Raw genomic sequence first — 143418 nt, forward strand, 5'->3', positions numbered from 1 at the left:
CTTGCCCGCAATTTGCACTCAGCAATACGACGCGTGGCTTCAGAGTCTCTCGCTCCCCGCGTAGCTGCTCTGCACGCTGCTGTGTTTAGCTTCACACGTGCGTTTGTCACCTATGCGGACAAATGTCAACTTGCTGCCATCCAAGGGATTTTGGACGGGTGTTTGGGAATGTCATGGAAAGTCATGTTTGGGAGAAGAAAAATCCCCAGTTGTTTTCTCTTCAGGTTGTAGGTAGCAGAGCTCATCCAGCCTGTTCTCTTGGGTATGGCTGGTGAAAAGGAGCACAAGGGAATAAAAGAAAATCCATCTCCTGTCACCAATGTACGTGGAGACAGGGAGATGGAGATATGTGAATTGTTTGCCGGACCAAACACATTCTCCCCATCTCATCTATTGCTCAGAAAGGTATTAAGTCACTGGTGAAACTTGTGTGACTTTTGCCTTCATAAAATGAGGCAATGAGTGGTAGACAAATGATTATTTTATTAAAGCTGTCCTTTTTGGAGGTTTAAACTAAACCTAGTTAGTCATCCACAGAACAGGTTCTCTAATTGTAATTTTTGTGGCTTGGTTTACCTGGAGGTGTACTCGGTGAGTGCTGAGCACCCGGTGCTCCCATTCCAGCAGTACTGTCAGCTACAAGTTCTCAATACCCTGAGGGACTAGTAGGTATGGAAGCGCAGCAAACGTATAGGTTATCTGATGCCACCATGCTTATTGTTAGCTCCTTTCCGGGGGTATGATCTGTCTCTAAGCTATTCCAATTCCTATTTCAGTCCATAAGTTGCTGGCAGCTGCTCTGCTCTGTCATTAGAGCTTCTAACTCAAGCATGGGAGCGACGGTGCTAAATACTGCTGGAGATGGTGAATGGCTTGTGCGAAGCTGAATGGCATTTTGTCCAGCCAGCGATGTTTTGTCATGAAAGAATCATATGTGCAAAGGTACAGCAACAGATTTTGCTTCTCATTAAGGCTGCATATAGAACCTATGGAGCTATTGGGACTACGGAAACAAAGCTGCAATATAGGTTTTTTAATCTGTGTGCTGTGGAAATATAAAGCCATTAGTATTGCCTAGTAATTAAAAAAATGCTTAAAACAGCATTAGTATTTGAGGCTAGTATTGGCTGCTAACTGTCCCTCTCTGATCCTTTCTTGCTTAATGAAAATAGCTGTTGGACAAAAATGCAAAGATTTTGAGTTGTGAAAATGTGTGTTTGCACTGCTAATCATTTGAAAAATCAATCTCCAGACCTTCATTTGTTAGGAGCAGCTGATTAGCTGCTCTCTATGCTTTTTCCCTTTTAATAAAACCCCTGAGTCGAACAGCAGAAGGACTATAATTAAGGAGTGCTTTTTTTCCTTTCCCTGTGACATTCTGGCAAATGTTAGCCAGCAGGTAGCCTGGCATAAGCAGGACAGAAATGCCTTTGCACTGCTTGTGTAAGCCTAGGCTTCACCTGTGCAGGAGGGAGACGGGTGCTTTGCTCCTCTCTGCACCAGCATCGACAAACACAGAGTGTGACTGCAGTTGTGCTGGATTCAGCAACGCTCTCTGTCCCTTCTCAGCTGTCCTGCTGGGAATGCTCTTCTTTTGCCAGTTAGAAAACTGTACCTTGAAGGTGACAACGGGAGCTGCAGCAGACTGTTTCCTTGTGCATCTTTCTCAAGTTAGCTGATGGTGAAGATGACCCAAAGATCTTTTTGACCTAGCAAAAGAGAACTCAAATAATTCTGTGCTCCTGTATTTTACCCTGGAGAGTCTTGGCTTGAATGGGAAAGAATAATTCTGAAGGCTAGGGAAAGGGATGCATTAGAATCCATACAGAATGCAAGATTCATGCTTCTCCTAAATGACTTCCCTGTTCAAAAGTATATAATGCAATTTGATTAGCAGGACCACAGGTAAAAAGGAGGCTCAGTGAAAAAAGTTGAGGGCTTTGGTGTTTTTCTGACTGATGCCTTCTGGTTTCTAAATGGCCACATATCAACCAGCTAACATTGAGAAGGTTTTTAGTATGAAAAATTAATTAGATAAATTCTAAGTATAATACTGCCTTGATTTTCTGCAATGCAAAAAATGTTTTTTAGCCATAAAATGCTAGCAGGAAATATGCCAATAAAATACCCACTCCTCTTAAACTTTGTGTTGATCTGGTTCTTTTTCAAAAAAGTCAGCAATACTCCTAGCTAAAGGTATGCCTTGTGCGGGTAGTTGCTGTGTTATCTAACTTGCCCAACCCAGCCTGTACTTCAGGTGTGACCAATACAACCCACTGGCCAAACAGTAATGGCTAATAATGACAGATTGTGTGATAATAGTTTTATGATGTGGACAAATAATTATTAGGGAGTGAGGCAATTCCATCAAGCCCTGTGACTTATGACCAAGTTGGTCTCCAGAGATAAAAAGACAAAATGTCAATACGATAGAAGAGTGAGATGGGGAAGGAATTTTGGTTATTTTTCGTCCTTCTTTTCAAAACTGAGCAAAGAAAAAATCTGATTGTTTCATAAATTCAAGCTCTACATATTTACATGGAGGCCACCAGGGGAAAACTATGTGGAAATTGTAGATTTACTAGCAGAATGATGAGCATGATGGTGGAACTTGGCAGACAGCTCAGGCAGTTCATGCACAAAGCCGGTTTGGATTCTCTTAAGGTTTTGTCTAAATGCAGCTGTATAAATTCATTGATAATACGGTGTCTGAATGCTTTCACTATATTTTATAATAGCGGCAGCGTAAGGTGTGGTAAATTGGCAAACTGGGAGTTCTGGGTGGCTTGGGAAGAAGAGCTGGCGCGGTGCTCGTGCAGGAGGCGTCGCAGGTGCTGTGCAGGATGGGGCTGCTGCTCCCCCCAGGCTGCCGGGGCAAGCACGTGCTGCTGCTCCCCGAGAATCAGAACTGAGTGAGTAGACCCGGGCAGGGATCCAAAGCTGAGTTTTTCCTGACATTTCATTACACTCGAAATGAGGCAGCTGACCTGCAAATGTCTTTTCTTTGTGATATCCAACAATTTCACATTTTGGAAGTATTTGAAGATAGTTTCCTGGGAAAAGTTGCCTATCACTTTGGAAGTGCACTGATTTCCCTAAGAGGCTCAAGACTTAGTTTTTAACAAGGGTATTGCTGTACCTGAATCTTCTGACAGTTTGGGGAGTAATGTATTTTTGTTTTTTTTCACTTCTTTTCTCCAGAGGATATGAAGATGTTCGACTAGACATGGAAATAGAGAGTGTAATGAAGCGTGACAAACCGCTTTAGTCTGGCCATGCGCTCTATATCAGATCAATCAGCCATCTGGCTTGGCATCATCTCAATGACCAAAGTGTATGTATCCCGTTGGGAACTGCAGTTAGCTGCTGAGTGCTCGGACCCTTCCCCTTCTGATGCAGAACATCGCTGAAGAGTGCTCCGCTTCGTTCGCAGGTCCTTCACGGCAGCTTGCTGACGAGTCCCGACACAAGACAGACGCCAATCAATGCCATATTTTTAAGTGTTAGCGGGATGGAATTTCAGGGAGCCTTCATGTTAATGTCATTTGGCACTTACGTGGAGTAAACAGCAGACAAGGAAAAGCAGCACTGCATTTGGCTCCAAGAGGACGGTATGAGCACAGGCCCTGCATCATTCCTCTGCCTGAGGTTGTTAGGTCCCCTGCGGAAGGGTGCGGTCGTGGTCGGTGCATCAGCTGGGGTACTGCTGTTCCTGGGACCACTTCCTTTTGTACATTTGACAAATCCTTATTTCTGGAGTGTCTCAGGTGTTCTGTGGAAATCTGCCAAAATCTCCAGAAAGGAAAAGGATGAGTCTGGTATTTGGTAGCCCAGCAGTCAAGGATTATGCTGGTAAAAAGCCCATGGCTTGCTTAATGGTGCCCAAGGAGTTGGAAAAACAGTTCCATCATGTAGGTGTTGTTAAATGCTGTGGGAAATGTCATCTTAGCTCGTTCCCAGTAAGTAAAGGAGTGGTAGAGAGAAGGAGGGAGAGGGAAACTGAAAATCCAGATAGAGCAAACTGAGCACTGGAAGGCTGTCTGTCCCGGGGTTGCGAGAAATGTGTGATGAGCTTTGGGACAGGAATAATCCATTTCCTCTATGTATTTTGGAAACTCAGCCTGGGTAACCTTCCTCTCTCCGTAACCATTCTGGATAATGCCACGTTTCCTACCTTTGATCCTACACGCCAAGTGGTTCATTCATGGGGTACTCAGTGCACTGAAGTCAGTGCTATGCAAACCAGATTTCTGCCTTTGCTACAGCTGATTTAAGACAGTTAGTCGCTGTGCGAAGGAGATCTCCTTTGTATCTCTGTCCCCCCACCCCGTGAAGACTGAAGCCTTTCAAGGCTTTTTGACCAGGACTGTAAAGTGTTCAATTTTTCAGGAGGATGGCTGCTGAGATGTTAAAGTTAGTTAGTGGATTAGTCTAAATGCTGAACAGTAGAGTAAAAAGGATGGTTTTTATACAGCCCTAATAATTTGCTTTGAAAGGAGTGTTTTGTCTACCAAAAAATCCTTAGAGGTCTATTAACTAGAAATCCAGCAATTTATATAGAATTTAATGCTTTTAGGTAAGTCATTATTTTATTTTTACTGTTACCTAAAGCCAACACTGGGATGTGGCCAACTTTGGATGAGAAACAGTCATCAGTACCTCGTTGCCACCAGACTTTGGCTGGAAGCTGTGCCCAGAGGGGTGGGTGCGGGATGGTGGGCGCAGGACGGGCCAGTCCTTGGGAGGTCTGTGCTGCAGAAGCAGCACCTTGTGCTGATGGTGGATGTCAGGTAAGTGGTGGAATGAGGTTTTCAAGAAGTGAAAGACCCATTTCATTGCCTAGAGTAGAAGTTTGCTTTTTTTCCAGCTGGATAAACAGTATCAGAGTCAAAGGTCACATTCAAATCCAGGCACACGGGTTTGCCAGAAGAGCAGGAGAGAAAGCAATGCGGGTAAAAGTAGGTCTGAGGGATCAGGTAAGGAAGAGCAAAGCGTGTGAAACTTTTATTATGAAGGAACTAGCAGGAATCATCTGGAGGGTGCAGGGCACAATGCTGGTTTGACTACCAGCAAGAAAGGTCTATGGTGTGGCCGGCAGACATCTCAGCAGGATCAAAGCCGTATTTTTAAATCTGTCCATTCCAATTCCAGTATTTGCAGCTAGAAATAGCACAGGCGTAGCAGGAGCACCATATGGTGAGCACGGTCCTCTCCAAGATGGGGCTGGAGATGGGGGCCGGGCTGCGTGCTCTGTTCGGGCGATCTCATTTCAGTGCTGAGCATTTGGTCCGCCACCGCACCAAGGCTTCAGCTTTCAGAGTAAACACGGCGCTAATCTGATTGCGTTAAAGGTGGCATGCGAGTAATACCTGCCTTGGGGAGCAGTTCGATTGCTCTAAAGGTAGAGCAAATAAAGTCAGTATAAAAAGTTGACACATATTCCTCAAGATCAAATTTGACAAGCATCCTCCAGACATATTTAATATAAAATGTAGATGGCAGTAATTTGCAGGATCTCTGGATTCTGGTCATCTAAGGCAATTCTGCTGGTCTCTTTTTCTATATCTACCATGTATACTGAAACATTAACTTCCAAACCCATCAGAATCCCACACATGAAGTGGGCAGGAAACTAATTTCTATTGATTTCAGCCCTGGTTGGGTATGTTGTGTGAAAAAAAGAAAAAAAAAAGGTTACTTTTTGCCTTGCACATTTGCCCAGACACACCAGGCTCCTGCCTGCTTCATCAGCGCTCCACATCACGTCTGCTCACCGCTGCCTCCCCGACAGCCGCCTTCGTGCTGGTGGCCGGAGTGGCCTCCAACGGGGATTTTGATTTTTCTGAGAAAATTCAGCTCCCGGTTTGTCAGCAACATGAACCGGGACAGAGGAAAGAAAAATCCTCCAGGGTGGTGAGGTACTGAACCGGAGCCAGCACCAAGCTTCCCGTCGAGATCGGTGGTGGTTAAGCGACATGCCATGGCAGAAACGCGGGCACTGCTGGCTGCGCACACCCTCACGGCTCCGCTGAGGCCAGCTCTCTCACGAGCAGTTTTCTGTTGAAGCTTTAATTAGGTAAATTTATGATTATGCTTCAGAAAAAGCATTATATCTTACAGAGCACAGGGGGTTAGACTAGACAATCTCAAGAGGTCCCTTCCCATCCTCAATGACTGTTACTCTGTATGTTTTTAAAGCTGCCTTAATTATTAAACTAGCAGTTAGATTTTTTTGAGCTTTTCCAAGAATACAAGAAACAGCTATTATTTCTTAGCAGCAGATGTACTGTAACTCTTGATTATATTAATTTGACTGTTCATAATTTTTCTTTGTTCATAATTTGTTTTTGTTCATAACTTGCTGTTGCTGTTCTCAAATGCTTTTTGTAAAGCTGCTGCAGATCTCCATCCAAAAACATATTGAAAGTATTTTAACATTAACGCAGCCTTTTAACACAACTTGAGTACTCCTTGAATCTTAGTACATGGAATATTTTCCTTTTGGAAACAGGCAAGGACTCAAAGCTGCGTAAGCAAAACCTAATCAACTCTGTAAATTGATTAGTCAGCAAAGTCAATGATACTAATAAAAAAAAGTTACTTTTCCCTTGAAACATTTGATTTGTCCTGTATTTCAATGAATAAGGACATGAGGTTTAACAGGATGCTTGGGCTAACATGACTGTTGGGGTTTTCTCGCATAATGCCCTCAGTATCTCTGTGTCTGGTCTGTTTGTATAATGGGGATGAGAAAGAAAGAAAATTTTTACTATCATTCATCAAAGGCTTCCAGTGTACTTTTTTTTTTTTTATTGTACTGTCAGAGCTTGGGTTTCCTGGAACATCAAGCAGTAATTATCTCCCTGTGTTTGATGACCTTTCAGTCAACCCAGATTTTGCTTTTGGATTCAATGCTAACTCTGTGACCAATTTTTAAAGGAGTCCCAACTTCATTTTTAATTAGAAGCCAGCAATCTTGCATTCCCAGTCAGTCACAGGACTTCAGTTACTTCAACTGACGATTAAATGCAGTGTATATGTGGGTTTGTATGCATGCCTAAACACAGGCAAAATTTTTAGCTGGTTCTAGTTGATAAAGAGCACTTCAAAATATGGTTATACCCTCATATGCCTTAGGTTTTGGGTCTTCTGCTGGACAAGTGTGGGATCTGACACTGGTTGGCAGGAGGTTCTGCAGTGCTCAAAGGTTGTGGATGCCCCTGGGGAAGGCGCTCTAGGGATCACGTCCAGGGTCACTAACCCGGATGGTGGCATTCAGAACTGCTGGAGTGTGACATTTTCCACAGCTCCTCCTTGCTCCAGCTTGAGTGCCGCGACCCGGCGCTTCCCTCCGACAAAGAGCTGGAGACAGACGGTGCCTGCAGGAACTGCCTTATTGAGAGCCAATTCCAGGAGAAAGCGCAGGCTGTGGTTTAGACAGGTATTTGATGTTGGTTGAAATGAATGACACCGGTCCCAAGGAGGAGATCTTTAAGTCTGATTTATAACCAGCGCAGGAGTGCACGGCGTGTTTGGTGCTCTATTTACTGACTAACTCCCAAAGGTTTATCCTGTGGGTGCGGTGAGGTCCCTCTGACCTTTACTTTGGAGTTCCTCAGAAGAGAGTGAACTTACAACCAGCCGGTGAGGATGTGAAGTGCCCGTCCTCTGGCAAAGCCACAGGTTGGCTGAATTCTCAGAGCGGCCCACTGTCTTGGGCTCTTTTGTGTTCTTTGCTCTAAGACTTAAGTCTTAGACGAGGAGGCTTGGGGTCCCTTGCTAACATCTTAGGCACCCGATGGCCTTGTGATCCTGCAAGGAGAACCCATATTTCTTATCTCTGCAGGCACGGCTGCAGCGTGTGTGGATTTCCTTCCTGTGCAAGTTAGGTCTTTATAAAAATGTCCTGTGAAGATACGATGCTCAAATAGAATTTTTTCTCTGAAAGCCCAGATAGTTGCCACAGTGTACTGAGTTAAATGCATATGTATATTTTCAGGCTGTTACAATCTACTCGGAGGCTTGTAAACCGTATCTCCCTTTTCTTGCAGAATCTTCCTGAGACTCTTTCAGGGTCTGAGCTCCTGTGAGTGTTCAGCTTGGTTCTGTTCTACTCCATTAAGCTCAGCTCCTTCCCTGATGCTTCAGAGTCAAGTCCCTTCCCCCAAATCCAGGCTGTTTGGCATTCATCTCTGCAGCTGAAGAGAGCTCCTTTAGCAGTGGAATCCATCCAAGAGGCAACGGGAATGGGTAAGGACTGCGAGGCAATAGTTGCTGTTAAGTTCCTTTTAAATAACTCCTCCTGAGAGTTATTTAAAAGGGGAGGGGATAGCAGCTAGATAATTGTGTTGAGGAAAATCCCACAAGAGTGGGACAGTTGGCTCTTGAGAGACAAAAGGGAGTACAAGGACTGTTCTGAGATCTCCTTTCTTGTTTCAATCCACACAAAACTTCTTGAATTTTATTCTTGCCTAGATTTACTTTGCATGTGTAAGAAAACAGTGTTTGCATGTGTTTGAAAAATAAACAAAACCCAAACAACGACACCCCCGCAACCAAACCCAACAATCTGTTAATGTATATTAAATGGCTTCCATTGGCCAACTATTTGAGGAAATATGGGAACATGATCAGACTACAGTCATGGGGTGGTTTTTAGTAGTGGCAATGATGGCAAATCCTGAGATGGCTTCCAGGTAGAAATCAAAGCATGGGATCATCTGACACAACTATGTCATCCAAATTATTTTAGTCCCCAAAGTAGGCATTTTGTTACTGTTTAATAGACAAACCTGTTGGCCTGTATTAAGGATGAAAGAGAGAGATTTGAATGTGCTGGGGAAATGTAACTGTGGCCTGGGAGTTTGTGGAAGTGGAAGCTGTGCAGCAGCCACTACAGCAGTGTGTGCCTGGGAAATCCATGCCTCTCCGAGCCATCTCTGACACCGTGGTTCTGGCTTCATGGAATTAAGCACTGCAGAAGTCTCCAACCTAAAAATGGAGCTGGCAAAGGTGTATAAGTGATTCTCTTTAGAGGGAACCCCAAACTTTGAGAGCTTCTTCTTACTCTAGTAGCCATTCTTGGTTGGAAGGACTAATTCATGTAGCTGTTATAGCCCTATCATCTATGTGAATTAACAAGTTTTCCTCGCTAGATATGAGGATGAAGAGAATTCTGCACAGAGAATAGCTCCACACAGGTGCCAATTCCATCACATTGTGTAAATAGCCTGTGACTAATAGAGAAGCCTCTGAAATGAAATAAAAGACGTTAGTCAGTGCATTTGCATGGAAACCAAGCTATACGCCAAAGGAACTTTGTTTAAAAATGAGTGATAGCAGACAAGATAATTCTAAGGTTGTCATTGTGGAACATTTTAAAGTGTCTTATTAGCACAGAATTGAAAGGACAGTGTTGTTTTACATTTATGGAGTCCATGAGGCTCCACTAAGTACATCTGTGGTCCGTCTGACCCATTGTTGTGAGGTTACTCAAAGCTTTGCTATAAATTTCCTCTCCTCTCAGGGTACTATTCAAAACAATAAAGAGGAAAAACAAATATTAATATGATGAAGCAAACTTCATATGTACCTAATAGCTTGGTTTATCACCCATCTACTGTGATGGGCCTAGGGAAAGTGGGGAGTTGAGATAAAAAAGAAAGAAAGAGTTGAGTCTGTGAATGTAAAGAATGATTTTTCTCCTGAAAGCCTTATCCTATTTTATTTCCATCAAATAACATCCAAAGCTGCAGGTAAGAAGGTGGCTATGTTGTATTGGTCACTCGTGCATCTTGTAGAACAGCCCCTGCCCCCACAACCTGTGCATAGGGAACAGGAGGAGGAAGTTGGGGAAGGAGGTGCAGGATTTGCCACAGTTAGACCATGATAGTTTGTGAGTCCCAAGATAGTATTTCGGTTAAAAAACCTCTCTGTCAGCAATGATATTTTGTCATCTTTTTACTTTATTTTTATTCTGCCCCATAGGCCATTTCAGCCTGGGAAAAGTGTCATAAATGTTTTTAAATGCCATTCATGCCTACATGGATGCAAAGGTTTTGCTGCATTTACAACAGTGTAATGGGGACATAGTGTGGCAACTTGTGTGTGCGGGTTCTTTTGGTTTGTTTGTTTGTTTTGTGGTTTTGTTTTTTTTTTTAATTTTATTTCAAAGGATCCCAAATTCTGGGGTAAAACTTCTGTATCATCTCTGTGAAACTCTGACACCCTTCCTGGGCAATGGCCAGCATGTGCTCTTGGCTAGTCTGAAGCTGCGCATCTCCTGATCAGGTAGTGCAGAACCGAGCACATGCTGCATGTGTAACCTTTCAGTGGGGGTGGCAATTTGTATTTCTGTCTTCTAGCCAGCCACCATTCTTCCAAAAATAGGAGTGTAATAATTTGTGAGACATTTATTCTTTCAAATTTGGTTAAGACTGGTCAATGGTTCAAGTGTTGCTGGGGTCCAAAGGACAGAAGTGTGATGGTATAAACCTTGTTTCTATAGAAAAGTAGGCTAAAATCAAGATGTGCTTCAAGAGGCATGGGGCCCAGCTTGCTAAATAAGAACCATGGCATAAAATAACATATTGTAACTGCCTGATATTGCCACATTTCTGTAAGTATGTAGTTACCTGCCTTGCCATAATTTCTATTTCTTTCTAAAATCTGGGTAAGAAAGATTCGGACACTTCTCAGATGCAAAATTTATCTTCCTCGAAGTCAGCTCTGCTGTTTTTCAGAATTGTACCTGTTGTGGTACAATTTAGCGCAATGTTCATTTACAGTTATGTCAGAGTGAAATATTCTTGCCTTGCAACTGAGGCAGCTATGAATGTAACTTTAAAAAATATAATGCAAGAAAGAGAATCTGGGCATCATTTGACACTTGTAGTAGATCAGGGTTGGGTAAAAGAAAAGTATCACATTTTCAAGGCTGGAATCTGTCCCAGTAATATGTGTCATTGTTAAATCCTAAGATTTTTTTATCATGTGTGATAAAATATTGATAATGCAGGCAAAAATGGTATGAACATTTTGGCTGAAACAAGAACAATCAGAAGTATTTTTGTCCTACTTAGGTACTGATGAATTAAAGCACAGTAGTAGATGTTACTTTGGAAATTAATATAAAACCATAGAATCATTTAGGTTGGAAAAGACCCTTAAGATCATCGAGTCCATCCGTAAACCAGTACGTACCAAATGGGCTGCAACGCAGCACTAAGAAAAGCTCTTTCAGTATTTGTGCTGCAAATAAAATTTCCTGAGCTGCTGAAGGGCAACTTCCACTCTGAGATATTGCACAGATTATTCAATGTATCTGCAAAATGTCTAAGAAAACAGTGTTCCAAACACATAGGTTATCTTTCGTACGAACCATAAAGTACCATAATAAAAATTTGCTCTGCCCTTGAGGCATAAATTAACTTGAAGCCTCCTTGTTTTATAACTCTCTCCTTCTCTCCGCAAAATTATGCCAGCACCATGAGTCCTGAGAAGGTTCGCTAGCTGTTTTTAAGTTCTTGTTCTCTTCTGGAAACAGCAAATATCTAATTTTTCACTGATCTCTGTTTATCTAATAAGTGAACATGTGAAATGCTAAACCAGTTTCTAGAACTGTTTGTATGAGAACTTTCCTATTGAGATGATAGGCAGTAAAATTTACCAGCTGAGCAATGTAGCAGTTTTATACAGAGTAATATTTATTTGTCATTAGAGAGGAGGAATCAAAGTGTTTAAATAACACACAGCAATGACACTGCTTTTGTCCACGTGCATAATCAGAGTCAGTAATCAACTGAGCTCTCTGTTCAATGGAGTGATTTTCACAATGAATGCCATTTTCCAAGTACCTAACTCTAGTTATATGTGCTTAAAGCTAAACCAATCGGTCATAAAATACAAATACATGTAAGGATATATTCATTTACAAGGATGTTTATAAATATATTGGTCTGGTCTACATGACCGAACCATTTGAACAAAGCTCTGGTGCAGGTTTTTTAAAAAAAATCACTGCTAAGAATTTATTTGTACATTTGGATAGCATTCTGGAGTTCAGGTTCCCCCTCTAGCTTTCCATAATTAATTCCATGTTTCTGCTCAGCTGAAGAAACTCACAGTCCTCCATTGGGTTGCATCAAATAACAACAGTCTGGTGAGCAAAGCTGTTATAATTTTGTCTACCAAATGAAATAAGAGAAAAAGAAGTTTTCATCATTACCTAACACAGGGCAACATTTGTTAGTTTAAGATTATGACTTGATCAGTCTTTAAATATTGCATATTGCACAGTTACATCACCATCATATACCACGTTGGAGTTCGTAATGCTTATGTATTAAAAATAAGTAACTTTTCTTTGTCTATTCCCATTCCTATCAAAGTCAGTTCACTCCTATTGACTTGCTGGAAATGAGGTATCAGACTGCATATAAAGCCAGCAGATACGATGAGAGAACATGCAGCATGAAGGGCGATGCCTTCAAGACAGTGATGATACTCTGTTCGGTTGGCAATGATATTTAAAAGTGCCGCATCAAGAAAAGAGATACTTGATAACTGAATGCTCAGAACAGAAATGAAGCACCAGCACTTGAGTCAAATGAAAGTGTAAGGAAGAAATGACAAGAAGAAATCAAGGCACAAGTATGGTTATTCACACTGGATTCTGAAGCAGTCTCACTGCTCAGAGAGCTTCCACCTGGTGATGAAGGACCCTCTTATGCCAATATTCAGACTGGAAAAATGGATTGCTTAACTCTGATCGGGATCTCAGAAGTAAGCAATTGGTGTTACAAAAAGCAATAGGAACTTCTTTTTTTTAAGCTGTTTAATGCCATAGAAACATAGTGCCCAAGCACTTGTAGGGAGAGACAGTAAAGGGAGACCATCCGTCAGCATCCCTGGCCTTCTCATAAGGTCGGAAGGGTTTCTGCTGGCCCACCGGCCACATAATTTAGACTAGTGTTCGTTTCGTGGCTGTATTTAAGCCACTTGGGGCCTGATACTAAAAACACCTCTGCTGTAAAACTAAGCACGCTTGAGCTTGCCCATGGGATGGGAATGCTGGTATGGAGCCTCTTAGGCCAAGTTCACACATGGGAATCTCAGCTGGGCCTGATTCAAATGCTAAATACTGTCTGATATGTTTGCTGTGACAAGAACTGAGAGTAATCTGAACTACTGTGTCTAATAATAATAAATTCGAGTATATTGTGAACGTCATGTGCTTGTGAACTGCTTTCAGCATGGGCCCTGAAGCTGTAAACAGTGGGCTTAAATATGAGGAAGGCAGTGATAGAGATTTGTGTTCCAAACTTGGAGAAATCCGACTTATAACCCAGCCTCCAGCGGGTGTGCCATTCGTTAGAAAGCTCTGTTCAGCGAATGACCTCCTGACAATATTAGACGGCTTTGTGTGTGGGTACTGGAATCTCCAAGAGAAGTGAAAATCCTGGATCAGATTTGCTCTCAGTTAAACGAGTGAAATGGAGATCGTCACTATATTACCCTGGAGTCTCACCGGTAAAACAGAGAACAAACTCTGTCACCTTGTCCCCACCGGAAGCATGTATCAGCCACCCGGATTACGTCAGCGGTGGCGTTGGCTATGAGTTACTGCTTTCTGCTTGGTTAAATGCCTGTTGCACTGCACAAGCAGGTGGTGTGTATCGGCAATAAAGGGAGCCCAGCGACTGACTTCTCTGAGGGTTGGAGTTAGGAAAAATAATTAATACTAAGATACTCCCAACAGTCTGATCATTAGCCTTTATTAGGTATTTGCCTGTCTCCTGCTTTTTCTTCTGTGATGCACAAGGCAGGTGATATTTGATCTAATTAGAAAAAAATACTAAACTAATCCGTACCTGTCACTCAAATGCTTGATTACCATGTCTAATTCTGCCATCCTTGCTCTTGTGAGTAGTGCTGCCCTTATGATTTCAGTGGGCTCGGACCCTAGGAGGTTTCAGGGAGGTCTTTTTGCTCAGGGTGAATCAGGAAGCACTGAACAACCCAGCAGATCTGCAAGAGCTTGTGAGGATCTTCTCAGAGAGCTCCTCTGATGAGTAGAGCAATGCAGACAGTTGGCACTAATGCTGTAGCAACAGAACAAGAGAACCATGACCTGACAGAATCCTTTAAGAACTGTGTGACTACAGAAAATGATGGTCCCCATCCAAGAGAATTTTACAGCCTTAAGGTAAGATTCATCTTAACTGCTGAATCATCTAGGAGCTGATTGTAATCTGAATCTTAATTCTTTTTACTTAAGAGGGGCATGGGTAAATTGCTAAAGTTAGAGAATAAATTACAAGGAATTTTATGTGCAAGTGTTAATACAAGGGCGATTTTTGGAACTCAAAAAAAAATAACAAGAAGGGGCTTTAGCAATGCAGGTAATTAATTATATTTAACTTGAACAAGAGACAGCACGGTGAGTTGTTGGACTAAAGTGTTTTAGGTATTGTATTTAAACAGCCCAATATTAACGGATTTATTTTTATGGCACTGTAGCATAGATGAAGAGTATGTTTAGTTATTTTTTTATGGCCAAACTGGAAAGTGTTTTTTAAAATGCTCTAGTTTGAGAGAACTTGTGTTCAGTATTACACCTTTAGGCTTCTATGCACTGTGTTACTAAAGAGATTATTTTCGAACACAGTCCAACAGAAATGACCACATTTGCCTCAAGTGTGGCCTTTTGCTAGTGCAGAAATGTGGGGAAAGGTATTTCTAAAATTAAAACACAGACCTAATTTTCTACTCAAAGAGGAGCCTATCATCTGGATAAGTAGCTAAACCAAAATTTACTCTGAATTCATAGTGTGTTTGTTCGATAATGGAGATTCTAAAAGGTCTGTTTTAAGGACCAGTGATGATGGTAACAGAGAAAGCAATGATCTATACCAGTGGTTTGGAGTAGAATATAATGCTTTTAATAGAAACGCTAAAGATGTATTTCGTCTTGAACAACATCAGTCTGAGTGGAATTTGCACTACATGAAATGGGGCCTGTATTAGTGCTCATTAAAAGAAAAAAAAAAAAAGAAGAAGAAATTCCAACTCTAGCCTTCTCCTTTGTTAAAATACAATTTCTAGGCTGAACTGGTACTAAATCAAAGCAAACAGCATGCTGGAGCCGAAAGGAAGATGGTGGAGGCTTAGGATAACTTAAAGAGCCTTCCTTACAGCGTGAACTGCCTGGGCACTGTTGTGCCGATTAGCCAGAGGTGGGAACGGTGTAGGGTTGGAATATTAAAAGGCCAGAAAGCAGTCTGTGAAAAGGCTGATGAAGTTAGGAATGCCATCGTGGTCATGGTTTACTTGGGTGAAGCCAGGTGATTAGGAAGGACAACTGCATTAGTGGCTGAAATGGAAGTATTTTTATAGTGACTTGGAAATTGTGGATTAAAAAAATAAGATGTTAATACTGCTTATAATTAATTGTTATTGATCTTTAGGACTCTTGGAAGTGGTTTATTAGCATTAATACCATCATAAAGTACCTGTTAAGAGTTTGCCTATGGGAGAATAATCCTATTTTTGCTGAACTAAATGGCAAAGACTTCCTCTAAACTCAGTGGTAACATGGTCAAGACCTACAGAAAGAGGTCATCTGCAACAAAATACAAAATTTTGGAAACTGCTGTTGGATTATTTTAGATATCCACAGGGGGATTGTTTAATTTCAGAGATCCCTTAGAGGCATCGGTCTGCAGATTTGAAAGGGCAATATTTTCATATTCCTCCTGTGATGCCGAGCATCTGCAGTGGTGAACTAATACTATCAAATCCTTCTGAAAATTCTTATTGAGAAATCCATAAAAGATGGGATTGATACATGTTGAGATCATGGCCACAAGGTGGCATATTGTAAATGCTAGATTATGATTACAGCTCATCAGTGCCTCATAGTTCCAGTCAAAAACAACATTGAATATATTGAGAGGCAACCAGCAAGCTGCAAAAGTCACAACAATTGATATCAACATCATATTAATCCTTTTGTTTTCACTCAGTCTGTTCTCACTCTCTCTCATCCTGTCTATTTTACCATGTCTCCTTCGAAGACATACAAATATCCTGAGATAGCAGATAAAAATGAACCCCAGTGGGAAACAGTACTGGAAAACCAGCAGACTAGTGGTAAAAATCAGTCGTTCTGTAACAGATGGCCATGCTTCGATGCAAGCAACCTTGTTCTTGTAGAAATCACTATGGAAAGATAGGTGTTTGAAGGGTTCATCAGTTAATTGGTGAAATACTAAAAAAGGAATGGATATTATGAGGGAAAACCCCCAGATGAAAAGAATTCCCCAGTAAGCATGTGAAATATTAGGCTTCCAGCCACGTGGGTTCACAATTAACTGGTATCTCTCAATAGCAATGAGTACAAGTGAGAAAATGGAGACTGTGACAGATATACTTTGTATGAAAGAACTTATTTTACACATAATTTCCCCAAATATCCAGTAGTCCATTAAGGTATATGCAACTGTGACAGGAATACACATGATACAGATCAAGATATCTGATAAAGACAGGTTGGCAATCAAAATGTTGGTAACATTTTGAGCTTCTTTCCGTCTCTTTATTATAATAATCAGGCAAATATTTCCAAAGAGCCCCACTATTGTAACTAGTGTGTAGGCTGTAATAAGCAAGAATTCTGCGAGGAAAGAAGGTTGGCATGTATCAAAGTTCAAAAATTGAGAATAGCTGATGTTTGAGATAGTTTGATTAGACAGAATCTCACTGGGATGCTGAATGGCCTTATCCATCGTGAAGCATCTGCCAACCCATGGACAAAACCTTGTATTATTTAGAATATAGTTCGTATGGAGCTTTCCAAGGCAGTGATTGCTATGAGGCTATCTTTGTAGTTGGTGTACTTGAAGTTTTGAGCAAATCTAATATAATTAATTATAGTACTGAGAAATCCTGAAAGGAGAAGCCAATGGTTGAGCATTAGTGGTTTTGTATATATATATATATGGATGGAGGTTGATGCTACTTTTTCTGAGGTTCTGCACTGACAGTGTTACAGAACTGTAACTGATTGTGAGGCATAAGAAATAGTGATAGCTCTATTTAAACTTGTATGAACAATACAAACTTGTATTTCTAATGCAAATCCTCCTTTACCAACTGTGGATAAACTTTGCTTTTCAAAATAAAATATTTTAACATCTGTCTCAGCCAAAGGTTTAGCAAAGTTTAAAGAATTCCAATGAGGATAATGTGTTGCTTTTTTATTATGAGAAAAATGAAGAATTGGGTCCTGCCATCACATTGCTACCTTAGACATCACACTTCTATTTTCTCTAGAACTACAAAGCAATGTGAGCTAATATGCCAGAACCTTCTGGCTTAATTAAAATGATGTGTGCTTGAGCTTAAGTGATATTCAACACCTCTATGAATGACATCTTTAAGGGAGTTTCCTGTTCTGCTTATGTATGAAAGATAGCATGTCCTTTTTCCTCAATCTAATCGGAGAAAAACATAAACCAAACAAGGATCACATCTTAGTTATACATATAATTATTTCCATATCGGTAGTTGCCAAAGGTTGTTTCCTTTCCCTACACACTGTTTGCTGTTGTACAAATTTGACAAATGATACCCCCAAAATTTTCTGTTGTCAAATACAACATGTACTCAAGAGACACAGAGCTGATTCTTCTTTCTATTCTAACTTAAGCAGTTGTCAAGCAGAAATCTGGTATTAGTACAATTCCGTTGTTATGAAACTAATATTAATGGGAAGAATATCTTGATGGGTTTGAATTTATCCTTGAGTTAAAGTTAATCTTAAATCAAAGGCTCACCAGCTTTCTGGCCAGAAAGAGGCTATGTTTCCGACCTGGGAAAAGGAAAAAGAAAGATGTAAGAGGTACTTTGAAAAATGGATATGTTCTACACATATACCTTTCAAAACTCAACTTTAACTTGACTCACCTTAATTCCTTTTTGAAGTAGGAATTATTGGAAAACTATCTGGAAGGAGGTCATTCTTCACCACTAGTAATAAATACCATAGTGTTGAGAGCCCTGTGGAGAAAGGAGGATGAAGAAACAGTGGAAAGTTAAAGAGGATGCACAAAAAGAAGGGATAGGTGGGTGTTGTACTATTACTAGAAATTATTTGTTTATGTGTAGAAGATTTGTCAACCTTTTTACAGAAATTGTTGCCATTATTTTGTCAGGAAAGAATAAAAAACTGTTTGGTTGCTTGCACAAGATTAAACACCAAATCCAGCGTTAAACTGGGAACTATGATTCTGTCGCTGTTTGCCCCCAGGCACCCAAAGAATATACGAGCTAGAGTTATATCCTCGACTGCTTTATCCTGATACTTCTGCATTACATTAGTTTGGGTACTTCAAATTAGGATTCTGAAGAAAACCAAAACCCAGCCACCTTTGGAAGATCTATTACCACTCTCATTCTGATTAAAATCTAATTTGCAACTAGTGTAGTCATGTTGGAGTGAGAAGTGGCTGTAGGTTTACGTGACTGTACGTGGCCCTGGTATTCCGAATACGACTTAATTTATGGTCAGGGGCTAACGTTAAGCCCTGTAGTCTCCCTAAATAACCCAGCTGGCTCCGTTACAGCTATATTGAGGGAACGGCGTGGAATCTTGCACAATCGTGCTGCAAAAGCTATTGAAGCCTAGTGGCTCAGATAGACTGTGTAGTCCCTTGCAGGTGTCCCTACTCCAGTAGGTCAGGAAGAAGAGCTACGTACCCTACTGTGTGTGCATCAGCTTGCAAAAACTCTTCTCCTAACATGCCCGGGAGAAATGGAAGAGATTCTGAAGCTAGCACAGTCAGACCCTGCAGAAACCAGTGATGTGGCTGGGCAGCAGCCCCTGAGGCAACATATTTCCTGGAATGCGCTGAAAACTACTTTTCCCTGAAGCAGCACTAATTGTCTGGCTGGATTTATCACACAGAAGGATGCATGTGCTGGAAGGATAAGAGGCCAACCAGTGGTAAACATTGTCTTGATGAGCTTTACTGCCAGTTTAGATATGTAAGGGTCTAAAGTCTGGTTGCTTTATCCCAAGGGTGGTGTTTCTCCTTGCACTGCCTGTGGTATTCACCTGGCTCACGCAGATCTGAGCCCTGCCCTTTGAGAAAAGATCGGGTGTTAGCAGGGGATCTGGCTTGGAAGCAAGATAGCTTCAAAGACAAGCTCGGCTCTTCCCTGCTTTTTATGTTAGCGGGAGAAGCTGTGGGGACTGAAAGGACGTGAGGCTGAGCCAGGTTTGTAATATTTTATGCACTATTTGCTATGCTCGCTTATTTATCCATGGTCGCACAACACAGTTTGATAGCGAGTGCTGAACGTCCTCTCCCAAGAATTTAATGTGGGTGGTAGGGCTGCTTTGGCACTTTCTACCATTAAGGAAAAGCCTCTGTACTGACCTTCTGATAGTTATCAGCTTTAGGCACACGTATCATCTACATCTCCTTTTTCCAGGAGAAAGATTCTTTTCACTGTTTGGTTTGTACTGTGAGTTAAAAAGTGTAGCCTTTAGTACATGTCATTTTGCAAGGCAATTTAAGCATTTCCTTGGCAATAAACCAATTACACCTGTCTTGTTTAAACATCTGGAGTATCCATAGCATTAGAAAAATAAGTTACACTAGTAGTCACTGCAGCATGTTGAACTGTGTTGTAATACATGCCGGCATTTTTTAAGCTAGTGAATATTAGCAGAATCAGCATCCTTGAACAGCAACTACATCTGATATCAGAATTGGATTAAAGTGTTTAATGAGAGAACTAATTACTTCAATCCCTAATCCATGCATTTTGAAAAAGATTCTCTACCACAGTGAGAGCTTAACATTATAAGAAATGATAATCCTCTGAGTCTAGTTGTTTCATTCCTCTACATGCAGAAATATTACTGAAACGTGCATAAGCAAAAGGAACTTAAAAGCATAGTCTAAAATAAACTGAGTTTTAAAAGACATTCTTTCCTAGGTATTTTCTTACCTATGTTAAAGATGCATAGTCCCATCCCTTCAAAGTGACAAGTAAATGTTTCAGTTACAAACATCGTCTGTTTATTAAGTTCCAAAGTATTGCACAGATAAAATGGGGAGGAAACTTTCCATTCAATTTTAAATATAGGATGTACAGAAAACAGTAATCTTTTAAAAGATATATTTCAGTAACTTTTGCCACATTTTTATGGGTTTTCTGACATCTTACCTGATGAAAAATTCAAGTCATATCCACACTGCCTTTAACAATTTTTCTTTTCCCTTTCTGAGTTAATTACAAAGCCAGCAAACGCATCTCCTTTGTGTATAGAAGAATCCAAAGCAAAGCCATCTGCTGCTAAAGCGATACTTAAACTCTCCTTTCTTCTCTTCCTGAAACAATCCGCAGTTCCACAATTTCCAGCTGCGACTGAATCCACCAGGCTGAAGGAAGGCTGCGGAGGAATAAAAGAAGCTCTGGAATCCAAGAAGAGGCGAACAGCAATGTGAGCAGGGAGGAGAAAGGACCAGTAGTCATGGGGATGGTTTTCCCTCCGCTGTGCAGCTTCCCTCCACCCTGTCAAACACCTTATCTTGCAATTTCATTTTCAATTATCTTATCTGTTCTGTCCTGCAAATGTTTTCCCTGTGTTGGATTTCATACTACACAAACATCTGCAGATGGCTTATTGCTTTTCTAACTGAGGGAGGTACGAAAACACAGTAAGCTGCTTAGAAAGAGTATGCACATCCCACTAAGGTTATAATTTGCTCTATTGCAATTAGGATCATCATATTTTCATTATAAATTGCTATTTTATCTTATGCTCCAGAAATATAAAAATATTGCTGAAAAGCAAAGCATGGCACATTACACTAGCACATATTGAAAAGGGGCTTTATTATTATTACTGTTTTTCCAGTAAAAGCCCATACCTTTTATAGTCACTCGTTTATAAAAATTAGCATTCAACATTTCACTATTAAATATTTGGAGTGGATGTTTATGGGCCAGGAAAGGAACTGTTTTTTCTTAGGATGTGCTACTTGGTACATTGCTGTTTAAACTCTTGAATTCGTACCTGGGTCCACTTAACTCCCAGTACCTCGATCTCTTATGCTGAACCATCCTGGGGCTGTCCAGTACTCGAAAAAGCAGAGGTGATGGAAAATAGTTCAGAGTTAGAATGTGTTTGTGTGGGGGCAGACTCAGGAAAACTAGATGAGAATTCCCTGTTAAAGCAGCGAAGAAGAAACGTGCAGACAAAACTTTGGAGAGAGGACTGGTGTCTGTCTCTCTGCCTCTGTTTTTTCGGAGAGAATGATTTTGAAAAGCAGTAGGATTTTTGGGATGAGCAAGACTGATGCTGTACCTGAAGTGCAGGTTAGAACTAATTATCTGAAAATGTTGTTAGTTGTCATGCTATTGTGTTTGTAGAAAATAGGGGTGGAGGCAGCCTCTGAGATCAGCCGATGAGACTCCTGCTTCTAGTATATTTGTATTTATTCATGATGTGTTCGTCTAACCTGTTTTTTAAACATCTGTGGTAATCTTAGGTTGGGTATTCAAGTGCCTAATTGACTGTTAGGAAGACTTCCTTAACACCTCCCTCTAAATTCCCTTCACTTTTAGTTTAGCCCATTGCTTTTTATTCTAAGTGTGACCTGTGAATTCTGAAATTTTAACCAAAATGCTACAATCAAGAAATGTGACTATACTTTTCGAAAATATTTCTAGCACTGCTGGTTTTGATTGTGTAAAAAATGCTATAAAAACAAAGCTTTTCCAAAGTACTTTAAAATTTCTGCTTCTAGCTGTAGTGTAACCCAGGAAGTGAATCAAGACCTAAAAATGAAATGTGCTAGATATGCATCAGAACGAGCCATAAAAATGCATTATCTGTTTATAGAGAAAATAAGTCAGTAAAATTAAAAGATGTTCTGATTCTATTTATAAGCTTCAAACAAAGGTCAGGTTGCTTATTTACATAGGCCTCTGCTTCTGATATAATACTGTATGCAGTCCTCCATCTGTGGAGAGACTGAAGTGTTTACACGTGTGATCCCCTTGGTTTTACACCCCTATCAACCTGCTGCCTTCTGTGGACTTAATTTTGTTGTAACCTGTTGTGAATTAGATGACATCTGACATCAGAGGCTGGCGGGTGTAGCTGCTCTCGGTCCATTTATGCCTGACGTCAAAGGTATGTAGGCTCAGTGGAATCTATGGCTGTGTACGAAGGGATCCAGGGATATTGTTTTCGGCCAAATGCTGTAGCGTCTGTTTGCAAAAAAGGTTAATGGATAGCAGAATTGTATTTACTTTATATAAATGATCATGGTATGTCTAAATTGCTCAATTAAGTGATGGGAGAATAGCCTTTATCGGTAGACATTGATAACTAACTGGAAGGCAGGACTGCAACTGTAGCGAGAAGCAAACTTGATAATTTTGATATGATTTTTAAAAGACTTTTATCAGGGATTTCTGTCTTAGTTTGCAAAACAAACAAATGAACAAGAAACCTCAAAACAAAACGATTCTCGCTATATTGAACGCCAATCATCATGCTGATTTATCATCTCATCACAATCGTTCCGATAAAAGCCTGCTCCTAAAAGCTTTCCAGGTACGATACTCACGTTGAAATCAGTTGGAACATCTTTCCCAAGCATCTGGTTATAGAGCAGCTAGAGGCATGACCTCAGCTTGCATAAATTTTCCCAAGCTAGTTTTAAACCAAGTAGCAATTAATCATTACAAGCACGAGCTCAGGGCACTGCCATCTGAACCAGCACAGCTAACAGGGTCCGTGTCTGTGAAGTGCAGCCTCACCTGGATTACAGAAAAGGCGTACACGCCATGGGCAGTGTGGAAAAGCAGGGTAAGTGATTAGGTGCCATAATAAACAGTTTTTCAAACTTTAAGTTTTTCATAATGTCTGTTGCGTTGGCAACAGCCTGTTGGTGAAAAATTCTCTAGCGTACAAGTCCTTTGAGCTCACCTTTTGCTTTGGCATTTACAGGATTCCTTGCCCAGCAGGAGCCTTTGCTGATGACCGACCACTCTACACTTTTGCTTTTGCTTAGTTGCTTCTCCCACGTAGCTGCGAGCAGTCCTGGTTCCTACCTGGTGCAGCCCCCTTCTTCAGAAAGCGAGTTTTAGTGGAGGTGTGTACATACCATTTCTCAGTTTCCTGGGTGAAAGAGTTCTTTAATAGCAGTTTGGCCCAGAGCTGGTTCGGTGACCTGTAACATCTCTGAAGGATCTGGAATATTTCTTCCTAATAAGTATTTTCCTTCATAGCACTTCAAAGAGGCACAGAGAAATAAGCAAGTATGATTGGAAATCTCTTATGGTAGTGTCAGATGTGCTGGTTAATGTCAGGAAAGTAAGATAATATGCTATGATGGAGGAAAAACACAGTCCCTTCACATTTTCCTGTTTTGTTGAGAGATCAACTCTCTAATACGGTATCTTCAGCAAATAGGTTATAATTTGACCAAACTAGCAACACCTGAACATCAAGTAAGTGTGCACTGTAATTTTTTCTGCAAAGATCATGCAGATAAAGAAGGATTGATGTATATGTGTAAGTTGGAGCACTGCTGCATGATGCAGATTTTTTTTCCTAATTGGAAAAAAAAATCACAAAAATCACTCAGGTTTGCTACCTGGAGTTTAGGTTTCACTCCTTTATATTGCATAGCTCTAGAGAATAGCTTTGCAATATCCTTGATGCTTCATTCTGGTCCGTACCTCTCAATTAGGTCATGCCTAGAATGAGAAGTCAACTGTTTTAAAATCTGCTTTAACTTTAAATGAGTTACTTCTAATAGCATATTCATTTTTAAAATTATATCATGCTATGAACTTTCAGCTAATTTCTGGACCTTATTCAGTTGGCATGCAATTGAGATGGAGATTGATATACTCTCTGCCTGGAAGGTTCGCATCTTTGTTTTTTGGGTCAGCGAAGTTACTTTCCTTACTGAAAAAGAGATACGATACATGAGTAATTGTAACAGCAGCATGACTGCATTAATTCATATTTTATAATAGTTTCCACTTTCTAAACCCTGATTCAATCCTTTGTAGCTTTCTAGAACTTCTCCAGCTGATGTTTTCCACAAGTGATCTCTGCCAAAGAATGAATTGTTTCAATAGCTTACAGATTTTGGGGGAATGTAATCAGTTCTATCTCTGTTTTTTTTTCTATTCTACAGTCTTTTTATAACAACACTGTGAGAACCAAACCCTGCTGTTCTCATGCCATGACATTTTTCACTGTCCTAATTTTTAATTAAGAAATACTTAAATAATCAAAAGGTTTTTCCTGTTAATCTCAGTCTGTTTCAATTTTCCTGCATGTTTCAAACCATAGTAACAAATTTGATTTTCTGAATTAGAAATATGAACTGTAGATTGCTATTTTGTGTCTAGAAAGCCTCACTTTTGTACAGCACCTCATTTAAAAATCTTTTGAATAGCATGGATGCCTTACAGCTAATCTCAGGCAGGTACGTATTGAACTTCATAGCAGAATTCCTCGTGCTGTTTTGAAACAAAGCTAAATGTCAGTCAAGAAAAAGCACCACAAAAAACTCCCTACAGAGGTTCTGTAGAACAAGAAATAGATGGGGCCTAGGAATAACTAAGGGGAAAAAAGCAAGTCAATTGTAATTTAACTGGAAAATACGTAAAGAAAGATTTGCAGATGAAAAAGGTCAGAGCATGGCTGAGATTGCTGCGGACTCCAGGTCTTCCTTTGGCAAAACGTATGATCCTGGTCTGTTTTGGACTAAGATCCAGTGAAAGATCTCACATCTGTCACGGCACTGCTAGATTCTCTCATCCTTGACAAGAACCTTGACTGTTCTACCTTGACTGTATTTTGCTGTCTTACTTTCATGCTATCACTCCAAATCGTGGCCAGGTCTTACATAAACTTTTAGGAAAGAGAAGAAAGAAAATGAACAATTATGACAGAAGAGTGAAAAGATGAAAGAGGAAAAAAGAAACTGAGCGTCAGAGGGAAGAGGAGGGAGGGCAGGATTTAAGGAAAAATGGTAATGTAAGTCCAGAGAGAAGGATGCAGATTCAATTCTCTGATGACTTTCTGCTTCACCCTTCACAAAGGTGTGTTTCTCTCTTTCAGCACACTCCCTTACAAAGGTCTCAGGGAAGATTTTGTTCAGTAAGATGAACTTTTGATACTACTTACTGAAGAAATAATTCCTGTGGGTTATTCTGTAGTAGCTTTTTTTATCCGTACAATATATTATTTTGCATTAAGCAAATAAAAGAGAGGGGTGGTGTTTTATTCCCCATCTGAATTTGCACAGCGCAGAAATCTTTATCCTGAAGAGTGTCATGTTCAAACTTTAGGTAGGCAAAAGACTATCTAGTTTCCTCAGTGCATTTTAATCAATCTTTTTCAATGAAAAATCTCTTCCAACCAGTGCTAATTCATGATAGTCTCAAAAGTAAGATCACAGATTTGATGTTTATGCAGATCAAAGTACAAACAGCAGAACAGATAAATCTTTTGCCAAAAAAGCAAGAGCTCTCTCAAGGATGGTTGTGTATCTTTTTAACAAGCTCTTTACACTGGCAGCTAAACCAAAGGGCCACGATGGGGAAGTTTGTGGTGTCTTCCTATGAACTGCAAAATTACCTCTGCCTGGGGTGTTGATTTGGGTAGGAGTGAGGCTTCTAAAAGTGGAATAATATCTCTTTGAAATTATTAGATTAAAAATCTTTGTCTGCATGTGTGTGGATCTCAGAGTGATCTGGGAAATTATGGTTGAATCCTCTCTATTCCCAGCTGTTTCCACCTATGCACAATTTAGAAAATCAGGATTATATCTGTCTACAGCCAGGATGATGTTATTACAGTCTTCAAGGAGCATCATGTCAACGCAGAACTAATTCAGCAGGCATTCTGCATGAGGGAATCCTGTAGGTTTCAAAATACTTTCTGCCTGCTGAAAGGTAAAACCAGACTTAAATCTAGAGGATTGCACTGTACTAACAAAACATACTTAAACTCATAAAAAATCCAGCTGATACACTAAATTAAAAAAAAAAAGAATCAACATCTCTTGGCTATGAAAGCCCACCCCACTGATATAAACTAGATTAAAGAGGTTGAAACAAATGAAGAAGATATGACTTTGTGTTTATATGAGGGTTTAGATAATAAAAATATTTATAAGAGCTACTTTTGACTTCCTAAAGTCCTGCTATTGCCCCGATGCTCTTTTCCAAAACTTCAGTATTCCTTTTTTTATCTTAGAAGTCTGGGCCCATTAAACAGCATGACAGAAGTATGTTTCTTTAGTGATAACGATTGCTATAAAGACTTCCTTAATAATTTATTTTGTATCAGCTTTTACTAGGAATATATGGTAACGTAGGAAGCCTAGTGCTGGCAAGGGACCGTTCAAACGCCTCTGGTTTATGATCTCTGAAGCAGTGATGCCCTCCTGTGGACTCTAGGTAGTATGCGTTCTATCGGAATAACTGGAATGTTTTATGTACCAAAACAGCGTGGTTTTCCTTCCTTCCAATATTCTAACACTAACTAAAAGATCCCATGAAGACATTTAACACAGTGCATTATTTGGCCAGTGCCTCTGGTTTGAGAAACACATTTTCTTTAGGTGATGATACAGGTGGAGTTTTTACTTGGGTTAGAAACATAAACTGCTTAGACAATGAATTTTTATTCTATAGGTTGTTCTCAGAATTGAAACAATTTAATGCTGCGACTGCCCTGTCAGGAGGGGAAAAATATGTATTTCTTTTTAATGATGTTTTCCTTTTAAATACATAGGATGATATTATGCATTTACACGTATATAGTCAAAAGCAGTTTAAAAATATGGTGGGGAAACTGCTGTAGCTGTTGGAGTGCTGCCTGTTTTAGCAGACTTGTCACGACTCACGTGCACAGTGAGGCTCGTGCTTTGGCTCCGTGCTGCTGCCGTACCTGTGTATCTCACGTTTGCCGTGGCTCACGTAGCTAGAGGGAAAGGGCACGTTTCAGGAGGACGTAAAGGCACATAGTTCCTAGGAATGTGTAAAACAAGTGACCTGGTGCACTGGTCGGTGGCTGGATGCCTCACCAGGCATGAATCCGGCAGGAACTGGAGAGGTCTGGTTGGAGTCCCTGTGGTGGCTCAGATGACCCGGGAGGTGTGAAGGTCTGTGGGATATGCAGGAGAAACTTATGTTTAGCTGTCCAGGAGACCCTGCATTACCGGAGCCTGGTGGTACGTGTCAGGGCACACATACATTTGCAGTGTGCTTGGCCCCTTCCATGTGGGACCTGAACTCCGAGAACGTGATTCGGAGCGAATACATGAACTATGTGAGGACACTTGCATGGCGGTTGGGAAAGGACAGTGGACAGGAGGGCACCAGCTCAAGTGAAGTTTGGCCTTTCTGTAGTATCAGAGGAGACATTTCTATCTGCAAGAAGTGGGTGTATAGATATTTTAAAGGTGTTTTCCTTTCATTAATCAACCGGTCAGAAGTGCAAACAAAGAGGAAGCAGTTGGGCTATACTTGAGTTGTGTCAGTGACTGATTTTGCCTACTGATTTGCTCACATCTTAAAGACCCTCATCTCCTTCTCCTGATGAAAGTAGTGACTTCTTGCTTTGATCTCTTCCTTGGCCTACTTGTCTGTCTTGCTTTCAGGGAGAGAAAGTGAGCTGTAAACAAGCTTTCTGTTTTCTTTGTTATCTGCTGAGGCCATAATTAGCTCCTCTTCATTTTTCTTCCTTTTTGCTGTAAATTATTAAGGGTCTATAACACTCTCATGGGTGATTTTCTACATGAAACAGATACCAATTTATCTTGTGGGAAGGGCCACTCGCTTTTTACAATAAGTGGTAGGCAAAATATATTTTTGTATTTCCTGTAATTGTGTGGAGCTTGCAGATGGCCTCTGGGAAGAAGCACTTTTTTTTTAAATGGAGTAGGATATGTTCGTTTGTTTTAAACCCACAAATATTTCAGTGACATTATGGGCATATTGTCTTTTCTAAAACTAGATAAAATGATTGTGTCTCTTCATACATTGAGATAAATGGGTCTAAACATGTGACATCTTTCCCTGTAAGTGGTTGTCAAACATGGACATATAATATTCCTGTCATATTAATAAGTTACTCTTAATAGACTTGGGTAGAACAGAAGAAAAAAAATCCAGTTTAAGAAAAATCAGTTTACTATGTTGCAAGTCTTAATCCTACTGGTTAATGATAATTATAGACTTTGAGATTAAAGCATAAATATTTGGCCTGCCGACAGAAACGTGGCCAGAATTTTACTAGCAGTGTTAATCTCTGGAGTTGGCACCATCAGAAGAGGAATAAGGAGGAATCAGAGTTTACTTTCTGCTGAAATGTTGAGCCTCTCTGGACTCCATCTGGGGCTGTAGTTAACTAACCTCCCAGTGCAGTCAGTGTTCCACTCATGTCTGTGGGTCTCCAAGGGTGCATTTCCACAGTCCTCGATCTCGATGAGGGGGATGTTGCAGTTCTGCTTCCTCCCTCCTGCCAGCGCCAGCACTCACGGGATCGTGCAACAAACTGTTGCAGAAAGCTGAGGTAGCTAAAAACTGAGCCCTTTTTTCGTGATAAAATTATTTTTGGCTGTCTCAGTTCTCTTCAGTGGATCGCTGCGTGTTTGCGCAAGCATCAGGGCTGGCCCATGGGAGAAGGCAAGATCGCATGGCGGGAGGGCTGGCATGCAACAAGCCCGGTGCAGGTCACTTCAGACAACTGTGGAACTACCTCCTGAATCGTTGCCTAATAGAACACAGGTCAGGAGGGTCGAAATATTCAGCATACACCTTTATAAAGGCTCCAAGGATTGGTATCGGTGGGAAAACTTACGCTCTTCTCCCTGAGCCAGGGACCAGTAATGTGTCTGACAGGGATCCAGGATATGTTCTTGCTGGAAGCCAGGTGGTCTGATAGTCATTTTTTATTACAGAATCACAGAATCACTAAGGTTGGAAAGGACATTCAAGATCATCAAGTCCAACCATCAGTCCAATGCCACCATGTTCCCTAACCGTGTCCTGAAGCGCCACATCCACACGTTTTTTGAACATTTCCAGAGATGGTGACTCTACCACCTCCCTGGGCAGCCTGTTCCAATGCTTGACCACCCTCTTGGTGAAGAAATTTGTCCTAATATCTAACCTAAACCTCCCCTGGCGCAACTTGAGGCCATTTCCTCTTGTCCTATCGCTGGTTACTTGGGAGAAGAGACCAACACCCACCTCACCACAACCCCCTTTCAGGTAGTTGTAGAGAGCAATAAGGTCTCCCCTCAGCCTCCTTTTCTCCAGACAGAACAACCCCAGTTCCCTCAGCCGCTCCCCATCAGACTTGTGCTCCAGACCCCTCACCATCTTCGTTGCCCTTCTCTGGACACGCTACAGCACCTCAACGTCCTTCTTGTAGCAAGGGGCCCAAAACTGAACACAGGATTCAAGGTGCGGCCTCACCAGTGCCCAGTACAGGGGCACGATCACTTCCCTACTCTTGCTGGCCACACTATTCCTGATACAGCCCAGGACGCTGTTGGCCTTCTTGGCCACCTGGGCACACTGCCGGCTCATGTTCAGCCGGCTGTCAACCAGCACCCCAGGTCCCTTTCCGCCGGGCAGCTCTCCAGCCAGTCCTCCCCAAACCTGTAGCGTTGCATGAGGTTGTTGTGGCCGAAGTGCAGGACCTGGCACTTGGCCTTATTAAACCTCTTACAGTTGGCCTCTGCCCATCGATCCAGCCTGTCCAGATCCCTCTGCAGAGCCCTCCTGCCCTCCAGCAGAGGGTATTAACTTAGTCCCCAAAACCTCTGATTTCCAGTACACTAATCTGATTTTCCCATCTGTGACTCAGCAGTGTGTGGTGACTTGTGACTGTAAGGTTTGGTGCTGACGTTCTTGGATGGTGTAGAGAATAAAATAGCACAGATGGGCTTTTGAAAGCCAAGCACTGGGATATAAAACAGGTATTACATAGAGGACTTCAAGGAAGATTTTTGCAGGTCAGACACTTTCTTTGGAGGTGCAGCTCTTAAGCATCTGACAAATACTTCAATGGTCAGAAATAATACTTCTTAACCTGTGCTAATCGGTGGAGGTAATATGAACCTTTATAGGGAACAGTGTCCTAAAAAAAACGTCTTGGACAACGTCTGCGGAATTACCATCACAGATGAGACAAGACAGACCTGCTTTCGGGATCTACTGCCTGAAAAAGAAAAGCAACAGAAGACAAGGAACAGAGGAAACAGGGAGAGGTGCCCAAACAGAAGAGGACATCCTACCATCCGAGTAGAGCCTGCAGTGTATTAATACATACATTTACTTAACAAAGAGGGAGAGTGGGTTGAGTACTCTATATGCAGATGCTTTAACACTTCATGAGTTCTTGATTTTTGCACTCACTTTAATATATTCGATTATGTGGTTATTTTTCCAAAAAAATCCTGTTTCCGATGAAAAATTCAGTATGTTGAAAATAGCACTGCAGTCTTCAAGCTGACAATGTTTAAGGTACTATTAAAGTTTAAAAAAAGGGAAATGTATCTCAGTATTAGTAATTTCACAGGGCTTGCGCACCCTTGAACAGCTCTAATTATTTCCTTAGGAAAATACCTCTTTTTTTAGAGCTAAGGAGAGATTTAAGGGCGAGAAGCCGCGGCAGTGATAGGGTTGGGAAGTGAACTGCGAAACGGGAGGAAACTGCAGCCGGAAAAGCAAGAGAGCAGCTGTCTGAGGGGGCGGATCGGGTAGCTGGGAGCGTGTTGGAAAGGGGAAATGGACTCAAATGAGGGAAGAAGGTCCAAGTAACGCGAAGAGGGAGCAGACAGGAACAGGACAAGACGGGATGGGGAGACCCCCCGAAGAGGGGAGTCACTGCCCGCCGGGACCATACGGTCCGTGTGGCCGTAAAGCCGGGGAGGGCGCGCGCGCCGAGGGAAACGAAGGCGCAAGGCTGCGGCTGGCGGAGGTGGAGAACGGGATACAGACAGCAGGTGAAGAGGGTCCTGACGGGCCGGGCCCGGGCCGGCTGTCGGTCAGCCGGTAACCCCCGCTCCCGGCCGTGGCGGGAGGGGGCAGCGGCCCCGACGCCCGCCACCACCCGCGCCCCTCAGACTGGGAACAATGGTGAGGCCCTGGCGGGGGGGCCGGGGCGGGAAATGCCCCGCCGTGACGCGGGGGGCGCGCGACGCGGCCGCCTAACGGTCAGCGTTTCAAACGCTCCCGCGCGAGCTGCTCACGGACCCTCCGCCCGCTGCCCCCGCCCGCGGGGCGGGGCCGCCGGGGAGAAAGCGCGCGGCCGGGGCGGAGGAGGCCCATTGGCTCACGTCCGCGGGCTTGACGCATTGGCGCAGCCCGGGCCGGGCCCCGTCCCTCCCCTTCTCTCGGCGCGCGCAGAAGAAGCGCCGCATCACCGACCGCCACAGCACAGCTGTATTGGCTGCCCGGCGCGTCTGTCACCGGCGAACACCGGGCCTTTTGCCGACGCGCGGCGGAGGTCGCGCCCTCCGATTAGTTGCCGCGCTCGTCGGTCGCGGTCGGAGCCCCGCCCCTAAAGGTGAGTCGCGGAGGGCTCCGGCGGCGCGCTCTTATTGGCTGCGCCGGCGCGGGGGGCGTGAGCGGCGGCGGCCGGGCGGGCGGGGCTCCCGGCGTCCCCTTTGTGTGGGCACCAGTCGCCGGCCGAGCTCTTGAGAAGTAGCAGCCGCCATTTTGTGCGTGCCTGTGTTTTCCCCCCACCCCCACCCCCCTTTCTGCGGGAGCGGCGGCAGCCGGGACGCCTCGTCTCTTCTGCTGGTCAGGTGAGGCGAAGCGAAGGCGTTGGGCCAGGCCTAGGGAGCCATCGCCGGCAGCTGCCGCAGCCGTGAGGTCGCGCTGTTCGCAGCAAGCGAGGGGGAAGAAACGGCAAGACGGAGAAGGGGGGGGGAAAACCTTCGGAGCTGCCCCCCAACAGGAGGAGGAGTCTCGGCGCCAGGCCCAGGCGCAGCCCCGGCACCGGCGGCAGCATGGAGAACTCGCAGCTATGCAAGCTGTTCATCGGCGGCCTGAACGTGCAGACCACGGAGGCCGGACTGCGGGAGCACTTCGCGGCCTACGGTACCCTCACCGACTGCGTGGTCGTGCTCAACCCGCAGACCAAGCGCTCCCGCTGCTTCGGCTTCGTCACCTACTCGGCGGTGGAGGAGGCCGACGCCGCCATGGCCGCCTCCCCCCACGCCGTGGACGGGAACGCGGTGGAGCTGAAGCGGGCCGTGTCCCGGGAGGACTCGGCCAAACCGGGGGCCCACGCTAAAGTGAAGAAGCTCTTTGTGGGCGGCCTCAAAGGGGACGTAGGCGAAGGGGACCTGGTGCAGCATTTCAGCCAGTTCGGCCCCGTGGAGAAGGCCGAGATCATCGCCGACAAACAGAGCGGGAAGAAGCGCGGCTTCGGCTTCGTCTATTTCCAGAACCACGACGCCGCCGACAAGGCGGCCGTGGTCAAGTTCCACCCGATCCAGGGCCACCGCGTGGAGGTCAAGAAGGCCGTGCCCAAGGAGGATATCCAGTCGGGCGGGGGAGGCGGTGGCTCTTCCAGGCCCTCCCGGGGCGGCCGAGGGGGAGGAAGGGGTCGGGGTGGCGGCGGATCCGGCAACCGGGATCACAACGGCCTGTCCAAAGGAGGCGGCGGTTATAACAGCTACGGCGGCTACGGTGGAGGAGGCGGCGGCGGCGGTTACGGCTCCTATGGTAGCGGCTCTTACGGAGGCGGCGGCGGAGGGGGAGGCGGCGACTACGGCAACGGGTACGGCGGGTTCGGCAGCTACAGCCAGCACCAGTCCTCCTACGGCCCCATGAAGAGCGGCGGAGGAGGTGGAGGAGGGGGCGGCAACTGGGGGGGCCGCAGTAACAGTGGACCGTACAGAGGAGGCTATGGTGGGGGAGGTTACGGGGGCGGCTCTTTCTGATCTGGAGCGCCCATGTCCATTGGGGGGTGGCGTGGAGAGCCCTCCCTTTGATACGGGGCAGCTCCTAAATGGTTTCTTCCCTCATTCGCCGAAGGGCAGCTCCTTTTAAATGCCTCCCTGCTGTGGGAGCAGCTCCTAAATGCCCCCTCGGGGTCGCCTCTGCTGCCTGTGCCACTTCTTTCTCTCTGAAGATGGACTGGGCCCCACATACACATACTTTGTGTTACAGTCATTGATGGACTCTATTTTTTTATTATTACTTGGACCTTGGTCGTTTTTATACTAGCAACGAAAAATGTCTTGTTTTAATTTGTTTTTTGGGGGTTACGGGGTGGGAAGTGTCTTGCTGATCTGGAGTAAAAACTGGGGAGGGTTATGGGGGAATTTCCTTTGTTGTAAGGACTCGATACCTGGCTACTACATTTTTTTCTACAAAATCTACTCGGATCCCATGACTGAAATTAACATTTCTGTAAAGGAGGAAAAAATCGTTTTTACGTTTTTTATTTTTTAAATAAATCATTGTGTTCATTGACCTTTACATGTCTAATTTTTTTTCCTAGGATCCATTCCGTACGGTTTTAAGGCTTTTCTAGGTTTGAAGCAAGTGTTGCTCTACTTTAAAGTCTCTGTGTACTTAGAGTAAATATTTTTTTGCCAGTAAAGGTCCTAACTGACTTTTTTGCTACCCTCCCCAAGTGGATTTATTGGTTTTCAAACACTCGACAGAGAAATTTTTGAAGTACTAATCCGTGGATGTCGTCTGTTTTTTAAATATTCGTTCTCACTTAACGCAGTTTGTGTGCATCCACCATCTTGTACTAGGCAGTTTGACGTGCTGACATGGTTGGTCAATTTTTTTTTTTCTGTAGGACTTTTCCGTCAACGTATGTACTGTGTAGTTTTGAAGAAACAGTTTGTGTTAAGCATGTGCTTCACTCATATAAAATGTTCAGAATTTCCGATTGCTTAGTTTCCAGTCCTCTTACCGGTTTGTCTGTGTATGATTCCTTCCAGGAGAGGGTCGGCATTTATCCCTTCTATTAAACGCATACTTGTTTTTCATAGTACCGGGTTAACAGACTTTTCACTCTGAACAATTCTCCTTCGTTAAAGATTCCTGAGAATCTTTTCGCAGCACCATCTACCGACAGGATGGCAGCCCCCTTGCTGCAGTCTTCGTTACAGCATGAGTAAAATCGGTGCGCTAACAATTGTACTAGACTTTTGAAAGTTATTTTATGCCACTAGATGACTGGTGTAGAATGCAATGACATCTGCATGTGAATAAAGATGGGCTCCATGAGTATTGACTGGAAAAAAAGGAATGGATTTGCAATACCTGCCTCAGCACGTATTTTTTTTTTTTTTTTAATAATTGCAGTTGCCCAGATTTCAAATAGTGATAATCTAAACTACGTGGGCAAAGTGCTATGATAAATGAGCCAGCGAAGTGTACCAGTAACATAGGTGCCAGTTGTAAAGCAAAAATATCTGTGTAGTCTGCTTGATTAACAAATGTATATTTGTAGCCCTTTCACGCAATAGAATTGAAGTTTGTTGTTTATTAAAAATCATAATGTTTTAGGGGAAAACTGCCTTCCTGCATAGAAATATAGAATAGCAACGTTTATGGGTTTATGGATATCAAATAAAGATTTGAATTCCTTATATGCTTGAGTGAGAGTATGTGTGGTAATGGGGCATGGATTTAAGAAGTGCAAAGTAATTTTAACTTCACGTTTCTAAGCACTTAGTCTTTAATGCTGATGCTCTATGGGACTGCATCCTAAAAGCTGACTTTTTGCTTTGCTCCAGATACGCAATATGATAGGCATATAGTTCCCACTGATTGCAGTGGAAAGTTAAATGTCTAGTGTAGGGCTTTGTGCTTCTGGGCTGAAGGATTTTGCATGAAATGTCAAGGTATTGTCAGTCTTTGATGACAATTTAACCTGATGCTGTGATTTTCATTGAAATGACTCTTGCTTGCTATTAGAAGTAAAACTAGCATCGACTTAATTACCTACGTGGGCTTAAACAAACAGGAGGAACTTTTTGGTATCATCAGGATTTAAACGAAGAGCTGAGTTTCCTCTTGATTGTAATAATTTATGGCTCTTATAGTGAAACTGGTTCTCTTTGGCTTAGCTTTTATAAATAGGTTCCAAATAGCTTGCTATTTGCAATTATGTTGTAATTTATTTTTTATCTCAAAAGCTTGTTAGCCTCTGTTGTGAACCAGTATCACTGATAATGTTGTTGAAAGTGCAAGTCATTGCAGAGGAGTATTTGTAAACACTGCAAGGACCAGCTGTTGTTGGCGGACAGCTTCAGACGGTTTTATTTCAGTTCACTGGGCTTGAAGCTTTTTACTTTACTTTTGCACTTTAAAACCATGTTGGACAGTCACTTTCGAAGTTCACTTGAAGCACAGCTTTCCTTTTTGTAGCTGAAATGAATTGCTGAGTGCTAGGACTTGCATTAGTTTGGGAATGTGATTTAGTCCCTTGCAATGGTGAATTGCCTTATCAAGCGACAGTCTGGTTTTGAAAGAGATAGTTAAATTCACTTCTGTGGTGTGGCTTGTTGTTGGACTTGGAAAGGTAAAGGTTTGTGGACCAACTACAGCCTTATGGTATTCTTGCATGTTTTGTGCCATGAAAGAATATATTGATATTAGAAACAAGTACGTTTAAAAAAAAAAAGGCGATTTCATGTGTGAAATCTGAGTTTTGCCAAGCTATAGCTTGATTTTTGAGAATTGTTGTACTGAAATACACCATTTGATTATCTGTATGTAATAGTCCTCTTCTAGGACTAATGTCCTCTAGAATAAAAAGTAGATCCCAGAAATTTTACCTGTATTAGGGAGTATGCTACCTAATTTCTCTGTCAAAAGATTGTCATCTGTTTAGCCATGTTCTGTGGTGGGCGTCTTGAGTAGCTGGGACTTGCTGTACTCTGACCTCTTGTCTCTCGGAGCAAGAACTTCGTTGTGACAATGCAGGTAACGTTTGAGAGGCTCGTGTAAGCCCTTGTTTAATGGGGGGCAGTAATCCTAGGATGTAGCATGGAATGTAGAGAGAGATGCACATCTGTATTGGATAGCATTAAAGACACAGTGACTTAAAGACTCTTTTGGAATATAAATCTGTTTCTAGTACAGTTCCTAGTAAACAGATTTGTTGCTAAAGCTTTGGTTATGTATTTAATGGTATTTAGTAATTTCCTGATCCCTGGGCGGATTTGTCTGCATAGAGGCATGTAGGGACAATTAAGATGAAATGAAGTGTATAGCTGGCATGTAAATAAGTTTGTGACTGCACAGTTGCTCTGGGATGGTCACAGAGATAGGAATAAAGGAGCTTTAGTTTGCTGTTCCTTAGTTTGTAGCTTTGTTCTGAAGTATAGGTGTCTGAAATTATCTCAATAATTTAATGGCTTTCTATTCAGGAATGAATGCTGGATTCTGTTGGTTTCACCTGTGAGAAATAGGAAGTGAGAGCAATGAGTTTACTTTCAGCATTTCATAATGAAAGTGAAAGTGCAGCAGTTTTCTTAAAACACAGATGTTCATTTTGTAATCTGCATGAACAAAAAGAAATTCCCCAAAACAAAGCTTTTCAGAGACTACAGTATCACAGTATAGCTCAGTGGGTTGTGATGTGCGCGGTTTTTTAATAGTAACGGATATTCATGGCTTGTTCTTGATTCTGCTTCTTGTGTGACTTGTAACTTTTATTTGGCTAATAAAATTAGCCTACCGTACACTTTTATAATACTGATGACTACTGCATTAAAAAGAGATGTGCTAAACACCTGTATACATAATGAATTGATACTTGCACAAATCAGTGGAAGTACCTCTTGTTTGTTTTAACATTAGGTGATGAAAATGTGGTTTGGAACTGCCTTGATCACAGTAAATCTCTGTGGGTTACTTGCTGTATTACAGCTGTGACAGTCTTGCAAAATAAAAGCTGTGCCTTGCCCTGCAGGCTTGTGTAGCATACTTAGGTGGACAGTCGTTACCCTCCGGAATGGAGCAAGCTTTCAGGTTTGTGTTGTGTGTTGAAATAGTTGCAGGTGGTGCAGCTGCAGTTCTTGGACTCCCAGTTGCGCTTACAAGAGCACAGTCTTGCTGGGAGACCAGCGGTGTGTGCGGCGGGGGCGCTGGCAGGAGGTGTGCTTGAGCTCTATCAGGTACTTTGTGAATACATACTTAACAGTTGGTGAAGCCAAAATATTTAAGATGGTTAAAAACGTAATTTAAATTCTCAAATGCACCATAAGGTATTCTCCCTGCCAACTGAGATCCCTTCTGTAAAGCCAATTTTGCTTTAATTTAGCATTGAAGACCTAAGTGGATAGTTTAGCTCAGAACACTGGTTTGTTATCCTGCCCTGTCAGCTGATACTATTGTCACAATATAATGGCATTCCCATTGCTGCTGAAAAGGGTCTGAGCCTGAGTGGTGCTGAGGACCCCAACCTCCCATTCAAGTCTGAAAGTGAAGCAGCTTCTTTCTTCTATGTACCTCAGAATGCTTTTTTTAAAATGCAAAAGTTTGGTTTAAATTGTTAATTAATCTCTCAAAAAATAAAACTGAAGGACACCCTTCTGATATGCACACAGTAAACAAAAACCTGGTGCGTTTTGTGAGAATGGGATTTTCCTCTTACAGTGTTTTCTAATAAAAGGTAGCTTATCCAAGCCTTTTATAAAGGATTGCTTGTCCTGTAGTAGCTATTATGGATTAGTGTTTATCACGTAATCAACAGTTTGTACCACATTTACATGGTATATGTTGTTACGGACCTCTGCTTGCTAAGCTATTTAATAGGAAGAAGGCATCTCCAGTAAGTTTTTCAAACTATGTGTCTATATAATAATACCTTGGATTAATATTAGATGATTGAAAGTGTAATGCCCCAAATTTCAGTCTTTCACCTTAGCCAGAGGTGTAGTTTACAAAACAATGGATTGTTTAATTATTTTTGCATAACTGATTCTGTGATCTGGTGTATGCAGCCCTTAGAGATGAGATTTCTGATTGTTATTTTTGTATTTCTTAAATGAATAAAATAGTTACGTCGCTGCTTCACTCTAAAATGTATTTCACAATGCAAGCACACCATTAAGGAGTTTTGAGCCAGCCTGAACAAAGTACTATTTGCTTTTGTTGATGGGTTTTTTTAGGACTCCTATTGTAGTATTACTACTCTACTGTATGTGTGTGTATATGCACACACATTACCTCTGCTTCCACTTACCTTTAATGACTATTTATTTGTACTGTAATGTAAGTACTACTGTTGACGAGTGTCAGATGTGTATTTCTTATAAGAAGATTAAAGTCTTTCTGCTATATATCTTTACCTAGGAATTTTCTATCATTTACTTGCATACTAGGACTTTTAAAGGGGCTGATGGAGTTGGGCGCTTCCTCCACGATGCTCCTTTGACAAATCCTAGTCTTTTTGCCTTCTCCGCTCCCAGAACTCTCCTCGTTTTCTGTTACATACAAAGAGGAGGAAATATGTAGTCACTTTTGAACTCATACCTCTTGTTTGTATGGCTCTAAGACTGTTTTAATTGTATCTATGTTCCTCTTAAACATCTAATCCATCTTGTGGAGAAAATGGGTAGTGGGAACACTGAAATAAAAGAGCAAGGGCTGTAAACCTTTTGGTGCAGGGGAGAGACATTTTTCAGATTCTTGTATTTCCTGTAGTTCTATCTACTGAATAGACTGAACAGTTAGAAAGATGGAACGCTTCAGGTCTAGGCTGTAGCAAAAAAACTCCAAACAAACAAACAAGAAAAACACCCAGCATAAAAAGTAAAATTCAAGTGCTGTTCTCTGTCGTTGGTTCAGCTCCTGCCAGTAGGAGTCCTAAACTCAAAGTTGCAACAGCATTTTCTTAAGTACTTTCTCAGTGTAGTTCATCTTGGTGTAACTTTTTTTTGGCTAAATGTCTGTTAGGCAAAGGTGTAGTATTGCCTATTGCTATTATAGAAAGCATCAAGCTTAGAGCACTGGCTATTCTCAGACTGTCAGCCACCCAAGTAAGCAAAGCTCTTTAACTTTGAAAACTAGATGTCAAGCCCAGTCAGACTAATAATGCCATCTGTCTGAGGCATCTGGATATTAACCCTCTTAGTCTGATGCACGCAGTTTCATTCCTGAGTGCTTTCATAAATGGAAAATATACAGATCTGGAAAGAACAGCTCTTCCTCAAAAAAAAAAAAAAGGGAACTACACTATGTAGAGCTATGTATAATTTTGATACATACTACATTCATTAAACTGCTATAAATACCTCTTTTCATGTGTGATGCAGTAAGGAATCTATGCCAATTTAGAAAGGGATTGAATTTCTGGCTAGAATATCAAGATGCACATTTGCTTGCTGCCATCAAAGTACAAATCACTGATGAACATTGCAGAAAAATTCCTTAGAAGCAGAGTGAGCTGATGGATCTGAAAATACTTCAGTTGTTCAAATGCTGCTTTATACCATGCAATTGCCCACTAGTTTGTCTCACAGAAGCCCTGTTCTCACTGGGAATACTGTTTTGAATTGAAAGGCATGCAAAGTTACACATATTAAAATATGCTCTTAGTCTGCAACCTAGTCAATGTAAGAGTTGAGTGTCATCTCAGTCTTTTCTGTCATTTCTGTAAGTTTTGTTGCTTTCTGTGGTTTTAAAATGGAGTTTTTCTTTTTTGTAAGAAATTTTGCTTGCCACAAAATCTGGAGAGAAGGAAGCATGAGTCTAGGCACTGCAGTCAGTGATGGGGAAGAAGGAAGATCAGGAGTCCAGTCCCTATTTCCAGCATAGACTTGGATTAAAGCAATGCTGCATAAAATGCACGAGTAGTGTTTAGGATTGGACGTTCATGCTCTTTTTACTTGTTTTCTTTCCCTGTGAATCAATAATCTTGTTTTCTTTACTGCATACCAACAAAGCTTCAGGGGAAAGCCTTCCTCTCCCCACTGCACACCCTGATGAACAAATTACAACAACATGGGCAGGACATGGCCCTGGGAGGAGGCTGTGCTTACCTTGCTATTGTATAAAAGCACCGTACTATCAGCTGTGTTTTGAAATCGTTTACTCCTATTTCATCCTTCAGGTCCCTTCCCATCTCAGAAGGGATGTCCTCTGGTTTCGGGCTTGCTGACTGCTGGAATAATGATGTTGCATTTACTAGAGAGAGCTCCTTTGAGTCCTGTTCAGGACTTCTCCCCCCAGATCACTACTGGACTGTGGGATGGTTGTAGTTGTAATTGCTAATGCCTCTTGCGTAGGCTATTTAGCAAAGTGCATTCTGCAAGAGAAGTAACGCTAGCTTTCTGCTGTTATTTTCACGGAGGCGTATCCTCCTGAAAAAGAGAGATCCCTGGGAGCACAAGGGGGGGTTTCAAGCCTTTGCAGTAAGTAACCTGCTGCGAATTGCCATGCCTTTTTCCCTTTAGGCCCACCTGTCCATTATTTTCTGCAATTTTAAATGTAGGCAAATTATGTTTTCTGTGACTATGTCATTGAGAAGTTGTTACGGGAGTTTTCTTTTACTCACTCAGCACCAGATAGATTCTGGGCTTCTGCTCTGTGGTGTCAATGGTACTTTTAAAGCCTCTTTGAGGCATGAGCTTGGTGATGAATTGTCACCATGTGTGTTTTGGAAATGTTACGTCGGGTTTGTGTGTAACTGGTGGCCATGGGGAGCTCTTGTTTTCTGTGTACTGGGGAGTCAGCTGAGAGGGAGTTGAGAAACATCGCCTTTGGAAGGAAGAGCTGGACTTGTTTTATTGCTGGTGCTGCTCTAGGCCAGAAGTGTTGCAACGAGCTGGTGCCACACGCTCTCTAATGCCTTCTCAAAGCGTGTTTTCTTTCTTCCTCACAGGGTGCATTTCTGCGTGGAGAGAGAGGATGGGAAAGCTGAGCCCTGAAAAGCACACCAGAAAAGTCCAGTAAGTGAACAGAAACTTGAGCTGAGCCCCTGACATACTGTTCCCACTCTGAATATGCTATGGAGATTGAGCAGAAAAAGGTGTTTGCTTAGAAAATACCAAGCAGGATAGTGAAGGACAACCTGTTATCTGTGAGGAAGGCATGCTGATGAGACAGCTTTTTCTGTGCAGGTAAAATAATGTGCCTGCAGAAATGGTCTTGCCTAAATTTTCGTGTGTGGTGGCTGTGTGATTTACTCATTCGGGTTAATGCTGCAGCATGTTGTGTTATGATACTAGGGTGCTGGACTGTGTTTCTTGGCTTTTGCAAAGAACAAGAAAGGAAAAGTTTTTCAAAAAAATCTAAGAAGAGAGCGAGGCAATGAGTGTACAAGGAGAACAGTCAAGAGACTTGACTTGGGGTGGTGAGATCCTGAATGAGAATAGGTTTGTTTATGCTGGTTTCTCGGTTACAGTATACAAATACTAATTAAGCCATAGAGTATCTTTATGAAGCATATGCATAGTTTCCCCTTATTACAGAAGGTGGTAGAAGCATTAAGGGATATATTATAAAGACAAAGAATCACATTAAAATGATACCTTAACACTTAAGCAAAAAGTTTTTGGGAGAAAAAAAAAAATCCCACATTTTGGACCATAGCCTAAACTTTTTCTCAAGTCTATGTGTTCAGCCTATAGAGAGAACTGTGCACTTCAGTAGGTGGAGAAATGGGAGTCAAAACTAAAAGCTTATGAGGCAGAGGGACTTGGTAGTATTTAGGCATCTGAATATTGGCCTTGGCCTTTGTTCCAGTGCCCATGACAGTTTGGGTTTTTTTTACAGCTTTCTTCCTGAATGTTAATTTTTCCTTTCGAGTGCTCAATTCTAAACTATAAAGTCTGTCTGAAAATCTTCCAGTCTCTGATAACGAAGTAAAATGACTACAGGGTGGGAAGTCTGTGCTTCTGACATAGCTGGCTGCGGGTGACATCAATTGCTTATGCCACAGGAAAGAGTAAGAGGAGGAGCAGGAAGAACATTTTAAGCTAATCTGTTACTGCTGTGTAGTGCGAGCAAGAGAATGGCTTACGCCCCAGAAATCACAGCCTGGGAGTGAAGAGGGCCAGGGGTTGTTATTCTAAAGGTGGTGGTAACGTTATGATGCAACTATTGGAGTAAACCCACTATTTTTATAGGAAAGGTGGTTTATGTCAAATATTAAAGGAAAACCTACTTCATAAACCCCAGGTCTGCTGGCCTGCGGCAGAGGGGAGTGTGCAAGTGGGATGTGCACCAGCAGAGGGCAACAGCCCGGAGACCGGGATGCTGACAGCTTCTGCAGCATCTCCGCCTGGGGAGCACGATCCTGCTGGATGCTCCAGCCCTCACTGCTCTGCAAATCAGAGGCTTCAGAAAACAGTGCTTCAGTGGGAGTCTCTTACCTCTTAAGCTTCAGCCGCCAAAACATCACTGATTTCAGCTCCAGGAAGGTCCCTACCTAGAAGGTCTCGTAGAGCTTCCTTTTGAGCCTTGTGGTAACTTGGATCCCTGTGAGTTGCTGTAGTAGCTAAATTTTAGCCGGTTTGGTTTTGTTATGTGAAAGCAATATGGCATGGTCTAAATTCTAGCAGTGGTTGGGCAGCAGATGCCTTGGCAGAGACGTCCTGAAGGTGCCTCGTGCTCCAGGTCCATTGGGAGCCTGTGCCGTACCCGAGTACCACCTTCAGGTAAATTTGCCACTGAGATACCAAGACATCTGTTTCAGTAGATACCTTTCACTGTTTTTCTTATATTAATTTCCTTAATGGACTTTTTCCCAGAAAATGTATGGTCTAAATGCAGATCTGTCTAAATGAATATTTACTTAAATAGAATCACAGAATAAGTTTAGTTGGAAGAGACTTCTGGAGGTGATGTGGTTCAAACACCCCCCAAAGCAGGACCAGCTTCAGGGTTAGATCAGGTTGATCACTGGGACAAATATATATATATGCACTTAATATATACATAAATAAAAACATATATGTTTATACACATTTACATTACATTTACATAACACATTTATAAAAATATATATCTTTTTAAAAACAGAATGAAAAATAATTCAGGCTCAGAAGATGCAGCCTTGGAAGCTTCCATGAATGCAGTGTTTTATGTAGACCTTTCACAGCTCTTCAATGCAGAAGCCACAGTTTTTTAAGAAAGTTGGTTAATAATTTGGTGGCGGGAATTATGCAACTAAAAAGGAGAGCTGCAAACTGTTTATGATATGGATCTCTGGAACCTGTATATTAGTATATACCTGGAAACAGGTATATATAGGGGAGTGAAGGGTTCCTGAATTGTTGTTTGCACTGTATTTAAGCTGTATGGGCCTGTGATTCAGGGCTCTTGCAGAGCCAGGAAGGGGTTTTTTTCCACCCTGACGCAGGGTTTTGGGGAGGGGGCTCTTTCTGGCTTGCTGAAGCTGTGGAGGTTGACAGGCATATTGATGTTCTTCACAGAATTCTCAGAAGCACTCCATGTGCTTTTACTTATAACTTCAGGGTTAAACCAGCTGCCAGACTTTGGGCCAGGAGAGAGTTTCAGATCAGATTGGCAGGGATTGTTTTTATTCCCTCCCTTCCTGTCATTTTTATTGAAGAAATTCCTTGCTGTTGTAGTGATGCTGGCAATGCTTTGATCGCTCCTCTCCCTACAGCTCGTTACAAGTTGGGGGGTTTGGTCTTTCCTGCAACAATCTTAAGATCTACAGTGAATCTGGAAAGGTTTTGGTGGACCGAGGGATGGTAGTGCTGGCTGGAACAGGAGTTCTTGTGGACCTTGCTATTCTGAGCATCAGATACATGGTTGTTGGTGATAGAAGGTAGGTTAGATGTAGAAGGAATTTAGGACTAGTGGGGACTAGGACTTTTTGAAAGAGGTTGGAAAAATTCCACCCATCCGGTGTTACTAATTCCTTTTAACTGGATGCTTTTTCAGGATACCAATCTTTGCACTTAAAAACCAGCAAGACATTTTTGTATTGGGGTTGTTACCCACTCGCGATTATTTTGCAAGGCTGCTACAAAGATAACCTCTGATTACTGGAACATGCTTTTGTCCCATTCTAGCACGGACTATTCACTGGTTTGTTCCTGTCTGTCACTGGGATTTACCATTTATGGATTCTGGTGGTACACGTGCTGGTGGGGCAAGGCACGTAAGAAGGTAGCGCTGGTTTGGTTCAATCAACCTGGGAACTAGGCACCTAGGTTGAAGTGAGATGTAGATTTTTATGGTAAAAGCCTAATATTTTGTTATTTAAAAACTATGTGTTAATAAAAATACACAGGTAATTTGCAGCAATTTCAGGACCTGCTCTTGTATCTGGAATTTTTGTGATTACTAAGGGACTTAATGGAAACAAGCTCTAGCCCTTGTTTTCTAGGTAAATTCTACTGTTTTTAGTATCATTACATTTTCTCTGGTTTGAACTCTTGTGTCTTGCTCTTTTGCACATTGTGCATCAAGAGTGTAAGACTGAATGGACACTGGGGAAGTACTTGGGGATCTGGATGTCTTAAACTGATAGGGGAAAATGCAGGAGCTTTGCCTGAATCCTGTGTGAGGTTTGACTTCATGGCTTTATCTGTATTTCTTCTGTTTATGAGGAGGCTGCCAAATGGTGTTTAAACAGCAGGACTCTCGACTCTCCATCCCCATGTGACTTTCGTAAAGTTCTTTAACTTCCAGGTGAGTTAAGTTTTCTTATCTGAAGAATGGGGGTGATGACTAGTGAAGAATCTCAACAAGCTTTTGAAAGCCTCATGTGGAAGGTGCCATAGCATCTGTTCAGTCTTCATTGCTGATGCAGTTTAAAAGATGTATGAAACCTAGGGTGAGGACATGGTTTGAGGAGAAATGTAGAAGAGTGAGATAATTTTACTTACAAAAGAGATGAAATGCCATCTTGCAAGAGAAATCTCTTGATACTTCTACTCATCTCTTTTCCTTTGCACAAGAACATTTTGTGAATGGAAGAGTAATGAAGAAAGCAAATGTTTCTTGCCTTTATTATCATTAACTTTTAGAGCCTCATTGTTGCAGAATAAGATTAAGAAAATCTTTTAATAAAATGAGGAAAAAACCCAGATTTATGTAAAAGTCCCTGCATTTGTATCAGTTGGAATAAAAATGGCAAATGTGGTTTAGCCCAGTGCTTCAGACAGTGAAGCACTTGCCCACCGGCATGTGTACCGTTGGCCTCCATAAATGCCGATAGCAACCACGGAAAGGTAGATCCCAGTGACAGACAAGAGCAAACCGGTGAATAGTCCGTGCTAGAATGGGACAAAAGCATGTTCCAGTAAACCGAGATTATCTTTATGGCACCTGCAGTTTAGAAGGACCTGTATTGCCTACGCAGCATGTATTTGGCCTGATAGATTGCATAGAAGGACAGCAAGATTTTTATAAATTGGGGAACTGGAGGCTCGATCCTGATTTCTGCAGAACGAGTGGGGACACCTTAGGGGGCTGGGACCCTTTCCCTCATCAGCAGGTCTGAGCATCACCAGTCCTCTCCTGCCGCTGCCCTGTGCGCCGTCTTCACCGTGGGGTTGGTACCACGGATTTTCAGCCTGCTAAAACTTTTCCCTAGTCTATAGATTGCAAGGATTAAAGTAGTTATGGGCCACTCGGCTCATCCACCACCTCCACAGAGGCCAGCTGGAGCCGCGGAAGCAACAGTACGGGTACAGGGGCTACGCTCGACCTCCGATGGATGGATGGATGGATGTTGGGCAGGCGAAAGCTGCTCCCTGCGGGCGCCGGCTCTCTCCCGTCCCGCGGCCCGGTGTGTTCCGTCACTCTCCCGCTGAGAACGGCTCGGCGCGGTCCGTTGACCCGTTTTGCTCCTTGCTGCCGTCATCGGGGGTTGTCCCAGCGGCGACAGCCGGGGGGGCGGCGGCGGCGGGGGCCGGGCGGCGCGGCAGGGCCGCCCCCCACAGCTGCCGTTGCCCGGAGACGATCCGCAAGCTCCGGGGGAGGAGGCTGCGGGGAGGAGGAGGAGGAAGAAGAAGAGGCGGCGGCGGCGGCGGCGGCGGCGGCAGTCGCTGCGGCGGGGCGCGCCGGGGACGCAGCGCTCCGCTCCCGCAGGAAGCGGCCCGGGGCGGGGGCGGCCGCTCGCAGCCATGCCGGGCCCGGGGCGCTGAGCCGGCCCCGCCGCCCGCCCCGGCCCCGCCGCCGGCCCCCGCCGCGCCGCACGATGGAGGAGGAGAGGTGAGGTGCCGCCGCCGAGCCTTTGTGCCCGGGGCGCGGGGGCGCGGTGCCTGCCTGCGGGGACGGGGGTGCCGTTCCCCGGGGCGCTCTCGGTGGCGGTGCGCAGGCATGCGGGACGCCCCCCCCCCCATTCCTGCCCGCTTGGAGAAATACCTTCGGCGGTCCGCGTTACTAGTAGATGTTGCAATGTCATAGTGACAGGCTGCTTCGCCCCGTGTGCCCAAAACAGCGTGGTTTTTCCGTAGGATGCTCTTCATGCGTGGATAGGGCGGTAAGGGAGGCTGCCCCAGCGGGTGTTTCCTAAAATCGCTCGTGGGGCAGGAAGGGTGGGCTGCTGGGTCGGCAAGGTGTGCCTGGCGAAACGCTGGGCTTGTGCCTGCCTTGTTTGTACCTTGAACCTCCAGCAGCCGGCTTCATCGTTCAGTTGAAAGCCATACCCGCGGGTGTTTGCTGCGGTTTTGAGTAATGAATGAAAATCTGTAACGTCTGTGGAGCCTTCGGGGGTCGATTTACCTCTCTGCGTGTGTGGAGGCTGTGCGCTGCGCGGGTGTTACGGCGGGCAGGAGGGGATCCCCTCTCTCCCTCGCGTGGAAGCTGCGCCATATATACTTTATTTCCTGGAGGGCAGCTGTTTTGCTCCAAAACCTGTGTGCAGAAGTGCTCGCAGAGGCGGCTTGATGCCCGCTGAAGGCATAAAAGAGGCGATTGCTGCACAGAGACTTCATAGGTGCCAGAGAGATATTCAGTCTTTCTGCCGTGCCTTCTATCGGGATGCCTTTCGCACACCAGAAGCTCACTTGCACTGCTTCAGACTAAGCATTAAACCGGTTTTGGTTTGGGTTTTTTGTTTTTTATTTTCTTTTTTCTTTTTTTTTTTCTTTTTTTTTAAAAAAAAACAGGATATGCCGAGTGCTTCCTTTTGTGCTGGTGACCTTGCAGGGGGTGGGGGAACAGAGAGGGGGCTTGACCTGCTTGTAGTGCTAGTCGTCAGGGCTTGACAGAAGTTTTGTTTAAATATGATACATTGGAAAAATTAAGCTGGGATCAACCCCCAAATTCTGGAAATTTTCCTTCTGTTGAGGGAAAACACTCGCAGCAGCCTGTGGGAGTTGCTTTCCAAGCTACTAAGGGCAGCTTTCTACCCTATGTGACTCAGGGTTGTAATTGTTTGTGTATTTAATGTGCAAAACAAAACTTTCAGCCTGCCACATCTCTCTTTGAATTACATTGTAGAGCTTCTGCTTCCCCTAAGGGTGTGAATGGCCACCTCTGGATGTTAATCCAGATATTAATTGATTTCCAGTACCTTGAAATCTTAGCTTGTCATGCTAGATGCTGGCCCATGGAATGGGTTTTCCTTCGTTTTTTCTTTATACATATAAATGAGCCTAGTGTTTGAGGAAGTGGAGCGGGGCTGTTTTGATACCCCGGGCTGGGATCATCCTTGGCACTGTTACTTATTACCTTTTTTTTTTTTTTTTTTTTTTTTTTTTTTTTTTTTTGTGGTTGCCAGCAATGGTCTCATTTTGACTGGAGGCCTTTTGCTGGGATACATACAGTGGTGAAAAAGTCACCGGGGAAAGTACCTGGACTGTTTTGCTTCATCCTTTTTTTCCAGACCATCCGGTTTTAGGGAGTGAAGGACTGTCCCCATCAGTGTGTTCTCTGCCTCTGGAAGCGAGGAATGATTATCCAAATTACTGCTTGTATTTCTAGGTTTTGGGAAGGCAGTCCTGAACTGGTCGTGGGCAGTAGCGGTGTGGGGTTTGACTCTTGGCAAGGAAAGCTAGAAACATTCACCTGCTTTTTGGTTCGAAAGGGCACATTGTGTGGACTGCGCTGAGGCTGCTTTGCCCACTCTGAGCAAGCCCTGGAAGGAGGTATTGAAAACTGACTTTGGTGGGCAAGCACCATGGGCTGGTTCCGTGCCCGGTTTTGATACTTCTGCCCCACATTTCGACTTGGATCTACGTCATGCAGATTAGGCCTCAAATTTTACACTCTCTGACTTTCATGTCAGCAGACTCCCCCCTGGTTTTTAATGTTATTGCTGTTTCCGTGTTTGTAGTTGGTGAGGAACACGTTATTGGAGCTCGCATCACCTCTGACTCTGGTCCCAAGCCTGCCCGGACTGAAATATCGTGATAACTTGCACATCTGAGTAGTTCAGTGGTATCATGTGCTGTTGTCATTGTCCATGGGCAGAAGCAGCCAGAGGCAAGGGGCGTTTAACCTGAAACACTCGCATTTGGCAATAAATTATTTCAGAATCCTGATTTTTCTTGTACTGTGCTGATAGGGACTTTCATTTTATGGAGAAATTACATAAGGCTGTATGATCGGGCATGGTGCTCTGGTTCTGAATTTGCAAGATGTATTGGAGTTTGAACAGGAAAAAAACCCTGCAATGTTAATTTTTTTTGGTTAAATAATTAAAATGCCTGTAATTTTAACTTTGAGTGGGTGTATTCTCTTTGGTATTTCTCAAACAAATACTACATATTTGCCTTTGAGAGCAAATGGTATTGTCCTACTTGAGTTATTTTGTGTTGTTTCCATTACTGTCAGCAAAGACTTTTCTTCTCAGTAGTTCCTGAAGTCTGCTTTTCCCCTGAGGTCTCCTTTGATATGAATATCCTTTTGGGAATCTGTTGTATACCAGTTGTGTGGTTTTCTAAGCTAATGTCTCCATGTTGATGTAGGCACTGAAAAAATTCAACAAAATAGAAAAATAATATTGCTATTAAAAAAAATCCTTTCCATTATGCTACCTCCCATATGTTTTAATCATGTTTCCCTGAAATCCTCTCAAAATCCAGCTCAGTATTTGGATTTCTTCAGTCACCTTTTTTTTTACTATCTTTGTATATACTTAAAGAGAAATTCAGAAATTAAGATTTTTATAAATATGTCATTACACTGACATCTCTCTTTTACTGTGTCTGCCTGACTTGAGGAATAAAACTATTGGACATAATGTATTTGTGCCCTGATTTTGACCGTTGCTTCTAAAGAGAGACTTACGCCAGTTAGGGTAAAATGATTTTTCATTTTGCTAAGACTAAATTAATGTTTTGGTCTCCATTTATCTTAGTAGAGGCATTTATGTTTTGAACACTAGAAACTGCTATTGGCCATCTATCACAGTTTTAGATCAGAGCTATGTCAAACCTCTCAGAAACTGAAGATTAACATTTTACAGTGATGATTGTAACATATTCCACAAAGAAACTCCATAGGCTTTGAAAATTTACAGTTAGCATGTCACTTTTAAGTTAATATAAGGCTATGAAGTGCCTGTGGAGGTGTTGGATTGCCCACGCTGCGGGAGGGCAGGTCACCGAACCCTGTTGACCCCTTGGCCAACCTTGAGGGGCCGAAGCTCCGCAGTGTTAGGGGACAGCCCAGGAGAGAGACCTCAGCCTGTGGTGCGCAGGCAGGAGATGAGAGCAGCTCCCAGAGACCTCTCGTAGTGCTGTACAGTGGGATGAGGCTGGGTTGGACATGTGTGGAGTCCCATCATCTTTCCAATGTGAGATCTTGGTGGAGAGGGACCTTTGTGGTGTTTACATGTGGGCTAGGAGCTGAGCCTGGTGGCTGTTCTCCCAGAAACACGAGCAGAAGCTCATCCTTCTCTCCAAAGGCCAGTGCATTTGAGATCTGCCCCTCCTTTAGGGTGAACTCCTGGCTCCAGTAAAGCCAGTGGTAGAATTGGTTTTGGCAGAGCTGGGATTTTTGTCCTGGGGTTTACCAGCTCTCTGCATGGCAATAATCTTGCCAGGGGACAGTTTAGTTCTAAGGAAGACTTTTATTTTTTCACGTAATCTACAATGACATCTGTAATTACTGCCAGTAACTAAAGCAACCCAACTTTATAACTGATAGATGCATGCAACAGAGCTACGGGTTACGAATTTTTAAAATACCTTCTGTCGGTCGGTACGCAGCCGCGCTCAGGCAGGAGCTGTGCTGTGAGCCCATGGGTAGCTTGAGCCGAGCCCTGCTAGTGGGTCTTGAAGGGGAGCAACACCGTATAAACAGGGTTGTGATTAGCTTCGCTGGCTTAATTGGGGACTCTCAAATCCGGGTTCATTTGTTCTACTTGGGGACAGCATTGAAAGGCCACGCAGGAGGTGGTGGTGGGGTTGGCACTCTCCAAGTAAAAGCCTCTTTGCTTATTTTAGGAGGATCCCGCTGTGTCCCTAACGAGGATGTTCATCTGGCCCAGGGAAATTAAATCATTTGTCCATTCGCTCAGTGCGCGCCCTCAGATAGCCCAGGAATAGAACAAATTGCTCCTGGCAGCCGGCTTGGGAGTCCTGCTGGTGGAGTAGGACATCAGCTAGGCAAACGTGAAGGTGCTGGGGGGAAAGCCTCTGGTCACAGGGCTCAGGGGCTCCAGCACGTCTGGGTGGTCTCGGCCAGTACCTTTGACCAGAGGACCACGTTCTTCCTTTGCTTTGCTCCGTTAATATAATAACGGTGTAATAAATGTCATAATTCTTAGTGTTGTGGAGAAAAAAAGCTCAGAAAAGGGCTATGCAATGCACTGTTCAGGTCTTCTCAGGGGTAGCTCTTGCTTTGTGGCAGGTTGCTTTTGCTTGGGGTGTTTAGATTCTTGCATTTTTACATTGGAAATGTGTCTGTGATCTCTGAGAGTGCGTGCACGAGGGTGTGAAATCTTTTTCCCAGATAAAATCATCCTCCGTCCGTTACTGGAACACAGTTCTGTAGAAGCTGAGTCAGTCTCAAAGATGAGTTAAAGGCTCTTGGCCATTAATTTTTCAAATGTGTTTTTTATATGAGTCATTTGGAAAAACTTTTAAATAGCATATCTTGATTTTTTTTTTGAAACAAGTTTTTAATCAGACAATCTGCAGTATTTTCTTACGGTGAGCCTGTGGCAAAATGTGAAATCCACTCCTGCTAAGCTGAGGATCTCTTTCAGGATGCTTTCTAAAAAGTTACTTTTCATGCTTTTTAGGAAGAACTGATTGATCTCTGTCAGAAATTCTGAAGCAACGTTTTTGCTTTTAAAATACAGAGACACATGTTGGTGGAATTGAGTCTTTATGAAGGCTTGTTGGTCTGACGTTTACTTTGGTGTTCAGTGAAACTTGCAGTGTCTTTTGAACTGTATCTTTTGCCATTAGAAAAATTTGAACATAATGAATCTTTGGTCTCCTGCACTGGAGTGCTAATAAATAAATCTCAGCAGTGTGCTTTTTCTTATTAAAGGTGCCCCATGATTCTTGTGTGCATCACTTGATTTTGCATCCCGTAAGGTCTGTCTTTGACGATGACCAAGGCAGGGTCCCGCGCCGGTCCAGCCGTTGTACCCCAGGAGCGATGGGTAGAGCTGCCCCTGCTGCCGCCTTTCGGTTTCATTCTTTCTTTTTCCTTTTTCTTTCTTTTTTGTTATGTTTGCTTGTGGTACGTGTTTCAGCTTTGGAAACTGAAAGCTCAGTGGTGTCACTTGCACTTGCAGAGCCTCATTTTTCACTCCTTGGCTCTGGCATACTGCAAGGGCAGATTTAGCTGTTTAAAAAGCAAGGGTTTACGCTGGGGTGTTTAAAGCTGTGGTCAAACTTCACTTGGCCGAAGATTTCAGTCAGGGCTTTTGATAGGTACGACACTGAGGCTTAGCTGAATTTGGCTGTGTCCCTGGAGCAAGCAGGCTTCCTCGCTGGGGTGTGCAGACCTGGGGAAGAGCCGAGTGCCACCGCTGCTCCGTGCCCATGAACGCCGCTGGTCCTACGTGCGGCACAGAAAGAGTCCAGCTTGCTTCAGGGACAGAAAAGCTGGTTGTGTCGTTGCCTGGTACCGGTCCCTTGAATACCAAACATTTAACCAGAGGGGGTTTTTTTTGTTTGTTTGTGGGTTTTTTGGGTTTTTTTTGTTTTTTTTTGTTTGTGTGTTTTTTTGTTGTTGTTTTGTTTTGTTTTTTTCTTTTCTTTTAATCCAGCCATACTAAGTTAATTGGGTGATGACTGTAATGCAGTCTGGGAAGTTGTCTCCCTCATCTGGGACATGTGCTGAGTGATGTCATGCTCAGCTTTGTGGCTTCACTTATGACTGAAAATATTTCACTGGCTTAGCAGAGTGAAGGAATTGAACTTGGCTGGTTTTGGGCATTAATCTTTGTCTTGGGCACAAAGCTGGAGGCCGCTCAGTGTGCAGGTGTGTATTTGAGCCGCGTGCAGCTTGGCTGCGGTTCAGCATCTTTTTCCTAGAAGAAGGACAATGCCACCCGCTGCGGACAGCTGTGGGGGCAAAGCGTCGTGTGGTCTCAGGGGACACGGTGCTGGTACCGGCCAGGAGCAGGCAACGCGGAGGACGTAATGTTCAGCAAGGGCTTCACGCTGTCAAGGGGTTGTAAGTTGTGAATGATTGTGTCTTTCAAAGGAGAAGACACTGTGTGTGACTCTAGGTGTATATAGATATATATGTGCGTGCATACACACCTCAGCAGAGGCTGGCAGTCTGTTCTGGGGAAGAATCCCTCCATACTTCCCTGGCTTTGTACCCTTCTTCAGACATTGTCTTCTGGTCATCAGTACAGCCAGGATGCTGGGCTGCCCAGACTGTTGGTTTAACCTGATACAGCCTTTTTTTATCGTGATACAAGCCCAACTTAAGAAAGGTGGCAGGGAGGAGGGGCCAAATGTGAAGTTGAGGGAGGCTCTCCTTTGGAAGGAAAACCCTGAGGAGGTCTCCAACCTGGTGTGTGGCGGCAATGGGGCTACCTTCTGAGGTCTGCCGTTTGCTTGGGGTCAGCTTTTGACGTGGACAGCCTTGCTCGACTTGTCTTCGTTGCCTTTGCTGGCAGGTTTGAGGGGTGAGCCATGGATGTAAGCAGAACAGGAATCCGGCTCCAAGGGCTGCTTTTTTCCTAGGTGGAAGCCTTTAGCTCCGAGTGATTTCACACACTTTCAGGTCAGGGAGGTGGAGATATTGACCTGATGTCAATTCTGTATAAAGAGCCAATGCTCCCAACAGAGTAATGAGGACGCGCGTGTGCCTTAGGCACCTGTTGGCCTGGTTAAACACAGCGCATAGCTGGGTGCATCTGGTTTGACATTACCTACGTAGCTGGTGGTTCTGGTGGGAAAGTCTGGTTTAATAATTCCTTCTATATGTTTTAGTGGAACTAAATAGACCTATTTCTAAATGGGAAGTGGCCTCTGTAAAGCTAATGCTTTGGAAGCTGTGCAGGGAGTTTTATTAGTCCTTTTCTACTTGCCTCTAAAGAGGAAGATACAAGTCACGTATTGTATGCTTGCGTTTTTCAGATGGGACATTGAAGACTAAACCTCTCTTTCTCTGTATGGATCTTAAAGTATCCATGGTACTCTTGTAGTTCCCAGTGCTGAAGTCTATTTCTATTCAGTGAGGCAATTATATTCTGGCTTGAATTTCAATTTATACTGCTCTCCCGGCCTGAAGCCTGTAAGGCTGGGCTTTGTCCTCAACTGTTTGGCACTTTTTCCTTTTCTTCCCTGCTGACTGAAATGTGGGCTGGGCTGGCTTTCAATGTCCATGCAGAAGTAGCTGCATTTTGCGATGCTCTTCATGTGGTGAACCTGAGCTGACTAACAAACATGCAAGTAAATCCATGCATAAAGCCCTGTGCTGCAGTTTTATGATACTTGGAAAAAAAAAAAAAAGTGTAATTGAATCAAACTTTCTACTCCTTTTTTGTCCCTGTTTTTAGCATTAAGCAGAGTTCCCGATCCTCTGAGGCAGCTGAAGATGAAAAGGATCAGCGCACAGTGACAGTCAACCCCTCTCACATGAGAAAGGCATTCAAGGTCATGAATGAATTACGGAGGTACACTTTTGACTTAATGGGCACCCTCTCTGGTTTAGCAGAAATGTGCTGATTGGAACAAGAAGGCTTCTAGGAGACTTAGGGAAAAAAAAAGTGCCATCTTTGTCACAGCTAACAGTTGCGTGTAGGATATTAATAAACAAGTAGGAAGAGACAGCTGAAATATAGCCCTTTTGTGGTGGGTTGCTCTTCCCAGTCTCAGACCTCTCTATCTTCCCAGAAGAAGGAAGCCAACTATGGCTCAAAAACATTATCTGAGCAATAGTCTTCATTTGTAGATGATAATTCATTTAGGCTTTTCCATTACTTACAGCAAATTCAGCTGTAAAGTATGTTCTTAACTGAGCTAATGGTCTGAAAAGCAATAATAGAACATTACAGACATTAAGACACCTACACATAATTACAGACCAAAGATTATTAATGTACTGTTCTTATTCTCTTTAACTAGCAGCGTCGCTCAGTCTGGGCTTAGCACTCCAAAGTAGGGGACAAAAAACAAAGCAACAAGTCAGGAGGAATGTCAGTTTTCTACTTGCAAATTTAAAAATCCTCATATTCGTTAAAAGAGCACACCTTGGTCTCTACATAGCTGCGTGGGCACAGGGAGAATGGAGGCTGAAAAAAATACCAGCAAACAGTGTCTTCAGAAACCACTGTCATCACATCAGCAATGTGGTGGCAGTGTTTAAACCCAAGTTGTTTCTTGGTGGTTGTTATCCCACCAACCAGATAGAAGTTCAGTGAACATTTCTCCAGCTAAGTCATTTGAGTCCTTTACCATTCAAATAGAGACTTAGGAACCCAATTTAAAAAATAATTCCTATGGAAAGTCCATGTGTCATACACATGAACATACGTGCTGCCTAGCTATCCAGATGGTATGAGGAAAGCAGATGATACCCTTTACTCTTCCTGCATGTTCAAAGTATTCAAAAGGTGCTGTAACAGCCACCTCTCTTCTGTGGATTAAGTAGTTTCCCAATACACACGTTCTCTGGTGTGGAGAAGATTAGAAATGGCTCCTTCTACAGAAGTCTGACAGCGATTCTCAGTTGCATAGGAACAGAAGGGAAATATTCTTTCCTTGTAACAGTTACATGAAGCAGAGTATGTTGGGGTTTTTTTTATTGTCATCCCTCTAGTCCTTTCTTTGTACTGAAAGCAAAGGGTCTGAAAATAGAGGTTTGTGCAGCTATATTCAGAAATCTATTGTGCTACTATTATTCCTTTGTTAATTGAGGAATAGCTGGAGACAGACAACGTTTCTTCAGTGCCTGTAGTTAGCCAGATCTTGTGTAATACTAAAGTGATAAAGCATAGAAGACTGAAAGCTGCCCTTAAGAACCTGTTTGATGTTTTCTTCTTCTGGGCACTCCTTTCTGTCAGCTCCTGCTGCTGTTCTGGAATATACAATGTATGTGCATTGAGCTTGCGCATCAGTGTTAAGAGCTATCTTGAATAATAGTGCCTCCATTCAAATGCATCCAGAAATCTCATACAGAGGGCCTAGAAAAATCTTGCTGAGCCTCCAGCCTATTTGCTATATGTTGCTTACTTGAAATTTTTAGCTTTCAAGTGTAGATGAAATTAATTTCCTGAGTGGTACTTTAGATTCTAAACTATAGTCCAAAGAGGAACTGAACAGGGCACCTTTTGTCTAAGCTGAAGGGAATGAGGAAGCTTCCATTAAGAGACTGTTAAAGAGCCCCCCTCATTGCCATCACCCCTTCCAAACTGGGGTGAATGTAGAGCACAGACTACCAGTTCCTACTTACTGGAGAATCCTGTTTTCCAGCTATAACCCTCCAGTTCACAATTAGTTTTGTTCATGTATTCCAGTACATGGAGGAGAAGAGGAGACATACCTAGTCCCCTAGAAGCTCTGTGTGTGTTTATTTACTACGCAGTTTCCTAAAGACAAAGTGCAGTGTGGTGATAAGCATTTCTGAAGAGAAGGTGACGTCTAGATTTACAGATGCTGATCCTTTTTCAGGCTTGATATTTGAAAAGAACAGCCTCATTTTGCATTTGTGTGCTCAAACATCTTAAACCACCTTATTGGGAGGCTGAGCACTTCTAGCTGTCTGCATCTCCGAAGCCCTGTGCAAACATTAACTAATGAATCCTCAAAGGACATACGTGGGGTTGGTAGAAAAAGGTCACTAGTTAATGAAGTGACTTTTCCAAAGCTGTACAATGAGTCAGTGGGGGAGCTCAGAAATTTTGGTTTCCATTTGGAACCCCGGGCTTTATCCCAGTGACTCTTAATCCCAGACTAATTCATGTGGTAAACAAAGTTCTCGGGCTCACATATAAATTCTAGTGACTGACGTCGCTGACAGCCAGGGCCAGTCAGCGCTGGGAGATGTTTTGGTGGTCGCATTCTGTAGGGCCAGACATGGAAGGAAGTATAGAAATAACTTCATTTTTCTGCTCTACCTCTCCCTCGTGGGAAGATGAAAGCACTGCTGGTGTTCCCTTGTGTGGCTATTTCTTGTCTTATAGATCTGCCAGAGGTCGACTCCAGGTAGCGCCCAAACTCTTAAGCTCTTCTGTGCCTTCTCCAAGCCCTGCTTGTTTGAGATGTGGAGGGACCCTCTTACCCATCTGTTCTTCAGGCAGCATGTGTACCTAGTTTGGCTTCCAGATTTTTTTCCTGGGAAAAGCAGTACCATAGGCAGGGCTGCAGCGTTGGGAGGACTCGAGCTTTGCTTTGTAGGCAAACACTGATAGGAGCTGGTAGCTGAAGGATTAGAGGACCTTCCACTGGGATTTGGCAGAAGTTCAGGGGCTTCGTCTGTAGTGGCGGGACCTCTCCTTAATTTTTCAGGCTATACCAATGTAGCTTTTTGCCTGACCAGGAATTCTGAAATGATTTTCGTCTTTTCTGGTGTTTTTCCAGCAAGCGGCTCCTCTGTGATGTGGTGATTGTGGCCGAAACTGTGGAGATGGAAGCCCACCGCGTGGTCCTTGCGGCCTGCAGCCCTTATTTTTGTGCGATGTTTACAGGTACTCTCCTCAACACCAAACACTGTACTCAGGTTGAACGGGCCATTGCAGATCCAGAGGCTTCTGGCTGTGTCTCTGGTAGGAGCTGCAGCACAAGGCAGTAGGCATGGCCTGCGGGGAAAGGATTTCCCTGAGAGAAGAAGTACGGTTAGGTCTGCAGCTGGCTACACTTGAAGGATGATGCTGGTCATCCTTGGATAATTCCTTGAGGCACAGTATATGGCTGTAGGGCAGCTGCATGGGTTTGGGGTGAGTGGGTAGCATATGAGTCACAGGAAGGTTACTATGAGGTTTGGCTCACTGCTTTTTGTTTTTTTTTCCCCCCCCTTAACAAGACCTTGGGTCATGAAAACACATCGTTAACATCAAGCACGTGTGCATTGCCCTAAATGTTCATGGTGCACATCAAAGAAGTTGTTGGCACAGGAGTTGTAGTTTCAAGGCTCAGCCCTGCCGATGCTGATTTGCAGTCACGGATGTTTCATCTCCCATGGCACTTTTTGCTGCTGCCCAAAATAACACTGTTGTTCTCTTGATCCCAGTGTGTTTTAGCAGCCCTGCCTCTTTGCAGGGTGTGTTGTTGCAGTCTGGTGTATTTTGGTAATGGCAGATACAACTTCAGTGTGAAGGGAAGAGGACAAAATTCTTGCTCTGATCTCATGATCCCTATAGCATGGGCACTTGGGGGGCTGTGCCCAGGCAGGGCAGCAACAAAAGCTGTGCCAATCCCAAGGCAGGGGAGTCACCAACTTACTTAAGTCATACTAGTAAAATTAGTCTGGTCAGGAGCTGCTTAGCTTCCTTTCCTTCTCCATGCCCTCCTTTCCAGGACAGGAGCTGACTTAACCAAATACAAAGAAAATGATTGTATGCTCCAGGGAATTTGTTACTGTCCCTCAACTTCAGCATAAATGAGGTTTGGGGTTTTTGATCCTGTTTCATGTTCCTTTGCCTGTGGTTTAGGGGTTGCTTCTTCCTTTTAAAAACCTTGGGATTAGACCTTGTTTTATTTGCTTTACTGGAAGGAGAACACAGCATTTCTCAGGCAAAAGCTTGTCACTTGGGAAGCTTTTTTCTTTTCTGTAATGAAGGGGAGGGGAAACCTTAGGTGTAAACAGATGTCTGAATGTGAGATGAAATGTGAGGTTTGCCACGGTGGCTTTGTCAGTGTGGAGACCTTTTGTGTTTTCTGGAGCACTGGCACTGCTCTGTGGAGGTGGGTATTGGCCGTAGTGGCGAGGCAGAGGAGCAAACCCTGCTGAGAGGCACCTCGAGGAGGACTTGTGAGTACTTGTGGTGCTTGTTCCTGATGAGAAGTTTAAAAAAGAAAAATTATTGGAAAATCCCTCTGATCCTTAGAGGTCACCTGAGCAGGAAGGCGGTGGCGTGGGGCTGCTCATGTTTCCATGCAGGAATTCTCCGGGCCATGTAATCCCTCACGCCGCAAGTTAAACAGTAATCAGCTAACCGCTGTCATGTGGCTGGCTCGGCAGCTCCCTTGGGCTGGGTGACAGCCTCGGCAGCTGCCGGTCCCCTCCCCTGACACGTCCCCGGGGGCAGCGGGTTGGGCAAAGACCCATTCTCCCTTCGCTTTTGGTCCAGCTAGTCCCAAATTTCTAAGGTCTGGATCTCCCTCTTGCAAAGACTGAGTGTGTGATCTCCTTCCAGCCATGTGGCAGTTCCTTCTCTGGAGGGGAGGTTTTAAAATCACAGCTTGAACATTGTTTTGGTTTGGGCTTTTTTTTCTGTGGGGTTTTTTTGGGTGTTTGGTTTTTTTTTTTTTGCATTGCACATCAGCCACGCAGCTCAGGGGCAGCCTCACTGCGTGGGTGTTTGCAGGATGGGTGCAGGATGGACGGAGTGGGAGCAGCTTGTGCATGCTGAGTCCCCGCTGCAGGAGCCGCTTTCTGGGGGCGTGGGGAGCCGGAGGGGTCACCCGGCGGTGCTGGCAGCCACACAGCAGTGAATGATCAGGGTAAAGCTGTGAATGGTGGGAACCAAACTGAGACCCGCAGCTCGCGCACCTTCGCCTGACGCGTGCTCTGCAGGATCCAACCCTGTAGGTTGGGCCTGACTTTGGACTCATGGGTGACCCCGTGATGATGTTCTTAATGATCATTCTTAAACCATCTAGTGTCCTCTGGTTAGGCGTTTCTCTTTGAAGTAGCCTTGGTGAGTCCTAAAATAAACGGGCACATTTTCCATTTGTGTCTTCCACTGCTGAAGGAGACCCAGCACTTCCTAACTGAGTGTCGCTCCCTTACTGGCTTTCTAGGCCATTTTGGATGGTGGCTGGTCCTTGTTGGCACCCCTCTGTGGGGACGGTTGGTGACAGTAATTTCCATCCGTTTAGAAGAAAACATAACCGTTTCAGAAAGGGTAGCAGGTACTTCAGTGATGCTGCTGGGACTGCTCCTGCGAGATACCTGGGGGAATTTCAGAAGTGCTGAAGGAGGAAGCAGCAACACACAAACCTTCCTCGCAGGTCTTGTGTGCTGCTTCACACTGCTTGCCCCGTGCGCGAGAGGCTGTGGCTTTGTTATCCGATGCGCTCGTGTGTTCTCCTTCAGCACGTCTCTCTGGCTTAGGAAATGACAAAAGCTGTAGCTGTGCACTGGGAAGCCTCTCTGGAGCGCAGAACGTAGGCGGCAGGGCAAGCTGCTGTGCTGGGTGAACAAGGCACTGCGAGCTGCTGCAGTTTAGCCCGTAGTTTGTCTGGTGACAAAGCGAGAGAGCGGGGTGAATGGAGAGAGCGCCGTTGGGTGCTGAGGGTGGTGCATGAAGAGCTTGCCTTCATGAGGGGCTGGTGTCTGCAAAGTCTGTCCCCTAAAGAGGGTCTGCTTGGAGCCACTCGGCCCGTTTTACCTGCCTTTACTCCCTCCTACCCTGTCCCTCGCGTCTGCCCGACCCAGCGGTGCGGGGACGGGGTCTGTGCAGCGCCTCGTGCAGGGCAGTCCTGCTTCTTTCTCGGCACAGCCCTTACGTATGAGAGAGGATGCTAGTGCTTTGAATTATTCTGTAATTAAGATACTGGGTAAGGCTCGGATCTGACTTGTGAAAAACATCTTAGGGGGTGGATTTTGTGGGCTTTAAGGCTCTTCCTCACTCCTGAGTGTTACAGGCACGTCTGGAGCAGCACCCTCTGGCACGTGGTGGGCACTCCGTCGCGCCAGCGTGGCTGGAGGGGTTGGATCCCATCTGTCCATGGGATACAGCACCCGAGACTCCCCTTTGTCACCGTGCGCTGGGCTGTTCCCAGAGCAGAGGCAGCGGACGCTGTTAGTATGCAGGGCTGGCAGCTTGCTGGTGGGTGTGGAAGCCCACACAGCCTTTATTTTTGTTGCCTGTGTCACATGAATGCCACAAAGACGGATGATGTTATCAGATTGGTCCCTCCGAGCTATTTCTGCATCGCTCTCCGGGTGCGTGCGTCGGAGCCTCCCCTCTGCCCCATGGGTGCCGGCGAGCGCCACAGGGCTCCGGCTCCTCCGCTTGCCCCTCGCCGCCTCGCGGCGCAGGTGGGATTTAGCTGGGTGCTCCTTACGGACACCGCCAGCTCCACACAGGCTGATGGGGACTGGCCTGTTCTGAGAAGCCCCCTCTCATCTCTGGAGATGTTTGGGTTTTTTTGTGTGTGTGGTTTGTTTTTTTTTTTGTTGTTGTTGTTTTGTTTTGGTTTTTTTTGACGGGGAGGGAAGTGTGTGAAGGAGATGATGTTTATTTTTTCAATTAAAAAGTCCTACCTGGTTTGAAGGCCTCCCAAATGTAGGTCATTTATCCCTTTGTACTTGTACGTCTGTATTCATGGGCTTCTCTGGATAACATTTTATTATTTAATTTTAAAAATTGAACTTGGGGCAAATATTATTTCAGTCTACATTTCCCTTGGGACATTGTTGACTCTTCTAATGCTTATGGTCTGACACTAGTCCTGTTATTTACTTCCTTATTTGCGTTCAGTTTCCAGGATCCAGATTTTCCTCAAGCTTGGACGCCCTTTAGCATCTGATTTAATGTGCCCAGCCACATCTTGTCGCATGCTGTACAGAGATGTAGGCTGTAATTACTTCTTCCATAGGCTGCAGGAACTATTTTTCCACTTATTCCCACAGCAATACTGAGTCACCAGATTTCTTAGAGTTGTGATTATTCATGCCCAGGTTTAAGAATTGACATTTCTTCACGCTCTCCTTTGTTTAGCTTTGTTTTTTCACTTACTGTTTTCTTTCCGCTTGGGAGTTCGTTCTTTCTTTTCTGTGGTTCCTCAAGATCTTGGTGATTAAAGCCTGGGTGAGGTCACCATGCGCGTGGACACTGGAAGGCCCCCGGGGAGTCCTTTCTCCTCTCCCCACAGCGTGCTTTTGTTCCTGTGACGCGCGCCTGCTACGCGCGGGGTACGCGTGTATAGTGCCTGCACAGCATTGGCCACCACAGCGATGGGAAGGTGCACATAAAGCACCGGTTCATGTATAGGCTCTTACGCAGATATGGGTTTTACTTGTGTATCCATGGGGGAAATTATTGCTCTAGTTCTGTATTTTTTTTTAAGTATTTGTTTTTTTAAAGTTAGTATTTGGAGAAAGCATACAGTTTGGATGCAACGGCTGCCTTGCCTCTGAGGTGTGAGGTTGGAAAGGAGAGAGATGAGAAATACAGCTTTCTGCACAGGCGCTTGGCGTAAGGTGTAACTGTGTGGACAGGTTACAGCAGGGTAGTTTAGGAGAGAAGCTTGGAGTGCAGTGAGTGTAATTTCTGGCACGTGTGCTTCTTTTCCTCAGCAGGTTTCAGGTTCTTTCTAAAGAAAGAGGGTAAATCTGCCTTGCTTTTATTGTAGAGTGTACCACAAAGCGCCCTAACTTAGCTGTTGCAACTTGCGCATCTACATACATATATATATATATATAAAAAATTTAAAAAGTATTTTAAATAAATACATATTTTTTTTAAAAAGCCCTCATAATTCTTGCCCGCAGTCTCTTTTTAGCACCTATATGTGTTTGAATGCAGGTGAACCATGGCAGGTTCTTTTCTGGCAAGAAATTGAGCTTGTTGCATTTATTGACTTATTTTACACTAGTGTCTTCAGCTGTTGATATGTTGGCATTAGAAGGTTCTGGGAATCACTGGTTGTCCTTCAGTGGTCAGGGATAGTGCCAGGGCACTCTTTTAGTCAGATACCAGGAGGATGTGCTGGATGTATGGGGAGCAAGGGCCTGCAATTAGGTCCTGCAAAGCAAACTTTAACTGTCCTTTTGCAATGAATTTCAGGAGACATGTCTGAAAGTAAAGCCAAGAAGATAGAGATAAAAGACGTTGATGGGCAGACCCTGAGGAAGCTGATTGATTACATCTACACTGCTGAGATCGAGGTCACAGAAGAGAACGTGCAGGTAGGTCTGGTTCAGTGGCTTCTGTGGAGACCTGAGTAAAAAACTTGAAACTCAAAGGCACAGGTCCTTTGGAGGTGAGTGATCTCTTCAGGCTGCAGAAAGTAAAAGGTTGAGCTTGAAAAGAGCTACTTCCAGCCTCTTTTTAGTCTTGAGGCACTTCGCTGCTTTCCCCCTGCTTAAGTCATGTTCCATTTAGCTTTTGTGTTGAGCTCTTATAATGAGAGTAGGCATTTGCCTTCCAAGAAGCTGTGCTGACTTGTGGGTCAGTCTGTCGAAGGTCAAAACAGACTCAAACAAGCAGTGAGTCAAACGTTGTTTTAAGGTCATGGCAGAGGAATCTGGCTGTTAGTTTTTAAATTCTTCTGAGTAGTTCGAGTTGTTTGGCAGAGCTTTGAGCGGAATATATTGTTCAAATGAGGGCATTCTTCCTTTTTTTGTGTGTGTGCTCTCCATATTGAATTTCTTTGAGCTAAATATTTGTCTAGAAGTGGAAAGAGTAATTGAAAGCGGGATGCTCAGGAAGAGAGCATTTTGCCTTGTCACGTGGCTGTGGCTGCTGTAAAGCTTTTTCTTTGACTCTACTTGTATTTATGGTAATAAAATGGCTATGCACTTAACCACTGATTTCTGGAAGGGACTCTGGGAGCTCATGTGCAGACATGCTTTTTGGTTGGTCTCTGTTTTTATTTGCAAGTGGCAGTTTGAGTCTGTTGTCTTCCTCACTGTGACTTGGATGTTGGTCAGGGTAACAAATCTGAGTCCGTGATGCTGGTGAGAGGGGGGCAATGTTGTTGTGTATGTTCTGTTGACCTAATTAAGATGGCAAAATTAGACTAGTTCTGCTCGAAATGAAGTTCTTATTGTGGATGAGACGCTTTTCTGCTCCAGTCCCTCAGGGAGAGTGCAGGATCTTGCTGACCTGTCGCTCTTCCTGAAGGAACTTTGACAAAACCCCTGAGCTATGTCCACTTTGCAGTCTAAGCCCTGTGCCATCCTTCATGACCTCAGTCTGTGAGTGCCTTTTCTTGTCCCTTCTGCCCCACAGTTTTTACAAACTTGACTTTCTGGCATGCTCTCAACCTGGCACTTGTCACATTGGTAGGAGTGTGGACCCTGGTTGCCCTATGATGGGGCTGTGCAAGCCAGGCTGCTGGGGACCAGCAGTGAGGAGACCTTCAAGGTATGGTTATGGCAAAGAAGCTGAGGCTCAAAGCCAGCTGTGAGTTGCTTGGGCTAGCTGCCTGCTGCGTAGACCGTGCTTAATTACAGTGTATCGTCAGGGTCATAAGGAGCTGAGATACAACATTACTTCAGTGGGGAAGTGGGGTGGAGTTCCTTGGACCTCTGGGATCTCCCATTGCTGGAGGAAAAATGACATTTTCACAGTATGAGGCTGGTCCCTCTCCCAGCGGGAAATGTGAAGACTATATCCAAGTGCTTTCTGAAACGTACGCTTTCCTTCCATGCTGCTGGTTGTTAGGTGGCCCAGAAGCACCCACTCGGCACATGGGACGTGCTGAGCTCAGGATACCATCTGGTGTGCTGGCCCCAGTCAGCCTGCCTTGAATAAAGCTTGCTTGAAGTGACTACATGTGCTCTGGCTGCTTTCCCATGAGAGCATTTCAGTGCTTGAGTACAGCTGCACCTGGGTGTAAGCAGCGCCGCGGGAGCTGGGGCGGGCTGGAGTGCCAGCTCAGTCCTGCTCTGTGTTGGCAGCATAGACCTGCCCAGAAGGTCGATGAGGAAGTCCAGATGTTACCTTTTCTGAGCAACCGGAAAGGTATCTTTTTTAGGAAAGCCTAACAAAAGCCTGCCTTCTGTGGCCTAGGGATTACAAAGACTTGCACAAAGAGCCCTGTCTGTATTTTGGCTCCCATCCCTCAAAATGAGATAAAAAACCCCAAAGTAAGTTTGATGACTACTAAGATTTGGGCATAGTGTTTTTTCCCAGTCTAATAAAGCAGGTCCTTTTACTACAGGACTTATTTAAATAACCACTCTGTGAGTAACTCTTTTTAGGGTAGAAGTAAATTAATTCATGGGAGCTAAGAAATGAAGCTGATCTAAAGCAAGATTAATGGATTAGTTGAAATTTTATTACGTGTTAAAAACATCCATGTTAAAATTCTGTTTTATGGAATTTATTATCACTTTGTGATGAAACCAATAGAAAGTTTAAAGAGAAACTTCTGTCTTGTCTCTGGGTGTTTTACCCCTGAGGAGAATGCTATAAATAGATTAATATTCAACTGTGGCCACAGGAAGAATAGTTTACAGAAAAGTATATTCTGTGATTCCTTGGAAAAGTTCACATCAGTGAAGGCAAACAACACGAACAACAAAATATTAAGCTCCTTGCGGTCTCTGGTTTGGATTAGCAACGTCAGTCTTGGGAAGAAACGGGCAGGTTTGGTCCCTTGCGTTGTCACATCCTCCGCTCCACAGCTCTGTGTTGGCCATCCAGCTGGAAAGATGCCTCAGTAGTTCTGGTCTGCGTCGTTTCGGCAATGTTCCTTCGCAGCCGTGCTTGAGCATGGCGAGTCTTTTCTCTTTTCCTAGCAGATACCTCCTGAGGTCTCCTATTGCCGTGTCATGAGCCCCGTTTTTCTAGTAGGGTGAGGATGTGTTTTAAAGGGGTTTTGTGCAGTTTGACGCACAGCTTTTCAGACCTCCTCAGTAGCCGGAAGAAGCAAATTCTGGGTGTAGGTGCCAGGTAATTTCATTGTAGAAACTATAAGAAAAAGTTTGCCAAATGGCATTAACTGAGCAGATGCAGCCAAGCTACCAAAACATGTGAATAAATGAAAAAAAAAAAAAAATCTTGTCAGTGAGCAAAATAAAGTAAGAGCAGAACTGAAGTGTGAAAAAGATGAGCAGCAAAGGTAACATGGGAGTGTAGGAATGAGTGTTCCCAAGTGTGCTTGGATGCTGGGCGGTGCCCAGCGCTTCACAACAACAAGCCTTTTTACAGTCTTTTTGCTGTTTCTTTTCTAACAGAAACCTGTCTTTCTTTGCTTTTATAGGCCTGGTATGGTGTTCATATGGTGTTCAGGAAGTCAGACTCTGTTTTTCTAAGCACGTATTTTTGTAGCTGATTGTCATTTCATTGTGCAAAGTGTTTTGGGGTTGTGTTTTTTTTTAAGTAAGGAAGGATGTGTGTACAAGGGGCCAAGCCCGTACAGTCAGTTCCAGTCATCGTCTATGTAGTAAATTACTGTGGGATTCATGCAATCTCTCCTCAACAGTATATCCCAAGTGTGCAGGTAAAGGGAATTTTCAGTCCACCCTAGCTCCATGAGGGAGAGCACTGAGCCCATATGGTAGCGAATACTCTCTTCTAACTCTGTTGGGGGTACATGGGTGAGAATCGCCCCGACAAATGCAATCCTGCTTTATGCATTGGAACTTAATTTTTAGAGTGAGATTTCAAGGCAATATAGATGCAGTAGTAGGAAGGCTCTGGGATGATGGATGATAGGGAGGCTTCTGTGCTGAGCAGTGTTTTGCCTCTGAACACACATTTGGGATTTAACCTCCCACTTCTTTGGAAGCCATGGCGCAGAGGAAGAACTTCTGTCTTCATTGCAGTCATGTTGTAGTCTCAGGAAAATCCACCCTGGGATTTCTGTCCCTGCTGCCTTCTGTTGTTCCTTTTCTGTTGCACCCCACGTCAAGGTTAGTTGTAAAGGTTCATATGCATGACAAAAAGATCTTATTTGTTTGAAGGTGGAGCTTGGCAAATTTATTTGGAAGAAAGTTGTGCTGTGCAGTTTCTGTAAAAGTGAGGAAAAGTAAAGTGGGTGACTTGGAGATGTTCACATGCTCGCCTGCAGCCTTGGTTGACTTCAATGGAAACCATAAGCATGTGTCAAACAGAGCACAGGGCCTGCTGCTCCCTACCTGTAAGGCGTAGCTGATTGTTTTAACATAGCAATTCCTTGAATTTTTCAGTTAGGTCTTGATTTTGCAGCTGAACTGGCTGCATTGCTGCTTGCTTTCCAAGACTCACTTCAAACCTGCCAGCTTGGTGAAGATTGGTAGAAGCAAAGTCCAGCAATGGAGAAGAGGTTCAACATAACACCCTTGAGCAGAGCTGAATTAAGAGGACATTTGGGAGGAGGTCTCTCGTCCTCCTAGGAGGTCCTGTGAAGACACCTGGACCTGTGGCTGTAGACAGTGAGTAAGTTCCTCTTCAGTATGTGGCACCCATCCTTTCTGATGGCATTTAATTACTTGCAGGCAGCCTGAGAATGACCCTCCCAATTAAGAAAGTCATTACCATTAGGGTTGTAATGATTCCCTGGGAAAAGTCCTGATTAACCTGATTTCACAATTAAATTCTTACAAATGAGATGCAGCGCATCACATGTGGTGTGTCCTTGTATACTACCACAGTTTGAGATACGGCTCATACAGAAGAAGAGTGAAGAGGTGTCTGGAAATCATCTGTCTGGAGGAAACAGATGTTGAAATGGTCAGCTTTGCAGACATTGTAATCGTAATAAAAAATGGCTTGAGAAAGGAGGAAGAAAGCTTTGCTAGAAGCTGTAGCATTTAATTTTCAGAAGTGTGCTTCTGCACCTCAGCGTTCTCTAGGGACTTAGGACTTCAAAACAAAGGAAGGCGAGTATCTGTGGCAGATGCAGTTTTGATGATAAAGGGATGATAAGTGGGTCAGTTCATCTCCCTTCCCCCTGTTCACTACAAAAGCTGCAACTATAGTAGGTGCAAGCCCAGAATGAGGCAGAGTCTTTCAACTCCGCTTTAGGAGGTGCAATAAATCAGGGCTATTTTCATCCCTGGAGCAAAATTGCCTCACCCTCCTGGTGTGCTGGAGAGCCCTGGTCAGCAGCAGGGCTGACTTCTCTGGCATGTGACAGCAGTTGGGTTGGGGGCCCTTGCTAGGCCTGTGGAAAGGCTTTTAAATTGGATTGGCCTAGTAGAAAGGTAAGGAGAAACTTGTGAATGTGGCACTGGAGGACTATGCTGTGTCTGATGGATGTGTCTCCACGTTTTTATCCCACTGTTCAACCAACGGACCCTGTATCTGCTCTGTGTGGTGAAGTTGAAGCTGCTTCCTGTTTTCTCTCTTCGCTTCCATATTCCTTGTCCTTCTCATGCCTGCTCCTGGAGAGGTTTTGTGCCTCCCTGATCGTGCCACACATGCCTCTGCCTGGGCTATTTCACCCCAGGTGAAGCATTTAAGCAGAAGCACCATTGTTCAGCCTCTGCGCTGCCTGGCAGCACTTGGGGAGTAATACAGCCCAATTGCCTTCCTTGCCCTGAAAAGCCATGTTACAGCAATGTAATTTTATCTGTTGTGCAGTTTAGAGCCGTTCAGTTAAAACTGAATATTTAACCTGCCTTGCACACGCACGATCTGCTTGTTTCGCTGGTCACGCATCCCCCTGGGAAGGTGCTTGGGAGCTGTGTCCCTGCTTGGGCAGATGTGCCGTCCCAGCTGTGGCCCTGGATGGGCTGCTGAGGCTTACAGCCGGTACTCTGATTTGGCTTCCAATTTGACTAAACTGTCAAAGCTGCTTATAAGCTTTAATACATCCCCTGCCTTGGGGAACTGCTCCTCTCCCAGTTTTGCAGAGGAGGAATGGTGTAGGCTAACTCATGGCCAAGGTTACCTGGAAGGCTGCGGCAGAGCAGGGAACTAAGCCCAGTCCCTGAAGTCCAGCGTTAATGCCCTGCTTACTGCATGAACCTTATAGCAACACAGAGCACTTTTGGCTGAAAGATGTTTCTAGTTCAGAGACATCAAAGGCTCGTGAAAGTATTTAATTGCATGGGCAATGTTCTGTAAAACCCGAGGTTGTTACTGAGTCTGCAGAGCGAGGGAGCACAGCTGGTGAACTAGATGGTTATGGGTGTGGGTGTGTGTGTACATACGCCACCCCCACCCCCCCGATGGGGTTCTGGACAGAATTTATTTAGCAAAGAAATCGGTCTCGGTAGCAATAGCGGATAATTTTGACATAGTTTCAAAAGATGATTGCATTTTGGTATGGAGGCTGGTAGAGAAGCCAGCTCTCTGTAAATCGTTCACAGTGGTTGGAGCTCAAATATTAAGAGCCAAATCCGGACCCAAGTGAGTAACTTGCCTGGATATTAATGGGGTTGCAGTTTGGTCCTGCTGCATGTTTAGGCAGGGCATTTCCTCTTGTTATTTCTAAAGGAAACAGACTTCGTGCTAACGGATATCCTTTGCTTGCTTTTCACCTTCCCTGGTAAAAACAAGATGAGTGGTGAGATGTTCAGCTGGGAAATAAGAAAGAGAAAATCCACTCATCTCTTGATAGGCTATTTATATCCTACTTCTAAAAAGTGTTATATAATAATGCCTCTTTCCCAGTAACTGCAGTGGTGTAAGGCTCCTTCTACACTGCCCTCTCAACCCAGCACGAGGCTGTAAGAGCACTACTAGGATGTCGGGGGGCTGTAGCATGTGGGTATTTGCGATGGTAGCGAGTACCTTCTGTTTTAGAGTCAATACCCCAAAACACTCGAGCTAAGCAGCCCGCCTGGGTTTGCAGACATGCACGCCGGATGGTTGGGGGGTGCGTGGAGGAAGCTCTGGCTGGTGTACGGCCAGAGATGGTTTGCAGGGAGTCTGACTTCTTTACCCACAGCCCTTACGCAAGTCAGGTGCTTGCCTTTCTGCTGATAGAAGGAGATGGATGGTTCAGCTACATAGAAGGTGGTTCACAGCTAGGTTTCAAAAATGCGAGAGCCTTCTATCTTGATTTAATCAAAACCACAAACTAATCTCCTCCTGGCATCAAAAGGCTTGAGCCAATACGGGCTCTAGGGTTAATTGATTTTTTTTTTTTTTTTTTTTTTTAATTGAGGTGGCTGCTTGGCAGCAGTCAGATACCGTATAGCTGGGCTGGAGCTGGAATGTGTCAGTGGCTTAGAAAAGACGTGGGGCAGGTTGTGAGTGTCCTGCCCTGCTGTGGAACAGGACTGTGTGGGGAGACGGACAGGGGCAAGGGAGGGAAGGGATGTCTTTTTCCCTTTTCTGCCATCAAGATCTAGGGAGGTGATTGCAGTTAACCTGTTTGTTTTGCTTAAGAGCAGCTTGTTTTTTTTAACTCAGAAATAATTTTCCGGAAATCTGTGCTCAGATGGTGAGCACAGATGCCCAGTTGGAAGGACATGTGTGAAGCAGCCAGAGCTACAGAAGAGCTGGGATAAGACATGTCTGCAGTTGCTGTACGACATAAGAAAGGAAATAGCTGATGTCACGGGCCGTAACATCCCGACTGACTTTATTTTCTGCTTCCTGCCCCGCTGACTGGCCTCAAAGATGGTCTTTCCAGCAGATGTCACATTCCTGAGCTACTTCTGTCTCCCTTTTCTGCACTTAGTTTTGTAGATACAAAGCGGTACCTCATTTTCGGATGTAGTCATGAACCACAGTTGTTTTATGTGAGTGAAAATGAGGGCTGTTGATTTGAATATTTTGGCCCCATCTTTCCTGAGAGTCTTTCTGTCACCAAAACCTTCTTGAGCTTCTGTGAACTCCTTCTCTACCATGGCAGTTTGGGCACGCTGCTCACAAACCAATATGGGTTTGTTGGAAATAAGAAAGTTCAGGCTTTGAGGGTGAATGAGTGCTGGGCTGCTATGGGCTTTGAATGTGATGGTAATGCATGTAGATAACATAAAGCTTTTCAGTGGTGAAAAAAAATAAATCTGTGTGCAGGAGCTACCTGCAACAAAGCCAGAAATCCAGGTGTATCCATGGTTGCTTGCGTTTTGTCCTCCCTTTACTTGCCTTGATGTCTGGTCTTAGCCCAGCATGAGATAACTGTTTCCATCTCTTAGCACAGACAGGGATCTTCTGCATACAGATAGTGCTCAAATTTTAACCTTCCTTGTTGTACCCCACAGGAATGTGTTCCTGTCTGAAGGGGAATTAGACCTAATTTGTGCAAGGTATGAATCAAACTCTAATTCTCCTTTCTTGCCTTTGCAGGTTTTGTTGCCAGCTGCTAGTTTATTGCAATTGATGGATGTTAGAAAAAACTGCTGTGACTTTCTTCAGTCCCAGCTGCATCCCACGAACTGCCTTGGAATCCGAGCTTTTGCTGATGTGCATGCGTGTACTGAACTGCTGCAGCAGGCAAATGCCTACGCAGGTGAGGGAAGGGTCATCCGTTTGTTGAGTTAAACCTGCTTCCAGATATGACGATTCATAGGTTGAAGAAGATCAGCACATGCTGGTTGGTCTCTTCATGCTTCTAGCGTTAGAACTGGGAAGGGAATACTTTATTGGCTTGTAGACTTGTAACTTTCTGTGATGCTGCAAATTGTGAAATGTGGTTTGGTCACAGGGGAACACCTAAGGAGGTAAAGAAACCTGATCCTCTGGATCCCAGCCTACAAAATAGTTCCTTAGTATGTTCCTAATAAGCTCTTTGGCTGCCTGTTCAACAGCACAGTGTTGGCGTGCTGGTGTCATCCCTGTGTACGCTGCCCCGTGGGAGCAGCAGGCAATGCTGGGGATTTGTGCATTCTAGGGATAAATGGCACCGGGCAAAATTGAATCTTGTAGGTGGCAGTGGGAACACTCAGCTAAAATTGTCATGCAGTTTGAGCCTCTGATCTGGGGAGCAATGGCCGCCTACCCCAAGGGTGGATAGACTCTTGCTTCCTTGAAAGCGGATGTGTTTCATTGCAATAAGTAGGTGCAGGCAATGGCTTTCAGCATTTCTCCTCTACGTCTTAAATGTAAAGTTGTTCCAAGTGGCCCCATGCTCTTAAGTCCTCAGCACTTTCCAGTCTTCTCTGGTAGGGTTGCCCTTGACCTCTGCTTGGGAGAAGCTGGTAGTTTTTGCTACTCAGTTTGTTTTTCTGCTTTTCTGTCTATTTGTATAAGGGAAAAAATACACCTGCTGTCTCCCAGAGCACCTGCTCTGTCCTGCAAGATTTTCCTTGGTATGGTTTTGTCCTTAATTGGACCATAAGTAGGCTCAGTGGTATAAAAATGTGCCCACCAAGTCCTCCCTTATTCTCCTGCAAATAAAAGTAAAACCTTTTCAGCTGCTCTGGCTGTATTATCCCCTGGAGGAAAAGGTACTCTGGAAGGAATGGTTAATCGTGTAAAGGCTTGCTTGTAATATCTCATTATCCTTGCTTCCAGGCCCTGTTTAATCTTTAACCCAACAAGCAGTGCATTCACTGTATATTTATCTGGTTGTTTGGCAATTAGAAAGTCTGCTTTGTTGTTTTATTGGCCTTCATAAGTCCCAGTTAGTACAACAGCCCATGTAATGTTAATGGAACTCCATTAATAAAAATGTCATTAAAATTCTTTTCACTATGTTGTTTATGTAACAGCGTTAAACTAAGACAGAAGTCCCCAAGCTCAAGAGTCCATGTGTGCATGAGCTCAGTTACTTGAGAAATGCTTAGTTCTGGCCAATGGATAACTTTAGTAGGTGGAGGCGCCTTCTTGATGCAGGCACAAGTTATTTTATTAAAATCAGCAAATATTTTTATTTGCTTCCAACTAATAACAAAAGATCAAATATCTTTCTACTGCCAGATGCCAGTCCAGAATGAACAGGAGGTTGTGTCCAGAAGTCAGAGTACATCCGGCAGCATTTCCTGCTTCTCAAGTATTTAAGGCCAGGAGAGTTCATTAGATCTTATATATGATTTCCAGCATAACAGAGTATTAAACTTTATCCAGATACTTCTATTTTTAGTCAGAACCTTTGGCTTAGCTGTGGTGTTTTGGTCTCCTAAGGGGACCACATAGGGTCTGTGGCTGGGGAAGCCCAAGAGCCCTCTGCAGCACCAGCATTGGTGAGGAGTTGTTCAGGTATGATCTCCAAGGAGCTCCTCTTTGGAAGTTATGCCAGCTTGTGTCCCTGGAGTGCTGCTTTTTGGCAGAGGTGAAAACTAGAGGCAGACCTTGCTGTGGAGGCAGCTCTTAGGATATATGAGTCTGCGCTTCTCGAAGATAAAGGGATTAGGGCTTGAAAAAAGCTGCTTAGATAAAGTGACTGAGATTCATATTTTCCATATTTCAGTCAAAGATAAATGGGACTCAGGAAATGGCAGGTGAGATTAAATTGGTGTGTATATGTAACAAATGCTTGCAAAAATAAAATCGTCTGCAACTGGCTAACAATGATTTTGACGTAGGAATTATTTTTTAGAAAGTAATTGTTTCCTAGTGCCCTTTGGCTAGATGTAAAGCTTGACAGATTTGATGACCCTTTTTGGACCTATATTGCAATAGGTCATAATTGTTCCAGTTTGGGATTATAAGCAGGATGTGTATTTTGTTTTCAAGTGGCTCCCAAAGTTACGGCATGGAGGGATTTGGAAGCAAAAAGGGAGAAACACAAATATATACAGTTGCGGACTTGAGTGGAAAGGGGCAAAGCTCCTGGGGAAGATGGGTGCTGAGGGTTTGGAGTGGGAGAAAGGTTAAATTTACACATTTGGGGGAAAGAAGTAAAAGGTAGAAGGAGAGAAGGAGAGCCGATTCCATGTGCATGCATGGGATGAGGATCCCCCTTGCCCATCTCTCCGTGTGCCTCCTCACATACAGACTCAGCTGGATGCCATGGGTTCCCTCAGTATTTGCTGCTGACTGGTATGCACCAAACTGACTTGTGTTATTTGAAATAACATCATATTTCTTTAACCTGCTCTGAGACTATTTTCTTGTTCTGTTCCACCATGCAGTTGTGGTGCATTGTTTGTCTCGGGTGCTCAGAGCTGTAATACCAGCAGTTCTCCGAATGCTGTAGTCGCTCCATTGACTTAAAGCATGGATTTCATTATAATTTTCTGTTCCCCCTTTTCATTTGTTGAACAGAGCAGCACTTTCCTGAGGTGATGCTAGGAGAAGAATTTCTTAGCCTTAGTCTGGACCAGGTTTGCAGTTTAATATCGAGTGACAAGCTCACAGTCTCCTCTGAAGAAAAGGTACAGTAAATTGTATAGCAACAGTGAATGTAAGAATGATGGAATGTTTCTAGATCTTACATCGGGAACTGTTCTTATGTTACGCTCTTTAGGGGCTTTTTTCCAACTGAGCTCATGTGGAAAGGAAAAATAATAATAATGTAAATCCTAAAAACACATAAAAATGACCTTCACTTGGTTGTTCTTTCTAGAAAGTAATGATTCTCAGATTCGTATCTCTTCCAAAAGCCCTGGGGGACAGAACCGAATACCTTTTCTCTCTGGAAAACTAGGACCCTCCCATCTGCTGTTCGTGTAAAGCTTATATTACCTGCCATAAAACCTCGAAAAAGGTGAATTTCATTAGGCCAGGGAGGAATATTGGCTTCTGTTGCACGTCGGACAGAACAAGTAAAGGAGGCCTGCAACCAAAAAGGAAAGAAACTTTTTTCTAGCATCATCAGCGTTTCAATGGAAAAGGGGAAAAAAGGCACTGGTTGATGTTGTTTTGTGGTTTAAATGTTCAGTACATCTTGTGTAGTCTTGTTGTCCTGGGAAGGAGGGTGACCAGTGGTTATGGTATTTGCTGAACACCAGCTCCAGCCCCTTTCTCTGCTGTGGGCTTCTTGCGTGACCTGCAGCAGGTTTCTGGGGAGAGGTATGTGCCTTGGGTCCTTCGGCTCACCTCCAAATTGTTGCTACGGGGAGATGGACACCTGCGGGAGGCTACAGGAGAGGTTGAGGATTATGTGGCTCATGACTTCAGAACTGCTGTTGAATGCCTGCATTTTGGTGGGATGAGGCTGGACCTGGGTGTGCTGAGCTGGCCAGACTGTGTGTCCAGGTGTGTGCACCATCCCGCTCAGCCCCTCTGGGCTGCAGATGCGCGTGTGCTTGTGCCCATACGGACTGTAAAGCTTGCCGGAAAACCCGCAGCACGTGAAGTGCGAACGCAGTGATGCTTCATTCAGATCCTGAGCCAGCAGACTCGGAGGCTTCGGCAGTGCGTTCCTGCAGGCGTAGGGCTAGTGTGGGCGTCACGTGGGGTGCTGCTCGGTGCCACACAGGCAGGGCCAAAAAGGGAAGAAACAAATGGCGTGACCTCGCAGCAGAATCGCTCTGTATGAGCCAAGCAGCCTGCAAAGGGAAGTGCAAGTTGAGTAACTGATTTTTCCAGTCCTGTGCAGCATTGTTAAAAAGCTTTTATTGGCCTTGTGCCCAGAGAAATCAAAGTACTCCCTCCCTCATCTGAGCTTTATACAATCAAACCCAGTATTTCTTCAACTGTAAAAGTTGAGAATGCAAGGCAGTGGAAGGAAATGTAAGCATAAGCCGTATGTTGAAAACAACAGATAGGAATAACAGGAGATACGCAAAGCATGGGTTTGGAACATAAACATGAAATACGTGCTGGAGTCCAAAGAAATGCTGAAAATTGAGGACGGACTCTTAGGCTACTGTTTTGTATTAGCTTCATGACAGACAATTTTCCTGACCTTTATTCTTTCTATCTGCTAACGTGTGAGATACATATAAAAAAAAAAAAAATCATACAATCATAGAATGGTTTGGCTTGGAAAGGACCTTAAAGATCATCTGGTTCCAGCCCCCCATCCACGGGCAGAGACACCTTCCACTAGACCAGGTTGCTCAAAGCCCCGTCCAACCTGGCCTTGAGCACTCCCAGGGATGGGGCAACCACAGCTTCTCTGGGCAACCTGTGCCAGTGCCTCACCACCCTCATAGTGAAGAATTTCTTCCTGATATCTAATCTAAATCTACTCTCTTTCAGTTTAAAGCCATTACCCCTCATCCTATCACTGCATGCCCTTGTAAAAAGTCCCTCTCCAGCCTTCTTGCAGGCCCTTTTCAGGTACTGGAAGGCTGCTACAAGATCTCCCCAGAGCCTTCTCTTCTCCAGGCTGAACAACCCCACGTGTCTCAGCCTGTCTTCATAGGAGAGGTGCTCCAGCCCTTTGATCATCTTCGTGGCCCTCCTCTTGACTCACTCCAACAGGTCCATGTGTAAAATGTATGTGTGTGTATATATATATTAAAAAAAGTATATATATGTGTGTATGTCTGTATATATCTATACATACATATATATGTGTATGCATGTGCATATGTGCTGGATAGGTAACTATTTTTATGCAATAAGATGTTGTAAGTAGGCAAATGCTTCAAAAATCTGAGAGCTAAACTGTCACATCCAGATTTCATGAAAGATTCCTGTTCTTACCATGTGTCATGCGTGTACCGCAGCCTGTGAGCCAGAGCGTTGCCGTCTCTGGGCCACTGGGAAGTTTTATAGCTGAGTCCTTCCAGGGCCAGAAGGTAACAAGGACAGGGAGCAAGGTATTGCCCTTAATAATGCTTCAAGGAATGTGTGCCCAAGAGCTTGTGTGCTCCCCTTCCTCTGCCACCCCCCAACTGATGCCAATTGGCTTAATAAAATATATTCTTTACCTCCACAAATTTTGGCATACTTATATCCCCAGGACATCAAATTGTCTGCTATCACAGAAATCTGTTTTAACTGTAAAATGGTGACAACGTTTTCCCCTTTATTCAGAGATTATCCTCCTTTCTCTCCCTCTCCCCCTTGCTTTTGCCAGCCTCTGCAGTTGCGCAGGCCCTTTTGGCCTAGGGCAAAGCTTTATTTTGGTCCCTGCCTGCACTTTTTGCTATAGCTGAGTACTTCGGAGGCTGTTTTATCAATGCTTTCTGTACCTGACCTAATCGGCTCTTTAATTATAACAGTGTACGCAAGCAAGGAAAAACCATAAAAAATTATGTTTATTCATATTTACTAATGATGAGTGAAATGGAGGGGCTTCCAGCCCTTGAGAGAGGGCTCCTGCCACCTCAGAATAGTGACAAAAGAAATGTTTAAGCGGGTTGGGATTTTTGGATTGGGGATTTTGCACAGAGCCCGGTAATCGACTCATCGTCTCATGCCTCTAACATGCAGTAGAAGCTGATGCACAGTTTGGTCCTCACTCCTGGGAGTGTCTAACAACTGGATTTTTGGCTGAAGGGACTGGGAAAACATCTGGGCTTGCTCTTTGCTTAGGTAGTATGCACAAAGGGGATATTCCAGGCTTTTACCCTTCTACTCCACGGAGTGGGAAATCTGCTTCTCCCAAGCTCCTACAGCCAGGCCGGTGCCAGCTGCTAACTCAGCCCGTGCCTCTGCTCTAAATAAAGCTGTGTGGGTAAGTGCTTCGTCTCATCACACCCCGGCAGCGGGTCTGGCGTGGCTGGAAGAACCCCTCTCCTGGGGGAGCGGCAGCAGCTGCTGGGGGTCCGCAGCGGGCACAGCGTGTGGAGGGAAGGCATGGCAGTAGTGGAAACAGATGTGGCCTTTAAATAGAGATATTGCTGTCTATTCCCTTCCCCCCCACCCCCTTCTCATAAAATTAGGAATCAGAGCCAACGGAAGGTGCCAGAATCTTGATTTTTTTTTTTTTTTTTTTTTTTAAATTCTGTTATTTTTAGAGTAGGCGCAGCAGGGTGACATTCACTGATGCTATGCCTACCTCAGGAGCAGTCTGCAGCACCGAGGAAGCACGTTTGCTTTACCTTCCTTTAAGACTTGTTCAGTGTCATCATGCATGGTCCCAGTCCTGTGACCTGTTCTGTAGCTAGCTCAGCATTTATGCAGAAGAGGTTAATGAAAAGCATGTTTGGCTAAACATTGGCTTTATGCTCCTTCCACACTAATTTGCAATTAAAAATCTCACAACAACCTAGTTTCTACTTTGAAGGCCTTGTAGCCAAAGTGAAATTGTTTGTTTGTTTATTTTCTTTTTAAAAATACTTACAGGTTCTGCAGTACTTATTTTCCTCTGCGTTTGCTGGGGTTTGATTGCATGGCTCCCCGTTGCGTTGCTTAAATCCTCATCGCAGCGTCCTGAATTCCAAATAATTCAGCAAAAGCGTTTGTTGGCATAGGAAATGAGGCTGGTGCTTTACTGCTTTTTAAAAATACATAGTTTAGCCTAAGAGGAGGAAACCTCTTTCCGCTCTGCTGCTCCTTTGTGGGAGGATGTGTCTGCCGGCACCTCCTGCAAATACATTTGCCAGGAACAATTGGGGACCGAGAGATGGTGCCCTCAGTTCTGGTTAATTTTGTCAAATTAGTGACCTTGGACCAAACAAAATGGTTTCTTGGGGAGTGATGAGAGGGATGGAAAGAAAGAAGAAAATTTCTGTGCAAATTGGCCTGACCATTTGGTGACCCTGGAGGGAAGTTGAAACCAAGGGCACATCCCGAGCGTGTTGGGACAAAGGGCCAGCGGTGCTTTTCGAGGGAAGCATGGAACGGCCGGGGTCCGCAGGAGATGGCTGTGCTCAGCCCCCCGTGAGTAACCGGGCAGTGGGAGCACTTGGGGAATTTTGCCTCTAGATGTGAGTTTAAGGGTCAGGATTTAATTCTGACTCTGTGGGGAAACTCCACTGCAAGGATCCAGATCCTGCTGTGCAGCATCTGGGACCACACCGGCCCCTCTCCTTGCCATGCTGGGTGTTTCAGGAAGCCTTTCCCTCCCTCGGTGACATTTTTAGGCCTTTCTTCTGGGAGGAGTGAGGCGCTCAGTTATATAAGCACATGCATATTCATGCCGGAGCCCATGTAGGACGCTTCTGCCCGCGTCTGTTCATCGCGCAGGGCTCTGCGCGGCTCCTGCTGCACGGGCTTGTTTTTGTGAGCAGTTCGTCACGGAGCCAAGGTTTGGATGCTTATCTGAACCGGTTAGATCTGGGTGTAAAACTAGATTTTGGTTCAGACCAGAAGTCCGGCGTGCCCTTGTTTCCCGGCTGGAGTATCCGTGTGTTTTCAGCAGTGAAACGCACGCAGCGCAGAGGCTCCGCGCTGTAGGCGCGGGTTTTCCTGCGCGTGTGGTGAACTTATCCTGAAGAATTCTTGGTTCTTGGCAGGGGGAGGAACTGGTGCAGTGGTTAAATATGATGGTGAGCACAGTGGCTGGCTGTGTGGCCAGGCTCCGTCGGGAGGGGAAACCTCTGTTATCAGGAGTAATTGTTGCAGCTGATTTAATGAATAATGTCCAGTGCAAATGTCAGCAAGCTAATTAAGTTTCCTGGCTGCCTTCCAGCGGTAATGTCCAAGAGGTATATGATTGTCCTGGACACACGCTTAGCTTTGGGGGTGATACAGCACATCTAGATGTGAAGTTGCTTACTAGTATGCATGGTCTTTGCTGCTGAGGTCCTCGTGCTCCGTGCATAGTCACGGCTTTTTCATCTGTCTGGTAGAGACCTTGCACCTCCTTCCTTCGACACTGTAAAGTCACAATGCTCTTGGTTTTGGGTAGGTGACTGTGCAAGCCTGCTCTCTCTTCTCCGTTTAATTGTACTTTATCTGTATAGGTCTTTGAAGCGGTTATTTCTTGGATAAATTATGAGAAGGAATCTCGCTTAGAGCACATGGCTAAACTGATGGAGCATGTTCGTCTACCCCTTCTGCCCAGAGATTATCTTGTACAGGTTAGTCTGCAAATAAGTAATTAATACTTGCACTTAAGCTGCTGGAAGCTCCTTAATCAATGGCTTGGCTGTTTGTGTCTGAGATGGGTTATTTGGCATGTCACTGAGTCTGTAAACAGAGAAATAAAAGGAAAAACTGGGTGGACTCTGAAATCAATGTGTGTGCACAGAAACCTTCTTGTAAATGTGACCTGTGCTCTGCCAGGCAGTGATGAGAGCGGAGCTCCTACCCCTCTTGGTGGAAGCATTTAGAAGTTAATATCTTGGGACTTTTCACCCTGAAAATACCCAGGTATTGGTGTTACAAGCTTGTGCTGTTTTTTCCCCTAGTGCGCAGGTAAATTTAGCTCAGTGAAATCACTTCATTTGTGATAATTTTGGTTTAAGATGCGTTCTGCACGTAGAGGTAGGTCTGTGTGACTGGCCGGTGAGATGCTCTCTGACTTAGTCTGATTTAGAGATTGTTCTCAACAAGTTAATGCCTGGGACCTGGGCCTGGATTATGATCTGAGAATCTCCAAAGGAAGAAGTTGGCATATGGGCTTTTTGACTGCTGTGCTTTTATCATGTGTCTAAAAAAATCAATACAATTAAAATAAAATTGATATTCACAAGATGAAGCCACCATGTATTTTTTTTTTCCTCACCTATATCTTCAGATTGAATAAAAGATACTGCCTCTTCTTAAAAATTCTGACCGAGATAAAAGAAACTACTTGTTTTGTACCGAGAATCCTGGTGAATCTTCCTCTGCTAAGATATTAAGTGTCTGGCAGAGGGTAGTAAAATAGCAGGAGCACTGCTACTCCTGGGTGATACTGGAAGAAAATTGAGGAGCTTGGATGTTACTGCATGTGTTTCTTTGGGAAGAGCTAGAAGTCTGTGTCTGTCATGCATTTCTTTTATGTTGGTACTTTGGAAGAGAAATTCCAGGTTTCATGTGTTTGTGACCTGTGCCACCAAGTACTTCAGTTTAACTGATCTTTCATGTGTGTGCATGTTCTCAGACAGTTGAAGAAGAAGCTTTAATCAAGAATAACAACACCTGTAAAGACTTCCTTATCGAGGCCATGAAATATCATTTGCTTCCTCTGGATCAAAGGCAACTGATAAAGAATCCCAGAACAAAGCCGAGGACTCCCGTCAGCCTGCCAAAGGTAAGCAGAGTTTGTCGCTTCGTGTCACCTCACACCATATTACTGTGGTGGCATTTTCTGTCTTTGAAAGGAGCTTGTGTACTTGCCGCATTACTACTCACTAACTCCATGATCGTCCTTTGAAGTGTTTTACTCCCTCTTCTGGTATTGCCTGTACCCACCAAGGATATGTAATTGAGTTGGATAAACTTCGATAAACCCTTAGGAGAAGCAATATCGCTGCTCCCAGGGGCAAGGCTCTGCAAACATTTTGGCAGCCACAAGTGGTTTTGTGAACGGCTGTTATTCCTGGAGCTGCGGCTTGAGAGTCGCTGACCCATGGAGCGGCAGCGGCTGCAGGCAGCTGCCTGTAGTGCTCGGAGGGTTGGCTGAGGTTTCTGCTGGCTTGTAGCACTGTGGTGGAGCCCTGCTGAGGAGGGTCACAGTAGGTGTCTTTCCTTTTCCCGTATCCGTAATCGGAAGCCAGTAAAGGAGGAAACAACAGCATCCAGACCCGTGGGCAGGAAGTCTGAAGTAGATTTCAATAGACTGAAAGCAGCTACTGAATAAATAATCCTTGTTACTCCCTGCATTTAGCCTGCAGGCATGTGATGCTCTGGCCACCACTTTATTAGTGAAAAAAAGATGACAACAGAAATGATTTTCCCTATGCCCCAGAGATAAACGCAGTTTGGCACAATGTCTCTCAACAGCCTGTCGCTGAAGTTATTAATAAGCGTTTTGGAGCTTGTAAGACATCAAAACCACAGTGTATTATTTTTCTAAGCACAAGTCATAGGGAGCTTCTTTTGTGGGATGGTATATGAGATCTGTGCTATGAGGGACTATTCAGATGTTTAGATGTTGAACTGTCCGTTAAGAAACTGTGGTTCTGCAGAGTGTGTGGGCGTGTTGTGTCCTTTCTGCCTGCTGGTGCTGAGATGAAGTTGGTAGAACAGAGCTTTGGGGGTATCATGGAGGGCTGATGTGACCCTTGTTCAAGGGCTAAAGTAGTTAAGGATAAAACGAACAGTGAACCAGCAAGTTCAGTGGTTCTCAACATCTTTTATACCATGACCTAGGAGTACAAAGCCAGATCTTCTGCAGGTCTCTCCTCCTTTCCTTTTAACTCTAAAGAAAGAGGAGAAGGTGATGATCTTCCAGCAATCCTGTTACTGAGAAACTTTCATCTGGCCTGTTGGTCCCGCTGATGAGGGATTACCATCTGCTGTGAAATCTCTTAATTCTGTAATCATGTGAAGCTCTGTGGCTCTCCATGGAAGACTGTTACACAACAGTAGTCAGGCTCCTAATTTAGACTGTTTGCTTTCTAATGTCACGGTCTCATTTTTGTAGATCAAACAGTCCACTATTTTCATACTCTTCAAATTCTTGAAATTGCTGTCTAGCTCTGTACTTTTAAAGCAACCGTGATTAGAGTTGAGCTTATTACCCTAGTGACCTTGAGTGATGATCTTATCACCTCAGCTACTCACAGCTGCCTTGCAGAGGCTAAAGCCAGTTTATCATCTACTCTTTGACTATATTTGAAGCCCCGTTATCTTGCTTCTAGCTCCTTGGCCTTGTAAAAATCAGGTTGTCTTGGGTAGTCATTTGTTGTGATAAGGGGAGCAAATCCTCCCTCTTGATAGCTGTGGAGGGTCGAAGGAAACGTGTTCAGAACAAAGTGCAGGTCGAGCTGTTTGTAGGTGCAGGTGGTTTGGACGCTTCCTGTGGACACTCGAGTGCTGAGCTGCAGGTGCGTCGAACCACAGCCCCTGGGCAAGTCAGTGAGTCCGTGAGGAGCTTGCCTTCTGGTGGCAGTCAGCGCAGATTTGGGAAGGACCACACTGAACGCAGTCCAGGTCTTCTCACTTTTTCACCAGTGTCCACTGTTTGCCATTGCTGGGAATGGAGCCTGGGGCTGGATGGACCTTTAGCCTGATCCGGCAGAGTGGTTCTTGTGCTCCTGAGATTGCCCTCGGTCACCTTCACATAGATCTTCCCTGTCTGTAAGGAATTTAGGATTTAATTACTGGATTTGCATCAATACAAGTTGCAGCCAAAAGCCTTACTGAAGCTGACAAATCATTTCCTTCGGCCGCCCAGCACCCTGGGTTTTAATAGTCCCAGTGATTTCCCCAAGTGTCGTCTTCCCCGCAGGTGGCAATACAGCTGTCAGGTTTTATTTGCTTAGTGGCATCGATTATTTTTAGCACCACTATGAAGATAATGACTAAACAGTGGGCTGGCTCTGGAAGCCAGAGAGATCTTCTTCACTTAAAAAAATACTTCTGCAGTGAGTCTTGCCGTGGTGCAAAGCGGTTTTGTGTTTCAAGGGGAAATAGGGCAAGTTGCCCACCTCAGAAACGGTGAACGGTGCTGCCATCTTTAGCGTGCGTTAAATTGGAGATAACTCCCCCCCACCCCGCAGAGGCTTTTAGTGAGGCTGCAGCATGTTTTTGGCAGCTGCCCCTGACCAGGCTGTGATGATGGTTTCTTCGCAGAGAGTAGCTGCCTGGGCTAATGTCTGAGGTTTTCTAGCTTTCATCTTGCCTCTCCAGGTAATGATCGTGGTGGGTGGGCAAGCGCCCAAAGCCATTCGCAGTGTGGAGTGCTATGATTTTGAGGAGGAGCGGTGGGATCAGGTTGCTGAGCTTCCCTCCCGGAGATGCAGAGCAGGTAATGGGAACACTTGCTTTAACCCTTTTTGTTTTCCCAGTGCAGCTCTTCAAGGCTGGATGGGTGTCCTTGGGATCTCCTTCAGCCTTCCCCTGGCCTCAAGCAGCTCTTTCTTTTTGCTGTTCCTTCCTCCTCTTTCCCTATGCACATGAATCCTTCTCATTCGGGTGGATGCCCTGCTCTTCAGAGATGTTGCTCCTGCCTTTCTGCCCTCCATAGCCACCGTCTCCCCTTCATCACCTCTCTCTTCTGGCTGCTCCTCCATCAGTGTTTTTCCCCGCCTCGTGCTCCCATCCTGCTGGCCTGGCAGCCCACAGGGATCCAGTTTTCCTTGCTGGTTTCCTAGTGAAAATCAAAGGAGCTGAGTCAGTCCCTGTCAGTGCTGAGGGGTGGGTGATGGAGAGCAGATCTGTAAGTTGGGAGTGTTCCTCTGAAGACATCTGAGAGGGTTGTGAATGTGGATCACCATTTGGTGTCCTCTCTGGCTCAGAAAATTACTCATTCAGGTGTGAAATCCATCTGTGCCTTATGTTGCTCTGTATTTATGTGCATTTCATCTTCCATACAACATGTATGTTTTATCATACTTGGCTCCAATCCTCTTAACCTGCAGAAAATGTCAAAGTCTTGCCCATGTTCTGCTCTTCCCTGCTGTCTTACACACCTGATGATACTCCCTTCCCAAGCTGTTTGTAAAACCTCTGTAAAACCTCTCTCCTCTTTTATCAGGTGTGGTATTTATGGCTGGCAATGTTTATGCTGTCGGGGGCTTTAATGGATCTTTAAGGGTACGGACGGTTGATGTGTACGATGGCGTGAAGGACCAGTGGACGTCCATCGCCAGCATGCAGGAAAGGAGAAGCACTTTAGGCGCAGCTGTGCTCAATGATCTCCTGTACGCAGTGGGCGGCTTTGATGGCAGCACTGGTAGGTGACTGAGCGAAAACCAGGCAGTGCCTGACCTGAAAAAAATGTTTTCAGAGACCCCCGCAAAACTGCAGAGCTTTAGTGAGGTTCTTGCACCCTTCCTCTATGATGTTGTAGAGAAAGAGCCAGAGATTGGGTTTAGTGCACGTTTTAACTAACCACATGCATGGTCAGTTCGGAGCCATCAGTAATTGCAGAGTATCTCACTCTCGTTTTTTTTCTTTAGTGATACAGTTCTTTCAGTCTCGTTCTCTGTATGAATATGCTTATTCTGAACTGAAAAGGGATTTTTCTTGATTTTGGTTAAATTTTGCATAGCAACATGAATAAAATGCCAGTAAGGCATCTTATGGTGTATGAGTGTCTGGGATTTATCTTGGCATAACTGCGTGTTTATATTCACACCTCTGCCTCTGCTGTACATCTTTGCCACTTGATTAAGCCCTAAACTCACTATTTCAGCTGGTGATGAGTACAATGTAATGAGGTTTGGGGGAACTTTTAAACCTTTGCATGGACATTCTGTAATGCTTGAAAAGATGTGAAACTTTTGGGCTTGGAATTTGGACTCTGCTCCTCCTCGGTGTCCCCAGCACATCGGAGGGGCAGCAATCCCAGGGCAGAGGCCGTGGGGCAGCAATTTTTCCAGCTGCTGGAGAGGTGGCGTTGAGATGCTGTTCCCAGTCTGAAAGGCAAAGGACTAGAAAACTGGGTTGCAGGAGTGTGGGGGGAATTACGGGCTTGGGAGGAGGTGGAAGGCAGATGAAAGTGCAACACCAATCTTTTTTTCTTCTCTTTTTTTTTAATTAGAAAACCTGTGTATCCCCTTTTTAACTAGGTCTGGCATCAGTTGAGGCCTATAGCTATAAAACCAATGAGTGGTTTTTTGTGGCTCCCATGAACACAAGAAGAAGCAGTGTTGGAGTTGGAGTTGTGGAGGGTAAGAAAATCAGCATCCATTTCCATCAAGCAAATGTTACTGTGTCCAACAGAAGCCTGAACGGTTAAGTGCAATAGGAGGGAACTGCAGGAACTGTTCTCTAGACTATCTTTAGTTGGTAAAGATGTATTTTATATGACATAATCACTGCAGCTTTTTCCATTCTCCTCTTTATCTTAGTGAAAAATCATGTGTAGCTTTCCGAGACCCATATCAGACCAGCCCATGCCTCCTGTGAACACCATTAGGTGTGTGCAGATGCCTTTGAATCCTTACTCTTCCTGAGCTGCCTCTGGCCAGTGAAAGCAAACGATATTGTGCAGTGCATGCTGTTGTTATCAGCAGACACTGCCTGGACGGAGTATCCATCACAGAAAATCTGCTCAGCGACAAAAACAGGAGCAGAGTTCATCCCACGGCCCCAGGCTGGTAGTTTGGCAGGAATACCAGAACCTGTGTTTATTGATATCAGGCTTGCCATCACGCACAGCACGCTTTGCTCTGGTTCGTAAATGAGCAGGACTGACAATAGCCAACGCTGGTGCGGCGGCAGCTCGGGAGCGAGGCAGGTGAGGTGGGTGGAGGGTCGTGTGAGAAGAGGGAGGGAGATAAAGTCAGAATAAATAGTGGTGGTTCTGCTAAATTTGTATATTTAGGAAGCATCTCCTTCAAAATTGGCCCCTGCTTGTGAAGTGCTGGGCTGCTGGTCATCAGTGGGATTTGCTAAAGTGGGTCAGTCATTTGAATGTGGAACAAATATTAAGTACGTACCCAAGAGTTGAATTTCTATGGACAGATTTTCTACTGGAGACACGAAATCCTTTTCCTTTGCTTTGTTTGAAAGTGCAAATAAGTATTGCACGTGTTGGAGTCCATGATAAAAAAAAAAATGAGGGCATGTGATGGGGAAGAAAAGCTCATCACATTGGTGTAGGAAACAAGCTGCAGCCTGCAGTTAATCCACAACGTCCATCTGAACGTGATGAAGATTGACCTGATGTCTGTGGCTACTGAAAATATCTAATAATTGATGCCAGCCAGGGACCTAGTCTCGCTCTGTCTGGCACTCTTGCCTTGATTCATTGACTGACACCAGGCAGGTTGAAACAACAGCACAAAAAAGAGTTTGAAATGTTTATAGAGACAGGAAGATGCAGAAGGAGCACAGTCGTAAACCTGATCCCTGCAAAGCTCTCCGAATGATCACAGCCTGAGGAAGGTATGAGTGGAGCTAAGGGAGAGCAGGGGTCGGAGGCAGGACCATGAGAAAGAAAAGAGCTGGCCTGTTCTTTGAGCCTTGCAAACATCAAGGAAACAGGAGGATGGAAAAGTGTAAGAGCATAGATGATAACTGCTGGTCGCAGTCTCATGTGATAAAGAGTTGCATAGATCATTTGTGGCCAGGCTTTGCTGTTATGGACTGAAAATTGGTCTTATTAATGGGTTTTGTACAAAAGTTTGGGTTAGAATTTTCCTATATATTTGTTGAACTTTATTCATGGTTGTTTATTGCAGTGTCTGGGAGGCCGGGTCCAGAACCAGAACACCTTTGTGTTGTGTTTCTTTACTAGACCACCTAAAGAAACCCTCTCTGCCCAGAGTTTACTACCTAAATGCAAAACGAGCTGATAGACGATACAGGGAGATAGGGAGAGATTGTCAGTCAGGTCTGTGAACAGAGGACGTGGTAGAGCATCAGCCTTATTTCATCGTATGGTGTAGTCCTGTGCCATCTGACCGTGTTTTTCCAGTCTCACTACAAGTGTGTTGTCCAGCTTTTCATTGAATTGAGGTAGGGAGGGACAGATATACCATGCTGTGAGGGTCTCCTGTGGTATCTTCTGTGTTGTGATCACCTGGCATGAGTGAGCAGGCTGGCCCCAACTGTGCTAGCAGCATTGGTTGGTTTTGATTTGGCCCAGGTTCTTCAAATTCAGGTTTAGGTTCCCATGCAGGTATTATATTAACATAAGAGGCTATTGCATATTTATTGCTCATGTGATATTGTAATTAATGTGCAGTATCGACCTTTGACATAACACTTTGCTTTGTGGCACCTGAACAGGAGGAAACGCTGGATCAGCAGAACATGCTTTGATGTTACCTCTTCTTCTGGGCCAACAAGTCATTTGGAAAACCCTCTGGGCTTTTGGCTTCTAATTAAGCTGTCATGTTGTGTTATTTCCTTGTCTTAGTTGACAGCTTTAACAGCTTTAAAAACAATCCCACCTGTCCGTGAGTTTACTTCAGGTCCTTTCAGTAGGATTTTCCCCAGACATCCCAGCAGGTTTAGGCACATCTCCCAGGGACTCCCTCATTCAGGATCTGTCCTCACCTGGGGCCATCAGGCGTGATGGTAACATAAATCAGTCGTAGCCATAATGCCAATGCCAGTGTATGTCTCTTCCAGGTAAGCTCTATGCCGTGGGGGGTTACGATGGAGCGTCCCGTCAGTGCCTTAGTACTGTTGAGCAGTATAACCCAGCCACGAATGAATGGACCTACGTAGCCGACATGAGCACTCGACGCAGCGGTGCAGGTACTGGCTCCGAGATGTGTTCTGAAGAGCGGATGATCACTGGGTTCTCTGCTTACGAAAGGGAAGGAAAAATGTGTTTTGGCATTGCTGGGCTGGCAAGTGCAGCCTCCTTCCCATGAAGGGAGAAACCATAATTGCTTGGAAGCTCTCAGCAGCTCTCCTGACTTCATTAAAATCTGCGAAATTAAAATTAATTTCTGGATTAAAGAAATAATGTTCAATGTTTCTAAGTAGCCTCGCTAGCAGATGCATCTCGCTTGTAAGCAAGGAGTTATCTTCCCAAATTGCCAGCTGCAGGCTCAGCCAGGGACTGGAGGGCCAGGCTGCGCCTCCTTCTCTCCTATCCTTTGGGGGCTGTCAGGTGGATTTTCCTTTTGGGTCTTCTCTGCAAGCATCCGGTGGGTGCTTTGCAGCACAAAGCACATCTGCACTGGGTGATGTGCAAACCAAGTCAAGGTAACAAAATCCATCTCAGATTGCCCCTGCTAAGCTAGTCTTTAGTGTACCTTTTGCTGGCAAGAGTTGGTGATCTGGAGGATTAGAGGAAAGGGCATGTCAAAAAAGGTTTATATTCTAGTCTTGGTTTTTAACTTACTACGTGATGTTAGGCCAGGTAGGCACTTGTCCTCTCTGTGGCTGTTCCTCTCTGAAAGGGATAAAAGCTCTTATGTATTGCATTTAAAATCATCTTCAGATGAAAGGGAATGTGTCAATGTTGGTCCTATTGCTCAGTGTGTAAACTGTTTTTCTGCCTGCTGTCAGACTGTGCAGTTCTCGTCGTACAACAGCCAAAGTGGCAGTTACCCAGAGGTAGCCGAGCCTGGAGGCTGCCCTTTGCGTGGGGGCTGAAATGGCCCTGCAGGTTAAGCTGTGGTGGGAATTTCCTTTGGAGCTGGGAGGCTGCTTTCTCTCTACACACCCTCTTTCTTTCCTCATTCTAATACCTTTTCCATAACTCCAGGTGAGGCAAATAGGGTCACACACTGTTGGTTTGAATTACGTCGAAGAGGTTTTTAGTATCTGCTTGATGCTTAAGCCTAGCCCAATGAGACCTTACAGGAGAACAAAATGAGTATCTCGTGGTGTTGACAGCATGTTGAAACACAATAAAATAGTTTGTCTCTGTACTGAGATGGATTTTAGTGAATTTTCTTTGTTCAAAACACTCTGCTCTGAGTGCTACTTTGCAAGTACATCTCTACACGGCAAGTCCAGTATTAGGAATGCTCTTACTTGCCTGCCAAATATCCTTGCAATTGTCTGTTCCCAACCTTGAAAGCTGAGCTTCTCAAGTTCTGGTTGTCACCCAGATGCCCCTCCAGCAGGCACCGGGAGGGGGGACCGCCCAGTGCCTCTCAGCACCAGTGGTGCTGCAGCAGGTCCTATGGTACAGCTCCAGAAATGAAACCGTGTTGAGAGCTGCTGGCATTGCTGTCCCGATGCTGACATCTAGTGGAGGTGAGGATGGGTGTCCCCGAGTCCCCAGGGTGACCCCAATCCAGGCCGTGGGGCTGTCTGGATGTGTGGGTGCTGGCAGTGCTGGGTTTGGGCTTTCCCCTCCTGGCAGGGACGTCCCATCCGTGTGTGCCCTGTCGTGCTGAACAGGGAGGCAGTTTTAGGTGGAGAAGCTTCGGAGTGTTTCTGACTCTTTTACTCTACTACTTGCTTAACTTAGCTTAGTAATTAAATTATTTCTTTAAAGTGTAAAATTTTTGCTAACAGCTGAATATAGTCAAATGCTAAGGTGCTGCAAACCCAGGCTGCTGGGATCAGACATGGTAGGCTTTCTTCACCAGTTAAATGAGTTCCTCTTCCTCAGCCAACTGGGAGGCACCAGCTCTGGGGCCAAGACGTATGCTGGGACGTGTTCTGCTCTTCTTAGATGGTGCATGCTGGAGTGCCTCAGCCAGATTGAGAATTTCACCCAGTACGGTGGATATTTATGGCAGTTAGAGTTTAATTACTAGCGTTTTCCAGAGATGAGCCATGAATCCCAATGTCATGTTGGGATTTCAGCATCTCTTGGTGCAGTGAGAGATGGCTGGTCAAAGCCAAACCCAGCAGTAGCAATTTAAGAAAATCTGGAGGAGAGGGGTGTGATGGTGGTAGACCTGAGACAGCGTTCCTGTCCCCCAAACGGTGGTGTGCCCGCTGGAGTTTTAATCCATCAGTTGGTCTCAGTTAGGTGCTGGCCCATTTTTGAGTGAGGGAGGAGCAATAATGCTCAGATGGTTTCCCTCCCTGCCTCCTGCTGCTGTCCCACAGGTGGAGCATGGCACCTGCCATGGCAAGACCCGGAGCAATGTGACACATCGCATTTTTGGGATGTGACACACCACCAGGAGATGTTCCCGTGGCACAGGAGCTCCCAAGCCCAGATGGTGCCTGCTCTTTGACTCACCATCGCAGTGCTGCTCCTGTGCTGTCTTTCCCTGTGCTGCACATGGCAAACAGGGACGGCATTTGCAGAGGGGCCAACTTGAAAACCCGTTGGTTTTACGCTGGCAAGACCCCCCTCGTCTCTGCGCACACCTTCCCAGTTCTGTGCCTTTCTCTCAACCTTCAGCACGAGTCCATCTTCAGGGCACGGGAGCCGTCCTACTGGTTAATGCCCGTGGTTGAAATGATGCAATTCAGATCTATGTTTCTGTTTTACTAACATCCCGCCTTGTTAATTTTAATAGAGGCCTTTGAACCTATTCATGAAGATATGTTGCTGGAAGTTTTAAGTCTCACGGATTGGTGAACATTTTAATTAATTATTTTACTTAATATTGGGCAGAAGCATCCTTCAGATCCCTGCCATTCCCAGAGATTGAGCCAGGGGCCTCCGAAAGTGGCTGGGAAGGTGGCCTTGGAGGCACCTTGTCTGTGCCAAGTGCTGCTGCCATGTTTGGGGGCAGGAGCGGGGGGAGAGGAACCCAGTGGCAGCCTGAAGAACTGGAGCCAGTAAGTTGTTCAGAAGAGGAAGAGTGTGCAAGTGATGAAATCATGTGGCACAAAGGCAGCAGGAAAATCAAAGATAAAGCTCCTGGAACTGGGAATCAGGCTAAAAGCAAAGGGCCCCATGGCAGAAAAGATTGGGCAGAATGAGGTGGGGTGGAGTGGGATGGGATGCAGTAGTCAGGGAGGCAAAGGGAAGAGAGAGCAAGTCAGTCTAACAGATTGAATAAAAGCAGATGAATGTCATGGGACTCCACTATTGATCTCAGATGGACTAAGATCTACCCGAGAAGGGGCACAGCCCTGAAAGACAGGACATCCGCCAGGTGTTACTGTGCAGGTCTGCTGTAGTGCCACGTGGTGGTTGGGTGGAGAGTTGATCATGTCCCAGGTGATCTTGAGGCACATGTGGCTCATATTTTGGAAATGCCTTGGAGAGGCCAAGGCAATACCTAGTAGAAGGTCCAGGGACATACAACCCTTTCCCCTATATGTGTGGCTAACACTGTGCTCTGTTTGGCAGGTGTTGGTGTTCTCAGCGGGCTGCTGTACGCTACCGGGGGGCATGACGGTCCCTTAGTAAGGAAGAGTGTGGAAGTCTACGATCCAGGAACAAACACCTGGAAGCAAGTAGCAGACATGAATATGTGTAGAAGAAATGCAGGTAACCACAATAAGTCTTTCTGTCATGGCTGGTTGCAGTTGTCTGTGTGGTTTTCAGTGTGACTAATGTGCTAGTGATGTAAGTGATCAGTATTGTAAGAAAGTGATAAAAATGGAAGATGAGGTATCTGCTTGGGAATGAATTAGAATGTGGCAGGCGATGTGTTGTGGGGGATGAGTTAGCTCATGTCTAACTATCTGTGCTCTGCTTTGAGGTGTGTGTGCAGTGAATGGTCTCCTCTATGTAGTGGGAGGAGATGATGGTTCCTGTAATCTGGCATCGGTGGAATACTATAACCCCATCACGGACAAGTGGACGTTATTACCAACCAGCATGAGCACAGGGAGGAGTTATGCAGGTAAATGGTCAGTGGGAGAGCTGGCAAGAGCTGGGGTCATTTATAAACTCGAGGGCTGTGCCTACGGAAGCTTTAATCTTTTATTTTTGTATGTTTTACGTAGCTTTCAGTAGAGGAATGTTTCATAGAAATAGTAGACACCTCGTTCTCTGCTAGCCTGTTGCTGCTCTTTGGCTTTGCAGGATGATTTTAGCCACATTGCAGCCCAGGAGCTGCTCCTATAATAACTGTGTCTGTCTGTCCATCCTTACAACAGGTGTGGCTGTGATTCACAAGCCGTTGTGACACCGGATCAAGCCAATGCAAGGAGCAGAAGCAAAGTGGCTCCAGCTAGGTGGTGTTGGGAAGATGCCTGACCTCTGACTTGACCCATCTCATCGCTGTTAACGTCTTAGCATGACAAGTGATACGTTAGAAACATCACCTTCTCTGCAGTGGATCGCATAGCAAAGCGACATGTTCCATGCTAGACACGAGGTGTTGCTTGTTATCTGTGGTGCAATCAACTGTTCTTCTCAATGGCTAGTGTCCTGAGATAAACACTGTGCTTGAACTGCAGGCACTGAATTTCTTGTGTGAAACAAAACTGCTACGTTTGGGCATGTGAGTAAAAACGAACATTTCTGGATTTCTTCACTACTGATGCTCCGTGTACATTATCAGTTGAACTATTTACTCACTGTGCCTGGAAGGTGGATTTTACTACTGGCAGTGAAAACTTCTGAGTACCAACCAAGAAAAGTAGTTGGCAGAAATGGACTGGAACAGGGTGCTCTGGCTTGAGTGTGACGCTGTCTCAGTCATACATTTGTAAATGCCACTGGACTACTGTATGTATCCCTGAAATGCTTGTCATATGGTGGAAATAAATACTATGTGATTTTTCTACTTGCCATGAATGCTGTTTGCTGTACGTGGTGGGACCTGCTGGGCAGTGCCTTCCCTGGGGCTGAAGTCTCAGCACCTGAACCACACAAAACTTCGCAACCCCACAAAACGTGTGCTGCTCCGATGGGGTTTATTACTCCTGTGAAACAAATGTTGCTTGAATAGAAAGTATTCCCCGCCCATGCATTTCAGCTGTGCTGAAAGCCCCAGTTCTAGCTCTGTCCAGCATCTCGATGCTGTTTCATCATAGAGCGTTTAGATGTTAGACGAAATACCTTGTGGTGCCATTGATGTAGAGACATTACATAGAGCGAGAACCCTCTGTCACCCAAGCAGTGATTAATGAGCAACATAAAATACCTTCAGTGTTTTAATGCTTCCAGAGTATGGAGATTAACTAATCACTGTCACTGTAATTGCTATTTTAATCTTGCCTGTACTGAAGATGTTTCTCTATTAGTACAAAGAATTCGTAAGATTATTCAAAACAGAAGAATCTAGATCCAGCTGCAATGTACCTGTCTTGCTTACATCCCAAATTCTTAAAGCTTTCTGTTTAAGATGATGTTTGACTTCAAAATACCTTTTTGTGTCCTTGTGAGCTCTGGCACGCTTCTGCATACAGGGGTAGACTCCCAAAAGACTCTCCAGCTAGAGGGAACTGGTAAAGAAAACACTTTCTCTCCTTTTTTTTCTTTTTTGTTTGTGTTTTGTTTTCCCCCCTGTAGGTCAGCTGAGGCTTTCTGTAGTGGGCAGCTGGCCTGTGGGCCCAAATCTGCCCATGTTACTGTCGAGCTCCAGCACTTACCACTGTCGTTCTGCTGGTTTTTCTCTATAGATCTGCCATCAAAAAGACTCCATGTGACCTACAGAAAAAAAAAAACACCTTAAAAATTTACTTCAGAGGCATCTAGGGCTACGTCACCCTTGTCCAGCTTTTGTAGAGGAGGGGGTTACTTCTGTAAATAAGTAGATTTTTAGTGTTGGAGTTGATATGGTCTTTGTAAGATGGGTGCCTGTTCACTGTGGGGGAAACAGCACCTACCTTTGCTGCATCCCCTCCCACAGAGGGGGCTGACCTTCATGAGGGCATTAGGTAGCACCCACTCCTCTTTGGATGTTCTTGATTTCACAAACAAAAGCAGACTGTCCAAAGAAATGGCAGTATTATTCTATTATTCTTGATGTCTACTCTTCCATTGTACGTCATCTCGGAGGTCTTGAAAATAATCATAATAAATTAGTCTTTTCTACAATACCCTTTAAACCTCTTGCTTTGAGTTCTACCATCTGCAGTGAACTGTGCCAAAATAGTAGTGTGATGTGCTGCTCTTTTACGAGGTGTTGCTTACATTCCTACCAGCCTCAATAGCTTTTACGGTATCCCTGGTGGCAGCTGCCTTCAGGTCCGAGTCCCGAGGTGCATCTTTACAGTGACATAAGCAAGATGATGCCCTGGTTTGGACTGACTCTAATTCACTGCCCCAAAAGGTGTTTCCCTTTCACGCAGCCTGTGGAAATAGAGGATAAAATGGGACAGGTAAAGCTTTTTGGTCAGAGTTAGCATCTCCTGTTAGACTGAGATGACTGGATGAGGTGGACAAGCGTTTGGGCGCGCATCTCCCTCATTAGGTCTGGTATAGACATCAGGAATGTAAAGCTAAATAGCTACTATATAGCCCAGTTACAGCTCAATAGTTGGGAAGTTGCCAACTAACCTCCTCACACTCATAGCAAAGGCGAATACTACCCAGAGACTAAGAGGTTATGGGGGCTAGAGATAAAAGCTAGGAGTTAGTGCTAGAGAGATGCAAGTTTGAAGTTTGCCGTGCTTGTCAGACGTTGTGAAAGGTGGATATGCCTGCAAGCTGGGTATTTTTTTTCCCCTGTTATACATGTCTTTATAAACCTTCCTTGTTTATAAGGAAAACAGGTTTTGGTGTTTTTCTGCTACTGTAAAATGGCATTTCTGCCCACGGCTGACCGAGACCTGCAGCTTGCTGGACAGGGCTAGGACTCGCCCTTGCCAGGGATGAGAGATGCTGATCCTGGCTGCTGCCAGTTCTTCTCGATAGCGAATGTCACGTTTCTTTCTTTCCTTCTCAAACGTTGCAGTGTTATGCAAGTCAAGTGACCTCGTTTTCCAGCTATGCAATATGAACAACCGTAACACGTGACGAACCAGCTGTATCCCCTCCCTTGAAATGCTTTTTGAATTTGTTTGTCTTTGGCATGTGGTTTCATGTTTGTATTGTTAATCCTGAGCACCTGAGCCAGATCCTTTAAAGATTGCCTTTTTCTAGGACTGAAAACGTAGCATTAGCGCTAACAAATTTTACTGTAAATATTTTTATAAGACAATTTTAAATAATTTTTTGATTGCTTTTTATGGTTGCAATGACACTTCTGTTAAATTCTGGATCTAATTCTTACGCTCCAGTGCAGTTTTTGCTGGCCATGATGTAGGTGTGGATCTGTATGTTTTCTGCACAAGAAATTAAATGTGGTAACTCAGATCTGGGATAGCTCTTATGTTGATTCTGGCATTAGAAGGACAGCACTGGGCTCAACATCATGAGATAAATTGAAACCCGTTACCTCAGTCACTAGTATGGTCTTGGATTATTAGTTACTTACAACAATTTCAGTACTCTGATTTAATTTTCTCGTGCCGTGTGCTCACTTCCCAGTCAGCTTGGTGGACAAGCTGTCTCTCAGCAGTTTTGCTTCTCGGCTCTTGTGTGAGCGTGGTGCTGCACGAAGATGGAGGATGCCACGCACACGAGAGGGAATGCGTGCGAACCCCCCAGGCTGCCAAAAGCCGTGAAATTATTGCAGGAGGTTTTGTAAAAGCTTTACAAACCAAACTCAGGCTACTTCCTTCCTTTATGAATATGAAGGCTTTCCTCAGCCCTCTTCTGTTGCCGGCTCCTTTTGGAGGGTTACCGCGTGCTGATCCCCTGCGGGATTCTGGCCCTGGGTTTCCCAAAGGTGACTTTGCTCTTGCGGAGAAAGCACCCTGGGGACGCGCACCCCAAAGCCCGGCAGCGTCGCCTGTGGGTGCGCACGCTGCGGGGTTTGCAAAACGGGCAAGCGGACATAAGGCAGGAAAGGTTTGCCTCAAGCAATCTGTTGTTTAACCAAGTTTGAATCAAGTCCATCTTTTCCATTTGTGCCTAATAGATAAATTGAGGGTGGTTAAAACCAATTTTCAGTTCATTCAGTTTATCCCAATACTTCTTTTGTACAGATGTGTACAGCACTGTAATTACCATAAACATACTTGGCAGCGTTTGCATGACACCACCATGAAAGCTTAATACAGTTCTCTCATTTGCAGTGTTTGGAGACCAAAATCCTCAATACCCAGCAACGTGTGATGCCTATTTATTAAGCTGACATGATGGTTCGACGGAAAAATGCAGCTCGTTTTTAACCTTTGGGATTTGTTACTAATAAAATGTAGTATCAGAGCAGTTGCCCCCTTGGCTTAACATCATGCCCACAAATCACATTCACATGAGCACAATTTGTTGCTCAAAGCTACAGTGTTTGGGAGAGAGTTAGACATTACAGTTAATTCACTTTTTTCCCTCTGCCATTATCTTTGTTTATGGGTTTATAAATTATTTTCTTCTACAGTGACAAATATCGAGAATTTTTAATTTGTATATTTTATGTATTAAAAAACCCCTAAGAGTAATGGATGATTGTGAAATTGTTTACCTGGGTGTGAAATTTTTTGTTTTTGTAAAACAGACTTTGCTGGTTCAATAGCTTACAGTATAATGTAATGAGTTGGTTGACTGTTTAAGCTCATTTTTTAAATTAAAGATTTTTTGCATGAGTGTGAAAAGGACCAAGGACTTTGCAAAGTGGTTCCCTTGACAGCTGTCTTGTCCAGTGCGATGAACGACTCAAGAAACATTCTTCACCAATATATTTATATTGTGAAAGAAAATCACGTTGTAGTTCCCCATCCTTTAATTTGAATAAAAACGGGACTAATGAAATTCTTCTGGGTCTGTGTTGATTTTCTTGGCTTCTGACGGCGAGGAACAATCTCATCATTCCGCATGGCTTTTTTTCCCCTGTCCTGGTTTCAGCCAGGGTAGAGTTAATTTTCTTCACAGAGGCCAGTGTGAGGCTGTTTTGGATTTGGGATGAGGAACTGTTGATAACGTGCTGATGTTTTGGGTTGTTGCTGAGCAGCCAAGGACAGTCCAGCTCCTCGTGCTGGGCTGCCAGCGAGCAGGCTGGGGGTGCCCGGGGAGCTGGGAGGGGACAGAGCCGGGACAGTGACCCAGGCTGGGCAAAGGGATATTACATACCATACGACGTCATGCCCAGCATGTAAAGCTGGGAGGAAGAAGAAGGAAGGGGTGGAGGGACGTTCGGAGTGATGGCGTCTGTCTTCCCAAGGAACCGTTACGTGTGATGGAGCCCTGCTCTCCTGGAGATGGCTGAACCCCCGCCTGCCCGTGGGGAGCGGGGAATGGATTCCCTGTTTTGCTTTGCTTGTGTGCGCGAACTGTCGTGGTTTAGCCCCAGCTAGCGACTAAGCCCCACGCTCGCTCACTCCTTCATGGTGGGACAGGGGAGAGAATCGGAAGGGTAAAGGTGAGGAAACTCATGGTTTGAGATGAGGACAGTTCAAGAGGTAAAGCAAAAGCCGCGCTTTTGCTGAAAAAGTTCAGGTCCCACCTCGCCTCTGCCGGTACCACGCAGCTCCTGGCTTGCAGGAGGGATGTTTCCAGGGAGCATTGCTGATGTTGTGAGACGGGGTGACGTCGAGGCTTTTGCCTGTTGAAAGGCACTTTCTATGTTCCCCCCTGAATTCTCTCTCTAATAAGCGAGCTGCTTCCCTAAACTTCTCGGAGGCGATGCCCACTCCTGCTTTCCTCTGGCCGGCTCCTCGCACCCACGCGTGTCTCAGGCTGTGTGCCCCAGCCTGGGTTGCTGTCGCCAAGCTCAGAAAAACAGGTCCCCTTTTTGCTGCTGGGTAACAGGCATTTTGAAATAACCCAGGATGAGCTACGCCTCTCCTGCAGCAGCGACACTGTGTAATGTGGTAGACGAGTTGTCCAGAAACAGAATCTCGGGAAGGGTATGGGAATTGCAAACATCTGATAAAAGATGTGCCTGTTTAGTGGTAGACCCAAAGGAATAAATATGGCCAAAGTGGGATTCCCTGCATCCCTGTGCCTGGAACTGTAGTGGGAGGTTTGCACATCCTTTTTCCAAGCAATGATGATGTGGCCTGGAGGTGGGACATGGATGTGGTGGCTTCAGAAGGCAAAATTGCTTCTCCTCTGGCTGGCGGCTTGTTCTTTGGCTGTGCTGAGGGTGCTGTGATGGCAAAGAATAACTGCAATTAAAAAAAATAAATCTGTTGGATGCTTCTGTGAAAAAATAGCCTGTAGGGGCACAGGACCACTACAGAAACGCTGCCATGAACGACACGGGTTCCTAGAGCATCCCGCAGTTGCTCAGTGACTAACGATGTTGCTTCATATAATGTTATTCTGTGCTATAAACAAGCACAGGATCACTTAACTTCTTAGTGACATGAAATGTCCTAAGAAATTTGCCAGAGTGATTAATATTAATGTTCTTGTTCAGCAAATTGAATGAGATTTATTTGGCTCAGTGCATTTGATTTGGCCCTGATATGCAAACTATATTATCATGAGCCTTCTCCTTCCCTTTCTTTCAGTGCGAACCTCCACAGCCTCTGCTAAGCATATTGCTCCATAAATTACAGGTCTTGAAATGCTAGAATCCCTTTTTTCAATCAGTAAACCTTCTAAAGGGACCCTTTAAAGCAGGTACAACACCTGTCCCAAAGGGTCTGTTCTTCTCTAAAGTGTAAGAGGCTTAAATGTTATTTTTTAACATCCTTCTCATACTTCTTTACGTTATGCTCTTTCTACAATGTCGTCTCACCCAACGGTGAGTTCGTCCCACCAGACAAATGCTGAAGTATCATGTGCTTGAAGTCAGAGCTGTGTTAGGACAGGAATGAACCCTAAGACTTTGTTTGATATTTATTAAGGATTTTTAAGCACAAGCAATTTCTGCTGGTGAGTCCCGGCTGCCAGACCTGTGCAGGCAACATCAGAAAAGCTGCGCTGGTTCATAAGACATTTTTAATTGCATCACCTGGTACATACGCTGGTTTCTTCTTCCCTTTTTTCCCCTGGGGAGGGGCATCTCTTTCTGCCCTGCATTTTGTCCCACACAGCTCAGCTGTCTTGAATCCACCTAAAGAAATTACTGGGCTCTGTTCTTCTGCCAGAGGAGCAGGGAAAGTCACACGGATCTCAGGCACACACAGACAGAAAGTTCTGTTTTACTTTATGCTTTACTCACAACCAAATCTCTTCCAGGTGCCCCATAGCCACCGCCCTGCAACTTTCCTACCTGGAGCACTTTGCCTGCTGTAAGTACTGCGACACACCGCACAGCTCTGGTGCCAGTGGCACCGCAGGCTCCTGCGTGTGCAAAGTCACCTTGGTTATGTGCCGGGGGAGCTCAGTGAGCCGCCCTTCCAGCTGGAGCTGCGGGCACCTGAGCCAACTTACAGTCCAGGTCTTGATGACTGGGGAACATCGCATGCAGCCCCTCCTCGGCCGGAACCCTTGCCACATTACTCTTTTTTTTGTGTGTGTGTGGTTTGGGGTTTTTTTTCATTACAGAATTTTCTCTCACGGAAACTACTGAATTTATACAGCTACAGTCTTCCAAACAGCTCTAATTTAATTCAGAATTGCATAATATTTCTTATCTAAGGAAAATTTAATGAACCATCATTATGCATGTCATTGGTTTAATTTTAAATGCAATAATATATATGAAGTATGTAAACACATGTGCTTTAATGTGTTGCTGCTGCATCCCGGGGCACACATCATGTGCAGAGCGTTGGAGCTTTGACCCAGTGCCCAGAAATCCCCGAGGCAGCTGCACAGACCTGCACTGAGAACAGACCTCCCTTAGTTAGTGGAAAAAATGCAGTTGATAAGTTGTAGCTAATTTGTGGACTAATGGAAAACAGCCTGGGACACTTAATTTGCGGTTACCTAGAAAGGTGAACATGATAAAATCATTCCAGGAGCATTAGATTTTGTCTAAATTGACTTTCAAACTTCAGACTAGAGTTGAGGGTTTAAAGGGCTGAGGGCTCTTATGCTAAATGGGTTTCTAAGATTTTAGGACCTATCTCTACCACCCAACCTGATGTTAGGAAATGACTTTCTGGCTGTGACTCCCCGTGCTTCTTCTCCCTTTATCCACCAGTCTGACCACATCCTGCCAAAACAGCGGTTGGTTAACAGGGTCCTGTGAGATCGGTGGTTCATGACTCACTTGCTTTGTTTTCTCCTCCACGGTTCTTAAAATCACCCTTAGATCAGGCTTTGCAAAGAACAAAGGCTGCAGGCCATATCTTAGCCTCTCTCTGCCATGGTCCAGCCTTAACCCAATGGATAGAGCAAAAGCAAAAGGAGGATTAAAAGGCCTGTGGCTTTACAAGAGCCCAGAGTGTGAATGGACTTGTGGACTGCATGTCTTAAAGATGCCCCAAAAATCAGTCCAGTTACTAGTTATATATATTATTTTTAATAGCTAGATCTTGAAGGTAAAATATGCTTCTTTTAGGAAGCATATGAGATATTAGGAACAGTTTGACTTATCTAACAAGAAGTTAAACCATTATTTTTATTTTCTTAGTTCACTCAATGTTTATTAATATACAGGTTGGCACAAATTCCAAAAGCAAAAGGTCAAACGATCACTGTGAAATGAGTCATCCAGCATGATGGTGAGGCTGCACCTTGAATCCTGTGTTCAGTTTTGGGCCACTCACTACAAGAAGGACGTTGAGGTGCTGGAGCGTGTCCAGAGAAGGGCAACGAAGCTGGTGAGGGGTCTGGAGCACAAGTCTGATGAGGAGCGGCTGAGGGAACTGGGGTTGTTCAGTCTGGAGAAGAGGAGGCTGAGGGGAGACCTCATCGCTCTCTACAACTACCTGACAGGAGCTTGTAGTGAGGTGGATGTTGGTCTGTTCTCCCAAGTAACTAGTGATAGGACGAGAGGAAATGGCCTCAAGTTGTGCCAGGGGAGGTTTAGATTGGATATTAGGACAAATTTCTTCACTGAGAGGGTGGTCAAGCATTGGAACAGGCTGCCCAGGGAGGTGGTGGAGTCGCCATCTCTGGAAGTGTTCAAAAAATGAGTGGATGTGGTGGTTCAGGACATGGTTTAGGGAACATGGTGGCATTGGGTTAATGGTTGGACTTGATGATCTTGAAGGTCCTTTCCAACCTTAGTGATTCCGTGATGTGAAGACTGAGGCTTAGAGCATTGGTAATTTAACTGTTAAAATGGCTATAGCTGTAGTGGATTCTGCTGGTTATTGGGAACAAGCAGTGGCTGCATTTGCTTTGGTAGGGAGCTGCCTTTAAGGAAAGAAAAAAAAAAAGTGGGAAACAGGTGGAAGCAAATCACTTAACACAGGAACACCTGTTTGGTGGCTTAAACCTTAATTATGAGCCAATGGTTCAAGCTGCAGGTGTTGATGGCTTCACTTGCATACGTCCCTCCCTGCTTGCCCTGCCTGCTCTGTGCAGGGGAAGTTTAATCTTTTTTCTGGATTTCCTTCTGCTTTTTCTTTGCAAGAAATGCCTTATACTCCTTGTTGGTCCCAACCAACTTGTCCCACGAGGTGAAGACAGGAGAGTAGTTCCTGTGAAAGCTGCTGCGGTGGAAGTCGTGGAAAGCAGTGCCAACGGTGAGGGGGATGTGCTGCGGCGGGTCCCAGGGGACGTTGTGCTCCCTGCGGCCAGAGGAGAGGGCGGGTTAAGTGAGGGTGAAGCTGCAGGAGCAGTGGTGCGTACAAAAGGGGTGGAAGCTCTTAGCACTGGGTTATGCATATTGCGCTGGTGGCTTGTTGCTTGGGTAGAGACGGGTGCAAGCCCCTCTTGCTGCAGATGAACCTAGCTGGCCAGCATTTTGCAGATGGTGGTGGTATTTGTGCAAGGTCACAGTGTAGCCTTATGTTTTCTCCATTCTGCTTTCTCTCTACATTCCTAATAACTCATGCTGGAAGAAGAAAAAGTGCTGGGATCCCTCCCTTAAGCGTAGAGGATATTTTCCTACAAGGAGATGATATATTGAGGATACAGCACCACAGACTTTCTCTTTGCTTGACCGGTCCTTGGAGCTGGATATTTTCCTGAATAGCTGTTTTACATTTGACTACTTCTAGCGTTTAACGTGCTTGTTTATGGCAAAATAGTGCAGCCTCTGGTGCCGAACGAAGGAACGTAGGGCTCCATGGTGTAATCTCGCTGGAGGTGGGACGCACCGCAGGGCTGGCTGCAGCCAAGGTGCTGCTGCTGAGGGGCTCCAGCTCGCTTGCAGCTGGAGTCCTGGTTCTGGCTCCCATCGGGCTGTCCCGGCGTGGGCGATGCGCCGGTGCTGTAGCAGCCCGTTTGCTGACACGGGTTTCCGAGTAGTACGTGGTCCTGAATGATACATCAAGCGATACCGCTCTTCTGGTTCGTTTCCAGGACGGTATTTATTATTACTTTTTTTTTTTCTTTCTTTTTTTCCTGCTTCAGCGCTTTCCTCTTGTCCCCTGTGCGCACACGGTGTCGATGACAGCCAGCGCCGTAGCTGGGGGGGATGTTGCGGCTCCAATCGGGTGTTCCAGCACGCTGGTGGCAGAGGGGGGTTCAGGGGTGACGTCCTTGTTCACAGAGCCCTGAGCTACAGCAGTGGCTGAGGGGATGTCAGTCTTAAAGGTGGTGCAGGAAAAGGCGGCAGCTGGGCAGCACAGCCAAGAACAAAGATCGTATCTTCGCAGGAGGATATATAGAGATTCTAAGAGATTTATAAGGCTGCCATTTGTGCACGGAGGAGAGGGAAGATAATTCCCATCTGGGTTATGAAAAATGCCGCTTACCTAAAGACAAACTTCTTTTCTTCCTTTTTATTTTTTGTTTTCCTTGGGCTGAAGGTGGCATTGAGCTTTAAAAGTTAAAAAAGTATCGAGGTGTGTTAAACTGGCACAGAAAAAAAGCCTTAAACCCTCATCCACAAGGGGACCTAGATTTGGATAAGGGAACTGTGTGGTCTTTTTAGTGCTATATGCAAGAGAAAGACACTTCAGTTAGTGCCTATATCAAAGGAGAAGGCACAAGGCAAGAATCTGATCCTAAGGAATGACAAAATACTTTTTTCCCCATAAAATGTGCAAAGGGAAAACAGCACTTCAAAGTTTCCAGTCTGGCAGACTTTCCTGTTATTTACCTGTGTGTATCCATAGTTTTCAGCGGAAGTGCTGCAAACCAAACCTACACCATGAATAAATGTTTGCGTAAAATATCTATTGCAGCGAAGACGCCCGCTCCTGTGACGAGGTACTTCCCCAGGTTTTTGCGTGGGGAGCATATAGCAAATGTGCGTCTGGTTAGTGCGCGTGGGGAGCCCTGGGTAGGAAACCGTCCTGGCAGTCTGTCTTTGTTTTTTTGCTTTCCTGATTTTAATGCTTAGTCCTTTGCAAATTTTGATCAAAAAGATCATGTGATTGATGTCTAAATACAGTAAGGGCTCAGCATCAAGGGTGAGAGAAGGGTTGGTAAAGCACTAGAGCTAAGGCAGTGGTTTTCCTGGAGCCTAGCTCTCCCCACATCATCTTATTTTGCTTCAAATGTCTTGACTGATTTGAAGATTTTACCCCTTCTCCGCTCCTTGCTCCCCAGAGTATGAACATTACTGAGTAATGGCTCATTTGATTTTTGGTAAATAAGGTACTTTACGAAATATCAGTTTTTACTCTACTCCCAAAGACTGAGAGAGATAATTGCCCATTCACAGTTCAGCCGCGCTCTGGAATGCCATCTACCGCTCATTGCCAATTTATTATGATTGCACCTTAAATTCATGATCAAGTTTATGTAAATATGGGTAGAAGGTCTTGTGATGCGTTAATCTGTGTATGAAGTAGATCCATGTATCTTCAACTATAAAGCAGCCCAAGCATCCAGCCCCAACAGAATACCTATCAGAAAAGGGAGAGAGGCAGAAATGTTAATTGTGGTAATAACTTTGAAGGGGAGTAAAGCAGGTGGTTTTGCCCATCTTTGATAGTCTTGAGGTTTTACGGAGTATGCAACACCATGGAGGCATGGACTCCCACTTGTAAGGGGTGTTGAAGCACTCTGAATAAGAGTAGCCTAAAATGAATGCTAGTAGAAGGAAAGCAGGGACTCTCATCAGTGAGATCTTGGCACAATTCCATTGCTCTTCCCAAATTTCAGGCTTGTCCTAAGACAACTAAGGAGAGGGGAAAAAGTGAATTAAAACAAAGCAAAAAAGGCAAATGTGTTGGTTTGACAGAATTGTTTTCATTTAGGGGAATAGTTGATTTACAAGCTCTTTATTTGGAGCCATAGGGTTTTTGTTTGGTGTTCCATGAAGTGGGCCCCAAATCAACATTTCTGTCCTGGCCAATATGAAGAACTAGACCTGTCAAACTTGGATTAAAAAATGCAGAGGGAGTAGATCACTTCAGCTTCCCTCTTCTCTACAAAATAAACTAAACTGACAGCGTCTGCAAACTCACCAGGAGACAGAATGAACACAGGTCCCCCCAAAACCATCTAGCTTCTTTGTAGGTGGAATAGGTATCCAACCCCATCCTTGACAACCTGGGTAGGAATGTTCTCATCTGTTTGGGGTTTTTTTTTTTGTGTGGTTTTTTTTTTCTTTTAATTTTCATAGAGGTCTATGTGCATCTTGTCCCTGCTCACAGGCTGAAGCTTGTATTTCTTCATGGCTGGGGTGAACTGGCAGATGAAGCCTGGCAGGGACATCATCAGCTGGAATTCGCGGTTCGTTCTGCGGCACGTTGTTCCAGGCGGCCCGGGAAGGGCACTGCAATGGATTTGGCAGCAAAAGGGAGTCAAGGTGAACCGTTGCTAGAAAGGACACGGTGGGAGAAGACAGCACTGTGGGATGAGCAGGTCACTGTCTTGCCAAGCTCCGTGGGGCATTCCTTGCTGGCTCAGCCGACTGGTGCTGCCGTGAGGTGAGCTGCCTTGGTGGCATTCACGTGGGAACACGCTGAGTGCGTCCCCTTCTCTGCCCTTGTCCTTCTTGCAACGCCCATAATCACGTTTGCCTCTGGGGTCTTTTGAGCTCTGGTGTTTATGCTTTATTGTCTTGAGTTCTGGAATCGAGAAACTGTGTGGGTTTGTTGTTTTGTGGTGTGTGGTTTTGTGTGTGTGTGTTTGGGTTTTTTTGCGAAAAAGAGAGAGGAGTCACTTAACTTCCAGTGTCTTCCTGTGCTGGAGTAGTTTTATTCTCCATCGCAGTGGTTTTCAACATTGCAACTATGTTCTAAACAATAATTTCTCTTAGGTAGCAGCCAGCTTAAGAATAATTAACCAAAATTATCCATCTCTGTTTTCTGTGTGTTTAATAATGATTTATTAGTATGTTTGATAGTTATGAATATGGCAAAAAATTATTTCAGAAAAATTGAAATAAAGTCCTAAAAACGTACAATACAAAATAGAAAATAGTGTCAGCCTCCTCCTGACTCCAGGAGGAGAAATGAAGGATTCCCTTCTGCCACAGTCGGTGCTTATCTAGTGATAATTTGGGTTTTGCCAGGTGTGTGGCTGGACATGGTAGATATAACCAGGCAGCTTCCCCACGAGTTTCTCTATATGCTTTTATTGTAAAGCCTATGCATTTTCTTTCTTTCCTTATCTAGTTGATTCCGCAATTCCTTGCGCATGCAGCAGTTAAGAGTCTGTTTTCTCTCGTGGTACAATCATCCCCAGCCTGCGGGAGCAATCGCTTCACCAAAACCTCTTTGAATTGCTGGCAGTGGGTGGGAAAGCGCGTGGCAGCGACCCGACGGGTGCCGGCGTTTGGATGTGCCGTACAGGGCGCCGGGCTCTGGGGGTCAGCACAGTCAAATAAATGAGAGCAAACCCGGCTAGCAAGAGCCATTTGCAATGCAGGGTGTCTTCCTGAAAACAGTGTTCCTTGGTATTTGGGGGAAGAAAAAAAAAAAAATAGAAAAATAAATTATTTTCTTCTCAAGTAGTACAGCTTCATAATACAGGCGACCGCAATATGTTTTGCGTACAGGTTGGCGTCAAGAATACTGTCATGCAAATCTTCCCTGCTCTGTTTTCCAACTTCATCGTATCCAAGCTCTTCATTTGATGACACATGTTAAAAATAACTTGTGGACAAGAAGCAGGAGGTTTTTAAAGGGTATTTTTTTAAGCCACCAAGTTTGTTGTCTCTTTCTAGTGTGAAGTGCCTGGAGGGGCAGTAAGCTGAGCCACGGCTGGTGGGAGGAGGGAGCTTTTAAATTGATCTTAGGGACAAAACCTCTGCACTGTGGGGTTGTAGCCATAATTAAGCTAATATTGACTACCTGTGAACTCTTAGGGGCCTCATTTACCCTTGATTCTCTGTTAATTGTTATCTCTCCCCCAAAAAAACACAAAGCAGAAGTTATCCCTTAATGATGGGAAGGAAAAAGAGGGAGGTTGAGGCTGTCTCTCCAGCTAGGGCAGGCCAGGGATGCCTGGGAGAAATTTGGCTCTTTGCCTCTTGTATGTGGGACCAAATCCTGCCAAAGCTTGTGCTCTTCCTCGGGTGCAGGTGATGAGGACCCGGACAGCCAGCGGCAGCGGGCGATCCACGACACAGAGTGCTGGAACAGCACATCTTCACCCACCCAGTGAGTGAGCCCATCTGGGAATGAGCTTGGAAAAAAAGCACATTAAAAAAGAAAGAAGTGATCAGATCTTGCCCTCCCATGTCGCTGTGGAAAAGCTGGTGCTGGGGCAAGCAAAGGCTACCGGGGTGGTGAATGAGAAGTTGGGGGTAAGGACTGGACTGCTGCTTTTGAGAGCAACGCAAGTTTAGGTTGGCTTCAATTCTGTGTGCTCCAACATCTTGGATCCGTGCTTTGTGTCAACCTAAACCAACCTAACAGCTGGTCTCAGCCTCTTCTTGTCCTCAACTCTGTGCTGCTTCCTATCTATCCAGAAAAGAGGTTAATTTTCTGCAGATTTGTCTCTGCAAGGCCTCTGCGGTGTGATGCGTACACGGGGGGAAGGAGAACCAGAGGGGTCGGATCAGCGTGGGACGCTGCGCATCCTATTTCATAGCTCTTCTTTCACCCCTCTTGCTTTTTGATTCTTCAAATTGAGTCTCCTGCATACATGCTGTGATCCACTGCTTGTGTATTGGGTGAATAAATGAAGGAATTATTTCAATTACGTTCATTTTCTTAAGTCCTAGAGGCACGCTGGGCGCGCACGAGGTGCCGGGCAGTCAAACGGGATTCCTGCTCCCAGGGAAAAGGCACAGGCGCTGGGGAACCTTGGTGACAGGGACCTGCAAGGAATCTGCTGGTCTGGACAGGTCTTGAGGGGCAACTTCCTCCTGCCGTGTGTTTCATCTGCACAGAGTTGTACCATGCGTATAGCTACTGTGTATAGATAAAGTTTATATATTTCTAAAATATTGTTTGCTTTTCTAGATAGAACTTTTCTCTGTCAAAATGCAGTGGGAATGCTGAGGAAAGGGATCATAAGGCACAGTCATCGATGAAACTGGGATTTGCACCAGGACATCGTGACTACCTACCTGTTGGACCATGATGACTTGACAAACTCTCTTTTTTTTTTTTTTACTTTTCTGGCTGTTTGCTGCCCCACAGAGCTGTATTAGTTCAGTGTTTAGTGGATGAGATCTTCATTCACGTGGGATCTCTTGGTTGTCTAGGCGTGAGGTCTCGGCAACTACAAGACCTTCTTGAAGTCCCCTTTTATTCCAGCAGAACCTGAAGTTTGCTCCACCAGTGCTGCCCAAAAGCCTTGTTAGCAGTGAGACGCGCAGTGTTTGAAGTGCCTGGTTCAAAATTTAAACTGAAGGAAACTGCCTTTTGGAGAAAGTGAGCAATTTGGAGATCCCATTAGAGGAAGAGGGAGGTGGATGCTCTCCAGCTGCTGAGTTCTGGGATTCAAATCTAATGGAAACATAATTTAAAATTTAAGTCTCAGTGACATTACCTAAAAGCTGCTCAGCTCTGTAAGTAACATTGAGAAATTTCTCGAGGTCAAAGAGGATGATTTTGTTGAGCATGTACAGGTGGTTGCAGGACAAATAATTACTCTTGGTTGAAATTAGAGCCCCTTATTTGTTTCAATGCCTCCTGCCTTCACTGCTTTTTTTTTTTAATACAAACTCAAGAAATAAGGCTCAAGAGGTTATTAGCATCTCACTTTTCTATCATAACAGAGGAGCAGGCATTGCCTAGGAAGGGACTGATTGCCTGTGCTGTCACTGGCTTGTTGATGAACCAGAAAAGCTTCTATTAGTTTATGGAGATGAGATTTAGACTTACACAAAAGCTTGACACCATGCCATGTTTTTAATTAGTTTTTTTGAAAAGATATGTGAGATGAGACGTGCATACACCCCTGGTTCTTAATGTGGTTGTTAAGGAGAAGGTCTTTGGTTCTGAATATCTTTTTGCAGTTAACTCATTTTATAATTGCCATTTAAACAAAGCAGGGCCAGATTCCTCTAATTTTGCTCTCCCTAGAAAATACCTTTCTTCTTCAGTTGGTCTGTTGCTTTTAATGAGAGATTAATGAGAGGTTGTCCAGATTTGACCCCAAATAAATGTAAAAGCAACAGGTAAAATCAAGGCACGGCACGTGATAAGTTTTACAATTACATAGTTTTAGAACTAATTGAGCCCTCTCAATTAAATATTTTTCCTTGACATTTTTAATCTTATTTAAGATTAAAATTGATTCCCTAAATCTCATAATTTATGTATGGGATTATTAGTGGAACCTGGTCTTGTTGTGGCTTCTTGAGGGAGTTACCAACTTTCTGAAGCCCCTTTTTCTTTTGTCGAAGGCAAGCAGCTTTACATAGGCAAGTCAATGTAGAGAAAACGTAACTTGCTCTGATCACCATAAAACATCGCCTAAACTGTTCAGTGCATTTCAGTTTCAGATTCTGACAGATTAACAGATGACAATTTGTCTCCTAACCTTTGGTAAATCCAGCTCTAATTAGCTGATATTTTAATGGTCCCTAAGGGCTCACTGCCTTCGGTATAACTTAATTTAATTTGCTGGGCACGATTCTGCACACGTGAAGTCCATAGCCAAACTCTCATTCGCATCCCTGCTCTAGCAGTGCCGGTCTGCCGTCAGCCACTCCCAAGCGTCTTTATCTGGGCTTTGGACCAGCTCTTAAGGGCAGCGTAAAGATAGCGGGCGGCTTCACAAGCTCTCCGTGGGACTGCAGATTTGTAAATAACGGAAGTTAGGATTATTTATTTATTTATTTTAAGAAAAGACAAATTCCCTGGAGGAGAGACGTCTGGTATAGAATGGCACCTGGAGGGGTGCCTTGCTGTGGAGCTGAGCACTCTCATGCACATCAGCACAGCTCACTCCTCCCTAACCCAGTTTAATATCAGCCCCAACCAGCTGTGGGAAACCTCCAAAAGGCACCAGGGAAGTACTGGCTTCTTACTGGAGTAACATCCCAAGTGTCTGAGGCTGGCTTTCTGAAGGGGATATAGAGGAAAAACACCATAGCCCCAGGCTGAGGCACCTCTGAATTGCTGAATCTTTGCTGTGTTTAGGGGGATCCATCTTTTGCAGAAATAAATGTTATTTGAATAATCTTTCTTCTCTAAAACAGATATTATAAACTGAAAAGAGTAACTTTAAATCTCTCATTAAATATATCTTGGATTCCACTTTCCATCCTGTATCTGGGCTCCAGCCCTGGAAGACAGGCCGGAGAGATACTTCTACCTGCTCTTCTAATGCAAGTCTTATTTGTCCTGTTGGATGAAGTTGTCTGTAGCTTAAAAGCACACAAGAGATGCGCAGATCATAAGCTGTACAAATGTTAACACTTGAGTTCGAAGGCCTCTGTTAAATCGGCCCACATATATTTGCATGTGTATTTACTCAATTCCTTCCTTTTACCAGATATATTCAGTATGTCGGGAACGTTTCGGTGGTTCACTTGCTGGCAGGTCAGCTGTATCACTTCTCACCTACAAGTGGTGTTGCATCAATCTCTACATGTTGCCAAAGACGCTGAATTATTAAGAATCTAAAATACCGTGTTTATAACATAAAATTTAATCATCTAGAAAAAAAACCCCAAACCCTGTGCTTAATACTGTAGCTGTCCTGGTTGCTGTGTCTCTGGCTGGAACATGTACAGCTATTTTTATAAGCTGTATACTTGTTCTCCTTAGTGGTCAAAGAGTGGAGAGGTGTTCTGTAATGCCATGAACTGGTTTGGTAGCATGTTCATTTAGTAACTTTTTGTTCTGATGGTGCTGTATGAAAGCTTTTATCAGCTGATGCAGAAGTAGGTTTAGACTATTTGTTTTTATGTATTTGCCCCTTATAATTCTTGAAGGGCGCATCTGGAGGGGGCTTACCCTCGTTAAGGGAGGGTGGGGGGATCTTGTGAAAACCCCGCTCTGCAAGCAGGTACTATTCAACATGTTTTAAAGATAAATGGTGTGACAACCCATTTTGCTCTATCGTAGCTATAATGAACACTAATTTGATGAGCTTGCCCTGGGAGGATCGGAAAGACTATGCCAGCCTTGATGTGATGGCTTTACCGTGTCTGGATTCATCACATGTGTCGCTTAGAGACAGATTCTCTTGAGCTTGTAACCTCGATGGTTGGTTTCCATCCTTCGCTCCCCTGCTGTGTTGGCCAAGTGATCTCTCAGCCTCTTTCCAATGGGGTTTATTTAAAACAGTAATAATGGAATTGGAATATAGAGGAATTGTGTACAACCTGGCAGTGTAAGGCACTGCCAAGAACAACTATGGAATTAAAAAGACAAGTCTGCTTACAAAGCCCTAGCTAATAGGAGGATTAGCAAATTCGGCTGCTGACAGGTAGAGATTGAGCAAACACAACTCTTACCCCAGCAGCCAAGCACTATCTCTGGCAGCAGATCCCAGCTTCTCCAGCCATACAGGCAGGAGGAGGATGCTCACCCAGCTATGCTCTGGCAAAGCCCCTTTAGGGTCCACCTCAAGGCCGTTCACTATGCTCAGCATGCACTGCAATTACAATTAAATAATTAAGTATTAATTTTTTTTTATTATTACCTCAATGAGTCAAGGATGTAAAGGAAAAATTAACTTCTTGATCCTCTTGATGGAATGTTGCTTCTACAAACTCTTCAGCAGAGAATGGGAAGCCTTGCCAATATTCTGAATATTGCTAAATGTCGCCTTTAACTGTGCAACGTTTTAGCACACAGAGGGTGAAATTAATGAATCTGATGATAATGAAGGTATAACCGAACAAGATGAGCATTATGCCTAGAGGCTAATCATCAAGTAATTCAAGTGAGGCCGCAATTATAAGATTAAGATTTGTGTGATAACATTGTTTACCTTTATATAAACCAAAATCCAATACTTAATAAAACAACAGCAAATTAAGTTAGAGGAAAAGAAAATATAAAGAGATTTCCCCCCCCCATCTGTCACAAAACAGGTAGATTTAGTTAGCTGTGTGTGTTGTTCAGAAAAGCCTGGCATTTCTGCAACCTGAAACACAGAAGAAAATGTGCTCAAGACCCTCAGGAAAGGTGAGGATCTGACCAAGGCAGACGAATGCACTGTCTTTTTTGGTTGTATCATCCCTTGTGCAGGGTACGGCCGGCAGCCACAGTGGAGAGCCCAGCCGGGAGCCGCTGGCTCTCGGCCGTTGGCTACGGGAGAATTTTGGTAAAGCCAGAAAGGTTTCCACCGAGGGTGACTCGACTCCAGTGCTCCGGGGTGAAGCACTGCAAGTACCGTCCTGCTTTCTGTATTTTCCACCTGTATCCAGGAGCTTCATTAAGAAGCAGAACTTGGAAATGAATAAATTTTCTCTCTGTCATTGTAATTCATTGGACGTGCTTGCTCACACACTCAAGGAGGTTTTTACTCCTGGTGTTACTCAGCTTTTGCTGGTTGATAGGCAATGGCTCATCTGGCCTGTACTGGGACAGTAAAATACATCTCGTGCAGATGAGAGGTAAATCCAGAGGCTTTTTGAAGACTGAAGAGATCCCTGAGGTCGGCAGCTCCCCCGCTAGAAAGGCAAAGTTAAAGAAGCAAATCCCCAGCAGTCCCCGGCTCCTGCTCCCTCCCTGCCGAGCCAGCGCTGCTCCGAGCTGGCCTTGACGCCATTCCCCTCTCCAGCCCCACCAGCCGAGGTGCCAGGAGAGGGTCAGGGCAGTCTGGGACCCCAACCATGCACCTCTGGGCGAGGGGTGGCTGCCCTCCTACTCATGCCTGTGCCATAAGCATCAAAGCCTGGCTTGCTGCGGTGATGCTCAGGGTGATGCTCCTCACTCGGGTACCTGCTGCTACGTGGGCTGGAGCTTAGAGAAGGAGGGTATGGGCAGGAGGGATGTATGTCCCCCCTGCGGGGGTTGAGGACATATAGGGCTGAGTTAGGAAGGGCCATGGAGGCTTTAGGGTGGGTGGTGAGCATGGCCATCTCCCTAGGTGGAGGTCTGATATACCTAAAGAAGAAATGTTTTGTGGCTTGGGACATGTAACTAATGGCTGATGGAGCAATAGGTAATTACGCACAACCAGAGGAAGGCGTTTGAGCGGGGGAGCTGGGTCCGTGTGCCTCTCCTGGTTGTTCTGTCCACCAGCAGATTTTCACGGCAGATCACACAAAACGTGGCGGGTGCCGTTACCCTCCGCAGCACTCGTCGCCCTGGCGAAGGGGATGGGGAGGATGGGGCGAGGGAGCTGGAAGGACCAGCTCATTTTGCCTGGAGGTAAGGTATGGTCACACGTTGCGGGGGAGGAGGAAAGACTAGACTGCTGTGAAATAGATGAGGTTGGTATATTGGAAATAAAATTTGGAAAAAAATATGAGTGAGACGTCTCCGGGTGATAGAAAGGAGGAAAGAGAGGGATGCAGAGAGTGGCGTGAGCAATATTTGGGCTTTCTCTGAAAGAGATCAAAAGTAGGGCAAGAGGGCAACGTCTGAAAGGAATGAGCCTGGGAGCAAAAGACTCGGCAAAAGAGAATATATTGAATCATTTAACATACGAGATGGGGGTGCTGGAAGTAGCTGCCTCAGTGTGGGCTGTCCCTGGGAGCCCCGGGCATGCGGGTTTGGTACTTCAGCTATGGATGAGGAAGAAATCCGCATGCGGTTTCCATTTCCGAAAGCTCACGCTTCGGCTAATTCCGCAGTGCTGGAGGAACCATTCAGAGTTTAATAGAAATACGCTTCTAAGGCTGGGAGTCGAGGGGAGAGCTGTAGGTTTGGAATATAGTCACCGTTCTTGTAACGCTGAGTTAGTCAAGGATTTTTTTGGCTATTAAAGGAGACTGAAATCATCAGGAGACTGGGTGTTTTTCTACCACAAGATGGCATCAATTATGCAGTGAAGGAAGGAAAGATTGCAAAGTGGCCTCGGAAGTGGAGATGAGAGTGGATTTAAAATAAAAACAGCATTTTAAAATTAATAGCAGACTGGTATGAAACAAGCATTTGTCACACAAATGTCTCTTAGAAAACTGTATTATCTAAGAGCTTATTTTGGATGCATAAAATGAAATTACCACTCATCAGATTGGGCAGTGCGGCCACTGATTGTGATGCTACTGGCATGAACAGAATTTTGCTTGCGAATCCTTTCCTGCTGTTTGTGCATACCAGACCGAAGTGGGTTTATGTTCCCTCATGAGCCTCCTAAAGCCTATCAGTTGCTCACTGTGAGCTAACAACAATGTTTACCCTTGCCTAATACTCATATAATGTGTTGCTAAAGGTCTTTATTGCAGTTTGTTTTATGGAAGTCCTCATTTAGATGCTCGATGCTTCATGTATGTATTTTTTTCCAATCGGTTTTCAGGGCTGCCTTTTGACCCTGTGTGGCTTTGTAGAGTTTGTTTCAAGTAAAAATCCACCTAAATACTCATGTTGCCTCATAAATCTCTCTGAATAATCACCAGCTGGCCTGAGATTTATGTTGATTCAGAATGTTTTGTGTTTACTATTACAAATCTAGTAGTAATCTACTAGTATTCTCAGAATACCTTGGTACTTCTTGGTCTTCTCTTTTCAGAGGTGTCAGTGTTGTGGGTTTTTTGGTTGGGTTGTTTTTTTTGGGGGGGGTTAAGAAAGGTTTCTTAACCTTAAAATCCTGTTTTGTACTCTGTATCTGTAGTATTTTCTAAGAATAGGAAGAGGCTTTTCACAGCGTTCTAGTATAGCCACACTCCTATACAGAGAGCTAAAGAAATCTCATTCCTTCTTCTCTTAATAATTTATATCTCCCTTTTTTTGTCTATTTGGTTTTAAAAGCAACAATTATCGAAATGTCATGCTAGAGACTGTAACTCACGGTGTCAAAAGATTATGGCAAGGCAAATTATCTTAAATTTGCAGGTTTATCAAGTGCTAACCATAGCATCTCCTTTGTCGTGTTTTACAACTTGGAGCTGCTAAAGGCTTATTTCTTTTAACTGTTGTGTGTGTTGCTTCAGCTTTCACAGGACTCACAGAATTCATGTTTTGTTTTCTTTTTTTTAGAAAAAGTCACGGGCTTTAATGTCTTTACTGTGTGCTTATGGTAGAATAGGAGCATAAAATACTGAATTGTCTTAGTAGCCCTTCCAGTCTAACCAGCCAAGGTGTATGGCCCCAGTAATGTATAAAGCAATGCTGAGCCTCCATTCAGTTGCACAATAACGTGCGCGCTCTTTTGTTCCTCTTACAGCTATCAATTTATTTCTGAAGCACAAAGTGCTTTTGCAAGTGGTATTATAACAATGATGGTTGTGCTTGATCTTACATGTACTTCACACATGGAAACTGCACTGAAGTCGATGGGTATTTGAGCTAGAGGATTTCCGAGCCTGGCCTGCAATTGCCATTTATGACAATAAATTAAAAAAACAGCCCCCAAAAACATTGCTTGACTTGATACATCTTTTCAGCATGGCTGATACTGGGGACTTAAAAAAGATGAGGCTGACACAGAGATGAAGGGCTCCTTCAAAACATAGCCACGCTCTGTGGCAGTTATACCCTGACTCCTCGATTAATTTTATCTAGATGGTCTCTGACAGAATTTCCAGATTAGCACTTCAGAATAACCGGGAGGTGGTTGCTTCCACAGAGCAGCCCCGATGGCCCGCGAACAGAGGAAGTATTTACGTTTGCACTGTGAGAACCTCTCCAGTGCTGAGGCAGCGGGGGGGTTCGTGCTATCGTCACAATATTTTGACTCCTCACCACTTTGCACCAAAAGTCGAGGGAGCATCAAGGTCGTGACCATGTCGGTGCCTTGAAAACTGTCTGCAGTAACCCTCGCGCTCTCCCCACCAGGATTAGCTCAGCTGTCCCACAGGAGACATCACGGAGCAAAGGTATCGCCTGCGTTTCCCCGCGGTGCGTGCGTACGTCCTTATCCCTGGTCATCCTGGGTCATTCCCAAATACTGTTGACTTTGCCCCTTCAACTGGCCGGGCAAGACTGTGCCATGCTAAGGGAAACCAGGTTTTTCTAACACAGACTTGCCCCTCTCTGCTCAATGTGCTTGGGGTGTTAGTGTCTATTTTCCCCTTTTTCTGCAGAATTTGAGGGGGCATTAGAGCTGTGGTGGCTTTCTGTTATCTGCAGCTGTGAATCCCCCCCGGTCTCTTCTGGGTTAAAGTATGCTGGCCAGTAGCATTTTCTGGAGATAAGAAAATGCTCATTTCTGATGTCTGTTACCCTCCTTCCTGCAAGCAGAAATGTTTCTCTTAATTTTTTTAAATACCCCAGCAGGTAGGTTTTTGTTTTTTGATCTCAGAAATGTTTAACAACTGGTGTTATCAGCCTTTTGTTTGAAATGTGCTGGAAATAGTCCTATTATTTTGCCTTCAATTCTGCCTTGCTTTCATAGTCCATTTTAACTTCTTAATCACGTAGATGTGGCATATCACTATACAATTTTCCCTTTACATGTCCACTTAATGGCTTTTTACCCTTTTTAGTTCAAGGCACTTTTTAATCAATTCTTCATCCATTCATTTTAAACACTTCTTTCCTCTACTTTTTTTAAAAAAGGAGATAAGAAAATAAAAAAACAAATTATATGACTGCAAACTTGGTTCTTTCGGCATCAAAGCTCTAGCGTCTTTGTCAGAAGACCCGCAGGACTCCGGAGCCTGGCGTGTGAGAGCGATGCCTCCGGCAGCTTTGCACATTTGCGTTCATGGCAGTGTAGTACCTGTTCTAGGCACAGTCTGGGGGAGAGGTTGCTTTGTTTTCGCAGGAGAACTGCCCTGCCCCTTGGACAGGTATTGCACAACCTTGTATTTCATGGCGAGACAACTCGCTTTGGTTTTACTGGAATTCTTTACTAGTCACTCTAGTGAAGACAGCGTGCAAAGGCTGTATGTGTCCCTCCTGGGCAGGAAGCAGCCGATGGAGAACGTCTTTCAAAATGTACCACTTGTTGTCTGACAGTATAGAGCTTATGTTGCCACTTGCCAATACGCTATGCAATGACGTATATGTTTGTATTAACTTCATAAAATTCCTGTATTGGGATTGAGTGTGGTATGAAGCAGGGCAGGTAATTTGGCTCTTCCCTTTTTCAACATTCAGCTTTTTTTTTTTTCTTTAACTCCACTTGTATAGCTATACCCTCATACATAATGTATTCCTAAAAATGTGTTCAGGTTCGAGCTGGCTGAACATGGTTCCCTGAGTTAGAATTGATGCTACTTACAACCTAATAATCTAACGGGTCCGTCCCCCTGTGCAGCAGATGCTGGGGGTATGGGAATGAATCTCCCCCAGGCTTGGGGAAGCGAATCAGCACTCTCAAAGAAGTGGGAGGAATTCCTGGAAGTGTTTCCGGGCTTCAGAGAAGGGAGCGGAGAGCATCGTCAAGCTTGGGTGATGCACTCGCAGCACTGTCACGTGCAGAGAAAGGAGAGGCGGCTGGATGCCAAAGGGCGTACGGCGTCCAAACAGGGTAGAAGCTCAGGTTTGAAACCAGAGGAACAACTTGGAGCTGCTTGTCTAGAAGTTAAAATAATACTAAACTAGTTGAAACTCGAAAGATTTGAACTGAATGTAATTAGAAGTTCAGGTGGATTTGGACAGAAGTTTCTGGGCTGGCATACTTCTACAAGAGTACTGTTTGCATTACAACCTTGCATTCAGCGGCCATCAGCTGCAGTCGCTATAATATGTGCAGCTCTTAGAGATTTGTTAATAATAAAAAAACCCCGTAGTCCTCGTTTAAAGCCTTCACAGCCGGAGGTTTTGCGTGATGCGGTTTTGTACCCTGCTGCCGCTCTGGGGGAAGCAACACGCTGGGTGTGATGAGAGTAGCAGGGGTGGTGCAGGCACCACGGTCACCAAGAAGCTCACTCAGAGTCTTCTCATGACACTGGAGGAGGACTAACAGATCCCTCTCTGCTAACCCTTCGCTAGCACCCTGTTTTGCAGGAGACCGTGTTGCCTGGGTAGGATTGCTGTGGTGTTTTTCTCTGTTGCCAGATGGGGAAGGAAAGCTTTTTCATCTAACAGGAGGATGTTTCTTTGCTAATCAGCAAGGGGCTTGGTCAATCTCTAAATTCTTGGAACTGACTTTAAAGTGAGAGATAGGCATATGTTTGTGATTAGTTTATGCCAGCATTATTTTGTAATGGGATTGTTGGCAGCAGTGTTATTGGGAATTTTCCCTGTATTAATTTAAACTGAGACTCATCAAATCAAATTCAACTAAAGGATGCGGCGCTCTGCGTTCCATACCCTTCCTCTCCTCCTTCCTCTCTCTCTGCTCCCGTTCTCACATATAACATGAGTCTCCAAGGCCCTTGGCCAGCAGCCCTGCTCCAGGCTCGGCAAGGTTTTCTCTTTTTGTGAGAACAAAAGCTGTAGTGAGCCTGGAGCAGTCCCCTCAGACCGGCAGCATGCACAGAACAGGCAACAGATGCTGGTATTTTTTGTAAACCCAAAACCTCATTATTCTTGGAGCAGTCCCACACGTCTGGGGAAAAAAAAAACCCAACCCAACCTGATTTATGGATTCCAGTCATCACTGCTGGGTTTTAAAACAGCAGAATACGTTTTTCAGTGATGCTCCCTCTCCTCAGCCGCAGGAAAGCAGGCGGGAGCGTTACCTGAGTGGGGATGGTGGTGCCTTTGGTTCCTACCGCAGGGCTGCGGGTTGGGCTCGCAGCATCACCGCTGGGATGCTGAATCCTCGCCGGGGCACGAAGTGGGGAACATGGCGTTTAGCAGATGTGCAGGTGTGGACCCAACAGCTTCATTTAGTGTTTAGGGCTGTTAAAGCTGCTTCTGAATTGCTTTTAAGGATATCTGTGAAAATCTAGTGTGAATCTGCACAGCGTATTATTTTTGCTTTTTCTTAGCGGGTATGTCTTGCTTTCATTTATATTGAACAGACACTTTATTCTTATCAGAGTATCTGCCCTTTAAGCCTGGACAGCTGGAGAGCCTTAACCCTTTTCTGATCCAGAGACTTGGAAAGAGCCAAAAATATGAAAACTACCTTTCACAAAAACATAAATTATAAAGTGAGTAACAATTCTTCCCCATCAGGATACAATTTGTGTATGCCCGAAGCAGGAGAAAAACTACATAGAGAGGCAAAGCATTTCCCAGGGCCTTGAGAGGGTTCGCTGGCTCCGATGAGCTTCCGTTTCAACTGGCCTAACAGCCCATGGCAGCCTTTGGACATCTTTTGTGTCCCTGCAAATCTCATTTTAGATGCAAAAGACTACTAATAGATTTTGTTTTGCGCATGGAGGCTAAAAGATTTATATTCTGTGTGCTCTGCTACTGGATGATGGAGAGATGTTAACGGCCTATAGAAAAGTTAATTTGAATTGTACTCACAAAACATGTCAGCAATAAGTAGAAAGCAAAATAGTCCCTTCCGGGTGGAGATGAGGTAAAGGAGTGTGGAAACAGGGCTCCCTAGGATAGCTGGGAGGTGTCCCTGTGTGCTAGGGAGGTCTGCAAGCCACCAGGATGGCGTGGGCAACTCTTCCAGCACAGGGTGGCCCTGGAGGCCTGACAACAGCTTTTGACATGAGGTCTTTTGGCAGAAGCATCTCTTCCCAATGGAGGTATTCCGGCCCCTGAGAAATGAAGTCTTACTAGAAGATGTAACTGAGGCAGGGACTTGGACTTCAGAGGGTGAGATCTGGCTGGAGTTAATAGACACGCCATGCTGATTGTGAATCTGCTCGTTAGGCACTTGTTTGCCCGGGAAAGTTATGTGCATGTGGCTATGTCTACAGTAGTACTGTCGTTTGGATGAGAGTGTGCTTTTGAAGCAAATCCCCTGATCATCTCCACTTCTTGTGCTTTGGTTTGCATTGCAGAGACATCTCCGAGTGCTGCACAGAGCAAATTCCCTTCAAATGAACCCAACTGGTGCATGTAGCTGGAACGTGCTCCAACGCTAATGTGCCTTCAGACAGGAGCTGGTCTTAAGCAAACCCCTGTAACATCTGTAGTTTGGCCATTGGCCCCCAGCACCAGCTGTGCCGTGCTGCACATCCCATCGAAAAGCACTGCGTTAGGTATAGCCTTGGCACACTTGTAGGAAAGGTAATGCTGAGACAACAGTTGGACGAAGCAGGATCAGCCTTTTAGTACCCTGGCATGATTTGTTACAGCTGAGTCCTTCCAGCAAATCCTTATGATTTTCAGCAGCTATAAGCTTTTTATAGCAAATCAGATTTTTGCACCCATCTGGTAGACTTGTTATAAACATGCATCTCATGTTGGCTTGTTATGTTTTGTCGATATTAAACAGAAAACCCACAATGTGCAGTGGAGTATTCATCTGTATCTGCTTTTGATGACTTATGCCTCTTGCAAATGAACACAAATAACCAACAAAATCAGTTTGCATGTGAAAACCCAAAGACAGAAGACTCAAGCAGAACAAAGCAACAGGTTGGCATGTTGAAAACATCCAAGCAGGCTAACCATGGTTGCTGCTCCGAGTCAAGCATTCTGGTACAACAGAGAGTTTATGGGAAATTGAGAGCGAGCTATCTGTTTTTTAGGGGTGCCAGGCATCCACCAGACTTGTCAGAGTGATGTGCCTGATTTTCGGCTTCTGTGTTCAAAAGTATCGATCTGGACCTTCAGCGTAAGCCTTCACTGAGGGATAAACAATGCTAATTAATTTTCTTCCTTTCCCCTGAATCTAGCTAATTTAAGAAATGCCTTTATTGATTGTGATTTTGGCAAGTTAAATTTGTGTTTTGTGTGCTGTAAACATAAGGAGAATGGTTTGCCATTAAAGGCTGCAGTCAGTGGTAGCATGTTGCTACTCACTCAGTATGAGAAAAGAGGAGTGCTCTACTTACTGCTCCCTCTTACTCGGTTGCTGACATTTTTATTGCTTTGGTGCCTTGTTGTAGGTATTTTGGATTAATTCAATGATCACCTTGGGGTCTGAAGCTTTTTTGCCATTAAAATCTAGCAGCGAAACTACAGTACAGTCACAGCAGATTTAGGAGATCTCATTGCTGGTCCAAGATATAGTCCAGGCATAGACATATGACATAGACATAGCCCAGAACAGATTTACAGCTAAGTCCCACTGTGTTCCATAAAACTACAAATTTCTCCAGTTTAAGATACAGGAAGGATACATCTGCCTTTCTTATTGGTGTAGTGCAAATGGGGAAGAACTTGGATTGGTTTGCTGTGGCTTGGTTAGTCTACATGCCTAATATTTGGGTCATAGCTGATAATAACCTCTCCTGGCATGTGTATGATTTTGGAGCATTTGAAGTAGAGAACCTCTGACGCTCCAATAAAATTTATTGAACGAACATTATTTCCACGAGGCAGTGAAATCAATTGAATGAATGATTGGGGTTTAAACCTGTGTGCTCCCAATCCCTACTCCACCCACCTCTACGTACGAGGGAAATTTGGAGGAATTCAAGCAAAAATGTGGTCTGGAAGTGTATGGCTTCTGGCTAGCTGCCAGCAGCCGTGCTTTAGGGCTCGTCGCCTGTAGGATGTAAAATGCCAAAGAGAGAGACTGCCACACATAACGTGAAATCTTTGAAGGGGGAATACGCTTTGCGGTATAGGCGACTCTTTCCACGGAGCCTTTCAGACTGCTAGGCAGTTACGAGCTTTTTATAGCAAGTCAAATTTCTTCACCCATCTGCTTGTCTGCTTATGAAAATGTATCCCTCTGGTGCACTTGTTTCATTTCATTACCGTTAAATAAAATAAAGAGTCAACATACCTTGCCCACTGGTTTAGTCGTCTGTATCTGCTTTTGATGAACTGCATCACCTATAAAATGAACACAGATGCTCTGGATGTAAATATCACCCCCTGATACAGCTTCCAGGCCTCTAATAACAAAATCGACTTCATTAATGATGAGTATAAAGGTAAAGCACACCAAATAGAACAGCCACACTGGGAAACTTTCCAAGCGGAAATGTGATGGATACGTGATGCAGATGTTGTCTTTCATGAACAATTAAATTTCCTTCTCAAGAGAGTGAAATCAAGGGAAAAATAGAAAAGGAAGCGGTCTTATTAATAGTCAGTTTTATTTCTGATTGCTTAAGTGCCTTTACTAAGATAAGATTCAATAAAAAAAGTCAGTCAAAACATTGAATGGAAATGTTAGACAGAAATTCGCTTAGGTCTCAGACATTCTGTATATAAAATAAATCTCATGCCGTAGCAATCATCTGCACTCCCTCTGCAACATGGTTGGGTTGGTCCTCTCCTCACAGGGGAAAGAGGAACACAACGCCCCTGATCTCTAGGGACAGCCTCAATAGCTTTCTTTAATTTTGTCTCATTGTCTTTAAGGTCTTAAAAATTAAGAATGCGTTTTATTGCGCTGTGTATAAACAGTCAGCCCCCAGTGGGAAAGTTAATTAAAATGGCCAATACATCATATTACCAGTCATTGGAGTAGTGCTCGGTGCTCTCTGATCTCTGGTCTATGGCCTCCTGAACATAATTCAGGTTGTATGGATGTGGGCACGTACAGACAGCGAGACTGGGAAAATGCTCTTAGTTGTAGGTTCCTCGTGTTAAAATACAAATATTATTTGTTGTAAAGACAAAAATGTCTAGGGTCTAGTCCAATACCATGCCAAAGAATAAGACACAGCTAATGAAACTGTGCCTTAGATTAAATACTAATCCCTTCCCTTTTCCTTTTTTTCTTTCTCTTTCCCTGTATCTAATCATTTTTCGGGTTTCCAGACCCACTTGCTTCAGGTTAAGGGTACTCAGTTTCATTCTTCCTTTCTGTACCTTTCCCTCATCTTAATGGTTTTTGTTTTTTTCTTCTTTCCTCTTTTGGCATTTCCTGAGCTGGTTGGTGGCTAAAGTGGATTGTTAAGAATGGATTTTACAGCTTATATGTAGGCACTAATATCTGCTCACACTGGCTTCAAATCCCACTTTAGGTGAGCGTGTTCTGCCTCCCTGTGCTTCCTTGTCACCTTATTCGGGAAAAGTGTCCTCTCCATCCCAAGCTGGTTTGCAGCTAAGCAGCTGCCACCTTTCTGTGGCTGGTGAAGTGATTCCTATAGGTATTTAATTTGAAAAGAATAGTGGTTTTCCTTCAGTATGACACACAAGGAGCGGGGATACTGTGTGAATGCAAGACGATACCATATATTCCTCATTTTGTAAGGAAAAGTCTCTGTGCACAATCCGGTCATCTAGGTGCTCCTCATGGGACACGCTGAGTTTTATTTAGCTGGATTTATTACAAAGTTCTTACACAAGGCTGCGGGCAGCAGCACACATCTTAAAACCAGACAGTACAAAAAGTCAGTTCTACAGTACATAAACTTCCCCACCCTCCCCAAACAACCCCTTTTTTCCTTTAAATAACCCTCCCATTTTAAAGCAATGATCGAAGCCATGGTGTCTTTATCAGCAGCTGATGCCGCAGTCCTGCTTGGTGATGTATTCTGGTGCGGTAACTCTCTTTCTGCAGGGGGTATCTTAGAAAGCTGTGACTGTGCTCTATCTGTTTATTTATAGGATCAAGATTAATGTAGTGTGGATGAAAAACATGTTTGTTTATAGGATTGTGACTAATGTAGTGTGTGCACTCTACATCAGTAAACATTAATGAATATTCCTGTGCGTGAAGCTGAATAAGCGGCTCGACTGTTGCATTGGTCCCACACGAGAAAGCTGGGTGCTGCAGCGGTGGCGTGAGGTAATTTTGGCTCTGTCACAGGTCCCCATGTACGGTACCCGTTACAGAGGTCAGAAACCAATGTTTCCATAGTGAATAATGACTCGGAGTACTGAAATGTTTCTTGAGATTAGCCAGGGGTGACATTAAACCTGTGGGATGACACTGATAGTACAGAATCAATTTTTCCATGTAGAACACTTCAGATTTAAGATATTTCTGAGTTCTTGACAAATAATTGAAATCCCGAGTATTTGGGGACTTACGACAGCAATTATGCCGACATTGTGAAATGAGATGGAAAGCAGTGAAAGGTCTGAAAGAAACCCTGCAGAAGATGATAACATAGCACCATCGCCAAGTCATAAGCCAGTCGCTCTCCCTCAGCCCAGCCCTCGCTGCGTTTGCCTGTATGCAGCAGATGGTCAGGGTCCTCAGTGCCCAAAGGGCCAGCTGAGGCAAAGAACTCACTGTGCCTTGTAGCCACAAAGATCCTACCGGTGGCTCCTCACCTCTGAGGACCTTGAAGCATCTGCCCAAGAGTGTGTGTAACCTCTTTGGCACAGTAAGGAATTGAAATGCGAATTGCAAGATCCAAGTCAGGATCACGGTATTATTGTTTTTAACTATTTGCTGCTTTTATTGTAACTTACCTGCTTTGCCTTTTATGTGCTTGCTTTTCCTCTGCTAGTGGCTGCAGTGTATCTAGAACTTGATGTGCTAGGATGTGTTTCCGTAGGATATCCCGCATGTGCAGAGGCTGCAGGCTGGGAGTAACTGCCCTCTACCTTACCCAAAGGAAACACTTGGGAGGAGTGAAGAGACTAGGAACCACCTGCTTCAGAGATTTGAAAAGTTTTCTCTCCAATTCTTCTTGCAATTCCTCTCTAGGTACATCTCACTCCATACGTGTTCCTGAAGCTCTTGTTCTTTGGCACACTCAGGATGACCCACCTATGAAAGACTCTCAAAAAACCTACACAAAAACTTGTTCAAAAAATCAATACAAGTGCTCAATGGTATGCAGTAATTAACCACAATATAACAGGCAATGAAAACACATCATGGTATATATTCAGGCAACAGGCTTCTCCTCCAGGTGCTTTACAGTGGGTTGGAAGAGCGAGTAGAAGTGTTACCTCTTTGGATCTGATTCCTGCCTGGAGGGGTTATATTTGTTGGTGCAAGAATCCACTGTTTGTCCTTACGGTCTTTATGATACATCTTCTGGAACAGGGTGCCCAGGGACATGGTGGAGTCATCGTCCCTGGAAGTGTTCAAAAAACGTGTAGACGTGGCACTTCAGGATATGGTTTAGTGGGCATGGTGGTGTTGGGTTCATGGTTGGACTTGATGATCTTAAAGGTCTTTTCCAACCTTAATGATTCTGTGATTCTGTAATCTTTCCTGAGAAGGGCAGCCAGAATTGCCAGCTTTTGGGGGATTTTTATTTCAGTAGGGATGAGCTGGGCATGACTTGCCGCAGCTTTGTGTAATGCCACTGTTAACTGAGCTAGATCATGTCTGCAGAGCTGGTCGTGCCAAGCTTTACAGCATCTTCATTTTATGCAAAAGTCTTGTCAATGCAGGAAAAAGAAATTACAGAATATCCAGAGAGCTGAATGGGAATTTGAATAAAACATCATAGAGCACAGTTGCATTCTTCTACCTGCGTCAGAGCCGGGTAGCCACGATGAGGCACGAAGGTCTCATCTGACGCGATGTCCTCCTCAGCTCAGCACCCCCTGTTGTCGCTGTGCGATGCAAATGCCTGCGCAGGATTGGCACCCGAGGGCTTCCAGCCCTCAGGCAAGAACGGCTGGTGGAGCTCTTCTGCGGCTTGCTTTTACCCTGACAACTCCCCTTCCAGCCGCCCTACGTGTTTAAATTCCCCACGTAGTTTTGTGCTCAGTTCCTGCAAATTCATCTAAACGCAGGAGCGCCTCTGCACTCCTTCCCTGTCTGCTCCGGGCTGGCAGGCACAGGCTCCGCACCCGCACAAAGTGCAGCAAGAGCATAAAATATGCTGCCGGTCCGGCTCCGAACCACGCTGGCGCAGGCGGGGAGCGACCGTTCCCGGTAACACCTTACTGTGCTGCTGGTCTGCCGGCACCCATAGAGGGGGAAGAGAGAGTGCTATAGGGACTGATCTTGAAAATACAGGATGGAGGCATGTTCTGTGTTTGACATACTAAACTGACACATTTGTGCATCAAATATGGGCTGAGGGAAGCCCGCGGGATCCTCTCTGGCTGAGAGGGAGAAGCGTCTTTGGCTGTAGCCGTTGTGTGACCTTGGGGCATCGTCTGCAAAGGCTTCTGGCTGGCAGATGCGCCCCGGGGTGGTGGATGCGTCCTTCGTGTACCCTTCTGAGGAGGCTTTGAGCCCTACCTTGCTCTGACACGTTCCTACCTCTTCCCTGCTCCCTCCCAATGTGTTGCATCATTGCTAAACCCTCCCAGGTGTGACACAGCGTAAGGAAACTGCTCTGCAGCTGCTTATCGTGGCACAACCTTGCTTGGGAGCTTTGGGGCTGTAGGGGGAACAGATTGCGCCAGGAAAGCAGTTCTGGTCCCTGGATGCAATTTGAGAAATAAGACTGAGAGCTTCCTGCAGGTGACTTTATTGGATAACCTGGCAAGATCAGAAGCTACCAGGCAGGGAGTGTGCTGCTTCGGAGCCCCGACAGAGCTCGTTCCCCGGGTTCCGCGCAACGTCACCACGCTTCGTCATTCCCCATTAATATTTTATCAAGCAGAAGGAGAAAGTTTCCCTTTGAAGTTATACACTAGTAAATCAGCATCTTATTATAGTATTAAAATAGTGACAGTTTTGCTTGGGGGAAAGGGAGGCAGGCTGCTATAAATACTGTATTGGAGCGGTTAATAACTTTAGGAATAAGCAAGTGCTACAAACTAGAAATTTACTTTCTGTGGCCCCTAAAGCTGAACCTGCAACAGCTCTGATCTTGTTAGCTCCTTCTTTCATCCTTTCTGAGCCTAATGCAAGCTCTTGAGGGAGCACTTCAGGGCTAGATGGTACGAAGTACTAAGGTACCATAAAAAAGAACATTTTCAGGATGATGTGCAGGGCTAGCTGGGAACAGAAGCAGAAACGTACTGGGCTTAGACCTAACTTTTTCTATCAATTACTGTAATACAGGAAAAATGTGTATATATCTTTATTGTGTAGTTACAGCTGGCCAGGCTAAAAGCTTGTCTGGGAAAAAAGTCTCTTTCCTAGTGGACACTAAGGAAAGCACTTTGTCTGGTAAGTATAATAAAAACTGACCATCACACAGTGTTGTAAAGACGAAAAGTGCTGTAAATGTGTCACTACCTGTTATGTGCTTTATATGAGAGAGTTGTAGCCATCGAGACAAACTGCCCATAGGGAGTACATTGGGAATTTGGGAAAGAGGCTTGCACTTACAAGAGGATTGGACATACAGATCCCGGTGTAATCCTTCCCATGAAGGGCTTTTTTGAAATCTCTGTTATCAGTGGCAAGACAGTGCAACCTAAACACAGACCCATCTGATCTATGGGGTTATCTCTATTTCCAGGATCAAAATAGGTCTCAGCAGGACAGTTCAGCTGTGATCACAGAGAGGGAGTCGGGAAAACTCTTCGCTCTCTGGATCGGTGCGAACACTGATACCGAGACGGAGCAGAAGTTTGACTCATTTGCTTGAGTAGGCAGGAAAAAAATGTAGCAGCCTTTAATAAAAACTACTTGTCCAAGCAGTGTTTTGCAATGAAATCTCTTTTGATGGGTTTTGCTGAAAAGAACACTTCATGCTGATCAGCTGATGGCAAGTTTAATTTAATCTCGTTTTCCCTCGGGAGGCCTTGTCTGCCCCATTTCATTTTCTCTTTGCGATTTGTTCGTTTGGGAAGGACTTTTTTGTCTTTGCTTTTTTAACTACGTGTTTGCATAGCTCCTGGCATAACCTCAAGCGGATCTGTCAATAATGGCTATCTCATAAACTGCTAACGAAGACGCGTCCTGTGCAGGCACGGGAAAGTGTTTGGGTGCCTGGGAGCTGATGCTGTTCCCTGCCAAAGCTCCTGCCCCTTCCCTCAGCCCAGGTGAGAGCCCTGCTCTTTCCTGGCTGTTCCCAGCGTCATTCTGGGGAGAAAAAACGATGTCACGGTGTGGATTTCACGTGTGTCTTCAAAGGCCTCTAATGTTTAGAGCTAAAATCTTGGCCTGTCTTATCCCTTATTATATCCAGCTAACGTTTTATCCTTAACAAAAATGAAGTGAACAAGGTAATCCTTCAAGTTAATAATTTAAGGAATCGATAATAATTCTAGGTGCCGTGAGTTGCTTTCTGTTTTCAAATTTGGCTTAGCAAACTGTGTACCTTCAGCTCCTCTGCTAGGAAACGGCCAGAAGATCCCCTTTGAAGTGACGGGCTCTTTTATGGCTTTTTATCTATTAATAGTATTTGTAATCTAATGGAGAACAACTTTCCAAATCTGTTTGAAATATTTCCAAGCTGCTTATCATGATGTAGCATTATAATCTAGCACTAATTCACATTAGCCAAGGGTTGGATTTCAATTAATAGTTGCAATACTTAAATTTATTTAGCTAAACCATTGGCATTGGTGTGGCGTTCATAAAATCAGCCTGCAGTTGCGTAGCTTTCTTCCACGTTCCCCTTGTAACTTTGGACCAACTTTTAAAATTATGTACAAAAATGAGAATTTTTAATTTTGTTTTTGTGGGGTTTTTTGTTTGGTTGGTGGGGTTTTTTGGGGTTTTTTTGGTTTTTTTGTTTTTGTTTTTTAAATCCAGGGAGCTCTGTAGAAAAATGAGGCACATATTTCCCTGGTACCAAATCTTCCTCTATCGCCTTTTCAAACCCTGACAGAAACGAATAGTATGGGGACCAGGATTTCATGCTGCCTTGTGTGATTATGGCCAGGCTTGCCCTGGTGGTAGCAAACCCAAGCTAGGGAAAAGCGACAATGTGCAGATCAGAAAGTGCATTTCACAATGTGCCATTGGGCTGAGTTCAAAGCAGTTCCTTTTGCCATTTCATCCTCTAAATTACTTGAACAGGATTCACTCATTCTCCTGGCATTTCTGTGCATACTGCACAAGTGCCCCGCAGTACAAAGCACAAATAAACATCAAAGCAGGGAAAATAATTTGACTTCCTCATCTTTTTGGATGTGTAATTTTTATATATATATATAAAATTCCTGAAGTAGCCTGTGGCTTATATTAAAGTGCAAGCATTTGAAATAAAGTGACAGGAGTTTATCTTCCTGGAAAAAAGGGAAACTTCTAAAGTGATGTGATCAGATCCTGAAGTCTGAAAAAATATAATAGAAGAGTGTAGGCCTCCCTGCAACAGAACAAGCCTGAGGTAAAAATGAAAATTTTTCTAGTTTTACGATTTTAATTCAGCTCTCTGCTATGGGGCAGAACCATAACAGTTTCCTTGGGGAGCAGATGGATGAGAGGGTGACCAGAAGTTCCTGTAGCTCTTATTTCTCTGTCCTTTCTCTCTCTCACACACTAATTTTTGGGTGATATCCCTATGTCCCACCAGCAGCTGCTGCAGGACCTGGGCAATCTTCATTATTTGAGGGTGCTCATGGTTTGGCGACTGGCAGCAACGGAATAATAGGAAACATTTCGTTCGAAGCGGGTGTCGGCAAGCAGTATTTTTACGGAAAAGGCTTCACATAGACTCATATTTATATGATGCTTTCAAAAGAAACCATAAAGGAAAAGGGGAAAAACCCGTGCCCTCCGGCGCTGAGCGGGCGTGAGGGTTTGGAGCGGGGCCGGGAGCCGGGGCGAGCGCCGCGGGGCTGGTCCAGCTCCCCGCCGGCCGGGCTCGCTCCCGGCCAGCCCGCCCGCTCCCGCTCCCGGCTGCGCTCTGCGGAGGGGCCGGGGCGCGCAGCGGTGCCGGTTGTGCGTTTACGTGCCGCAGGAGAAACGGAGAGCGTTAGGTGCTGTGCTGCGCCAAGCCAGCGCGTGGGGAATTGCTGAGAAAAAGGGGTTTTTTGGGCACGTTCTGCTGGGCAGAGGAGCGGTGGAGCTGCGCGTCGCCCCCGCGTGAAGCTGGCAATCAGCTGCCGAGATCGCTTCTCGCCTTCGGGCACGTTTGGTCTGTGTTTGCGCTCCCCCGCCACGATTTAATTCCCTGTATTTCACTTTGTCTTTGCAGGTTGGGAGCGTGCGAGGAAGCCCGAGGGCTCCCTGCGGAACCTCCGGTTGCCGGGCGTCCGCCGAGCAGCCGGGGCTCTTGCTCGCCGGCGGCGCGCGCGTCTCGCCGCTCGCTACCGCTCGTGTGTCCCTCGGCCTGCTCGGACACTCCTGTGGGGCCGCCAGCACGGGGCGAGGCGCCGCGGCACCCCGGCACGGGCGGCGGCGGCGGCAGGAGCGCTGCCGCCGCGGCATCCGCGCGGCTCCGGCCGCTTCGCGGCTGCCGCGCTTGCCTGATGCCGCTGGGGGCTGCGTGCTCGCTCGCCGCTCGCCTTGGGTCGTCCGCGAAAGGGCACCGGGAGAGCTTGCGGCCCTTCCGCAAGGGCCCCGTGCGGAGCTGAGCGCCTCCACGCGCGCCGCGAGCCGCCGTGCTCCCCGCAATCCCCTTTTCACTTGCAGGGTCCTGCACTTCGGCTACAACAACCCCATGCAACGCTACAGGCTTGGGGGGGAGCGGCTGGAGAGCTGCCCGGCGGAAAGGGACCTGGGGGTGCTGGTTGACAGCCGGCTGAATATGAGCCGGCAGTGTGCCCAGGTGGCCAAGAAGGCCAACAGCGTCCTGGGCTGTATCAGCACTAGTGTGGCCAGCAGGAGTAGGGAAGTGATCGTGCCCCTGTACTGGGCACTGGTGAGGCCGCACCTTGAATCCTGTGTTCAGTTTTGGGCCCCTCGCTACAAGAAGGACGTTGAGGTGCTGGAGCGTGTCCAGAGAAGGGCAACGGAGCTGGGGAGGGGTCTGGAGCACAAGTCTGATGGGGAGCAGCTGAGGGAACTGGGGTTGTTCAGTCTGGAGAAGAGGAGGCTGAGGGGAGACCTTATCGCTCTCTACAACTACCTGAAAGGGGGTTGTGGTGAGGTGGGTGTTGGTCTCTTCTCCCAAGTAACTAGTGATAGGACAAGAGGAAATGGACTCAAGTTGTGCCAGGGGAGGTTTAGGTTAGATATTAGGACAAATTTCTTCACCAAGAGGGTGGTCAAGCATTGGAGCAGGCTGCCCAGGGAGGTGGTGGAGTCGCCATCCCTGGAAGCGTTCAAAAAACATGTGGATGTGGCACTTCATGACATGGTTTAGGGGACATGGTGGCGCTGCATTAATGGTTAGACTTGATGATCTTGAAGGTCCTTTCCAACCTTAGTGATTCTGTATCTGCTGCGGTGGTTTGGGCCGCGTCCTTCTGTGGCTGGGCGCAGCCCTGACCCCGGGCTTTGAGCCTCCGCTGGGTCGCGCGTACCTCTCCCTTCGGTCCATGCGCAGTTCCCCCCAAAATGGTATTTTCTGGCTGGAGTTAGCACAGAGTCACCTAAATCTCAGCGCTTCATTACTTGAATTGTGCTGGGGAAATACAGTGCCTAATGGCTTTGTGTCACTTGCCTCTTGGGCCACGTAACATCACCTGTGGAAACGGTGTTGCATTTGCAGCCTACGAAAATTTGACCTCGTCCTGCTGGGACTCGCTCTCTCCCGTTGCTCAGCCCTTTGCAGGAGGCAGCACGCTGCTGCTCCGGCGAGGAGGATGGAACCGTTTTGGCGACGCAAGTTACTGGCTTCATCCTCCTCCTTCCCTCCTACCATCCTACAACACAGAGTAGAAAATTACGCGGCTGCTTTCCACAAGTGACGAGAAGTCGGTGAAATGTAACGGCCCCGGTAAAGAACAGCTTGAGATACTCTGGTTTTCAGCTTGGCTTATTTGCTTGTTTATTCACAAATGTTCTTAGCTTCAGCAACTTGCGATGAAATCTCAGTTATTAGCAGGAATTAGCAGGATTTGGCTGCTTTGCTTTCCAGAGTAAGCTCATTTGCTTTTGTATAGGCCATATGCAAATATATGTGAAATCTGAATTTAGAGAATGAAAGGTTCGTAACAAATATGGGCAGGATAATATATGCTGTATTGTCAGTCTAAAATCAGTACATATTTTCATGGAAACTCATCGAGATCAGGCCCCAGTTTGAGCAGGGGGTTGGGCCCCAGAGGTCACTTCCAGCCTAAATCATTAGATTATAAGGATGAGAGACCCCTTTCCATCAGCATTTCCTCTCCTTTCCTCTCCAAGGAACAGAAAGATCATCTTTCTCCTCCAGTGCTCCCATGAACCCCAATGTCTTTTTTTTTTTTTTTCATCTGCTGCTTCATCTCTGAATCCTGAAAGTTTTTTACTGTTTTCTACTGTTCTGCAGGTTGAAGCTCCCCTCCATCCCCTATGAGGACCATTTTCTTGTTCTTTCCCTACACCATCAGGTGCTCTGGGACCACTCCTCACTTCAAACACCCTTGATGTAATTTACCACTCTTAATCTAGAGGCCCTTTGCTCCCTGTAGTTAGCAGATGCCTTCAGCCCCTGACGTTGCAGGGGAAATCGTCAGAAGCACCATCTGTGGCACGTGCAGACTGAGGTGTCCCAAATGCCCAGTTTATTCCTTCTGCCCTCAGAGTCCATTACACCAGTAAAAGGCACTAATTACGACTCGAGACCAACTCCTGCCGGTACCAGCGGAGCTGAGGAGGGAGATTCATCTGGAGTGGGTAAGGGTGGAGCAGTCCATACTCATCTTTACCTGGGCGCTGCCAAAGGCTGATGGCTCCTCCGTGACAGTGGTTAGCACCTACCCGGGAAAGCTGCTCTTTGCAGAGTGGTGCCGGGGGCCGTTCTCCCTGCCCTTAGCCCTGTAGCATCCTCCTTTCCTCTCCATAAATATTTCCTCTCCTGTACCTGTACCCTTTGTACATGATGTGTAGGATTATTCTACAGGACTATGGCTTCTGCTTCCATCCACAGCCCACTACAGCATGGTCTCCTTCCCACGCTGTCTACTTTTCATTTTCTACTATGGGGAACATGCTTTTTATGTGAACTTCTTTTCCAAATACCCTCCAGAAACAATGATTTTTGGGAATCCAGAAAACATCATGGGTTTGTTAATCCTCATGCAACACAGAATGCTGGTGGGATTCAGTTAGGAAAATTATGAAAACTGCAAAGAACAGTTCAGATAAAATAAAGGAGTTCTCTTGGTAGCATTACATGTTCCTCACAGCTTTGTGTGCTGTTTATAACAATATATTTGGTTAATATACCAATGCAGGTTAAATACATTCTGTTTGGAAGATTCAGATTTGGAGCTGAAAAACCAGGGTATCTGGGTGTCCGTGTGCAGCTGCACATTGAAAGCTGAGATTTCATTTGCGTGGGGCTTTCTTGAATTTTTTTAGGGGAAGAAAACATTTTATGTTCAAGCTGACTTTGTGTATTTCAAAGATCTCATTTCTCTCTGACTTTGCAGTTTGACAACAGAGGCTTTCAGCTCTCATTTGATTGCTTCTACGGTGGCTTTGTGACCTCCTCTTGTTCTTTCCTCAGCTTCTCTCACTGGCTGGGCATGGCAGCCCTGCTCCTGGAGGTGTTTTTAGCTGAGCTGTGGGCAAGCAAAAGCAGTTTGCCTCTGACTGAGGCTAACGTGGCTCTGAAAGTGAGAAAGTCCCTTTGCATCCAGCGTTGCTACAACATTTTCCAAGTATTACAGCCATGCGCCTTCTGCCGCCTCTAATTCTGGCCCACAGGGAGGGGGACGGAGGTATGGGTGGAGGCGAGAGTTGTAAATTGGTGGGGCATCCTGCAGGCTATGGCCTTGGGTTCACAGCACGTGTGAGGAGCGATAGGGATGTTCTTTACCCAACGATACAAATTTTTTTTTTTAATTTTTTTTTTTTTACTTCTGGTATGATTTAGCCTGAAAATTTGCAAAGGGATTCATGGGCTTAAAGAGTGGGAGGGCAATGTTGACTCACACTGCTGGTTTGTGCTCATATGGGTGATTTTAATAGCCAGAACCCAAATGCCTATCTCCAGGGATCTGGGTTTTGAGGAGTTTGCAAGGAGCAAAGATTAGAGATTTCATACCTGCTTAGGAGCACCTTTGCCATCAAAAGCCAAAGGGACTCATGGTCCTGAGTTATTCAGAAGTGTAGAAAAATTCCACCCTGAATCGGATCTAGAGTTTGTTAAGGCTGTGAGCATGCCATAAATAAACAAAAATTAAAACCTTAGGGGAGACCAAAATGGAAAGAGGCTGTGCCAGTATCTGCCAAGCAGATCTATGTGAAGAAAAGACACTCTTCTCTGTATCTTACATCTCTTACATAAATTGCGTAGGAATTTTCTCCTTTAATAATAATAAACCAATTTACCCAAGAGATTTCTCAAGGCTCTGGTTTAGTTATCAGCTTCAGACTTTAGTGAGGTTCAAATCTGGTGCTGGGCTTCTCATCCTAAACAACCAGTCTGTTGTCAGCCATCACTCAAACCTCTGATTTCTCCCTTGACTCAAAAATGTCATGTCCACCCCTCCCATTTCTTTTAGCATGCTCTGCACTTTTCCTCTTTTTTTCTGTCTCTCTTGAGCTTTAAGAGTATTCTTGGAAATAATAAGAGAAAAGGTAAAGAGTTGATTTAGTGCTTAGCAAATATTGGAAGGAGATTTGTGCATGTGATTAGAATTTATTTGTTCTCTTCTTATGTAGCAGAGGAGGGTTTGATGTAATAGCTAAGAACATACGTAGCAGAAGTTGCTGAAGAAGGCTTTTCAGTGTTGACAGACTGTGAATTTAAATTTGGCACCTGCAAGCCGTAGTTAAATGACTATTAACTATGAGGTGGAGAAGGATTTCTTACCAGTGTGGGTATGGCTACAGTCAAGAGGCACAAGTCCATGCCATACGGTTGCAAGGAATTTGATGTGTGCTAGGAACATCCCACAAAATGCTATGGGGAGAAGTGTTTGAAAAAGAAGAAGAGGTTGTCCAGCAATTTAAAGGGTTTCGCTTTTGTCCTGTTTGGCATCAAGCCCTCATTCGAGCCCCGTTCTGCTTGGGCTGGGGAGAAGTGGGCGGCTACAGCCCCATACAGCTGAGTTCTGGCTTGAGCCAATGATCTCTGAAGCATCTTCCGGACTCGTGTGTGTGTGTGAGAGAGGGAAGCTGGAAAAGCTGAGCTGCTTTGTTGTCCAAACTGAGGTGTGTGGGTGTTATTAATAGGTTGTGAAAGACAGACCTCATTAGTCCATGATGAATGAAAAGCAAAGGTGCAGAAGAAAGGGAGGAAGTCAAGGGTGATGGGAACTGGAAAGAGAATAAAGATCCTGGGTATTGAGAAGAGGAAGGGATCCCTGTTTGAACAGATAGTCTTGTAAGAAAGTGATATAAAAATAAACTTAATTTGCTTCCTAACATGACATTGAAGCAACATAAGGTTGGAATAAATCTTGAAAAGGCTTATTGGAGAGAATATAGAGTAAAGCTTGATCAAATTGTTTGCGTATAAAGAATGAAAGAACATGGAGGAAAATGGAGTTGTATTGAAGAAAAAGAATGTTACAGAAGGAAAACAGACACGTGGTTCCAGTTCAGCAAAGCCTGTAAACGATGCTTGCTTCTCTCTTACTGCTGAACAGGAGGAGATTTTGTAATGAGCTAGCAGGAAAGAAGGTGCAGAGTCAGACCTCAGACCAGCTGGAAACTGAGGCATTGGATGGATCAAAGGGACTGGGGATGCCCAAGGGACACGGCCACCGCTCACAGGCTTGAGTGGGGACAAAGCAGCTGTGGCTCATGTGGCAGCTCCAGCATCTTTTAGGATCTCCTCCTGGATGAATGCTTTGTGATTCCCAAAGGGAGAAGAGAACAAGTAACAGGTCACTGTCCTACAAGTTAAAATATTGAAAACATACCTAAATTGGTTATCAAATGAGAACGTCAAAAGCATTTAAAAATGTTTTGCTGATTGTTGGTTTTGATGGCAATGAGACCAACAGAAGCTGAGAAATTGATGCAACACATTTGAAGTGAAGTATTGTCAGCAAAGTACGGTGGTTTTCATCAAGATTTATGTATGGTAGAGAAAAACCAAAAGAGGGAGAGAGTACAGCAAGCCAGATGAACTGTCAGACCTAAAAAGTGTCGTCATTCTGGAAGCAGCTGAAAAAAGTCAATAGAAGACAATTGACTTTAGATAAATTGTCAAAAAAATGTCAGCACTTGAGGTTCATAGAAAGGCCTCTTGACAATGGAAACCTATGGTTTTCCTTGATAGAAGTCTGTTGAGATTATTAGTAATGCATTGATAGAAAGTTTATAGAGCAGCTTTGAAAACAAATGATGAAAATGACAAAGAGCAGCTCTGCCAGAGGTAGGAGAGCTAGTGTTCTGTAACAAAATGACCTCTGGCTGTTTATTCATGTGAATTGTCCATTTGCTCTTTCCCATGTATGATAAAAACAGTGAGAAGAAAAACAGAGTTTTACAATATGTCCATTCAGTAAGCCCGGGGTGCTGCAATACGCTATTGAAATCCAGCAGCAGCATGCAGAAATCCTGGGTGGCCCAGGTGTGTGAGGTTGTGAGCGGGGACACACGGTGAATCCGAAATCAGTTTTGGGAAAGTGCCCTTCATGGCACTCGGGGCTCCTGCCAAGCATTGCTGAAAGCAAGATGTTGATGTCAGAACGGTCTGGACGTTTCTTGGGGATGCTGTGAATACGCTGGGCAGGGGAAGGAAGGGTTGAAACAGTTGGTCTGCCTCAAAAAGAAAGTCAGGAGTTGTGGAAGAGGTGTAAGTACCCTTATCCCAGTGCCTGAGCTTTAACAGCAGCGGGAAAGCTCCTTACAGGCAGGTTCTTCTTATGCCTTCTTCTGAAATGGTAATATTCACCGAGACGGGATGTTAACCTGAGCGGGCTGCCTGTGTCCAGCAGCATGCTGATTCCTGGGACTCACGTCAACTTGGCTTCAAATTCCTTGAAGCTAAAAAAAGTGGGATGAGGGGCTTGCTCTGCATGCGGAGTACAATGCAATGTTTGAAGGACTTTCTCTTGATATGATTTATTTAACTCATGAAAAATGTAAGAAGATTGAATTATATTGGCACCATATATCATATTGCTGGGTGAAAAATTAAGATATATTAGTGGAATTTAAGTGACTAGTTTCTCACTGAATTTGCATTATGATTAGCCCAGCTGTCTCTGCCACGAGCATGAACAAGGAAGCAGCAGAGATGTTGTCTAAGTGCTTTAGGAACTCCAAACGACAATATGATGTGCAGAGGTGTGAGGCCATTATGCAGCACGTCTTGTCTGCATTTTGCTGATATCAAACATGACAGAGTGGTGGGAAAAAATTAACAGGGACTATTTGCATACGTGAGACTTGAGTTTAGTTGAAGTCTGAGGAACAAAAGTGAGGCATATTGCAGGACAAAAGGAAATATAAAGTGTATTCTCTGAAATACTGTAATTTGTCAGTAACGGCAGAAGGGAAGGGACAATTCCAGTCATCAGCAAGAGAGGAATAATTCTTAAGAAACCATGAAGAGTCCTGTTCATGCAAAGGTTTTTAGCTTATTAATAAAAATCAGGGAAGAAAACCAAACTAGTTAATAAACACTGTACTTAAGGCTGTTTTCTAATCCTAATTTTCAGTTACGTATTTTTATTCTTTTTCTAAATACTTTCATGTCCGTCTCCCAAAGGGCAATCTCCTTGAATAAAACCAACTTGATTTGATGTTAATTGCATTCTATAATTTTTCAATCAATATTTTTCTACTCAAATTTTCATGAAACATACATTCTCAATTCAAGTCTTCAAAACCAAACCAAATTTGTAATTTAATAGTGCAGTTTATTAGCTTTACTACCCCTACTTTTGACCTCATCTCTTGTCCCATGTTTGACTCGGTGGTTGCCATTTCAGGCTTCTACGCATGGTAAAGAGGTGTTAAGTGGCGTAGTTCCACTTAAAGCATGGCTGGACGATGCTGTGCGTCCTCTCCCCGGGCTTTTCACCTGGTGCTCGCTGCATGCTTGTGCTGCACAACATCAAGGCCAGGTTTTAAAGGAGTTCTTGAAAATGTCATCTAAGATGCAACCGCACAAATTACCAATTCAAAGGTTATGGATAGAAAAGAGCTGTCCAAGGAAAAACTACATCATGTTTGAAATCTCGACTAAGTGGCTTAAGAGGGCAAAATTTAATTAAATGCCTGGAGCCAGCCTGAACTGTCGGGAATAAATCTAAATTAAATATGATTACAAAGTGATCTAATAGAATGAGATAAGTTATACATAAATTAGACATAGCTTGCGTGACAGAAACAAATCAACAGCAAGTCCTTGGGTGTATATCAGTCCTAGTACATTTTTATGACGCAGATCAAAATAGGATGAGAATTCCTGACTGTATGGCAGAAAGGAGCCTATAAACATGATTGACAAATCTGCCAACTAAAGTTGAGTCTGTGCAGGGCGGAGATGGATCACACAGCAGTTTCTGTATAACATGCTCTTAGTTGCTGAGAGGTTATAAATTATTATAAAAAGGCTGGGTTGCTGCTCTGCTTCTTTTAACAGTAGAGATGGTGGTGGATTTAAATGGAGAACACTTGATACAGAAATTACCTGTTATTCACAAAGCACGCTTAATGGTTTTTACCTTACTTTCTGCCAGGGAAACATGGCTTGCGACTGCAAAGATAAGCTGGAGAAATTGTCTGCTTAATTGGAATACTCTTCGTGATTAAGCCAGGTCACAATTAACAGAGTAATCCAAGGATTTGTTCACTGATAAAAACATTTTACAGCATGTTTTTGTGTTACGAAAAGCAAACTATAATTAACTTGTAGCTGTTGCTTGGGCAGAGACAGTAAATAAATTAAGATGAGGTTGGCCACTTAGCAAATTCTATCAGCAGAAAGACAAACCAAATCAAAAGACACCTCTTCGATGACAAACATCAATGTTATTACAGCTGGCAAGAGCCAGCTCTTCCTCAATTAAAACAGCTTCAAAGAGAATTCCAAGACTTCTATTATGAGAGAAATAACTTTAGAAAAAGGGAATGTGTACAAATACAGCCATTCTGGTTCAGCCTAGGGCCCTTTGAGTATTTGTGTGTTGTTATTTCTCCTAGCACAGTGACTCACGCTAGATTTGGGGGGAGAGAAGCATGTAAAGAGCAGACCTGAGGGAAAAAGGGCCAATGAACCAAGATGTTTGAAATTTGACTGTATCAATGCTTTTTTTTAAAAGGGAAACACGAACAGAGCAAAGAGTGTCAGGAGGCAGGTGAGGCTGCCCACGGAAACATGGTCTCGTGGGACAACGGTGTGCGACTGTCTGATTCTGGATGGCAAAACAGCAGAGTTTGGTGGTATCAGTCCACTTACTCCTGAACAGATGTCAGGATCAAAACATACACAGTAATTTTGCTGAAATCCTCTTGGTAGGTTTTGAAGGTAGCTCAGAGGTGGGGTAACCTGGAGCACGTGCTTTGAAATGGTCGTTCAAAGGCAGGAGCTGGGCATGTTGAGGGGCTGCAAGCTTCTCTTTGGTGGTACCTTGTGTTGTGCGACGGAAGAGAGGATCTCGTTCTCTATTCGCAAAGGGAAACTACAAGTCTTTCTGAAGTAAAGATGGCATCTGCTTCAAAGCTAGAAATAAAAAAACACCCTCTTTTTCTGGTCTGGAAGTGTCACATTGCTTGCAGAAATCTGTACCGTGGTCCTTGGGACAGTGTGGAGGTAGCTGTCATGTTCTTATCACCCCTGATATCCGCATTTGGGTGGTTTTCTCAGCCTGAGGAGTACAGCACAGATATTCAGCAATTCATTGTGGTGAACTGGAATGGTGATGGGGAGAACTAGACCCCATGTTTATCTCTCCATTTCAGCGTAAGAGAGGTCCAATTTCCTGTGAAATCATGGTTCTTAGAGCCTGCATTTCATTAACTGGTCGCAGAACCTATGACAGAGACTGATGGTCAGTGAAAGACGACTGTCAAGTCCCCCCAAGCACCCTCTTTTGGGTAAAAGCATGCTGTTGCCTTTTCTTTTCGAGTCCTTATCTTGCTTTTTTAGTACAGTGTGAACTGATGCTGGCAGGGAAAACATGACACTTCCCTGAATCAGGAGTCATAGGTTTAAGAATGAATAGGCCTTCTGTGCAAAATTTATTAGGCTTAGAAATAGAATTGTAATTTTGGCGGATAAAATATAGAGGAGCATAACCTTGTGCAGAGAAAACTAAGCAGTCTTCTTCCCAGCCCTCCCTCCGCTTACTTTCAAAGCTGACTCTATACAACCTCAAACAACTATTTCCCAGCCATCCTTTTAATTATTATTACTCCTGTTTAAGACCTTTCTCCATTTTGCTCTGCCCCTGCCTCTGTCATGTCCTCAGCAACTGGGTGTGCTTGTGGCAATGTCGTCGGAATAACGTCCGTAGCTGTCTTTAGTGGTAGAGCTCAGCGAGCGATGAGCGTTTTTAAATGCGGGTTGTAACTCGGCGTCCTCCGCAGAAGGAGCAGCGGGGAGGAGATCCGGGGGAGCCGGGTAGTCAGCAGTTGCCGTATCGTTTCCCTTCCCTGGCTAGTATGGGACTAGCTGATGCTTTGATCTGAGCAGTAAAAATGTCTTTTGGCAAAAGGCTTCACAAATCCCATCCCTATAACATTAAGTAGGTTGTAGCCTCAGGACCTGAATTTGTCCAGTAAATGTGATGTAATTTGTATTTTCCTTGCACAGCTCCTCTTACTCTTGTTTTAATCACCAGGCTCAGTACTGAATAGGTCAGTGCTGCTTTGCTGGGGGGTTATGCTCAAGCCACACAGCTGAGCGTGGCGGTGGGATGTCCTGCAGGAGACTTGGGTGGGGGCACCTCTCTGCACCGGTGGGACGCGCAGGGCTGGCCCCAGGCAACGCTCAACCACGTCTCTGCTTCATAGGTGCAATCGCTTCTTCAGATATAATCCCGTTCCCTCTCATCTGCAAATTACAGAGTTGAGCTGAGCAAATACTTTCTAATAGCTCATTTATTTGACAAATGCAGCCTTTTTCTCTGTATGAATGTCCCTAAGTCAGCAGCAATTTGAGTTTACGCTGTGGTTGGCTGTTTGATGGGTAAAATTTGAAATTGGAGCTGTGGTTTGGTGATTGCTGGCAGAAGCAGAGCCTCTGCTGCTCAGCTGCACCGGTTCATTTCCTACCACGGGGCTGCTGAAGTAGAGCTTGCTCTAGGAGCTGGGTGAGCGAGTTTTCAGGAATATTTGATTAAATCTCAGTTACATGAACACCAGAGGAGAGAAAGTACAGAAGTGGCGCAAATGCAGCCGATATTAACTCATTCAAACAAATATTTGCTGAGCCACCACAGGGATCTTTTTTATTGCTTTTGTATTGGAATCCCTTTCCTGAGACAGCCTTATTTGGTAAAGATATTCATACATGAAAAATGCAGTACAAATACTCTGGGTCAGATTTCCAGCTGACTTTGCTGCCTTGCTTTGTCTGGAGATTTGTCCTTCTGTACTAAGGTAGAGGGGAGTTGTTCCTGGTCAAAATGCAGCAAAACACGTTCATAGATTCGAGGTAAAATGAATATACTTACGGGGCATTAGTAATTCTCACCATTTCTAGTAAGTAATGTCATTGGTGAAGTTAACTATCCTCAATTCAAACCCAGAGGAAAGTCAGGATAAGTAATTTTTTCTTGTTGGCATCTTAATTTTGGAGCTTAGCTCAATCTATTTGGTTGCTTGTCTCATGGATCTAATAATTACTTTATTTGATATTCCCACCCTTGTCTGTAATCGTTCTGCAGTTTCATTAAACGGGATACCAAGATACATCAATTAGCCTTTTCTCTTCATCATGGGGCAAGCTCTTTCTCCTGCAGAGGACGAAGCTCTTTGTCACTTACTACACTACTTTGGCGTCCCTTAACTGATGGTTTCTTTACATCTTGGTTTGCCGCTGAACTGTCAACCCGTGGACTCTCTTGTCTTGGGTGCCGAAGTGGGCGTACTTGGCAGTGTTAGGTTTATGGACTTGATGACCTTAAAGGTCTTTTCCAACCTAAATGATTCTGTGATTCTAAGAAGCTGCTGCACATGTTGCCGGAAGAAGCTGTAGGGGACAAATCAAAGGGGACCGGCAGAGCCCCGTGTGCGCTGCTCTTACTGGTGCTGGATGGGGGGATGCTCAGTTACTGCCATTGCCCATCTCCAGCGGGGTCGGGCAGCAGTGGGCACGCTGCCCACACGGGCTGTGGCTGCTGGTGTCACGCAGCGCTGGCCAAGACCTGGCAGCAACTCTAGTTTTGGACCTGATTTCCATTTTTATTACTGCTGCATTTAAAAAAAAAATGCAAAAGTTAGTTATATCGGTGTTCACATTCACATCTCCATTGTTAGCCATGACCTAACATGCCACATTTTGCTGTTGCAGCACCCAAGCAAAATTGCATTTCTTAATAAGGAAACTCGGCTACACGGAGTTTGGAAGGTGCTTTACAGAAATGTAATAACTGCTTGTTCACCTGTCAAAGAGGAAAGTAAGTTTGGTTGCTGCTTCGAGCACAATTTTTGCTGCTTCTGTGCCATATTGGATTCCGATTTAATATTAAATAAATCAGAATTCATAAAAAGCCTGCTCCTTTTTATAGCATTAAATGGATTTTGAATACTGCACTGAACTGACAAAAATGGCACTGAAGGCAATCGTTGCACAGACTTCAGACCTTTAGACTGCATTTGAAAAGGATTTAAATACATTCTAAAGTTGCCTTTCAAATATTTGTATATTTTCTTACCCCTTCCTGCCCTACTCTCTCTCTCCCCCCCAAAATCATGAATATATTTTCAAATATCTTGGGAAAGTCTTGGCATAAATGTATGTAAATTTTAAACCTGTTTAAAGGGATATTGTAAAATATTTTTCTTTAAATAGCTTCCAACATCTTTGTTTACTTCTCTTGTTTGCACAGTTTGCAGAAGTGCAAAAATATAATCCTCCTTGACCCATTAAAGACTCTTTCCGTTTACCAAACATCGATTTTTGTGTGTTTTTAGTAAAGCTTGAAATTAACAGAACTGTGCTGGTAATTAAAATACAAATGATCACAGCAGTAGCCTTTTCGTATGTAGCTCACTGCACATAAACATCTCGGTAGCTGTCTGTAACTGTTACGTGTCGTGTGTATTTACACATAACAATGAAGGAAACTTGCTTAATTCAATTAAATGCTTTTTACTGGTTAAGGAAGAAGATCACCACAGAAGGACAGAAGTTGTCCCATTTCTCCCATCTGTGAAGCAGCTGAGGCGCAGGAGCCGTGACCGGCCCCGCGGTTCGCCTACTGAAACCCCCCTCCCCTCTGCCCGCGGAGACTCGAGGTTGTCCCGGGAAGGTGGGACCCTGCTTGGCAGCAGGTTGTTCTGCACCAAAGGGCCCGGGGGCTCTGCCCCGGTCAGGCAAGGAAACTTCTGCTGGTTTCTAGGGCAACTGTCGCTGGCACGTCCATTCCGACACGCTTCAGGAGGCAGAAGGGAATCAACCCCACAGCCCAGCCCCTCCTGCTTTTCCAGATGCGCGTGATAGAAAACCACGCGGCGGCGTGTGCGCACGCATCGCGCCTGGGCATCTCCAGGAGACCGCTGCACACGTCCTGAGGACGCTCAGGGGTCGGGGTGTAGGTAAGTATACTGAAAATAGGCATTACCAGTTAAAAAGCAAACCGAAATGAAGTTTTCAGGCATGTGACAGACAGACTGTCACCACCCACTGAGCTGCTTGTGGTGTATCGGGATGAACGGGGAGCATCACCAGGAAAAACCCGTGATGGGCACGGGGGTCTGGGGCTGAGCTCTGTTCTTTGATTCTGCTTTTTACAGGAAACTGCAGATCTGGACGCTAATATCTTGCATCGGCTCAGTCTGTCTGTGGAGATGTGTGCTCGCGCACCGCCTGTGCGAGGCGCGCGCGTCATAGCCGAGTTACGCCGTCGATGGTCGCACGACATTATGAATTTTGTGAGGTTATGAACCTTGAGATTACTAGGTTGAAACTTTTAAGAGTAATGCTTAAACAGCAATGGCTCTCGTGCTTGGGCAGGAGTAATTTTGGGCTGAATTTAGGCCAAGGAGGTGTGCTCGCTGGCTCAGCCAGTGGAGACCCGACGCTACAGGAGGGAATCGTTTCTTGGTACGCGTGCCGTTTCGTACCCAGAGACGCAGCAGAGGCACAAACCACAGAGGTGCGGATGGCATTGCTTTGCAGGATTCCTGCTGAAGGTTTTAGATGTGAGTCGGGTTGAGAATGAAGTTCACTCTGTTTTGGCAGCTGACTGCAGTGGGAAGAATTCAGGTTTTGTATGTAAAGGCTTAAATGACTCAATGACCCTATTAAAAAGAAAAGCAAAAGAATTCGGTTTAACAAAACAATTTCTATTCAAAATAAGTGAGCTAAGGTGACCTTCCGTCCCGTTATGTTGCTTCATTCCTTCAGGAAGAACGAACTTGATTGCTTTTTACAGCGGGAGGTGATAATGCATAAAACTTCCCAACGACTCTTTTAGAACAGCAAGTTTTGGGGGGAAAAAAAAGGAAAGAAAAAGTCTTTTGGGTTGTGAACGTAGGCAAGCCGTGAGTTTCTTGGGTGGCTGTAAACAACAAGCTTGTATCCTCTCTCACCGTCACCCTGCCCAGTGGGTTGCGCCCCGGTGGAGCAGAGCGCCGCAGGATGGGCGCGCGGGAGCCCGGCTGCTCAGGGACGGGCACCCCAGGGTCACCGGGCGCTGCAGGAGAGCACGTGGCCACGGGGCGAGTGCCTGCCAGGCTGCTCGCCCGGAGGGCGAGGGGTGACGCTGGCGGGGCCGCTGCGGTTAGGGGCTGGCTCTGCGCAGCACGCGGGGCTGCGCGCCGCCGGGCACGGTCGTCGGGGCTGAGACCCTGGATTGGTTGTACCGTGGTACCTTGAGCAAAGGTTAAAGAAAAAGTTTTGTACCATATGAAGCACGTATTGAGTTCC

At 44.8% G+C, this 143418-nt stretch overlaps 3 protein-coding genes across 3 annotated transcripts; 2 read left to right on the forward strand and 1 right to left on the reverse strand.

Moving 5' to 3' along the window:
- Positions 1-15665: 15665 nt before the first annotated feature.
- LOC309410004 (neuropeptide Y receptor type 6-like) lies at positions 15666-16787 on the reverse strand (the record flags this gene model as incomplete). Its single annotated transcript, XM_082006316.1, has 1 exon — positions 15666-16787. One exon carries the CDS (start codon positions 16785-16787, stop codon positions 15666-15668), a length of 1122 nt encoding a protein of 373 aa, XP_081862442.1.
- A 15294-nt stretch (positions 16788-32081) lies between these two features.
- HNRNPA0 (heterogeneous nuclear ribonucleoprotein A0) lies at positions 32082-33020 on the forward strand (the record flags this gene model as incomplete). The annotated part of the gene is made up of 1 exon (XM_082006439.1): positions 32082-33020. The coding sequence occupies one exon, from the start codon at positions 32082-32084 to the stop codon at positions 33018-33020; it is 939 nt and encodes a 312-aa protein (XP_081862565.1).
- Positions 33021-41057: 8037 nt separating this feature from the next.
- KLHL3 (kelch like family member 3) lies at positions 41058-91398 on the forward strand (the record flags this gene model as incomplete). Its single annotated transcript, XM_082006163.1, is given in 17 exon segments — positions 41058-41174; positions 53963-54079; positions 56985-57091; positions 62360-62481; positions 70469-70631; positions 72797-72870; positions 72872-72905; positions 73328-73437; positions 78808-78924; positions 79932-80081; positions 82625-82742; positions 83472-83669; positions 84508-84609; positions 87020-87148; positions 90615-90755; positions 90970-91113; positions 91370-91398. Coding segments are annotated over 17 exon segments (1884 nt in total). The 5' UTR covers positions 41058-41145.
- Between the last annotated feature and the right edge of the window lie 52020 nt (positions 91399-143418).

This window comes from Phaethon aethereus (assembly GCF_964289735.1).
Source record: "Phaethon aethereus genome assembly, chromosome: 14".
Taxonomy (NCBI): domain Eukaryota; kingdom Metazoa; phylum Chordata; class Aves; order Phaethontiformes; family Phaethontidae; genus Phaethon; species Phaethon aethereus.